Genomic DNA, 144179 nt, shown 5'->3' with positions numbered 1-144179 from the left:
GGCAGACCGGAGAAAAGAAAACAGACGTGCAGCAGGAGGCCACTTGTGTCACCAGTGGCAGAGGATCGTGGTGTGGGAGGTGAAAATTAAAGCACGCGGGCGGCGTCTTGCACCTCAGCCTTGGCTAAGCCCCCCTCCTTGGTCCTCATTGGTGTCACGGACCTGTAAATGTACAATATGTGTGAGCACAGAATTATTTTTTAAGGGAGTAGGGGGGTCTCAGGCGTATGGAAATTTGCAAGTGAGTCACAGGTGTAACCGCCATCATGCACGCTGCATATTTGAGGAGTATCATCACCAAGTGGAGGGGCACCTGAGCATGGGGTGTGCCATGTGCCTCTCTGCTCAACAGACAGATTACTCTGATGTCTCATTGTGCAGAAATGGGAGTGTGGATGGGAAAAGGATAGACCTGTTGGATGAGTTAGAAGACAAAAGGATAAAATAATTTTGTTGTTTTCATGCTCTGAGGCAAATGGAGATGAAAAATATATCCCCTGTGTAGCCTAATAATTATGTTGAGCACAAGTATTGTATCTGATACAGTCAGTCAGTTATTTTCTACCGTTTATTCCATAGTGGGTCGCGGGGATGCTGGTGCCTATCTCCAGCAGTCTATGGGCGAGAGACGGGGTACACCCTGGACTGGTATCTGATACAATGCCTTACAAATGACCTACAGGCTGCAGGTTTTTATAGAACTAAGACCAAACTATTTAACAGATTAAAATGGAAATACATAGATAAATTAGTTACAGTGAAATCCAAATAGACCTGAAAAACATTCTCAATAACATCTGGTCAATATATTTATATATATAATCATTATAATTTATAATTATATACAATCATCCAGGTGCTCCAATAACTTCCATGTCCACAGGTGTATAAAATCCAACACCTAGGACTGCAGACTGCTTCTACAAACATTCGTGAAAGAACGAGTCGTTCTCAGGAGCTCACTGAATTCCAGTTTTGTACTGTGATGCATCTAGTGAGGAAATTTCCCCACCACTAAATATTCCACATTTAACTGTTAGTGGTGTTTTAACAAAGGGGAAGTGATTCGGAACAGTAGCAATTCAGCCACTAAGTGGTAGGCTACGTAAAATCACAGAGCGGGGTCATTGGATGCTGAGTACACAGAGGTCCACAACTTTCTGCAGATTCAATACAGACTTCCTGGTTCTGTTTCTGATTTCTCTTTAGTATCAATTCAGCTTTTAGCGCAAAAATGAAAAAGGGCAAAAGCTTGAGGATGCAAACTAAGTTACTTGACAAAGCATTTGTCTCTGGCATTGTGCATTGCCATATTAACCTGGTGGAAAAGTCATCGTTGCACAGAGAAAACAGGCAAAAAGAGAGCAAAAACTGATGTGAGAACCATGAGCCACCATGTTCGATGTTTATTTGATGAATAATCTCACAGAAAGTTCTGCCCAGCCCTCTCTGGCTGTGTGTCTCTGTGAGTGTTTTTCGTTCACATCCTATATTGACCTACATGACTCAACAGGGGTTTCTATGGCTGTATAATGGGAATGCCCTCGGACATACACCATAATCATCTTCCTTTCCATGCCTCAACATTAAAGACTCCCCTTTTTCTCGAGCATGTAATAAGAGGGGACTTGCAATTATTGCCTCACAACAGCTTGTAACTTTGTACAAATCACATGCCCATCAAAAAGATGGTGTTTCCCCACTGGTGTTTAGAATAGATCCAAAAAAGTGAAAAGAATCAGAGAAAGAAATCCTTTAATTTATCTATTTTAAACTGAGCGAGTTGTGGTTGATTTCAAGAAGCAGAGAAAGTGGAATTGAGACAGAAGAGGGAATCCTGAATGGAGTAGATGAGCTGGGAGAAAACATTGTGCTGTGCTGCTGTCCTGGTGGAGCTTTTTACAGGAGGAGTGACAGAAGACCAATCTTTGGGAAACTCCACAAATAACGCAGAAAAAAAGGAGGAGGGAGGAATCTGTCTGCCTCACCAGTACTGAGGAGGGTGGGGAGGGCTTGGACTCAACTGTTCACACACACACACACACACACACACACAGATGCGTTTCCATACAAACAACTTGGCCAGGCCGGGCGGTTAGGTGGGAGGATTTAAGGCAGAGGGCAACACCCTTATGTGAAGCTTTGTTGTGTGACACATAGACAGCCCACCCTAACATTCCCACCCCTATATTTGGCCTTGAATACAATTGCAGGTTTGAGAGTGACAAATCGGACTGGGGCAGGCGGGCAGGCAGTCTCAGACGGTAACAAGGGCAAAATTATATGAGTAGCAGAGGAAAACGTAGCAGGGATGGCTGAAAGCATATCATGTGCATCACATCATGCTGAGAACTAATTCTAGATTATTTAACCATAATAAATCTAAATATGCCCTCATATATAGGCACAGCAGGTGTAAATGAAACAGTTTCGGTCATATGGGGACTGATCGATTGTTTTCCCCTGTGATCCATTTAGTAGATGCTGGAAAACGAAAATAACTATAAAACAATATTAATAATGAAAAAATGTGAACTTAAATAATTGTTTTCCTGTTTTTGTTTTGATAACAGCAGAGTTATGATCTGATGCACCTGAGGTTTACATCTTCTCATTTATTTATATACTTCAATTAGTTACAAGATTTTGCCAGATGGACTGGTCTAAATCATTTTTAGTGTAAAAAGATCATTACCCCTTTTATCAAATATTTCTTCAAAAATATTCAGATAATTATTAAAAAGAGAGTCACTTGCACCTGCATTTACAGGCTAAAAACGCTTATCTTGAATTTTAAACTACAACTAGCTGCAATAACTTTTATGAGGTAAAGCCAAGAGTGTTGCGAGGAGACAACAAACAATTTTTGGCTTCCTTAAATGTATTTATCCAGAAAGAAATTTGAAATTTGAATTGCCACATGAGATTATTCTTACATGACTGGAGAAAATCAAAGGCACCCTTGTACCTGAATGTTATGCAAGATGTAGCGTCAAAGCTTTTTGCACTTCTTTCTTTGTTCTTTGGTTGTTGGTATGTTTGTCAAATGCTGCAGTTGCGCTTTTAGTGTTGTTGCCTCATAGCAAGAAGCTCCTGGGTTTTAATCTTTTTGGCGGCTTTCTGTGTGGAGTTTGTGTGTTTTTTCAGTGAATACATAGTAGGGCTGCACAATCAATACAAAATATGATCATTGCAATATAATTTTGTGTAATATTTTCTTTTTTAAACATTTGTTTTGTGGCACTAGTGGCCTTTATTTTGTCATTTTTCTTTGAACGTAGGCAGACAGGAAATGGGGTGAAGACATGTAGCACAGGTCGCCATGGCGCGGAGTTGAACAAGGGGACAGTTGCGTAGAAGGCGGTGTGTTCAACCGGTGTGTCACGCCTGGCCCACAAAATACTTTTTTGATGCAATATGTGAGTTGTTTATTTAAAACTACATTTCAAGTGTCAGGGATTTAATATTTGCATGCCAATAAGATTTTAAGGTGGCTGGATGTAGTGTCTTTGCAGTGCATTCACACCTGACAGATGATGTGCAATCTTACAGAAACTGTTGGACGTATTATAATGACAGATGAGAATGAGAGGGATGAGAAAAATGTGGATTTAGCTCAAATGATGTTCCCATTGCAATATTTTACAATATTATTGTCATCGCCCCGGTTTCTAAAAACATTCAGCCCTACTATGTGGGTGTATACAGGGTATGACAGCTTCCTCCCACAGACTAAAAACATGAATGTTACCAACTTTTTGGCAACGACTAAGAGGGTTTAGAAAATGGATGAATGTTTTGGCACCATAACTTCGTGGGATGTCCTCATCCTTGACTGTGTTTTCTACAGTTTCAGAGGACTGAATTGAGCAGGTTACACCGATCAGTATAGTTTTGGTATCCAACAAATACAAGTGGACATTCTTAGTGCGTTTAATGATTTGCTGTAATTTTGTATCTTAAAAAGGGGAGAGATTTTTATTTTATTATATACATATAGTGTGTCTATACATATATATTATATAATATTTTAATTTGATATATATATATATATATATATGTTTAATAATAAACATATAATTCAATAACCATCATCAGGGTTCTTTGTGTCATTTGATTTTATTAATTAAACAATTCTCAAAAGGCCAGTCGACTGATTTCCAATGTGTTAAACGTTCTTTGACTTTGCTGATTCCCCAAAGGGGAAATTTGTTTGTCCCAGCATAAAGCTACAACAATATAAACCAATAAAAGTCTAGGAGACACACATCACTCAGTAGAATAAATAGAAGTGCCGTTCTCTCCTTTCTTTCAGCACTGGATCATGGTGACACGTCCAGCATGGCAGCGACTGACACCAGCTGGAAGAACTGCCTTCATTTTCTGAAAATTTACCAAGTAACAGGTTTTGTGTATACAATGTATTGCTATTTATTTATTATTTATATATTTTTTTCTAGATCTCTCAGAATTGGAATGTTTTGTTTTTAACCATGTGTGCTTTAAATGGAAAAAAGTTTCACAATTAAAATAAGTAAAATAAATAAAAAGACATTCTCCTCACTCCATGTTTATCTTTTAAATATATTTAAGCCAAATATTATTAATATAATATTTATTTCATTAAGAAAAACCTGTAAAATTCTGATGATTTTGCATGTAAACACTAGTTTGAGATTTCCTGAGTTTGTCATTTGATTATATTGAATATTTAAGTCAGATTTCAAAGTTCAAAGTGAATCTGACAATCCTTGGTAAACACTTTGAATAAGCAGCCTAATATGAAAAGGATGTACGTATTTACTTGTTAACTCTATCTCTCTACCTATAAAAAGTAGATGTATTTATATACATGACTTTATAAATAGGATGCCAGTGCTTAAACCTCTTCACATCTGAAATACTTAAGTTCCAAATCTTTTCATATTTTGTTTAAAATGTTCTCCCTTTAAAATTATATTGTACTAAACTCAGTGTTTGAGATAAGAATTTCCACTGAAAGAACTGTCGTTCTTGAACTGGTTTGGTTCAGGCGCTTTTGAACTTTTGGTGTTTTGTTGAGGACAGGCGTGTGTTTCCACCATTTTTGCGAACTAAGCATAAGTCATCAATGGTGGGCGTTACACAATGTGGGGGATAGCGAGACAGCAGAGCTTCCTCAGCTGCATGCAATCTTTCTACTAATGCAAATAGAGAGCATCCATAAACTACAGTTAATAGAGACGGCAACAATGGTGTGTACAATGTTTTTATTTGCATATGTGAGAGTAACGCAAATGAGTAGTTATACAATGCTTGTTTAATGTATTTCTGCAAACATATAAATAACGTTTATATGGTACGTTCTTTGTCTTGACCTCTGTACTTGTTGCTTGTGCTGTCTGCAGCTTTGACCCGCCCATGGGTGGCCTCATGGTTTGCGTAGAACAACCAAGTATTCTGCGGTGCCACAGTTGAAACAGAGTTTGTTCCCTGGAACCGCTTTTCGTCGGTGGAAACATGCGTCACTGGTTTAAAATCATGTTTGGAACCAGAATGGGCTACGGACAATGTTGGTGGAAAAGGGATACTATTGGTCCAGCACACTTCCATTTTTTGGAAGGAGTTTGCAGATTTTCCTAACTTTTCTGTTGCATTTGTTTGTGTTTCGGAGTTTGCATCATTTATGTGTTTGCTGCGCGTTTAGCTGTTTGATGCGTTTTTGCACCTGTCAGCAAAGATGTGGCAAGACAAAAATAGATCAATTTCAAAATCATCAAGTGATTCAGTATGTCAAAGAAGCTGTTGTAACGCTAAAAAACATTATTTGACTAATAAGTGATTACATTTTTTAAACTTTATAAAATAAAGCTTGATTTCTGCTCTTTTGGCTCTGGAGACAAACAAAACGAAAAATCGAAAACACAAAGTTTTTAGGTGACCTAATACAATTAGTCCAATCCTAAAAATAATGATGATTATTGGGATCCTGTGACAGGCCAAACTCTGTAAATGTTTTTCTATTCTAATGAAAATAAACTCCATGACACAATTTTCAGTGCAGTCGTCTCTCTATTTTGCTCTCCCTGTTTGTGTGAGTGTATAAGAGGGTGTGTGTGTGTGTTCGGGTAATTACACAGTGGTGAACTGGTGGTGGGACAGTAAATCAACTGTAGAATGACTTACACTGGTCAGCTCTGCCGACATTGCTCCTCACAATCAGGGAGGGATACGATCCTAGAATAAATACTATGTGTCTACAGTGTGTGTGTGTGTGTGTGCACTGGGGCACTACCATATCTGTATGTCCACATACATCTGCCTATCCCCTAAATTGTCTGTATGTTCCTGTTCTCATGTGGACAGATGTTACGCAGCAGCAAGTCTGAATCTGCTTCATGTAGTTTAGGTACACATACGCTACATGGGCGTGTCTGTGCAGAAGTTTATTTGCACGCACAGAAAAGTTGGCGGTGTGTCAACAGAGTCGCTCATCCAAACAGGTCATGAAAAAGGACTCCTGATGGCTGCCTTTTTGGCCACAGCAGCCACTCGGCCTGCAGCCTCCCGGTCGCTGCTACTAAAAACACTCTCCACAAACCCAGAGAAAAAACAACAGATTGGTTACTCAAAATCTTAGAATAATCCTCCAGCTCTATTTAATACTAACATTAAACCAAAATTAGCTGAAAGCAATTAACTTTTCAAAAATTGTTTAGTATTACAGATGGAAAACCTTTCTAAAAACTGTACAATTCTAATGAAACAGTTCAGATGTCATATTTACATACACGGTATGGCACGTCGTAACCATTCAATCAGACTAAGTTACAGTTACATTTGCAGTATTTAACTTATTTCTGTTTCCTAATTGCCAGAATAATCAGAGATAATTCTTTCTAGATTTTTTTTTTTACCTTCTTCAAATTCAGAAGTTTTACAGAAGCTAAGCCCATATGATGATGCCATGGCATTGCAAGCTTCTGATAGGTTCATTCAAAACATTTGCGTTAGAAAGAGCACACCTACAGTATAGGCATATTTTATGTGCATCCTCAGGCATGTGTGTATTTAGCAAGATATCAGGAAGATAATTGGGGACTTCTACAAGTAATGTTCATCCTTGGGCACCATTTCCACATGACACATTCTTCTATTGAAACGATTATATGGTATATAGTATACTGTCTTAGTGTAAATTGTGTGTATCAACCTAAGAACAAAAGCAAAGCATCCCGTGAAGATGCTGGATGAAACTGATAAGAGTTTTTATTATCCACAGAGATACAAGTCCTGTACTGACATGGGCTGAAAAGCTACTCAGAGAGGAAGAAGTCATTATTCCAAAAGAAAAGTAAAAAGCCAGATTACAGTTTGCAAATGCACTCAGGGACAAAGCCCTTCATTTTTGAACCCTATTTATTCATCACACCACAGGACAGAAGTGGTGTGATGAATCATAACTACACGTGGAGGAAATGTAAGAAGCCTGCATGCCTGAGAAAACCAACCCTGCTGTGAAGTGTAGGGGTTGCAGCAGCATGTTGTGTATGTTTTGCTGCAAATGATAGGGGTGCGTGTCAAAAAATACATCATCAGGAAGGAACCTTGTGGAAATATGTGGAAATATTTTACATAACATCTCAAGAGATCAGTCAGAAAGTTAGAACGGGGGTACAAATGGGCCTTCTAGAGAAATAATGACCCCAACATATAAAAAAAAAAAAAAAAAGGTTAAAAGTGGTTTAAGAGTGAGGACTGCACTATGGTACAGTTGGTAGCACTGTTGCCTTGCAGAGGGAACTCTGCCAGGGGTCTTTCTGCATGGAGTTTGCATGTTCACCCCGTTCATGCGTGGGTTCTCACCTGGTACTCTGGTTTCCTCCCATGGACCAAAAACATGACTGTTAGGTTAAATGGGCTATCTAAATTGCCCTTAAATGTGACTGTGTGCATGCATGGTTGTTCATGCTGTATGTCTCTGTGTTGCCCATTGATACACTGGTGACCTGTCTGTGGTGTACCCTGCCTCTCACTCATAGACTGCTGGAGATAGGCACCAGCTTCCCCGCAACCTTGTATGGAAAAAGCGGGTATAGAAAATGGATGGATGAATGGATGGATGGTTTAAGGGCAACCAGGTCAATTCTTTGAAGTGAACATTACAAAGCCTTGACGTCATAAAAATGTGTTTTCAGAGCTGAAAATGTGTTGGCAAACAAGGTGGCGTACGTACCTGACTCAGTTACACTGGTTATGTGAGGAAGAATGGGCCAAAATATTTACAGATTTTGGGCAAACTATTGAAAGAACTTTGTGGCGGAATACCTAAAACATTATTCCTAATTCATACAGTTTAAAGGGCAACTCTGGAAATAGATGTGAATTTCAGCATTTGTATAAAAAAATCTCTCACTCGTTACTCTGGTGTTTAGCAATAGAAATAATTTGGGTAATCCTAACTGATCTAAAACAGGAAAATGTTAGATATAGGATAGGATAGTGAGAAAACATTTTTTGTCTTTTTATACAGTGTATATAAGTATCAGGTTTCCATTGCAAATGTCAAGACACCGAGTCCTCATTATGTTTTTCCTCATCAGCAAGTGAAAAATACAGAGTTTTTCTCCTTTCACCAAAGAAAGGACATCAGTGTTGGACAGTACACAATATGAAAGGTAAATATGACCTGTGAAAGGATCCATTTCCCTTCATTCCCTTTCTCCTCATAGCTTTGGTGGACTTTTATTCAACTCAATGTGGCTTTGTTCTAATTTCTTAATTTCCCATTAAGTTCTTCACTTGTATTACTTTGCTGCCACTTAGACTTGCATTTGTGGGTTAAAGTACAACATACTGCACTGTTTCTGGAAAACACTTTCACAGATTTTACATACACAGTTTTATGTGTGCTTTTCTTTACTCCATTAGAGGTTCATGCCACTAATGAATGAACTGTGTATAAAATGCTGCTCTTTTCAGAAAGGGTAAAGCAAGGTTCAAGTATAAGCAGTGAAAGCATCTCGGGCAGCTTTGTTTGGTTTCAATATTACTCAAGCACAAAATAAGGTAGTAATACTGATATTACATGAAATGACCTTGCAAGCGGAGATACTAATGAGCCTCATAAAAGCAAATAACAAAAAATAAACTTGTTTACCTCATAATAAAAAAATGTACTTATCTCTGCTATTCAAAATTGCTCTTAAGGACGCAGACAGTCCTCTTTTCCTGTCAATAATGAAGAAACTACAATGATCTTCACAAAATATGTCTCCAGAACACAAATGGCAGAATGCAGTTTGCAACAACTTACAGTTCAAAACCTGCTGAGGTGAACTTTAAGATTTGTAAAGACACAACTCATGACCCAAAGTAGTCCACCACGCCTATCAAGCATGGTGCTAGCTCTGTTCATGGAAACTCATTCATTGCTCTGTGGACCGAACCTTTGCAACCTTGAGTTTGGTCTCAAGAAGGGAAGAAAATGGAAATCAAGTTTTATATATCACCTATTAGAAAACAGTGCCTTGCAAAGGTATTCATACTCATTAAACCTTTTCACATTTAGTCAACCAACCATAAAATAACAACAAAGATTGTTTTAGTTTTAGGGGATTTTTTTTGACAGACCAACACTATTTATTGTTAAGTGGGAAAAAGGTTACATGGTTTTTGCATTTTTAAAATAAATTAAGATCTGAAAAGTGTTTTTTGCATTTGTAGTCAGCATTCAGAGTCAGTTATTTGTAGAACCACTATTTAGAGAACATCCAGGAACTGAACCTCATGCCCATTTTCTTTGCTAAAATCTTAAATTCATTTAGATTAGATGGAGCTGATTTTCTTTGAACATATATTTCATCACAGATTCTCAGTTCAGTTTTTCTGGACTTTGACTAGACCATTCTGAACCACGAGTATTGTTTGATCTGATCCATGTCAGTTTAGCTCTGACTGTTGAGGGACATTCTACTGGGAGAGGAACCTCCACCCCAGTCTCAGGCCTTCTGCAGCCTCTAATAGGTCTTCATTCAGTATTGCCCTGGAATTAGCTCCATCCATCTTCTTATTAGATTTGGAGCAGCTTCTCTGTACCCTCTGAAGAAAAACAGCCCACAGCATGATTATGCCTGTACCATAAAGATTGAACTTTATCTGTGTGCTGTGTTCATTGTCCTCATGTGGTTGTTGTCATGATCTGCCTGTTCTAATTTCCTTAATGTCCTGTTAATGTTCTCTTTTTGCTGTTATTTCTTGTAATTATGTGCATATGTATTTTGTTAGATTTCCTCCTTGTTTATGTTCTTCAGTGGCTATTATTTTAGTTCATTTGTTGTACTTTAGGTTCATGAGTCAGTCTTGTGTTTAGATGTCAGTTATTTTCCTTGACTCCCTGCTCATCTGTGTTAATTGGCCTCCCTCCTTCTGTTGCCCTGCATTATCCCTGTCACCAGCTGCTCCACATTTCTCCTGATTAGCCCTCCTTGTTCATTGGTGCATTGTCCACTCTACCTTTGTATTTATACCCTCTGGTTTTCATTGTTCACCACTGGTTTCTCCTGTTAACTACTTGCTTCATGTCTGCTCTGCCAGTGTTTCAAATCATGTTCATGGTTTTTAAGTAATCTGTTAACTTATTCTCATTAAAACTCTTCATCTCTCCATGCAGCACCCAAGCTCTGATCTGCACCTTGGTCCATCCAAGACTCTGCCTTAGAAGGCATTTGATTTCATTTAGTAGTTGTCAGAGTAAAGGGGCAGAGACCTTGCATCTAGTGTTACCCCCTTAAAAGAAGGGAAAAAGTGCAAGACAATGATCACAGGAGACCGTATCACTGCTTCTCCTTTCACTCGTGTGTGTGTGTTTGTTTACCTTTTGCTTAGATGTTTCTATTTTGGTTTTTGTATCATGTTTTCTTTTCTCCCTCCTCCGCCTCCTAGTGTTTTCTTCTTAAGTTCTTTTATGGTTGTTTTCTTATTACTTTGTATGGTTTATTATTATTATTGTAATTATTATAGTTCTTGGTCTTCCCTGGATTCTCTAGTTTTATTTCTCTTTAGTATCTTTGTGTTTAATTATGTTTTATTATTTGTTCCTTTGCACTCTTATTGTTTACTAGTTTATTTCCTTTTTCCTTTCCAGTTAATTCAGTCATTGTTGTTAAGTTTGTTTACTTTTGTATTCAGATTTTCTTTATGGGTTCTTTGTTTGTTCTCAGGTTGTTATTGTTGTTCCTATGTTCCCTCTAGTTTCTCTGTTTACTTTAGTCATGATTATTCTAGTTTTCTTATTCCACATTTGATTATTTATCTTTGTCTATAGGTTTGCTTGGTCTGTGTTTCTGTTTTTTATTAGTTTCTTTGCCCATCCTCAGTCTTTGTATTTGTTTCACCTGTTCCTTCTGCTTCCCTGCCTCCTTGTCACACCTGTTCCCTGTTCAGTTGATTATCGGCCTTTGTTATCTCACAGTATATAAGTTGGTTTGGTGTCTCTGTTAGTTGCTGGTTCCTTGTGTTTGTCATACCTCGTTCTCATCCATGATTATGCTTTGTTTTTTGCCACGTCTTGCCTTGGGAAACCTGCAGTGATTTTGCTACGTTTTTGACCTGGTAAAGAAATCTTTGAATTACAAAGATGATCCTGCCGAGCTCATGTCTGCATTTGGTCCGATCCAAAACCACATCGTGACAGTGTGTATTGAGTGTGGTAACAAACAAAATACAAAACACTGGAGCATCTCCTTTCACATCATTTTGGAATAACCTTTTTAAATGTAAATTATTTAAGGAATGTTTTTATATCAAAGTCAAAACTAATTTTTAAAGCATGAAATAGAAACATTTCCCAGTCAAAATAATTAAGCAAACACATTTGTACTGATGTCATAACAATCATAAACAGAGCAGTGCATTATTCTTATTTAAATAAGTTGGACAACCGGACACCATAACAGGACACGAGGCTTTCTGCCGCTAGCAACGGTGTTAGCAATAGTGTTAAGCTGCACATAAGCAACAAACACACAACTCCGCGGTGCAAAGCAACTCAAACAGATACAAATGCATACGTACAAGGTTATTATAAATCCACACACCGTTCTCTTAACAGATTTATCCCATTAATTACCTTAAACGAAGGAAAAAAGTGCAAGACAATGATCACAGGAGACCGTATCACTGCTTCTCCCTTCACTCATGTGTATTGAGTGCAGAAAAAAAGCATGCGAGTCCCCCTAGTGGATCCTTTAGGTTGTGACGTTAAAATAACCCCTTTCACAAACAAAGAAACTTAAATGCTTCATCTTTTGCACATTTTAAACCAAATTAGGAAAACATACAAATAAAAATAATCAAAATAAATGAGCATAGTATTAATAAAGTTAAATTACCCTGCAACACTAGCACCTGCTGAAGGTGGCATCAAGGCGGCCTTTTTGTCTCCACTGAACAGATTAGATAAGCATTTGTAAAAAGAAAAAAAAAGGTCTTTAATGAAATCCATTTAACTCAACACAGTTATAGTCTAATGAATCCTACATCAACAGGTTTGCAGTGTTTGTATTTAGGCTCGTGACAATGTTGAAACTGCCACTTCTGCCAGCACTAAGAACGTGACTGACTAGAAAGTTAGAAACATGAAGCACGGGCATGTTCTGGCATGAGTCACCGTCATACACACACACCCATCAACAGACTGTCCAGATATTTGGAATCAGCAATTATTGGCAATAAACAGCCCTCAGCTTGCCTGCATGTTGTGTCAGTTAATGCAAGGGTCCTTCCCATTGCAAGGCATGAATGTTAAATTTGGATGTGTGCGCTGTGGTTTCATTCAACGTCGCATGTTCTGTTTTACCGTTTGTCTGTGATAAAGAGAAACCCACACCCCGTTTCTGCAGCAAGGCCCAGACTGCACCACACCTCACTGAATTGGGCGGTTTACTGAAGCCATGTCTACCCACAGACGCACTAAGACTCTCTTCTCCTGATCATATCAGAGCTGAAGCCACCACTACAATGAAACCCCCAAACTCCCCTCACAGTGGCTACCACAAACAAATTTACACATTTACCTCCTGGCTTTCCAAACTGTCCATAATGTAGTGTACATTAGTGATAAAAAACAAAAAAGAAGTTTGACAGCTGAACTCTGAAATAAAACTAGATTTAGAAGTAAAAGTGTGGAAGACTGTTCTTAAGCAGCTCAGTAAAAATGAAAATGTCACCTAAACAATAAAATACCTGCAAACAACTGAATTTAGACAGAGTTTTGAGAATGATTTTTCTCCTTTTTTCTCCCATTTTAAGAGAAATAGAGGAAACCCGAGTTTTATTAATTAGTCTAAATTAAATCAATTTAAAAATATGATTTAATCTACTGTGCATTAATTTAGCAGCACAAGTTGACAAAGTGGTGTAATGATGATGTTACAGAAGGTTGTAACTTGCCTCTATCTGGTATTTCCTTTTCATGTAAACCAGCAAAGCAAGCAATCAGTGCGAGCATGTTCTCACACGCCCTCCTCTGAATAAACCACATTCTTTAGTTAAAAAGACTTCCACAAAGACAGGGATACAATATGAGTCTCCCCCCCTGAGGTTCTCACGCAGGCCTGGTCAGACCTAAAGGTTAAGGTCTGACCAGGCATTTCTCAACCCCAGCGATCTTTAAAACCAGTGGATAGTTGTTGCAGAAGGACCCAGTGATGCTAATCTTTAAAAGGAAAAAAACTCAATGCTATTGTATTTTGCTACAGAAATCAGATTAAAGCGAATTACAGCAGCTGTAATGTAAAACCCTGCAAAGCCAATAAAGAACTATAAAACATAAAAGAAATAAATAAGCATTAGCACAAATTAGTAATCTTTCCTATTCAAACTCATTGAACAATATTAGGTCTTAAAAGCCTGTTTAACATGTTTAAGCATGCATAATTCCAATCATACAGAGGGGGTTCTAAAAATAATATGTAACATGCTAACCAGCTTAAGACCTGCAAATGAAAACCATAGCAACACTGCTTCAGAAGATCACCTGAGCAACATCAGCGTGTGAGTAAACAACTTTCTACAAAATTCAGTGCAAAACTTTGCTGAACATGAAATATTACAAAAAGAAAATCATCGCACACACCTGTGAGTGTATCTGTGTGTGTATTAATAAAGTAAACCCTGAAAAAAAAACCTGAAAGTTATTTAATTAGAGGTACTAATTGTAAAAAGTAAGGATTCCCTGACTCCTCATCTAGTTTTCAAAATCAAAATCATCTGCCAGTTTCTACATCATTGTGAGGAAAGGTTGTCTCACAATTTATTTTCAGCTGTGAGATGTTTTAGGGGTTTCTTGCATCTGCAGCCTGTTTCAAGTCATCCCACAGCATCAGAATAAGATAAAGATCTGGGCTTTGATATGGCCCAGGATTATTTCTATTTCTGCCAGTCCTTCATGGATTTACTGGAATGTCTTGGGTCATTGTCATGTTGCAGGGTCAAATTATGCTTCAGTTGAAATTGTTTTACATCTTCTGAAAAACACCTATTGATACAGAAAACGGTGGATTCTAAGATGGTGAGCTGATCAGGTTTGGATGCCCGACGTAGCCACGTTGGCAGTTGTTTTGACTAATCTCCATTTCTTGACTATTTTGGAGATAGGCTTGCTGGCTAATTTGCCTTACCAGACTAATAAGCTACTACAAGCTTCTTCCTGAAGGCCTCACACAGCTCTTTAAGGCTGTCAATGGGGTTCACTCTCCTTTTAACAGTTAGGAGCACACCAACCTAAATGTCTGAGATTTAAACAGGGCAAACCTGCTTTAATATGATGAGTAATGATGTTCTAATCATGTGAATATATCTTTGTGTAATTTTTGCAAGTTTGACCAATTTATTCCTCACCAGAAATTACATTCTTTATCACAATTTAAAGAACATTTTAGATGATATTCAATGTGTTTTTTTTTTACATTACTTCATTTGTCTGAGTATTGTCAATGTTGTTAATAATGTTTAATATCCATAAATACAAATGTGAAAAAAATTAGTTTTTTGACTTTTGTAGAGAGTCCCACTTTCTTCCACATGACTGTAATTAACTTTTACTTCATTAATGTTATTTAAATAAATGACGTTTTTCTGTCTGTGTTATAACCATGAAATATTTCAGTGACTTGGAAAAACGAGACAGTGAGGCTAAAAAAAATATTTTCATACACACACACACACACACACACACACACGCAAACTCAACGATGCGTTTTGTTTTAATTAAGAAGCAAAAGAAAAAGGTTCAAAGATGACCACAGTGTCTCAGCCTTGTGTGGGATGAGGTTTTAATGGGAATGAATTTGGAATAGCCAGACATCCCTCCCTCATTTTTCCCTCTCTTTCCAGACAATACCCAAAAAGCACATGATTTTACACCATTTTACAACCCATCTCTGGCCAGAAGGCACCTTATGATATCACAGCACGCACTGTATGGTTCAGGCAAGGTCAAAAAGTGGGCTGAGATTTCTGATTCAACTCACATTTATAAAAAACAAGGGGAAAGGTGAATGTTTAATACAATGTAGCTTCATCACACTGGGAAACATATGTGAGAAAACACGTTGGTCTTGAAAAACTGTGTATTGTTTATTGGGACAGAAGACAGTGTAGCAGACCTTTCACACCAGCATAAACTGGGAGATCTATTTATCATATAGAGGCGCAGTTAATCATCAGTTTATTCAATTTTAAACATTACGACAAATCATGAAAGTTGCTTTCAAATAGCTTTGGTGCTTTTTTTGTTTGCTTTTGTCCACAAATTGACTCACAAGCTCCTGCATATGAGTAGCATTATGAAATGTTATATTTTTCCTTCTTTAAATGAGAGACCAGAATAGTGCCAATGCACTGACGTGGGCTGCTGTTTAAATCAGCTCAGATGTTTAAACACAAAAGTTAGTTTAATAGGGTTATAACAAGACATCACATTGAGTGTTGTCTATTTTTCAAGAGCGGTTACATGAGGGTACATGTCTGGTATTTCTTTATGGACTGTTTTTCATCTTAAAACTGAAAGATCTTCACACATGTCTCTTTAAATATAGTTTTTTTTGTGTGTGTCCTGTCCTGGCAGCTAAGGCGAACAGTATGGTGGGTCTGGCTGCCCTACAGTGTCAGGTCAGATTTGCTCTAGCAAAGGTGGAAAGTGAAATGTACGATTGTTGCATTTACTATATGATGTGACAGAATGTATCTGATTCAAACAAATAAGTGAAACAGCCACATTAACGTATAAGGAGACAAACATGGTGGTTGAGGTCAGGGTAAAACTTTAATTAAAAATAAATTTTAAAAATTGTTAGCATATTTAATAAAATGTACAAAAATATATTTTAGATCCTGTTGAGGGAAGACACATGGATCATAAAACCACATTGATGTATTTAATATTATCATTTGTCATGTTCTCAGGTAGCATTTAATGATAAACATGTGACTCTGTGCCAGAGCCAACCTTCAAACTAGTTTAAAGGTCAAGAATCAGTTTCCTCCCTCCTCCTGTCCTCCACCTGCTATTATTATCTCTCCCCAAACCCGACCTCTCCACCCTCCATCTCTACCTGTCACCCTTCCTTCAGCCCCCGCTGCTTGTCACATCCCTCCCACCTCTCCCTCTGTTACCTGACACATCTCTCACCTCTCCATCTCCCAGCTCCACCACTTTTCTCCCACCGCCCACTATATACCCACTCCATCCTTTCGGCATGTCTGTCCCCCTCGCCCAATCTTGTTTTGACTCCTCTACCTTTCACAGACCCTGCGGCTCGCTCTGATCCCCTCCCTCTCTGTCCCTCTCTACTTTTCCGACACTCTGAAGTGTCGCTGGTGAACTTCCTTCTGTGTTCCATCTGCCCCTTTCCCACCTCTCCCACTCCCTTCCAGCAGACCCACCTACTCAACGGGTGCTCACCATGTATGCAAGTGGGCTCACACGCGGCCCAGAGCTGTCGACGTGCTCCTTGGACCCAACCACTCTGTACCGCAGCACAGCAGCAGGGGGGAGTGTCAGGATGCTAAGGGGAGGGGAGAGAGGAGGGGAGAGCAGAGGCACCCTTGCAGCCTCTGCTTCGGGAGAGGGAGGTTTGAGGGGCAAAACAAATGAAACAATTAAACTAACGTTTTATGTCTTCACCAGACAAAATGAGCTGCTGGTTGAGCTTTCTGTTGTCTTAATTCTTAAATAAATAATAATCTGTGAAATTCCCAGAATCGCGTCTATGCGTAACACTTTCACATGCTGTGTTTCTGTGTTACTCGGTTATTTCATTTGCAATATATCTGGCGCATATTTTCTTGCACATAACCTTGTTTGCACAAATAGAAAAGCTCATTTTAAATTAAAATATAGACAACTTATGTCACTTGTACAATTTAGGTGTATGTTTAGATGTATGTTTCTTTTTATTGTACAATGGTATATATATTTGTTTTAATAATATTTGTTCTTGTTAAATTAGTAGTTTAAGTAGTTTGGTCTTTGTTCTATCACTGCTGCTGATACATTGTGAATTTTCCAAATCATGGACAAATAATTCTGTTTTATTCTATAAAAAATATGTGCTGTGAGTTAAATGCTTTGAACTCAGCAACACTCACAGATAAATATAAAACAGTAAAATTTACTTTGTTCATTTCTTTTATAATATAGTATTAGTATATAGTATTTACATAATATAATTGGTCATTAAAATAATTATTTATGATATAAATATTTTATTTACAGTGTTTATTGGTCAAAAAAGCAAAAAAAAAAAACATTTGCCCATTGTGTAAAATAATAAAAATTCGAATATGTAATAGCATTGCCTTAAATTTATAAGAGTAAAACTTGAAATTTAAGCTCTTTGTTATAATTGTGATTAGCCTTAAATTAAAACTTTAGCCTCATGGAAAATTATGAAAACTGACAAACATGTAAACATCTATCTCTTAAAATATTAGAATATATTTATTTGATTGTTCAAGTTGTGATTAAATATTTTTACAGAATGTGGGAAACGTTTTCATCACTTTACATTAATGCTACCTTCATCTAAAGAAATTTAGAACAATTAATTTAACTGCCTATTTGGTAATTGTTAATTTTCTTCCGCCCTCTGTGTCGGTAAGCTACAAAAGATCTGTGTCTTACTGCAGACTTTTAACAGTATTATTCAGTTTGCAGCAATCTGAGGACCTGTGTACTGCTCCCACCTGCTGGTTAAAAAGCTGTGATGTTTTTTTGTTACTCAACAAATTGAATCCCAGCCAATCTCAGAGAGATTTAATGTGTGTCCTTGTATGTGTGTGTGTGTGTATTTTACACAAAGTGATGTTTAATCATTTCCACCCACTTAGTTTGCTCTCCCTCTCTGTGCAGTTCTGTTTCTCCTACACCTATCTCCTGCAGCCATTCAGCCTCAGAATAAAAGAGCAGGACAGCAGAGGGCCGCTGCCCTGATGAACTCCACATGCTGACAAGCACAAATAATCAGCAGCCCTTTATGAAACCAGTGCATACAGTAATAACAGCTTGCTGGCTGTTGTTGTTTATGTCACACCGTTGCTCTCGGAAGCCACAGGAGGGAAGAGTCAGTAACCGTAAGAGATGTTGGGCCTGTCCTGTTTAATTCCATGTTTATAGGTTTGCCTTTTATAACACACGCAGACTGAGGCATCCAGGCCACAAGCGCATGGTAAAATGATCATGGCTCTTCTCCGCTGCTAATTGGAGCCTTGGTACCTTCCCTCCCAGTGAGGATTCAGCGATGTGTGGTGCGACCTGAGCCCTGACGCCAGCTGCAGCCTCTGTCTCTCTCTCACTGCACAGATGTTTTCGCTGCTCCATCAAACTAGCTTTAAAGTTTATACAGGCAGCATTTATGCTGTCAGGATAACTGACAAAGCAAACATGCATGCACTAATGGGTTGCCACAGATGCTCCCTACAGTAATGACATCATTGCATCAGTTATTATAGTAAATATAGTTTATATTCATTACTTTTAGCTGTTGGGATTTACAGAGTCCTTCAAAATACTTTTCTCCCTTATAAGGATGTGCACAAAAGTCTTTTAATAAACTGTTGTTATGGAAACTTTGGATCCTCATGAAGCAACTATTTACTGTAGTTCTCTAACAGTGCACTTTGGAGATGTGAAAACCATTGCACTAGTAAAATAAAATAAGTTTTGTTTTTTATTTCCCTTACCATCACGTGCACTGAAAATATAAACTTGGCTCCTCATCCAGCCTTTTCCATCACAGTTGTAATTATTTGAATCTTTTTAAGTATTGCTCTGACTAATATTGGCAAGTTTGGGAGATTAGCTATTTTCCTATAGCCATTTCCATACTTATAAAGAACCACCCAGATCAACCTTGTTTGAATGACTTGATCTTGTGTCTTACCTTTATTGGATTTATATGATTTGAGAAGAAACATTTGACTTTCCTACTTAGAGATCAGAGTTCAGGAAACAGTTGAGTTCAATTTTACTTGAAACTTGAAAATTTTAAAGTGACAATAAAAAGCATTATTAAACTGCATGCGTCAACTAATCACACTGTGCCAATATATACAATTGTTTTTGTTTCGTTTTTCAATACAACAAACTCAGAAATTTTAAATCCTGCTACAGTTTTAAAATATAAGAATAGTCTCTGTAAATGTTTACCTTTATTAAAAAGCATACTCATTTCGAAAGGTTTGAAAACTGTTAGGCAAGCTTTAAAACATTTCTGATAAATAATCTTGCCATGCAAAAGACAGATTACCTCTCTGTGTCAATATTTATCTCAAATAAACAAGAATGTCCTAATGAGTTTGTGTACCAACTGTTATGTCTGCGGACGTGTTTAGTGCAATGAAATGATAAACACATTCAACGTCATCGTTCCTATAGCAACAATACATTTTTAAGCTAACTTTTCAAAACCCCTAAGTTCATGTTACGTAGACTCTGATTTACAGGTTTGTCATTACTTTACATTGTGGCTTACATTTTTCTGACATCTATGCTCTAAGAATAGCAGTGATTGCATATTATTGCTTTTACCTGAAACAAACTTCTTATTAGATGAAAAAAGGCCACAGAGCAGTATATTTGAAAAGGTCTATTTTAAAGACTTCTGCACATATAAAAGCACAACAACAAGGGAGGAGAACCGAGTGCAGAATAGCTTGTGGTGAGGCGAGTGATGTGATCAAGTCAACAAAGTAATTATGGTATGCATAAGGATAGGATGCATAAGAGTGGGAGAGTTGAGCTAGAGTACAACTAAGGAGAAAGACAAGGTGGTGAAAAGAAGAGGGTGAGGAAGGATCATATGAGGCTGTGCAATCTCCTAAAGACTCTTTTGTTACATATTTGGCATTTGGAAGAAAAATCTTCTTCTTTCTCCAGGATGTCTGTCCAGTTTCAGATTTCCACATCTAACTTTTACCTCTTACTACAGCTAATGTATTTTCTGTGTTATTTGCCATTCCATTAGTCTGAGTTAGCCGACTAACTGAAACAGAAAAATTTTGCGTAATCTGTAGATTTAATATTCAGCCTGTGTCTAGCCTCCCAGTATTCCCTCTCCCATATTCCTAATATATTATGTATGTATACTGTACAGGTCCTTCTCAAAATATTAGCATATTGTGATAAAGTTCATTATTTTCCATAATGTCATGATGAAAATTTAACATTCATATATTTTAGATTCATTGCACACTAACTGAAATATTTCAGGTCTTTTATTGTCTTAATACGGATGATTTTGGCATACAGCTCATGAAAACCCAAAATTCCTATCTCACAAAATTAGCTTATTTTATCCGACCAATAAAATAAAAGTGTTTTTAATACAAAAAACGTCAACCTTCAAATAATCATGTACAGTTATGCACTCAATACTTGGTCGGGAATCCTTTTGCAGAAATGACTGCTTCAATGTGGCGTGGCATGGAGGCAATCAGCCTGTGGCACTGCTGAGGTCTTATGGAGGCCCAGGATGCTTCGATAGCGGCCTTTAGCTCATCCAGAGTGTTGGGTCTTGAGTCTCTCAACGTTCTCTTCACAATATCCCACAGATTCTCTATGGGGTTCAGGTCAGGAGAGTTGGCAGGCCAATTGAGCACAGTGATACCATGGTCAGTAAACCATTTACCAGTGGTTTTGGCACTGTGAGCAGGTGCCAGGTCGTGCTGAAAAATGAAATCTTCATCTCCATAAAGCTTTTCAGCAGATGGAAGCATGAAGTGCTCCAAAATCTCCTGATAGCTAGCTGCATTGACCCTGCCCTTGATAAAACACAGTGGACCAACACCAGCAGCTGACACGGCACCCCAGACCATCACTGACTGTGGGTACTTGACACTGGACTTCTGGCATTTTGGCATTTCCTTCTCCCCAGTCTTCCTCCAGACTCTGGCACCTTGATTTCCGAATGACATGCAGAATTTGCTTTCATCCGAAAAAAGTACTTTGGACCACTGAGCAACAGTCCAGTGCTGCTTCTCTGTAGCCCAGGTCAGGCGCTTCTGCCGCTGTTTCTGGTTCAAAAGTGGCTTGACCTGGGGAATGCGGCACCTGTAGCCCATTTCCTGCACACGCCTGTGCACGGTGGCTCTGGATGTTTCTACTCCAGACTCAGTCCACTGCTTCCACAGGTCCCCCAAGGTCTGGAATCGGCCCTTCTCCACAATCTTCCTCAGGGTCCGGTCACCTCTTCTCGTTGTGCAGCGTTTTCTGCCACACTTTTTCCTTCCCACAGACTTCCCACTGAGGTGTCTTGATACAGCACTCTGGGAACAGCCTATTCGTTCAGAAATTTCTTTCTGTGTCTTACCCTCTTGCTTGAGGGTGTCAATAGTGGCCTTCTGGACAACAGTCAGGTCGGCAGTCTTACCCATGATTGGGGTTTTTTTTGAGTGATGAACCAGGCTGGGAGTTTTAAAGGCCTCAGGAATCTTTTGCAGGTGTTTAGAGTTAACTCATTGATTCAGATGATAAGGTTCATAGCTCGTTTAGAGACCCTTTTAATGATATGCTAAGTTTGTGAGATAGGAATTTTGGGTTTTCATGAGCTGTATGCCAAAATCATCCGTATTAAGACAATAAAAGACCTGAAATATTTCAGTTAGTGTGCAATGAATCTAAAATATATGAATGTTAAATTTTCATCATTACATTATGAAAAATAATGAACTTTATCACAATATGCTAATATTTTGAGAAGGACCTGTATACAGTGCATTTCCTGGACCTCACAAGATCTAGTTAGTCCTTTGACTGCACTTCCCTTATGCTCCACATAGGGGCAAGATTTACCAGCGTGATGTGCTGATTTCAAAACTGTCAGACTGAACGGACTTGCTTCGTGTTTGGGATTTTTATACTCTACCAGTCAAATGTTTTGAAACACTTTCTTATTCAAACTAGGGTCAAGATGATTAAGATCAATCAATCTTCAATCTTGTTAGTGTCTACTCTGGACCATTTCAACTAGCACAGAATAACGCAATTTGGGCTTTCCAGAGAGGTGGTGATTTTTTACATTTTTTTACACTTTTTATTAAAAATGAAAAATTTGAATTTTGATGGAAAGACCTCAGGTAAAGATTAACAGTTTTCTAGTCTCATCAAAAAACAAACTAAAAATGCCAAGTGATCAAGAATTTCTTAAAAAACATGTGAAAAATTATTTATTACAACATTACAGATGCCACAACAACATTTCAAAAAACATTGATCACTCTTAGACTCAATAAAGTAAACTCTTACTATAGCATCTCTACTATAAATACAATGCATTCATATCCCTTGGATTTATCTGAGCTTTGAACATCTAATGATCAGTCCTTCAACCAAAAATCGAAAGTAAATGGCACAACTGCAAACCTAATAATACAAGTTTGTTCTCTTATACCGACAGGCAGGCAAGGAAGAATTATTCAGAGAAGCAGCCAGAAGGCACATTGTAGCTCTGGAGGAGCTACGGTGATTCACAGTTCAGGTGGGAGAATCCATTAAAGCACAAATCTTGTCTTCGTGGTAGGGGCAAGAAGAAAGCCAAACTGCAAAGCCCCATTTGCAGTTTGACATGCAGGAGACACAGCTAAAATGTGGAAGTAGGTGCTCTGGTCTGACGAAACCAAAACTAAACCTTTTAATCTACTGGCAAACAAAAGCACACCACACCACACCAGATGCTATAATATAATATAATATAATATAATATAATGCAAAATTAAGGTATTACATTTATATTAATACTATACCTTAAAAACATTATATGATATTATGGTAAATGGTAAATGGCACTTTATTAAGTCCCCAGAGACCCCAAAATGCTTTACATTACAATTATTTTACATAATATTATTAAGTTCTTGTATTTATTTGTTTAGTGACCATCAAAGTCCTCAATGACTATAGACCTGTTGCCCTGACATCTCACATCATGAAGGTCCTAGAGAGACTCCTGTTGGCCCACCTGAGTAAGCAAACAGTAAAGCATCAGGACCCCCTTCAGTTTGCTTATCGCTGTGGAGTTGGAGTTGAAGATGCCATCATACACCTGCTTCAACAAACCCACTGTCATCTGGACAAAGCCAGTAGCACTATGAGGATCATGTTCTTTGATTTATCCAGTACATTTAACATAATTCAACCTGATTTGCTTTGTCAGAAACTCCAGAAGACTCAGGTGGTGCCTCAACACTCTCCTGGATCAAAGACTGCCTGACAAAGAGACCACAGTTTGTGAGACTGAAGGGTTGTGAGTCTAACCAGGTAGTCAGCAGCACAGGAGCACCACAGGGGACGGTACTCTCACCATTCCTTTTCACTCTGTACACCTCAGACTTCCAGTACAAGACAGACTCCTGTCATCTGCAGAAATACTCGGATGATTCTGCAGTTGTGGGGTGGATCAGAGATGGACAAGAAGCTGAGTACAGGAAGGTGGTGGACCGCTTTGTGGCATGGTGTGGAAACAATCATCTCATTTTGAACGTGACTAAAACAAAGGAGATGATTGTAGATTTCAAGAGAAACAGGAATAAGTCAAAAACTATTTATCTCATGGGAGAAGAAGTGGAGGTGGTGGAGGAGTATAAATACCTTGGTGTTCACCTGGACAACAGACTAGAGTGGAGATGCAACTGTGAAGCCATCTACAAGAAGGTACACAGTAGACTGTACTTCTTGAGGAAGCTTAGGTCCTTTGGTGTTTGCAGCAAGATGCTGCATATCTTCTATAAGTCTGTTGTGGAAAGTGTGATCTCTTCTACCATCATCTGCTGTGGTAGCAGCATCGGAGCCAGGGACTTAAAAAAAAGCTCAACAAGCTGATAAAGAAGGCTGGCTCTGTTCTGGGGACTCCTCTGGAACCTCTGGAGATCATTGTGGAAAGACAGATTCTTCATAAAATGAAGAACATTATGGAGAACCCTGAGCATCTTCTTCAAGAGACTGTCCTACAACAACAGAGTGTCTTCAGTCAGAGGCTTTTTCAGATCTGCTGTAAGACGGAGCGCTACAGGAGATCCTTCCTGCCCACAGCCATCAGCATCTACAACAGCTCTTTGAGGAAACCTTCATAATGAGCTACAACAACATTTAATTTCCCTTTGTGATTAATAAAGTATTTTTGAATTTAATTGAATTTGAAAGTAAAATAAATGTATTTACATAAGTACTACTGTTAATTGATTCACATTAAGTGAAAAACTATTATAACATTGTTATCTTATTGTGTGAACTTTTTGTGACTTTTTATAAGTGATTATAATTGTGATTATAATTGTTATTATTTTTGTCATTATTCTAATTTCTGTTTTTGTTTTTATTATTAATAGACATGTTAATTATTAACGGAGTGAACGTGTATTTATAATATTTTTAATTCATTATATATATATTTTTTTCTTGCTTAGCGTTAAAAGCTCCAGTTAAAAATACAGCGGAACAAAACTCAACTTCCCAGAGTGCTTTACAGTGGGGTGCACGTGTCGATGTTGCCAGGACTGAACGTCACATTCCTGCATTCCCTTTTCCTTCAGTGAGACGTCGGAGTTGCCACAGGACCTAATCTTCTTCCTCCCTCCTTTTCCTTTAGACAAACGCACTCATGACACGGCGGATTTGATCTCACAGCGTGATCCAGGGTTCTCCAAGGGTCACAACACCACTTTGGGTAAGTTTTGCATTGCCAGTTTAAGGCGTATTTTATTTGGAAGGCGTATATTGGTCGGGGTTGTGAAAACCGCTGAAACCAGACAGCAGTTTTATACTGGGCGGCGCACAGACTGCATGTTGTGTCTGTGAACAAACTGATTATGCTTTTACAGGCACTGGCGCACCTGTTGGGAGTATCTATGTTTACTTTACATGGAGCAGTTTGAATCCGGCATTTACAGTCTGTTCTTTTTGTTGTGCTTAATCGCTAACGTTAGCCATCTGGTTAGCCGCAAAGCTTGCGTCACCATTGTTACCGGTGATACGCGGACAGGGACGCCGGGGCGTTAAGGCGGTTTCAGTTGCAACCCTTTTAGCTTGTCATGGTCTTTGTGTTGCAGAGGTTTTGAACCTTAACGTCATTTGGCATGCCTCTGCTCAGCTAGCGTGCATTACAGCTATGCACGGTACATGGGCGTGGCTACATGTTAAAAACATGTAAACGTGGAGGTGACGTGAACGTTATCGCTGAAGTCTTTTAATCCCACAGTGTGACGAACGTTTCATGACAGGAATGAGCGCTCGTTGTTTTGATGTCAGAATGCAGTGTATAGCAGCTAAGCTAGCTGCATATGAACTCCCTGTCTCAGCTGTTGACCCTCACAACAAAGAGGAAAACTGCTCCATTGCAACTGTTCCAAGGCCACAAGTCAATAACGTTTGTAACATAGCAATTTTTCAAAAATAAACAGGAGAAATCAGATTAATTGGTAAGTCTTCCATTTATTCCATATGGTATGCATTCTGGCATTTAACTTCTGAACCTCTAAAATAAAAAATCTACATATTACAGTAAATATTCTGTCATTATACTATTATAGCGTGTGCACGCAGGTCCTGACTGTTACTTTTAAGCCAATTCCCTAGTCTAGTTTCCTCATAACGTTCCTGGCATTCCTGTTTTTCAGAGATTGATTGCATCAGAGTCACTTTGGTGATGTACAGGAATGTTTGCCTGCCGTCACAAGGCGGACATCTTTCTATTATAAGTGAGAAGCATGTTTCCACAGAGAAGGCTACAGTTATAGGCATAGTTTGTAAGGTATTAAAACACACTAAATAACAGAAACATGTCTATTTGAACAAATCAGAATCAGCTTTATTTGCCAAGTTTGTGCACACAAACAAGGAATTTGGCTTCAGTCGCCCTTGCTCTCAGTCATGATTTTTTTTCCAGAAATATGAAAAGGAAATTATTTGTGAAGGCGTAAATATACAGCAGTGTTTTTACAAAAAAGAAAGACATGGTTGCATTTTGCAAATAATAATGGTAAATCAAATATTTTTGACTCGCTCTTAAAGCTGTAGTACCTACCTAGGACTAAACCTTTTCATGTTTCCCATGTGATAATTTGGTCAGAAGATGCTCAGAGAAATCAGTTGGTGACCAAAATCAGACAATTTTCAGCTTGCTTGGCCCTGACTAGATGCTAACAAAAATCATGTGTTTGTTTTTTCTGATCTTTGAACACATCTTAGTACACACTAGCAGGTCGCACTTACAAAACTCATAGGTGATCCGCTCTCACTGAGTGAAGATTCAGTGTTAGCTGTTATTATTAGCAGTGAGGTGTTTTAAAATGAAGCACAGAGATGGACAAAGCTATTTAAAGGAAACTGTATTTTCTGACATCTTGAGACATGTCGGCAGGACATTTAGAAAACGAGTGAGACTTTTAGCAGATAACAGGAAGGCTACATGTATATCAGCAAAGTTGCTCTTTTTATCCGTTTGAGGTCTCAGCCTCTGTCATAGAAAATCCAGAGTTTGGAAATGTTAGCAGCCTGGGGAATAATTAGAGTTAAAGTAAGGGGCTACATTATTTTGTTAATACACATGGGGGCTGGTGTTGTATTTATAGTAGCTATGCTAACCGTGCTAATCAACTATATAATATGCTAAAGACAGTTTAAAATGTGAACTTTGTATTAATCTTGTGTTTGTTTTTATGTAGTAAAACCTTGTTTATTGCCCATGCTCCTAACATAAATCATTAATGAGTACTCAAGGCAGGAACGTTAGATCAAAAAACATTTCGAATGCTGTTTTTGTATCTTCTTATATTATAGCTCTTAAAGAGGAATCGGGGGCAAACACCATCAGCTGGTCAAAGCTTTACCAAAAGCTGAGAACATAAAACTGCCTCAAAACTCTGATTGATACATTTATCTGAGTTCAAACAACTGTGGTGCTTTAACTGGAGGCACTGCATTCCAAGACTGCATTCCAAGATGGCCACCTTGCTACTATGCTTGCTCCTAATTTGTGGTTTTTTTCGTTTTCCACCTTACTTTGCTGCTATTCTACAACCAATTTTGTCGTAGAGCAACTTCTAAGCATCAGGCAGTCCTCTGAGCAGTTTTCGAGCAGTCCAGAGTTTTTCTAAGGTCCTGGTTGGAAGTGTGGCAGTTCCGTGAGATTTAATGGAGACGCAGATGGGGGGAACCTGCTGGCTTGCTCGCAATGTCCGACAGAGGGGACTATGTGCGACTCTCGTCAGTCCATCTGGTGAATGTCCGCTACCTGGCGAACAAGCTGCTCCTTCTCAGCACAAGAAACTTGGACTTCTGCGGATCTGCTGCCCTCTGCTTTACTGAAAGCTGGCTTGTTGAACTCATCCTGGGCGGTGCACTTCAGGTGCCGGGTTTCCAGCTGTTTTTAGCGGCCCGCAGTGCATACCTCTCAGGGAAAAAGAGAGAAGGTGGAACCTGCTTTTATATAAACAAAGGTTGGTGTACTGATGTCATAGTGTTACAGTAGTCCTCACGTGGAGTCAATTTTCTAAACTGAAATCTCTTTTATTTACTAAGGGAGTTCTCCTCGTTTTTTCTGGCTGGTTTTTACATCCCATCCTGCACATCAATGGACTCCAAGTCTGTTGAGAAAAAACACACACACTCTCTCCTCATTGTTCTTTGGGGTCTTAATAGTGCCTCTCGAAAGAACTTCTAAAATAAAAACCGCATGTAAAGTGTCCCACCAGAGATGCAAACACACTGTACCACTGTTACAGTGTTAAAAGAAGCATACCACGCAGTTCCCGGTGCAGCTTTAGGACTCTCTGATCACTGTCTGCTTCATCTCATTCCAACTTACAGGTAAAAACAAAAAACCTTTAAGCCTGTGGATAAGATTGTAAGGAGGTAAGTCAAAGCAGATGTTACAGGCCTGCTTTGACTGCACAGATTGAAGTGTTTTTGAAGCTTTATCCACTAGGCTCGACGAGATCGCTGACACTGGGACGTCATACATTAGTTGTTGTGAAGACGTGTGTGCAGACAAGACATTTCGCACAATCACTTTACATCTAAGGAGGCTGCGTTGGTCCGGAGAAAAGGCTTTCAGCAGTGGGAACTGGGTCCTGCATAAGTAGGCTAGAAAAAAATGACCCCTTTCCACAAGTCCTTACTTTGCGCGGCTCAGCCTGGCTCAAACTGCTTTTTAGGGTTTTCTGGTTACTGGTTACTTGGAGCCAGCACTCTTTTAGGTACCTTGTTCCTTTAGGTTCCAAGCGAGCCAAGTCTTAAAATGCGACATCCGAACACTTTTGGTCACTGATTCTTTGAAAACAGTATAACGAAAAACCTAAAGTGCAAAACAGCGATTATTGAACCATAAATGACCATAAAGGTCGCAGTGGTTTGAACCAAAACAATTGGAAGTGGTTCAACCAAATGGGCGCTATTTATAGGCGGCGACCAGCAACACAAACTGTTTAGAGTTTTACATTCAGAAGGGTGCTACAGAGCGATACTGGCAAAACCCAGTTGCCACAACTTCTTTCCCCAGGCTGTCGCTCTGATGAACTTAATGAACACTATACTGCCTGAGTCGTCAGCTACTCTGCTGTGAAACAAAATAAGTATATTTGCACTACTACAACCTGCCTTTCTGGTTTTCTTTTCTTTATATATTAAAAGCAAAAATGGCTGTAGATACACATACAGGGGTTGGACAATGAAACAAACACCTGGTTTCAGACCACAATAATTTATTAGTATGGTGTATCGCCTCCTTTTGTGGCCAATACAGCGTCAATTCGTCTTGGGAATGACATATACAAGTCCTGCACAGTGGTCAGAGGGATTTTAAGCCATTCTTCTTGCAGGATAGTGGCCAGGTCACTACATGATACTGGTGGAGGAAAACGTTTCCTGACTCGCTCCTCCAAAACACCCCAAAGTGGCTCAATAATATTTAGATCTGGTGACTGTGCAGGTCATGGGAGATGTTCAACTTCACTTTCATGGTCATCAAACCAATCTTTCACCAGTCTTGCTGTGTGTATTGGTGCATTGTCATCCTGACACATGGCACCGCCTTCAGGATACAATGTTTGAACCATTGGATGCACATGGTCCTCAAGAATGGTTCGGTAGTCCTTGGCAGTGACGCGCCCATCTAGCCTTGTGCTAGATGGGTGGTACGCTTCTTTGGGGCTTCTCCACACCGTAACTCTCCCGGATGTGGGGAAAACAGTAAAGGTGGACTCATCAGAGAACAATACATGTTTCACATTGTCCACAGCCCAAGATTTATGCTCCTTGCACCATTGAAACCGACGTTTGGCATTGGCATGATTGACCAAAGGTTTGGCTATAGCAGCCCGGCCGTGTATATTGACCCTGTGGAGCTCCCGACGGACAGTTCTGGTGGAAACAGGAGAGTTGAGGTGCACATTTAATTCTGCCGTGATTTGGGCAGCCGTGGTTTTATGTTTTTTGGATACAATCCGGGTTAGCAGCCGAACATCCCTTTCAAACAGCTTCCTCTTGCGTCCACAGTTAATCCTGTTGGATGTGGTTCGTCCTTCTTGGTGGTATGCTGACATTACCCTGGATACCGTGGCTCTTTATACATCACAAAGACTTGCTGTCTTGGTCACAGATGTGCCAGCAAGACGTGCACCAACAATTTGTCCTCTTTTGAACTCTGGTATGTCACCCATAATGTTGTGTGCATTTCAATATTTTGAGCAAAACTGTGCTCTTACCCTGCTAATTGAACCTTCACACTCTGCTCTTACTGGTGCAATGTGCAATCAATGAAGACTGGCTACCAGGCTGGTCCAATTTAGCCATGAAACCTCCCACACTAAAATGACAGGTGTTTCAGTTTCATTGTCCAACCCTTGTGCATGTACATACTTTTCCTTTATGTTTATTTTATTTCCTCTGAAGTTTACTTTTTTTTTTTTTTACTAAATGTCTGTATGCTGTGAGCGCTTGAAATCGTGTGTTTGTGCACACAATGAAACATATGTTTCTTTATATATTTCCCAGTCCAAAATATCTGCCTCTCTCTTCTATTGAAAAGTTGCATGTGGACCAGACATCTAGACTGCTCAGCATCGTTGATGTGTAAACTCAGCCTGAACTGCATCACCCCTCCCCATTGCGTCATCTAGCGGCTAGCTAAGCTAGAAAGTTTGCTGCTAAAGCAGCCACGAAATGGAAGGTGAGGATGAAAGCACAGGAGAGGATATCGGAGAGCACCTGGTGAGCGAAAAAAAACAACAAAACAACGGTTCACTCATTTGGAGATGGTTCGGATTCAAAATCTCAGATGAAAAACAGAAAGATGTACAGGTCCTTCTCAAAATATTAGCATATTGTGATAAAGTTAATTATTTTCCATAATGTCATGAGGAAAATTTAACAGTCATATATTTTAGATTCATTGCACACTAACTGAAATATTTCAGGTCTTTTATTGTCTTAATATGGATGATTTTGGCATACAGCTCATGAAAACCCAAAATACCTATCTCACAAAATTAGCATATCATTAAAAGGGTCTCTAAACGAGCTATGAACCTAATCATCTGAATCAACGAGTTAACTCTAAACACCTGCAAAAGATTCCTGAGGCCTTTAAAACTCCCAGCCTGGTTCATCACTCAAAACCCCAATCATGGGTAAGACTGCCGACCTGACTGCTGTCCAGAAGGCCACTATTGACACCCTCAAGCAAAGAGGGTAAGACACAGACAGAAATTTCTGAACGAATAGGCTGTTCCCAGAGTGCTGTATCAAGGCACCTCAGTGGGAAGTCTGCGGGAAGGAAAAAGTGTGGCAGAAAACGCTGCACAACGAGAAGAGGTGACCGGACCCTGAGGAAAATTGTGGAGAAGGGCCGATTCCAGACCTTGGGGGACCTGCGGAAGCAGTGGACTGAGTCTGGAGTAGAAACATCCAGAGCCACCGTGCACAGGCGTGTGCAGGAAATGGGCTACAGGTGCCGCATTCCCCAGGTCAAGCCACTTTTGAACCAGAAACAGCGGCAGAAGCGCCTGACCTGGGCTACAGAGAAGCAGCACTGGACTGTTGCTCAGTGGTCCAAAGTACTTTTTTCGGATGAAAGCAAATTCTGCATGTCATTCGGAAATCAAGGTGCCAGAGTCTGGAGGAAGACTGGGGAGAAGGAAATGCCAAAATGCCAGAAGTCCAGTGTCAAGTACCCACAGTCAGTGATGGTCTGGGGTGCCGTGTCAGCTGCTGGTGTTGGTCCACGGTGTTTTATCAAGGGCAGGGTCAATGCAGCTAGCTATCAGGAGATTTTGGAGCACTTCATGCTTCCATCTGCTGAAAAGCTTTATGGAGATGAAGATTTCATTTTTCAGCACGACCTGGCACCTGCTCACAGTGCCAAAACCACTGGTAAATGGTTTACTGACCATGGTATCACTGTGCTCAATTGGCCTGCCAACTCTCCTGACCTGAACCCCATAGAGAATCTGTGGGATATTGTGAAGAGAACGTTGAGAGACTCAAGACCCAACACTCTGGATGAGCTAAAGGCCGCTATCGAAGCATCCTGGGCCTCCATAAGACCTCAGCAGTGCCACAGGCTGATTGCCTCCATGCCACGCCGCATTGAAGCAGTCATTTCTGCAAAAGGATTCCCGACCAAGTATTGAATGCATAACTGTACATGATTATTTGAAGGTTGACGTTTTTTGTATTAAAAACACTTTTCTTTTATTGGTCGGATGAAATATGCTAATTTTGTGAGATAGGAATTTTTGGGTTTTCATGAGCTGTATGCCAAAATCATCCGTATTAAGACAATAAAAGACCTGAAATATTTCAGTTAGTGTGCAATGAATCTAAAATATATGAATGTTAAATTTTCATCATGACATTATGGAAAATAATGAACTTCATCACAATATGCTAATATTTTGAGAAGGACCTGTATTTTGTATAGAATGCCGAAAGCAAGTCCCGACAAAAAGGTTGAGCACTACAAATCTTTTCCACCATTTATAACAGCACCATAAAAAAGAATATGAAGAGTGTGTTAAACTGCGTGCTGCAGCTCAAACTGTGAAGCCTTCCCAGCACACAGGCCTGTGACGCAAGTACATATGCCATGTTTTGAGGGATGTGGAGGGTGAGCAAACTCAGCTGTATGTCGTCAGAGAGGGAGTAATCTCCAGAAAACTGAAGCACGCTGAGTCACAATTGCAGTTTTGCATTCTGATTTCACTCAGAGCTGCAACTCATTAGGGTGCTGCTGTTGCATGGATGAGCGAGTAGGAAAATAGAAATGAGGAGTAATTACAAGAGTGATGATTCAGGAAAACATGCTGCGGCTCAAAAAGGTGAGAAATTAAGTTGTGGTTTTAAAAGAACACAAAGCCGGTAAAAGATTTAAATGCTGTTTTATTTATGACCTTTCTGTGGCTCACTATTTGCTAGCATGTCTGATAAATGGTGGCAACAGCCTCACTGGAGACTAACCTTCATTGCCTCTCTTTCCCCCTTTGTTCCTGTTCAGCTTTGATATCTCACCTTGATGTCTCACACTGTGTGAATACTCCCCACACATCTATATTCCATGAGTCTGCGTGTAGTTGTGGACAAAATGACATTGTGGGGCTCCACCGTTCTACACATGCCCAATCCTCTGCCCTTAGGTCACAACAGGGACATGGGGAAACAATGGGGTTATTGTTATAATTCTACACACAACACAACACACCCCCCTGACCCCCGTGTGGCATTTGCAGACTATTTGCTTCTGGTTTGTTCTGGTCTGATCTCTGTGTGTTTCCTCACAATATCTAATTACAAAGAATGCTATGCAGGTTCAGTGCTGTACTACTCAGTGATAAACAAAGTATTTCAATAGCAGCAAAAATGCAGAGATTCAGGACCTTGTGTTATGAGAATATTTATTTCCCGCTGTTGCTCTGACGTTTTGCAGTTGTATTTTCTAAAGGCTCCAAATGCAGCAGTTAGATCAAATAGCTTTAGAATTAAGGCGCTAGAATCAAGTTTGAAAGAGTTCAAGGAATGTGGGGATAAATATCACTTTTTCATTTCTATTTTCAAATGCAACATACAATAAATTATTTCCAGGTTCTCTAGATCCATTTATTGTAATAATTTGTGGTTGATTCATGTAATTTATTTTCTACATACATGACCATCTAATATGTGTCATTTTAAAGAGACAGCAATACATTTTAGGTCTAACAGACCACTCTATGAAAACCTTTGTGTAGTTTTCTTAGACACATTAGACCAGATTAGACGAATAATCAGCTCTGACTGCATGTGCTGAGAACATTGACTCGGACTCCCACTGGGAAGACCGGATCTCATATTCTCTTCTTTTTGGATTGAAAGGATTAATGTTCTTACTGTTTGGTTTTTGGTAACTATATCCAAGGCTACAGGTCACTGCTGGATTAGGCTGCTGTAGTCCGATAATACATGACTTTTCTGTGCATTGATAAAACCCAACGTTGACATTTGTTGGGAAGTTCATGGGTTGTTGTTCATGCCTAGTGTTGAAATTTGCCCAGACATGTCCTCACTGACCACATCTCATCATTTAATGCAAGTGGATGCACATAATAACCAAAAGCATCCAGAATGTACGCCATTCTAATGCCAGCTGTGAAATAAACTCTTAATACCTCCGCTAACCAAGAGATTTTGGACAATTTCTTTCTCCCAACATTATGGGAACAGTTTAATAATTTCCCCTTCCTGTTCCAACATGATTGTGCACTGATGCTCAACGCAAGAGCCATAAAGACACAGATGGACGGGTCTGGTGTGCAAGAACCTGACTGGCCTGCAGTGAGTCCTGACCTTCAGCAGAAAATCTTTGGGATGAATCAAAGCAAAGAGTGTGAGCCAGGCTCTCTTGTCCAACATCAGTGTCTGACCTCAAAAATACACAGTAAATTCCTCCAGGGTGGGCAATTAGCTGTTTTCTGTGTAATTTCGCAGTGTTTGTAAACCCTTACAAGTAATGTTTATTAACATATTACAAGCAGTTGGAAATTATTTCTAAAAACAATAAAAAATGAAATTGCATGGTTGAGGCATGGTTAAAGCCCCTTAAATTTCAAAAAAAGAAAGTTTCTTTCATGGCGAGGTAATGCTGGTCATGCTTAGCAGCACGTGATGTGTAAATGTGCTGCAACAACACTACTCTTTTAAATTCCTCATTTTTTCTTTCCTTACCCTTATATATAAACAGGATTATTACAACGTTGGGAAAATGTGAGCTTCCTACATTGCAAATTCCGTATTTGCTACATGTAATACAATCTGAACAAAAAAAAACATCTCTCTCAGATCACATTTTGCACTTATATATGAACACAGTTTGTAAGGCTTTTGCAGAGAATTGTGCTTGTTTTCCTTTTATACGCACAATTATCCATGTGTTCATTAGATAAAAAATGTATTACCGTATTAGTAAATATGCTCTTTTTGTGTTTTCGTCTTTATGGTGTTTCTGGGATATACACGGTGTTGGTTAAATCTGTCCGTGTGCTGTCTGGTGCCATGCTGTGGCTGTCTCGCCTGTTTAGTATCTGTCTGAATGAATCTGAGCCTCAGGCACAGTGGTTGATTGAAGCGCAGACGGCTTTGCATTTTATAGGGCTGATCCGTCTTTGTGGCCAATACAGTCAAGGCAGGACTCAATAAATATTGTTAGTGCACACCGTTCATTTGGGGCTTTGTTATGTGTTCTGTGGTAGTAGCTGTTTAGAAAACTGGTCACTCAGAATGCAGTGGGGATTTTAAACCTTCATGTAACAATGAGCCATTGTTACATGTATATTTATATTTGTTGGTGAAAGACAACACAGTTAAACATCTTGTTTTGCAATTCAGTTTATTTTGGTTATTTTGGGTGCAAACGATTTGTTTGGGCTGTGGCTTCTTTAGTAGGCCTCATCTTGGTTTTTCTGTAAAGGTAAATTAAATTATCTTTTCAAGATAATAAATGATTGTTAAATTTTTATTGCATTAAAGGAAAACATATGAAAGTTCAGTTTGAGTACTTAACCCTGCCATTTCCCTTTCCCAGCAGGTGTGCACAGGCAAAACATTCCCCGGGGGCTTGAGCACATTTATTGGTTCTGGGACGCACCATCAGGGAATGGGAAGGGAGTTTGGTTTCACATATGTTTTCTATGTCAAGTTTGGAGTACTTATTGGGATTAAATTAAAATATTTTCTGTTTTGTCTTGATCTGTAATTTATTGTTTATTAGCTGTTCATTTAATGTAAATATTCTTGTTTGTTTATCCTTTTTGCAGTTGTGTGTCCCTTGTAATGGTTTCTCCCAACTTAGTTTCACCTCTATTTAAGTAGTATGTCTGTCATTGTCCGGGTTGTTGTTGGTGGTGTGGCTTGGTTACTTTGCTGCATCAAAAAGATTAAAGCAGTTTCAACCAAATTTTTTTCGGAGCCTGCTCTTTTTTTTTTTTTTTCAACCGTTCTTGGGTCCCACCTCCAAGACTGTTAGTCCTCCTGACAAACATGTGACACTTCAACAGCTTCAGCTGCTTGTTATTAGCTTGATTGTCCAAACACACTGCCTAATGTAATACATGTACACCTGTGAAGGTTATATACAGTAGGATTCACTGTAGTAACACCAGACAGTGTAAATAACTGGAAATGAATAAGCTAATTAGAGCCTTTGAACGACGCAAAAAGGAACATTTGAACACTGATGTAGTCATATTTTGCTTAAAAAGCAAAATACTATACTATATTATATCACGTGATCTGATTTCTGCATATGAGACGTAGTTCCAGTCAACACCACCACCAAAGTTGGGCCAAACGTGTGACTGGCAGTGGATGGCAGGCAGCTCTTTGTTAGGACAGCTGGTGGAGTTGAGGGAAGGGTGGTGAGAGTGGAGACAGGAAGAATCAGGGGAGGGGGCTATAGTGTCGCCCTGTTATGACCTATGTAGTCAGTTACGAGCAAAGAAAACACTATGAGCCTTCAGCAGAACATATGATTAAACAGTAACACGACTGCTTTCTGAATTCATTTTGCGCTGTAACTCCACCATTTATTTTCCTCAGTCTTAAGCAGGAGAAATAATAATAATCCAAGATCCACCTATTGACAGGGTTTAAACTCATATATTTTAAGCTGAAATATCTATATCATTTCTTTTAGTTTGTCAAAGACAGCGTTGAGGTTGTAAATATTTCCAGGTTTATGCCATTTTCATTTACAGGACTTGATGTTTAAATAAAAGAAATACTTCCTTTTTAACAATGTATAACAGAATAGAACCAATGATTCAAATTTAGCCCTATTCATTTCTATAAAGGTGTTATGGTGGCATTTCCTACAGAGTAGATGTTATTTTCAACTATTTATTTTTATCTGAGTCAATACTGATGAGTCATTTTCACTATGTACTTCGGGAAAGTGTGTTTGGTAAATCTGAGATATCTTGTGATGCTATTTGTGTTTCTGATTCTGAAGGGTCCATTTCTGAACTTGGTTAGAAATCAAAGGTGCTTTCGGCTTTCAGTCCTCCTCTTGTTTATTTTTGTCATGTATTCTTAATAAAGACTTTTCTATGTTTGGGTCAGACAAATCCTTGTTTTAATCTTCTCCCACTCTCCTACTGTTCCTGCACCCTGCTGGGATGTTAGTACCTTGGCTTGTTGACTTTTTCACGAGCAAAGGTCAACCTGGTGTTGCTTTAAAGCAGAAAACATTTTTTTTTTTTTTTTTTTTGCTGCCATTGTAGATATTGATTGTATCGTTTCCCAACAACACTAGCAACGTAATCTGGTCCTAGACAACTCAGAACCCTAACTAGCACCTGGAAGACTTTGTGAGAGATTGCGAGATTACTGCAGGTTTTCGCTAAAACCGTGTAGGATTTAGCCAGCAGCCTTGTTTCACACTAGGATTCTAGTTCTCTGACAGTTCTCTGCCACAACATCTTGTAACTTGTACTTGAGCTAAGATAGGGGTAAGATAGTTTAAATAGGTACTGATTTGTTTTTCCTGTACAGTGAACACATATAAGGACAATTAAACGGAAGTACGCAGCAAACCATGATTTTTTTTTTTTTTTTGTGTATCCCTAATCTTAACATGTAGAAAACATATATTCAGACAAAAATACATAGATTTCTGTACCAGTCAATAAAAAGGATCACTAACTATTGGCAGCTGTTTACCTTTAGGCAGTAACTTCATATTTTGTGTCAAGGAGACAGGTTGGAAAACGGTTTCTAGAGTGTAATGCTTTGAAAACGTCCCTGTCTCTTGTTTTTGTGTAGACAGGATAAACGGTACTCTATGGGGAATCCCTGGCACATGTATGACAGTATGGCTGCAATCAGTAGAAATTAATGCACATATGCACAACATAACAGATGCTGACCAGTTTATAATGCACAGAAGAATAAGATATCAACAATAACAATGTTGAATTGCAGAGTACTGTTTGTGCTGCTGACTCTTGAATCTAACGACTGTTCTCCAACAAAGTGTCATTTTCTACCCAGTTTTTTTAAGCATGAAGTGTTTGCGCGTGTGGTTGAGTTTCACAGAACATACTGCCTACTAGTGGCGTGATGGGAGAATTACACCTTTATTATGTTTCTACTAGTGTCGCGAGATCCTAATTAAAATGTTGTCTTAGATGTTAACAGAAATGGAAAAAACAAGCCAGTTTTCAATTGCTTGCTGTGTAAAAGGCAGTAATGAAACTGTAAAAAAAAAAAATGAAAGAAAGCACAATCTGTTACTCATGCTGCTGAAAAATCTTTAATTGCAAAAAATACTCCACATTTCCATTTTACCGCATGGTTTGGCCAGTGTGTAAGCATTTTACTAGCTGAGCAATGATCAGAAAGTACAACTGGCTCTAAAATATTGTCATCAAAAAGTGGCATAGCCCAGTGCAAAAGTCTTCTTTGGATGAAAAAACTGCTTGACCTTTTTTTTTTTTAGAGCATTTAAATTTTACAGGAAATAAACCTGATTTTTAATCTTTTGTCTGCCTAAATAAATTAACTTTGTATTAATCATGTTCAATTTATGATTAGTTATCACACTTAGCCTTCATCTAAGGAACAGCTTCAAAAGGAGCTGTCTACACACCAAGTCTCCTGACAAAGATAAGACAGCAGCTCAGTTCAGCAGTAGTTGAACAGCGGAGCGCACACACTGTGCACAGTCATATAAACATGTTCACATTGTAAAATAACATAAAAGGACAATAAATGCTTCAGAAATTTAAACATCAGAAGCTTTAAGAAATCATAAACGTCAGTTCCTCCTCAGGTTACTACGTATGAAAAAAACAGTAAAATATTTAGTTAAATTTTACCGCAACTGCAGGGAAGCATGTATGAATGGATTATACTGTACATGGGAGGATTATAGTTCTGACTCAAGGTCAGGTTACAGACATATTGACCTTATGTACAGTTGCAGTATGTGTGGGAAGACTGACTTACTTGTATATCTCTTTGCATTATTATTTTAGTCTATCAGCGATACACACATTTCAGTGTTGCTGATATTTAAACATCTTAGAGATCATCAGGCTTTTCGTGGCTGATACTGATTTCCATTTTTCTTTGACATCTTACCTGCAGATAATGATTTTGGCAGACTACAATTCTTTTTATTTTAAGGGCTAAAATAAGAAAGTGTACTGCAGGCGTCTTGATAGATGCAGTAGTTTAGAAACCAACAGGAAATAAAGGGACTGCAAATAAATCTCCATTTATTCATTAAATGATATGTCCCTGACCTTTTACGTGATTTTTCTTAAACTCAAAAGTGGACGAAACTATGTAATGGTTGATGCATTTATAGATGGGAAATATAAAGTTGTTGGTTTTGATGCATTGAATGAATAAGGAAAAACAGTTGAATTTTTAGTGTTTGTCCTGTCAATCAGAGCCGCTCATAGAAAACAGATTTTTTTGAAAGTTTTGATTAGTTCAAATAAAAAAATTAAATAAAAAACTGTGTTGTGTTGCTGTATGATACAACTATATTTCACACAAGGTAGCGATTTGTAAAGTCGATTGAAGAGAGTTAAAAAAAAAAAATAATATGCCTCATTATTGTAGATAGACTTGCCATTGGAACCAAAACAAGTGCTTCAGACGTTACGTGTCTGACTTGTTGGCTGGAAATGAACAAGGCTCCCCTGCAAGTCGCCCGGTCTCAGCACATAGTATTCTGCGTGTCCAGCCATAAATCCTCTTTGCACGGCTGGTGATCAAACCATGATTTAAAGGAGCTTAGCATCAATAGACAGTCAGGAGAGAACCTGTTTCCCTGTTGGTCAGAGGTCAGGTGGTCACACACAACTGTGACAGGGGAGAAGGAGAGAGACGGAGTCATGCCAGCATAGAAGTGGCAAACAAGTCATATCAAATGGATACTGAGTTGAACCAGATATTGTTTGGGGAAAGAACATTGCAGAGATAGTTTTCTTTTTGAACATCTGAGTAATTAATTGCAACTATGTCAGGGTGGCATTGCAGTTGGACACGTTAACAATGCAAATATGAATGTTAGCTGACAGTTTGAACTATGAGTCGACTTTGAATGTTGTGAAAATAAGAGGATCAAAGGTGAGAGAGGAATTTTTGGTTTTACTGTATTTTGACTATTACACTTTAGAGTAAGGGATTTGACATGTTTGGGTAATTTAGAATACTAACTGGATACATATAGAAGTTTATTATTGACTGCTTGGCTGTGATGTGAAGAAGAAACAGTCTAACTAATCTACTCTCCCAGGGCGTTTGTCCATCATTGACATGGGTCATAAACATCTGAAGTAAACATGAAATCTAATCACAGATGAAAACATAAAAGCTTCTATTGTTGCTGAATTTCTTACTAACTTCCCTGTATCTTTCTCCGCACCTCTGTTATGTACAGGTCACCTCCCTCCCTCCTTCCTCTTCCTCCCTTCCTCCCTCCTGTCATCTCTGCAGCGGTTGCCATGGAGAACTCATCAGTGGCGTCTGCATCATCTGAGGCCGGAAGCACCCGCTCGCAGGAGATAGAGGAGCTGGAGCGTTTCATCGACAGCTACGTCCTGGAGTACCAGGTGCAGGGCATTCTGGGAGACAAGCCAGATGGAGACGTGGAGTTGGACAATGATGGCAAAGAACCGCAGGTTAGATGATCATTACTGAAATGTATTAGTCTCTTATCTGTTTGTTGCTCTGAACATGTTCAATTCAATTCAAAAATACTATATTATTACTTTAGACTATCAGCTATACACACATTTCAATGTTGCTGATTTTTAAACATCTTAGAGATGCACTCTTTAGGCTTTTTGTGGCTGATTTTGCTTTGACTTCTGACCTGCAGATTACAATTATTTTTATTTTAAGGGCTAAAATAACAAAATGTGCTGCAGGCATGTTGATAGATGCAGTACTTTTAAAAACCAAGAGGAAACAAAGGAAGTACAACAGTACCTCTGTTTATGTATGTCCATGACCCTACTGGTTGTTCTCATTTGTAAACACCACAACTCAACAGAAGCTTCACCAGTCATTAAAGCAGATACTCATATTGTTTTAGCAGTCTATTTGATCATGGAGCTGTGAAACCATTCCACTGTTTAGAAAACACCTGTTCATCCTAAGTTGAATGTTGGGTTGGGTTATATAGATCCCTATGAAATCCATTTTATTTGTTTTTACTAATTGTGTTTAATCTTTTACTGAATTCCACTTTTTCCGTTTATATTTTTCTGAAGTCAACTTCAAACCACATTTATTAACCCAAAAAGTTTGTAATTATGGAGTGAATGAAAAAGATTTCAATGAATCAATAGCCAAATAATTCCACATTTAATGACTGTTAATCAGCTTTCACAAATATAACAAATGGCTGTGGTTCAGCAGAACATTTATTGCTTTTGCAAGGTATTTAAAGGTATTTACCCATCATCGCTTTTAATAAAGAAAATAAATTTGCAAAGCAAAGTATTTCAAGTGTTTCACAATTAATAAAAGAAAATCGTCCTTTTGTAAAACAAAGCTTTAGTGTTTTAAAAATTTAGCTCTTGTTTACTGTAAGTGCATAGTTACAGCAGGCTGCAAACTTTCCAGCTGAAGACAAAATCCAAAAGACTGCTTGTATATAACGCAGAGAGAAGGCATGTGTGTATAACATGTCCACCATCATCATCTCTAAAATAACCATATAGCTCTGCTTCTGCTGGTTTTCACATCATGCGAGTTAAAAACTAATATTCTTTGTTACGGACGCACAATATACCGGCATTAACATTAGTATCGTTATTGGTCAATGTTAGAATTTTTTAACCTATTGGGGTTGTTCCGATAAGAACAACTGGGCCAATATTAATTACCGATGTTTATTATCATCTTGTTGCTGTTTTTGTGTGTGTTTCGGGGGGAGGGGGTTGGCCATCTGGTATTTGTTTGGGCATGTGATGGTGATCTTGCTCAGGATTGTGACACAGAGAAGCAATGTCAACGGGGTGTTGAAGGAGTAGGGGAATATATATATACACCCCTGTGTAGGGGTTGGACAATGAAACTGAAACACCTGGTTTTAGACCACAATCATTTATTAGTATGGTGTAGGGCCTCCTTTTGTGGCCAATACAGCATCAATTCGTCTTGGGAATGACATATACAAGTCCTGCACAGTGGTCAGAGGGATTTTAAGCCATTCTTCTTGCAGGATAGTGGCCAGGTCACTACGTGATACTGGTGGAGGAAAACATTTCCTGACTCGCTCCTCCAAAACACCCCAAAGTGGCTCAATAATATTTAGATCTAGTGACTGTGCAGGCCATGGGAGATGTTCAACTTCACTTTCATGTTCATCAAACCAATCTTTCACCAGTCTTGCTGTGTGTATTGGTGCATTGTCATCCTGATACACGGCACCGCCTTCAGGATAGAATGTTTGAACCATTGGATGCACATGGTCCTCAAGAATGGTTCGGTAGTCCTTGGCAGTGACGCGCCCATCTAGCACAAGTATTGCGCCAAGGGAATGCAATGATATGGCAGCCCAAACCATCACTGGTCCACCCCCATGCTTCACTCTGGGCATGCAACAGTCTGAGTGGTACGCTTCTTTGGGGCTTCTCCACACCGTAACTCTCCCGGAAAACAGTAAAGGTGGACTCATCAGAGAACAATACATGTTTCACATTGTCCACAGCCCAAGATTTGCACTCCTTGCACCATTGAAACCGACGTTTGGCATTGGCATGAGTGACCAAAGGTTTGGCTATAGCAGCCGTGTATATTGACCCTGTGGAGCTCCAGACGGACAGTTCTGGTGGAAACAGGAGAGTTGAGGTGCACATTTAATTCTGCCGTGATTTGGGCAGCCGTGGTTTTATGTTTTTTGGATACAATCCGGGTTAGCACCCGAACATCCCTTTCAGACAGCTTCCTCTTGCATCCACAGTTATTCGTGTTGGATGTGGTTCATCCTTCTTGGTGGTATGCTGATATTACCCTGGATACCGTGGCTCTCGATACATCACAAAGACTTGCTGTCTTGGTCACAGATGCGCCAGCAAGACGTGCACCAACAATTTGTCCTCTTTTGATCTCTGGTATGTCACCCATAATGTTGTGTGCATTTCAATATTTTGAGCAAAACTGTGCTCTTACCCTGCTAATTGAACCTTCACACTCTGCTCTTACTGGTGCAATGTGCAATCAATGAAGACTGGCTACCAGGCTGGTCCAATTTAGCCTTGAAACCTCCCACACTAAAATGACAGGCTTCCTCCCACAGTCCAAAGACATGCCTGTTAGGTTAATTGGTCACTCTAAATTGCCCATAGGTGTATGAATGAGTGTGTGCTTGGTTGTTTGTGTGTTGCCCTGCGATGGACTGGCGACTTGTCCAGGGTGTACCCCGCCTCTTGCCCATAGACTGCTGGAGATAGGCACCAGCTCCCCCGCGACCCACTATGGAATAAGCGGTAGAAAATGACTGACTGACTGATTTTATATATATATATATATATGTGTGTGTGTATATACACTGCTCAAAAAAATAAAGGGAACACTCAAATAACACATCCTAGATCTGAATGAATGAAATATTCTCATGAATACTTTGTTCTGTACAAAGTTAAATGTGCTGACAACAAAATCACACAGAAATCATCAATGGAAATCAAATTTATTAACCAATGGAGGCCTGGATTTGGGGTCACACACAAAATTAAAGTGGAAAAACACACTACAGGCTGATCCAACTTTGATGTAATGTCCTTAAAACAAGTCAAAATGAAGCTCAGTATTGTGTGTGACCTCCGTGTGCCTCTATGACCTCCCTACAACACCTAGACATGCTCCTGATGAGACGGTGGATGGTCTCCTGAGGGATCTCCTCCCAGACCTGGACTAAAGCATCCGCCAACTCCTGGACAGTCTGTGGTGCAACATGACGTTGGTGGATGGAGCGAGACATGATGTCCCAGATGTGCTCAATCGGATTCAGTCTGGGGAACGGGCGGGCCAGTCCATAGCTTCAATGTCTTCATCTTGCAGGAACTGCTGACACACTCCAGCCACATGAGGTCCAGCATTGTCCTGCATTAGAAGGAACCCAGGGCCAACCGCACCAGCATATAGTCTCACAAGGGGTCTGAGGATCTCATCTCGTTACCTAATGACAGTCAGGCTACCTCTGGCAAGCACATGGAGGGGCGTGCAGCCCTCCAAAGAAATGCCACCCCACACCATTACTGACCCACTGCCAAACTGGTCATGCTGAAGGATGTTGCAGGCAGCAGATCGCTCTCCACGGTGTCTCCAGACTCTGTCACGTCTGTCACATGTGCTCAGTGTGAACCTGCTTTCATCTGTGAAGAGCACAGGGCGCCAGTGGCGAATTTGCCAATCCTGGTGTTCTCTGGCGAATGCCAAGCGTCCTGCACGGTGTTGGGCTGTGAGCACAACCCCCATTTGTGGACGTCGGGCCCTCATACCATCCTCATGGAGTCGGTTTCTAACCGTTTGTGCAGACATATGCACATTTGTGGCCTGCTGGAGGTCATTTTGCAGGGCTCTGGCAGTGCTCCTCCTGTTCCTCCTTGCACAAAGGCGGAGGTAGCGGTCCTGCTGCTGGGTTGTTGCCCTCCACGTTTCCTGGTGTACTGGCCTGTCTCCTGGTAGCGCCTCCAGGCTCTGGACACTACGCTGACAGACACAGCAAACCTTCTTGCCACAGCTGGCATTGATGTGCCATCCTGGATGAGCTGCACTACATGAGCCACTTGTGTGGGTTGTAGAGTCCGTCTCATGCTACCACGAGTGTGAAAGCACCACCAACATTCAAAAGTGACCAAAACATCAGCCAGAAAGCATAGGTACTGAGAAGTGGTCTGTGGTCCCCACCTGCAGAACCACTCCTTTATTAAGTGTCTTGCTAATCGCCAAAGATTTCCCCCTGTTGTCTATTTCATTTCAAACACATGATGTGAAATTGTTTGTCAGTCAGTGTTTCTTACTAAGTGGACAGTTTCATTTCACAGAAGTTTGATTTACTTGGAGTTATATTGTGTTGTTTAAGTGTTTCCTTTATTTTTTCGAGCAGTGTGTGTGTATATGCAGCACAGACCAAAGGTTTGGACACACCTTCTCATTCAAAGAGTTTTCTTTATTTGTTTCTGGCCGATAGTTACATGTGAAAACAGATCTTATCTACTTGTCTAACCTGTTGCGCAAGTTTTGTTTCTTTTTAACGTGAAAAATAAAACACCGAAGGAACTGCAATGCTCTAAACTTTTCATTTATATTTGAGAGCACGTGTGCAGGTAAAACAAGTTTGTATTGTTTCACGGGAATTGTTCACAGTTTTTCAATAATATAAGATTGGAATATTGAAAGTGTATTTTGACCTTAACACTTGACAGTGTCAGTTATAAAAAAGAAAAATCGATACCTGCAAAAATCGGAATCGGCAGATCAGGCCTTTTAAAAATTGGTAATCTATGATTGGTCAGAAAACTTCAATCGGTGCAGCCCTATCGGATATTGGCCATAGCAGCAGTATGAATATTGGATATCAATATCAGCCCAAATTTACATGTATCAGTGCATGTCTATTCTTTGTGTGTGTGTGTGTGTTCCTGTCTTGGCATCACAGTGAGAACCATTTTCCCGATTTCACCATCAAATTGAGGACCGTTTGTACCAAAGTGAGGACATTTTGCTGGTCCTCACGACCTATTTTGCTAACAGTTAGGTTTAGGACTAAGATGTGAATTGAGTTTATGTTAAGGTTAGGGTTAGGCATGCACTGGTGATGGTTAGGTTTAGGGTTATTGTCAGGGTTAGGTCATAGAAAGGGTTGAAAATGACTGAAAATCAATGGAAGTCAATGGGAGTCAACACATGGTCCTCACTACATATAGCAAAACAAGAGTGTGTGTGTGTGTGTGTGTGTGTGTGTGTGTGTGTGTGTGTGTGGGAGGTTAGGGTAAGTTGGGATACCTTGTTGTCTGCTTTTATTGTGAAATGTTCTGATGATTGATGGATTTGGCTCACATAATTTGCTAAACTCTTATCAGTACAGATGCCTATTTGAATTTTTAATGGTATAAAATAAACAAATAAATTCCAGAATATACTGCTGCATTAGTGAGTTGTGACATGTCTAAGTAACTTTGCTTGGTGTGTGCTGCACTCACTGCTTCAGCTAAACATAGGAATCTTTACAGACTAGTTAATTCTGCTACACAGCTTGCAGGGCTGTGCAATTGAAAGATTTATTGGTAAATTTCAAATTTGGCAACTGATCACAAAAACAAGGCAATCAAATAAATGATTGTTTCTTAATTATATTTTAGAGTCTTCAACTTTGCATGCATGCTCTTATTTTGTAATCCCTCCCCCCTGCTGATGCACCCTTTTTTAAGGCTGCTCCTTGTGGTCTTGTTTTGAAAAGTCTGTTCAAGTAAAGATGGTAAAATGTCCCCTGGGTGGGTGGGTATGAATTGGTACATGGTCGGTATGAAACATCCTTTAATATAAATCAAGTTTTGTGCCTGGAAAATGTTGGGCATGAAAGGACACACATCTGAAATCATTGAGTAATCTTTAAAAAAAATCATGAGTAGAATATTTTCTGTAATGGAGTAGCTTTAATGGCAGGAATAGCAGAAGAAGAGTTGTGAAGGTAGTAGGTTTTTCACAAAGACACGTAACTATACAGTATTAAATTATTATTGCACATTGCGTAAAGCATTGTTTTTGTTACAGTATTTACAATAACACCTTTACAGAACTACTGTGTTATTGCTCCACCCTACTCCAAAGCTCCAGAGGTCATGGTGACAATCTAAATGTGAAGAATCACCAAGTAACTGCTTGTGTGAGCGGATTAAAGTGGTTCAGATAGGGGAAAATATATAGTAGAGTTTTTTTTTTGCTATCAAATCTTAAATTATATTTTAAATCAGTAAGGAAGTGAAAGTAGAAATAAACCAAAACAAAAATGGCTTCATCTCCTTTTCTTTTTCTCCTCCAGTGGACAGATGACTGCATCAACCAGAGAGATGGTAGTTTGACGTCATCTCAGGGAAGAGGCTCCTCTAAACGTGTAAGTTTACCTCCATGTTTCAGGACCCGGCTCATCTTTTAATTCTGTTTTTTTGAAATTTAATATATAGATAAATTTTTTAGCCTGATACGTGATAGCAAGTTTAACTTGACTTCCTTGCGCTTAACAACAAAATCGCAGGCCATAAGATCTGCAACCATAACAGTTCTCCATCAAACAGTAAACGGTGGTCTTTAATGGTGAATGTTTAAAATAACAAAGATGACTGATGAGAAATTATATGCTGGATTCTTAGACCTCATTTCCAAATGACTAAATTAACATCTAACCATCAAATATATTTTTTACTTTTTTAACTGATAAGAAATGAAGCTGTTAGGGTATTTTGTGTTATGTCAGAGTGTCTTTTATTTTACAAATGGCAGCATGACTAGAAGACACTGGTAGCACAAGTCTTGGGTGATTTACAGCTCATTAGCCTGTGTGTGGTAGAAGCAGTCGGTGGATGTCCTGAATGACTATCATGGGATGTGATGGGATGTGGCAGAGCCAGCAAATAAATTATCTGTCAAATATTACTGGAGATTTACATTGTTTTTTTCTCCTATTTGTTAACTTATTTTTACAAAATGGCAAAAGTCTCCAGGCTTTGAGCTGGACAATATATTGGATGGTCTTTGTGCATGCACATATCGCATACACTGATAACACAAAGACCATTCAATATATTGTGCAGGGCCAAATGCGATTTATAGCTATAGTGACTTGGATGCTAAAGTTAAAGAGAGTGGCAGAGGCTTTGTGCAATCGTAAAGAAACGAAAAATCTTGGTTAATTGTATTCGATATCGTCATCGCAGTTTTCAGCAATAGAATCGCAGCTACCTAGTCTCCTGATACCATGCAGCAGTAACCCTGCCTCTTCGATCACATGCTTGCTCAGTTTGAGGGATTGCTGCAAAGTTAACTATTCCATGCAATCAACCACCCGCTGTTGCTATGGCACAATAAATGAAATGTGACTGCGTTGTACTATAACTGGAATGTAATGAGCTGAATGCGAATCCGTCTCTTTGATTCGCGTGATGGGACTATTTATTTCTGTATGTAAATTGGATCTGTTTGTTTTGCAATGCATATTTTTGATGACATTCATTGTGAACTCCCTTTCACACTGCAGGACGAGTGGGAACATAGCAGTAATGGCAGTACAGGATCCAGGCCCAGTTCAGGGTCCAGACCAGGATCCGGTTCCCGCTCTGGCAGCAGAGGCCGAAACAACCAGTTTAAAGGATCTCCCAAGGTACAGAAATGTTTTTTTTTTTTTTTTGTCCTGTTTTGTTTCTTCAGTAAGCACATGTTTAGCAAAAAGTGTAAACATAGTCTCAAATCAAACGGTTATATTTTCAGGGTCTGATAGAAGAGAATTACTGACAGACCTTTGAGTAACATTACGAGACTGTAGAGTCCAACAGGTTTGGAGCTTAACCGGGCGCTCCATCTGCATCTGTTGGTTTTGACTTAGTGCTTCAGTCCTCAGATTTCTGAGGGTGCAGCAGGAAGTTGGTAAAAACCCTAAAAGCTATTTAATCAAGAAGTTTATTTTCACTCTTAAAATATTACCGTTTCTGTGTTCTTCTAGAATGGGAACAGAGATGTCTCCTTTGACATCTTGGGGACAGACATATGGGCTGCGAACACAATGGACTCACGTGGGTAGGTGCCACATATATGTTCTGCTATCTATGAGCTGTGGCTTCCAAAGAACGTTTCTAGAGGTGATAAATGCAATCTTATCTCTCCGCTTTTACCGGCGGCAGGTTATACTTTGTAACAGATCATAAATGAATGTTGGTTGTAGCCAGTGCACCTTTTACTTTCTCTTTTTAATCTGACTCATCAGCTTTGGTAGTCCAGAGTTTGAGTTGTTTTGGTGTGTATATTTTTAGGATGTTCTCTTAAATAAATTTCAACATTCATCTTCTAATTATTTATGTATAGAAATGCTGGCTTTAACCGCAGTTCTTCACATGCGAAGAACAAACAACTTGTAATAAATAATATACTAGGGAAAAAAGTACATGTAATGTGTTTGGTTGCATATTTGTTGTAAGGATCTTATTTTTGAGCATTACTTTCTGTTTTCAGATTTCAGTCTTAAGCTACAGGTCTAAAAGCAAACACATCCAGATCAATCTGTAGTAAAACTTACCGAACTCATTCAGTTGTGTATTTTTGGTCCAGTAGAAGCGATGTAAAGCTACACGTATTCGTACCGACACTATCTGGTACAGCCTGATTCGGTACACACAGGTACCAACATAATACAACATCGATTTAGACCTGAACACATGCAGAATATTTATGTGAGAAACTACGTGCTCAGTGCAGCGTAACTTTAAAAAGCGACACCAAAACTAAACAGAGAAGACTCCCAGCCATCACTAAACTCTATTTGGGAACGTTGAGGTTTTTATGCAGCTGAACCAAAACTTTATTTCAGCATATGCATTTTTCAACAGCAATCAGGTACATATCAGCTCTGCACTTAACTGAATTACTCACCTGAAACATAGTCAAGCTGAATGTACCACAGATAGTGGAGAAAAAGCTGATGTCCAAATGGCTACTTCTAGCATCCAGTGAGCCTAGACTGTGTACATAGTAAGAGATCCTTAATAATACATTTATTTGTTGAAATAAATCTACACGAATCTCCAGTCAGTTCTATACTTTCCACTTTTTTAGGTTTAAGAACATAATAAAATCAATTAACTTCAGAAAATAAAAAAGGTTTTTGTAGTGCTGACATAAAAAAGAAAATCATATTTTTATTTATTTTTCTTGATTCGAACCGAAAACTTACTGGACTGATTTTTGTGTGCCGTTACGCCCCCTATCCAATAGTATTGTTTATTTCTTCCTGAACTGAAGTTTTCTAGGCTCTGTAGAGCTAAGCTAAACCATGTAAACAAATGAAAAAAAAAACACTCATTTATTACACTTAGACCAATTTTGTTGTGCTTTAAATAAAGGGATCATCATAACTAATTAAGCAAATTATTTCAGCAGCTTATATAGCAGCAGTTTGTCCTTTTTAGTACTAGACATAGACATTTGCTAGGACATTTCTTGATGTAGTTAAATGTCGATCAGAAGCAGAATAGACATTAATATAATACAAAAACATGGTAAGGTAAGTTTATTTATATAGCGCTTTTCAGCAACGAGACACTCAAAGCGCTGTACATACAATTACAATACAATCACAAAGCAAATAAACACAGATACAGACACAGAAAAACAAATCAAATGATAAAATCAAACAACAGAGGTAATTTAAAAAAGTTAAATAAAATAAAGAGAATAGAATGATGGACAAGAAAATGAAAGGAAAACTGGACTGAAAACGTAACTAATAATGTTTAGATGGTACAGTCAAAGACCACTCTAAACAAATACGTTTTTTATCTTGATTTAAAGCAACTTAGGGTTTTGGCGCTTTTACAGTTTTCTGGTAGTTTATTCCAGATTAGTGGAGCATAAGAACTAAAAGCTGCTTCTCCATGTTTGGTTCTGGTTCTGGTTCTGCAGAGTAGATTTGAGCCAGAAGACCTGAGAGGTCTGGGTGGTTCATACACTGACAACAAGTCTGTAATGTATTTTGGTGCTAAGCCATTCAGTGATTTCTAGACTAACAGAAGTATTTTAAACTCTATTCTCTGAGCTACAGGGAGCCAGTGTAGGGACTGTAGAACCGGGGTGATGTGGTCCACTTTCTTAGTTCTAGTGAGGACACGGGCAGCAGCGTTCTGGATCAACTGCAGCTGTCCGATCAACTTTTTAGGCAGACCTGTGAAGACACCGTTGCAGTAATCAATTCTACTAAAGATGAACGCATGAATTAGTTTTTCAAGGTCCTGCTGAGACATTAATCCTTTAATCCTGGAGATGTTTATTAGGTGATAGAAGGCTGACCTTGTTACTGTCTTTATGTGCCTCTGAAGGTTCAGGTCTGAGTCCATCACTACACCCAGGTTTCGAGCCTGACTGGTGGTTTCTAGCTGTATTAACTGAAGCTGTGTGCTGACTTTTAAACGCTCTTCCTTTGGTCCAAAGATTATTACTTCAGTTTTGTTTTGATTCAGCTGAAGGAAATTTTGGCCCATCCATGCATTGATTTCTTCTAAGCATTTACCCAGCGCTTGAATGGGTTCATAGTCACCTGGTGACATCGTAATGTGTAGTTGTGTCGTCTGCATAGTTATGATAACTTACGTTGTTGTTTATGAAAATCTGAGTTAGAGGGAGCATGTAGATATTGAATAGGAGGGGCCTAAGATGGATCCTTGGGGAACGCCACATGTGATTTTTGTGGTCTCTGATGTAAAGTTACCTACTGACACAAAAGAGTCGCTGTCCTTCAAGTAGGATTTAAACCAGTTGAGTTCTGTACCAGAAAGGCCGACCCAGTTTTCCAGGCACTCTAATCAAATGGAGTGATCAACAGTGTCGAATGCTGCACTAAGGTCCAATAATACCAGCACTGTGGTTCTTCCACAGTCTGCATTTATACGGATGTCATTCAACACCTTGACAAGAGCAGTCTCTGTACTGTGGTGAGCAGGAAGCCTGACTGGAAGACATCGAAGCGGTTGGTCGTTGTTAGGAAGTTGTTTAACTGCTGAAACACAGATTTTTCAATAATCTTACTGATGAAGGGGAGGTTTGATATAGGCCTGTAGTTCTGTAGTAGCAGCTTGTCCAAGTTGCTCTTTTTCAATAGAGGTTTGATAATTGCTGTTTCAGGGCCTGGGGGAAAATACCTGACAAAAGGGACGTGTTTATTATTTGTGTTAAATCAGATGTTATTACAGGCGAAGCTTTCTTAAGGAAATCTGTGGGTAAAACATCGAGACAGCAGGAAGAAGAGCTTAGTTGCTGTACGATTTCTTCTAAGTTTTTTGTAGTTTATTTGGTGAAATTGGGAAATTTTGTCAAAATCAGTTCTAGTTGGAGACAACATTGGTACTGGAGTTGATGTGGATATGCTGACTGCCTCTCTGATCTTTTGGGTTTTTTCAGTAAAGAATTGAGCAAATTCATTGCAGGCCCTGGTAGAGGGGAGTTCAGATGCTACAGTTACAGGAGGGTTTGTTAACCGGTTGACCGTGGCAAATAATGCACGAGCATTGTTCATGTTTTTGCTGATGATCTCAGAAAAGAAAGATTCCCTTGCATTTTTCAGTTGTAGGTTATATCTGTATAGTCTTTCTTTATAGATAATATAGTGAACCCGGAGTACAGTTTTTCGCCGCCTGCGTTCAGCTTTTCGACACTCCTTTTTTTCACTTCTGACTGGTGGAGCACTTCTCCATGGAGACATTATGTTCCCAGAAACGACTTTCACTTTAATTGGAGCGATTGAATCAATGATGTCCGAGATTTTAGAATGAAAGTTATCTACCAACTCATCTACAGTGTTACAGGGCAAAGTGGAGGTAGAAGAGTAAATCTGGTTAAAGGTTTCAGCAGCACCGTCCTTAAAGATGCATTTTCTTATCATGTCTCTTTGGCAAACTGAGTCATTGCAGATGATGCTTTCAAAAATAACAGAAAAGTGGTCAGACAGAGCAACATCAGTTACAGACACATTGGAAATGTTTAGACCCTTAGTGATGATCAAGTCCAAAATATGTCCCTGTTTGTGCGTTTGCTGTTTAACATGTTGAGTCAAACCAAAATTTCTAAGAGTGTCACATAGATCTATTGCACTTCTGTCTTCAGGATTTTCCATGTGAATGTTGAAGTCTCCCACAATAATTAAACAGTCATAATCAACACATATCACAGATAAAAGCTCATTAAAATCACTGATAAAGTTTGTTTTGGACTTAGGAGGCCTGTAAATATTCAAGAACATTGTTCGGACCGGGCTCTTTACCTGGAGAGCCAAATATTCAAAAGAGTCAAATTTGCCCAGAAATACTTTTTTACACTTTAGTAAATCTTTAAACAAAGTGGCCACCCCTCCACCTTTTCTTTGCTGTCTGCTCTCACAAAGAAAATTGTAGTTCGGCGGCGTTGACTCTATCAGAATGGGAGCTTCATTAAATTCATGTAACCATGTTTCTGTTAAAAACATAACATCAAGATCGTGCTCAGTAATGAAGTCATTGATTAAAAATGATTTTCCTGACAGAGATCTAATGTTCAATAAAGCCAGTTTATATGACTTAGTTGCTGATATTAACTCTGTGTCTGGTTGTACCTGACAGTTTATGGCTTTTGTTGATTGTTTATTACTGTCTCTTATCCTTTTGGCTTTGTTCTTTCTGTCACGTATAAGCACAGAGATTTTACTATCTTCTATTAGGGGCCCAGGTTTTTCCTGGACATGCTCATTTCTGATAGAGTTACCACTGGGGCCCAGACTGTATCACAGAGAAGTGATTTGAAGGTCCTGATTAGGAGGAGATAGATTAGGAGGTGGTGGGGCTCTGCGGCATTTGGAAGATGTTGGTTCAGTAGCAGGGCCTCGGCCACGGGGGGTGTTGAATGGAGAAGATGTCAGAGCCATTTGGGTTCTGATCTTAAGAGCTCCTTTCATGTTATCAGAATCCAGTAAAGAAAAAGCGGGCTCAGTGGGGAGATGAGACAGTTCTGTGTGGTCTGGGTCGGGGTCTGGGGTGAGGGGGGTTTAATGGGGGGGTCCACTTCTCCTGTGGATTTCAACAGGGAGACCTTTTGTGATGACCTCTCTTTCTCAGCCAACTGGCCGGTTGTTTCTGCTGGAGCTGTTAGAGGCAACGTTATCATTGTTGTTGATACTCCATGTTCTCTGCTGAAGGTCGAAGCTGCTGGCGGATTATTTACTGAATAGAAGAGATTAGATGTGAGACGTTTGGCTCCTGGCTTGTTCAAACAAAAACCATCTTGCTTGAAGAGTTGTCTTTTTTCCCCAAAAATATTAAAGTTGTCGATGAAGTTCACAGATGTAGTAGCACATGTTTTTTTCAACCACGTATTAATCATCAAAAGTCTCGAAAAAATCTCATCTCCACAGAAAATCGGTGCAAATGGTGAGTCCTTAGAGAGAAACACCTTGATATTGAGACCTCCAACAATATTCAGAAGACGAGTGAAATCCTCCTTCAGTCCTTCTGATTTTTTCTTAGCCACGTCATCCACGGCTCCACAGTGTATAATAAGGTTTTCTAGAGACGGGCGCTTTTCTGTGATCGCAAGAATATTCTCTGAGATATCAAACATCACGTTACTGGTACCAATCATAACTTATGTGTTTTTCTTGTTGCAGAAGTTTTTAATCCCATCCACAGCTGTGTTGCCCACTATTAGGGTTCTTGGTCCGGTGGGGCGCTTTTTCTCTGGCAATTTAGGAGAAGACTGTTTAGAATGAAGGTTGTTCTCAAATCTTTTATTGTTCTCAGAAGATGGATAATTTTCCTGGTTTTCATTCTGTAGTGAAGCAAATCTGTTTTGGAGGGAAATTTCATTATTTCCAGCTGTCTCCCTCCTATCAGTTGTTGTGACAGCAGCTCGCTGTCGAAGTCTCCTTTTCCCAGGGGAAACGGGGGCATTTCTCTGTAATTCTGGCGATTCTAATTTATTTAATTGCTGAGATCTTCCAGGGAGTCGTCCACCTTGATTTTTTGGGCATGCCCCTAAAACATGCCAGGGGGGGCTACCGGTAGGTTTATTCTCAGTGTTCTGATTGCCGGCTGAGTTGTTGAGCTGGCTGTCACTGTTTGGGATCACAGGCAGAGTTGAATCATCGTTGTACCCCATATTCACCTCCACATTCACTTCTAGTCGATGGATTTTCATCTCCAAAACAGCGAATTTCTGTAAAGGTTTGTCGAAGTCCTCTGTGGTGAAGGGAGGCATTTTGTGCTGATTAGCTGGCGTCAACTTGTCCTTCTTTCTAGTTCAATTATAAAAACATCAAAGTCCTTTAAAAAAATAAAAATAATAATAATAATAATCCTTGTGAGTCGCTGGTAAGAAGTTGTTTTAGTCCAATATTTCCATAATTTTGGCTAAGAGATAAAAAGTTAGGAGTAAAAGAATGCAAGCAAGCAGGGAGCTTAGGAGAAAAGCATCTGAGCAGACAGAGAGGCGGAAGCAAAAGAAGCTTCCATTCATACTTTTTCTATGTGGCAGTTAATTGAGGCATTTAACTATCTTTATCTTTATCATACCTTCTTTATCACAATTTTCCTGATTTGTCTTGTTCACATGCAAAAACTCTATCTCTGTTGTGTTGTTGTAGAGGTGCAGGCTGGGATGTACAACCAGAAAAGTTGGATTTCAGCCATTTCCACAGGAAACCCTTCAGAGGAATGCCAAAGCAGCTGCCACACATTGACAGAGAGGGGTAAGATCTGTCTTTATGCATCTGTAGTATTTGGATCAATTAGTCAGTGTGGTTTTGATGACTTCTTAGCATCAGAAATATGAAATGCGAATTATACTCATAGTGTTTAAAAGTAACTAATAATTTCTATCTTACTCCTTCCCTTTTAGCATGAACAAAAGCAAGTTTGCAGAAGACGACGGAATAGACATGAATGACCTGGAGAGGTTCTTACCTCATCTGCACTCTGTAAGTTGTGCAATATTCTTTCTTGCTCTGAAATGTAATATATTTAACTATTAAAAGAATATTAATAAAACAAGTCCTGTTGCCGCAACATCAACTACTAGTTAAAGGGTAATGGGTGCCCTCTGGTGGCATAATAAGGAAATATTGCTGAACAGAACTGGCATTGGAAAGGAAAAGTATTTATAACAATATTTTTTAGGTCTCGGAGCCCTTTTATGTGTGAATATATGGTGGGGCAAAGTTAGGTTATTAAGCAAACCAACCTCCTCTCTGATGTTGATCAGGTACTGGCCTCAAAATGGGTCAGAAAGCAGCTAAAGTCCAAAGAATAACAAAATATTTATTAGACCTATTGATCAAGAGCCCGCTAACAGATTGCAAAAATGTCCAGTTTCTTGGAAAGAAAGTTCTTAAAGAAATATGGGTCAATGTGGTAGGTAATATTTTCAGGCTTAGTTCATCTGATTTTAGGCTGCTATTCATAAATGAAGCTTTGGGGACACCTGCTGGTGAGATGCTAAAGTTGCCTGAGCTTGTATTCACAGATAAGATATTATCTAAGTATTATTTAATGTATGCAATTCTAATTTATTCCTTTAAATCTGTTTTGCTCGTCTTATAGAGATTGCAAATATGTTACCGTTATTATACAAACTGTGTGTTTTCATGCCATAAGCCTTTCTAACATGACTGTGGTCCAAATATCCAAAGCCTACATTTATTCTCATACTTATTATTTAATGTGTTTGAGTTCTAAGACAGCCTTTAGGGACTGACAGCAGAATGGAATTTGTTTGTGTACAATAACTATACCAATAACTACGCTTGATGTATGTAGGAAAATTATATTGCGGCTGTCTCAAGTATTGGGATCATCGAATGGTGACCAAATAAGGATATGAGTTGTTTCAGTTCCTACTGTATGTCCTGCAGTGTGAACGGTGTGCACAATAACAGCTTCCTGATGTCATTATGCAGCACCTCTGAGTATGATGTGTCTGGCTTCCACAGAGTGAAATTGATTTTCCAGCTGTATAAGCCATAGCAGAGTACAAGGTATGAAGCATTGTGTTTTTCCACAGGGAGTTTTGATCTATTGAGGTGGCAGGGTTCACCTAATGTCACCCCTGTCACCGTCCTCTTTTCCCACCCTGCTTTCTGACCCAGAATGTTTCCCTTCTCTCTTAGCGGTTAAGTTTCAGGTTCTTCCTCTTTCCTTCCCCTACTGCCCTTTTGGTTGAGCTGTGTTTTGCATCTCATGATGTTTCAGCAGAGATGTTTCTTGTTGAGCTACCAAGTTGGCACTGCTCACTGTGTATTTCCTGAACCAAGGTTGCCAATTCCGTTCATTCACTTAGGACCAGAAGTGAAAAATATTTGAGTTTCTAGACTTTATTCCTGTTTTTTCTATTATATCTGGATCATATATCTGTCAAGTTTTACACTTTCTTTAATAAATACTATAGAGCTGCACTGATGTGCACCATGAGTACTATGTACCTAAGCTGTCTTTACTTTTAGTCCTGTGTTGCCACCTGGTGGTAAAAACAAAAAAAGAAAACTGAAATATATATATATATATATATATATATATATGTACCAAAATGAGACATTGTGCCGTTTTATCAGTGCAGTTTTAAAGTTACAGCTAAAAAAAATTATGAACTGCTTTTTTTTTTTAAATTTGACTTTCTTGATTGTTTAATAATGTCTTCAAACCCACAGTATGAAGCTCCTAAATTTACTAAAGATTTAAACCGAGTTAAAATAAAGCCATATGTTCTTCTACAGAGCTGCTCTGTAATTTTGCCACCTGCACTCACAAAAAAGGGCCCCGAGTTATTCTATTAAAATCCAAATAACTAATATAAATTGGAAAAGCCAATGAAACAAATAGTGTACGTGTTTTTGTTGCTCTAGTGGCTTTGTTTTACCAAGCATTATATCCCCTTTAATTGTCTGGTTTTGTGTGTATATCTGTTAATTTCTGTGCCTTTTTAAAGATTTTTTTTTTTTTATTAAAGTGTCCATTAGTTTAGGGTTTCTGCAAGATCTTAAAAAGGCATAAAACATAAACTTAATGAGTTTAATTTTAGGCCTTAAAAGTCTTGGGCATAGGGTTAGGGTCCAGAGTTATCTATCCTAGGTTTTAAATCTCATTTAGTTATGTCTTCAAAAGTCTTCAATTTGACTTTAAGTTGCAGAAACCCTTCTATTTTGAAATTGTCTCTTTAAAGCACAAAGGTTGTTGGTTATTGTGATACCTCCACATTTTTTTTTATTATAAGGTATAAACCTCTGAGGTTGCAGCAGAGTTTATATAAATATCAAATCAAGAATCTAGACCTGGATCTGGGCCCTCTAAAAAATATTCACTGCTCTCATTCATTTGTTTCCCAACACAAGCGCGTTCGGATCTTCTGATTGGCTAGTGAGATTAAGCAAACTTACATACAAGTGGCAAGAAGATATGTATAAAATATCCTCCAGCATTTGCTCAGTCATAAAGAAAAATAACCAAATACAGTAACATGTCTCCAGAGTCATCACTTCCAGCTCCTGAATGGTGGTACTTCATCGTCCAAAATCTTTGTCTGCATTCCAAACTTCATGGTAACATTTACTTCCCTTTTTCAGGAGACAGAATGGACAAACAAATAGCCCAGGGAAGTAGAAATATCCCATTTGTGTGTGGGTGGTTGGGTGGACATGCAACTCTGTGAAAAAGCGTTTCCTCCCTTTCCTTTGCTCTCAGATTCTGCCGGACCTCTTTTGGCCTCTCTGGAATGTCAGCCTGCACACACAATAACCCTGTCCTCACGTCCAATGTCAGTTCGTAATGAGAGAAGCATCCAGGGGTCAGGGAGCAAGTAGTTGATCTGTGCATTCAGGCCACGTATAACAATGATGGTGGAAAAAATTCAACTTGAAACCTGCCAGTATGCAATTTATTGCTTCATTCATTCAAAATAAGACTTTTTCTATTGTTATGCATAGAACAAGACATTATGACCCATCATGCTGGTGTTATGAACACGTAGCTTATAAACTCAGGTTCAGGTGACAGCGACACTAGTTATTTGCAACGCTGTTCACTGATTTGTTTTTCTTTCCTTGTTAGTTTTTACTAATTGAAAATCATTCAGTCAACGCTGCTGATTGAGGGGAGTCACTTCAAGTCAGTGAATGAAAATGAACTTGGACAATAAGCACCACCTATCCACAGGGACGCATAGCTTTTGGTGAAGAAAAATATAGATTTTTAAAAAGGCTTTATAAAGTTGAGATTTAAAACAATTCTGCAGTATACAGGTGTCTGCAGAGGCTCACTTTGCAGGTATCCATTATTACTTTCTTTGCTAGATACCACAACAATAATGTAATGTAAATATTGTGTGTGTGTGTGTGTATTTCAGAGACATCTAGCCTTTTACACCACTAAGCAATACAGAGATATTAGTTTAGTTTTCCCAAGCCACCTTGGAAGGGGGTCTTAGGAAAAACGTCCTTAAGGCATCTTAAAGTTTCACATGTTAGTATCGGGGTCGATTGATCGGTACACCCATAGTTTCCACCAGATACTTACAGTGAGATGTCATGATGGTCGGCCTTTATAAAGACTAGAGTATCCACCTGTACAACATTTGAAATCACACTAAACACGTGCTCATTAACACATCAGCCGCTTTGTTTTGTTTTGTCTTTAATTTACAAACTTTTGCTGTCTTTTTTTATTTTTATTGTTGTGTCCTGTCCAGTTTGTTGCCTGATGCAAATACAGTCTATTGTGCCCCTAATTCAGTAAAGTCATGTATGCATCATGCTCAATTATTAAAAAAATTACAATCACGATTATTTTGATCAGAAATAAAATAACTCTTTAAAACGATTACACACTGAGAACAATGTGTTTAATGCACTTGCAGGGCAGTAAACTGTCTTGAGCTTGAAGATTTCACTGATAACTCCTTTCAAACAAAGTTATAATAAATGTATAAATTAGAATTAAATAATACATTAAAAAATAAAATAGGAATGTTTTTTTTACAATTTATCAGACAAGTTATTTTATACAAATTTGTTCACAAATTCTGAGAAAAAAGTTGCACAGACTAATTGAAAAGAGGTGTTTGTAATATTTAATTTTTCTACATTTTAGTTGTGTCCTTTGATGCTCAAACCAGTGAGAGTTGGCATCTTTGGTCAAGTATAACTTTGTTGTAATGTTGGAATATATCAGTCAACATCTATATTAGCAATCAGTTTTCATGCAGCGCTTTGGTAGGAATTTAAGTATGTTTGATCATAAATGGAGCATAACCACTGAACTCTTGGTGTTCTGGTAGATATTCTTGAATGTAGGGTTAGATGACCCACTTTATTAACAGAGCCTTGATGTGCACTAACATCTTAAACATCATCTTAAAAAAAGCCAAATTTAGAACTGTTTCTTCATCCTATTTGAATTTGAAGGAACCAGTAAGACAATCACAAAAAGTGGAATGCACCACAGAATTAGCCCAGGAGTGGAGGGGGGATAGGGGGAGAAAGTGGCTGGTCACTGAGGACACATCCGGTCTCTGGTGTGTGAACAAAGCAGTGTGACTGGGGAACAAAGCTGGAGTCTGGAGCTGAGATTTTGCAGACTGTTTGGCCCCTCTGTCTGGAAGTGTACGTGCTGCAGGGCAGGAGTTTGGTTCTGAAGGGATGCTAAGGCCAGGGAGATTTTTGTTGGGGGTCTGCCTGTCAACTGTCCGTTTGTGATAGACCTTTATTACTCTCAGAGTAGACACATTTTTCTCTCTCGGTATATTTCAACTCATTTAAATCTTTCTCCCTCATTTCTTTTTTACCATCAGAAACCTCGCCTGACTTTGGTTTTTTCTATTCACCGTTTCCTTTACTTCTTACCATCTTCATCAGCATTGCCATCTGTCATCTTCCCTGTACTTTTTACAACGTCCTTCACTTCTCCCCTCCATCCTTCAAATATTGGTGGGCAGCAGAACAATGTCCAGGGGGTCATGGTGACCGGTAGCCCCATCCCTGTTGTAACTTCCCACTATTGTTCCTGCTTCTGCTGCTTAATGGCTCCTCCACTTTATTGACCGATCACACACTGGCTTAATCACCACTTTTCACGTTCGTCTCCAGGATCCCAGCATGAGGGAAACTCTGCAGACCTGAGTACCTGCATGCAAGCCGGATACATAGGAGGACATGTGACCAGTTGAATGGAAATTTTCAGTTAAACCAGATTGGTGACTTCTTTTTCAATTAGGAATAGAAACAAGAATATGTAGTTTGCTGTGAGTTAAAGACAATGTTCCTTTTTTTTTTTTTTTATCAGAATCAGCTTTATTGCCAAGTTTGTACAAACAACAAATAATATCTTTTTAAATGTACACATATACACAATTGACCTTACAATGTAATATAATGTGAGATCAGTCCAAGTATGGATGGTGTTGGTCTGGAACTCTGACTGTCAAGTTTTCATCAGAGAAACAGCCTGGGGGAAGAAACTGCCTCTGTGGCGGCTGGAGAAGATGCTCCCCAGCTTCACCTGCTGCTGCCGGTCTTTCAGGAAGCTAGTGATCCACTGACAGGTGGAAGCTGGGTGAGCTTCTGGTGGAGGATGTCTGGGGTGATAGTGTTGAAGGCAGATCTGAAGTCCACAAACAGGATCCTGGTGTACATCCCTGGGTGGTTGAGGTGTTCCAGGATGAAGTATAGTCCCACGTTGACTGCATCAGCTGCCAACCTGTTTGCCCAGTAGGAAAACTGCAGGGGCTCCAGCAAGGGGCCTGTGATGTCCTTCAGGTGCTTCAACACTAAAGGATTTCATGACCACAGACTTTAGGGCGACAGGCCTGTAAAGGAAATCCTGTGATGGTGGGTTTCTTGGGTACTGGGATGATGGTGGAGCGTTTATCAAGTCCTGAGACCTTCCTTGTTTTCAGGCGCTGAAAGAGCCTATTTACATCTTCCTCTGAGCTCCTGATTGCAGGCAGGGGGTCTGAAGGTAGGGGGATTGTTGGTGTACGGCAAGTATTTGTGTCTGAATGGGATGTGGAGGAGTTGGGTTCAGGTGTAAACTGCTGCTTTTCTTACCTGCAGTAGATGCCATTCGACCGATTTGCCAGGCGAAGTTTCTGCTCAGCGTTGGGGGAATGGCTCCTGTAGGCAGTCAGGTTTTTCAAACCATATCAACCAGCAGAACTGTCTCTGTGTGAGAAACTTTTCTTTAGAAATTGATTCATTAGATCCACAAATAATGTGCACAACCTATAATAAAGCTTTGCAAACATGAAAAAGGTAAAAGATTGTTTTTGCATCGCTAAGGGTTGCGACTGACATGAGGACAACGACACCAGGTATCAGAAGTTAAATTTAATTGAATCTGATACTGATAGTTTAAAAATGCCGCTTTTTAAATTGGATTGGAAAATCCCACTGTGAAAAATATTTAGGTGTGCTTGCTGATGATTTATTGATGATAATAATTTTAAGTGTCTGATTAATTAAAATTCTTAAAAATGTGAAAAAGGTTGTCATTTGAACAGCATCATAATTATTATCCAGCTGATTCTTTTAGTGGCTCTCCCAGATCAGAAATAATTTCCTTTAAAGTTTACTTTAGTTGCTTTAAGATTTCTGTAGTACACACTTGGTACACACTGGTTTTTACTCCTTTCATAACGTATTTTTGAATTGAATTAAATTGAAAACTTTACTTAAACTCCTCCAACTGCAACAGACGGATAAGATTTAGAGCTGCTAGTCAGGTCAGAGCGAGTGATCAATGATGAAAGGAAAAGATGTGAAGTCCTGACGTCTTATTTATCATACAATTCTGAGAACGTAGCCACAGAGGAATATACAGGTACATCAAAAAACAAGGTAGTCTGGCAACAGGAGACAGGCCATCGTGGGATCAGAGGGTCAGAGAGTGAAAAGGGAAGAAAAACAACAACTGTGCCCTATAGAAAAGCAACCTCTGCTGAAGCAGCAGCTTTCAAAAACATACAGTTCTGTTGGCGTCCCTCAGAGTGATGAACAAAGGCATTGATTATACATCCCCTGCTCGACTGATACTTTGTGTGTGTGAGATCTGGTTTGCTTCAGGTTTCAGAGAGGTGGAATAAAAGAGATACAGCTTTAATTTGTTACTTTGAATGACACAACTCATTCAAACCCATGTCTAATAAAATTACACACTTTTCTGCCTCTGAACATTTTCCACCAAATAAATCACTGAATTGACACAAACAGGAGCACTATTTATTCCTGGCTTTGTATCAGCGTATGTGTTTTCACTCGGTGTGTGTGTTTCACTACGTGCTCGCTATCTTGTATTTGCAGCCCCCCTTGTAGTCATTCTTGCTCTTTCTCTCTCCTCAGTTCTCAACAATCTGTCCTGCAGTGCCACCCCCGGGGTAGTTTTAAATTTATTGCTTTTGGACAACATCCCTTGCAACATAAATAAGCTGAGGGAAACAATGGACTGACTGACTGAGCATCATACCAGAATTGTTAAGCATAAGATGCAACAGGAAAGCATTCACTCCACTTTCCATGATACTGCAGTGAAAGTTCACTAATCATTATTTTTGTTTCTATTTTTCACATTTCCATCTCCAGTAGCTGTTCTCATTTCCTAACGTTCCTTCTTGACCACTTATACCTCTACCACACTGCTGAGTAGCTCAACAGTGCAATCTGAGTCATTTCCAGAACCCTGACAGAAAATCCTTTGGGAAAAATTCTAATCTTTGCAGATTATCTTCAGATTATTTTACTTGGTCATCCTTTTAAGAGATAAAACTTGGTTTACCTTTCAATCTCAATGAACTGTCACGTTTGATCATGTTAGGACAAATGAAATGATGGAAGATGACAAGTCCTTTTGGTTACCTTCTGCAGTGTATCTGGAGTCTTTTTCCTGGAATGATACTTGGTATTTCAACTTCCTCTCAAGGTGCATAACAAGCTACGCTTACATTGCTGGCAAATGCCTCCAAAATCCGATTATCTTGCCCATATAAAACCCATATCCGACTTTTTCATGACAGTCTGAACTTAGTCCCGATCTTTTCACCTCCATAAAATTCCAAATTGTGCCACTTTCATATGAAATACGTATCTGATGGTTTTCAGAGCGGCCTGAACAGCTATGTAGCATTTCATCCGGCGTTCACGTCATTGTCCTGGCTTCTACTACGCATCCACACACGCTTTTCTACAGAAGTAGCTGACACTGCTCCACAAAAGGCCATTGTAATTAGTCATGCTCTCTTCCCTTTTTTTTTTCGTCTTGTTATGATGTGGTCATAACATTGTCGGCTCCTATTGCTCAACAACTTCATAACACAGAGATGCCGATACCCATTATTATTTCTGTAAACCATGTGCTGCTGTGTGACGTCTACATTCTCCTACTGCGTATGTGGGTCGTTTGGGGATCATGACCGTTCAGACTGAAGTCTGATGGAGGTCGCACTTAATTAGTAGTTTGAACAACGACCATAAAGAAAAGAATTTCAGCGAAAAATTAGAATTGAGCATCAAGACCTGCAGTGTCAGATGCCTGGGTTGTAAAGTTTTAAAACATGTCTTTGATCATTGACTTAATTGTAGGTAGATGGTAAACTGACTGATGCCCTTTAAATGCAAACTTAAAATTACAATGTTTAGATTAGAAAAAGTCCTAAAATTCATCTTACCCAAATCTCTAAAGGTCTTGTGTTGCTTTTGCCATACAAGTGTATGAAAAATCAGACATTTTCTTTCTGTCAGCTTTCTACCATCATTCTCCCACTCACAACTTGTAGTCTCCCCCACCCCATCCCCATTCTTGTCACGTCCACAGTGGTCACACTGCCTGCTTGGAGTTTAGAGGTTTTCTGGCAGGGGTCCAGGAGAGCTCATGGCTTTCTTTGATCTACACAGCATTTGCTGCTACCTGCAGATAGCCTGTTCTCACCCACACTGTGTTCTTTTTACGCCAGTTCTACACCAGTCTTTTTTTTTTACCAACAGCGCACTGAAAAAGTATTTGACTTATTACGGATTCCTTCTGTTTTTTGTTTTTTGGGGTAATTAAGTGCTTCAGCTAATCAACATAATTTTAATATCAGACAAAGCTGTCCTGAGCAAATACAAAATGCAGGTTTTCAACTGATTTGATTTAATTTATTAAGGGGAAAATGTAATTAAACCAGCCCAGCACTAAGGGAAAATACCAAAATGAATTACACATCCAGAACTGATTGCTGTTTGACCTGCTTGCTTTAAGTATTTTCCACAACTGTAGAAATCTGGAAAAATATATTATTTATTTCCAGATCTCATTCCCTGTACCATTCAATATTTGTCTGTCGATCCATCCATCCATCTGCCATCCATTACTGTCCATCTGACAATCGACTGTCCTCTGTCGCTACATGTGCATTCAGGAGCAGTGATTGCTGTAAAGGCAATTACTCTATGAAATCTCCAATGTTTTCTTAGAAAGAAAACCTTTTACTTATTCAAATAATAAACAAAAGTTGGCTTCCTTGTTTTATAACTATGATCACATTTGACTGTATGATTAGCTATAATTGGTTTGAATTGACTGTATATATTTCTGAATACAAATTGTTTTTTTCTTTTAAGTGCCTTGAGATTAGTGGATTGCCGTTATATAAATAATCAGAATTGAATTGACTCTGCCCATCCAACCCACCAGCCTCCTTACACTCTGTGGGTTTTCCGTATATGTTTGCAATCAATTCATAATGAACTTTTATTTTTATGCTTTAAACTGGGCTAAAAAGGGCTGCGAACTCTGGAAATTTGACTGTGGAAAAGAGTGCAGATTTAACATTAAAAATGTGTAGGAACCATGTTTCTTGGTCACTATAGGGATAATTTTAATGCTAAACAAATTCATCTCCAACCTGCCACTGCCCAGCTAATATAGCTTCAAGTTGAGTTGAGGTTTTTGGTGTGAATTTGTTTTTGTCTGGTTTAAGCTATCACCGGGATAAGACGACACTCTCTCCCAGTGGTCACCCCTCATGGACCATGTCTTAAACATTACATTGTGCGCACAGCTGTTCATAGTCGGGCTCATTTATGCACTCATCCTTCTCACAACACTGGTCGTCATCGCACACTGCATGATTACTCTACAGGGCTAGTCCTAGGCCACTCATTACCATGGTAACAGCACATGGTTGTGATGAGCAAAGGGAAACTGTGCTGTTTCACTGACAGAGCCAATGTTTTATGGATGATGGATTTCATATTTCCTTTTCAGAAGAGGTGAACTGTAAAAGCAGGAGGAAATATCCATTTCTCTGCCACCTGCTGGAAAAAAATATCAAATTTAGTCAAATGAAAAATGACTCATTTTGATGTGGTGTATGCCTGAGAACTCCTCTTACCTGGTGCCAAAATATCAGGTGCTAGGAGTATACAGGTCCTTCTCAAAATATTAGCATATTGTGATAAAGTTCATTATTTTCCATAATGTAATGATGAAAATTTAACATTCATATATTTTAGATTCATTGCACACTAACTGAAATATTTCAGGTCTTTTATTGTCTTAATATGGATGATTTTGGCATACAGCTCATGAAAACCCAAAATTCCTATCTCACAAAATTAGCATATCATTAAAAGGGTCTCTAAACGAGCTATGAACCTAATCATCTGAATCAACAAGTTAACTCTAAACACCTGCAAAAGATTCCTGAGGCCTTTAAAACTCCCAGCCTGGTTCATCACCCAAAACCCCAATCATGGGTAAGACTGCCGACCTGACTGCTGTCCAGAAGGCCATTATTGACACCCTCAAGCAAGAGGGTAAGACACAGAAAGAAATTTCTGAACGAATAGGCTGTTCCCAGAGTGCTGTATCAAGGCACCTCAGTGGGAAGTCTGTTGGAAGGAAAAAGTGTGGCACAAAACGCTGCACAACGAGAAGAGGTGACCGGACCCTGAGGAGGATTGTGGAGAAGGGCCGATTCCAGACCTTGGGGGACCTGTGGAAGCAGTGGACTGAGTCTGGAGTAGAAACATCCAGAGCCACCGTGCACAGGCGTGTGCAGGAAATAGGCTACAGGTGCCGCATTCCCCAGGTCAAGCCACTTTTGAACCAGAAACAGCGGCAGAAGCGCCTGACCTGGGCTACAGAGAAGCAGCACTGGACTGTTGCTCAGTGGTCCAAAGTACTTTTTTCGGATGAAAGCAAATTCTGCATGTCATTCGGAAATCAAGGTGCCAGAGTCTGGAGGAAGACTGGGGAGAAGGAAATGCCAGAAGTCCAGTGTCAAGTACCCACAGTCAGTGATGGTCTGGGGTGCCGTGTCAGCTGCTGGTGTTGGTCCACTGTGTTTTATCAAGGGCAGGGTCAATGCAGCTAGCTATCAGGAGATTTTGGAGCACTTCATGCTTCCATCTGCTGAAAAGCTTTATGGAGATGAAGATTTCATTTTTCAGCATGACCTGGCACCTGCTCACAGTGCCAAAACCACTGGTAAATGGTTTACTGACCATGGTATCACTGTGCTCAATTGGCCTGCCAACTCTCCTGACCTGAACCCCATAGAGAATCTGTGGGATATTGTGAAGAGAACGTTGAGAGACTCAAGACCCAACATTCTGGATGAGCTAAAGGCCGCTATCGAAGCATCCTGGGCCTCCATAAGACCTCAGCAGTGCCACAGGCTGATTGCCTCCATGCCACGCCGCATTGAAGCAGTCATTTCTGCCAAAGGATTCCCGACCAAGTATTGAGTGCATAACTGTACATGATTATTTGAAGGTTGATGTTTTTTGTATTAAAAACACTTTTCTTTTATTGGTCGGATGAAATATGCTAATTTTGTGAGATAGGAATTTTGGGTTTTCATGAGCTGTATGCCAAAATCATCCGTATTAAGACAATAAAAGACCTGAAATATTTCAGTTAGTGTGCAATGAATCTAAAATATATGAATGTTAAATTTTCATCATGACATTATGGAAAATAATAAACTTTATCACAATATGCTAATTTTTTGAGAAGGACCTGTATTTAACAAGATTTGTCTGGTTTTTAAATTATGTAAAAAGTGCAGGAGAGAAAGAAACTTCAGTGTGGTCTTTGAATATTATTCGGTGAATAAAAAAGCGTTTTTATTCATTTTGTACTTTGAAGTTTTTCTTTTGATTTTGGCTGTTTTTTCACTGATTTTGAGTACAGTGGTTTGTTTGACTTGTGTTGTGGCAGCACCCCTTTATTAAAATCCATTCTGAGCACCTTCAAGTGAATCAATACAAACGCAAAATAAAACATGTTTTTGTTGTGCAGTTTTGTTTCATCTTCTTTCGTTATTACAAATTCGCAGGATTTTCAATAACAAATTAATCATACATTTTAATGCTAATTAATACATTTTTTTATTTATAGAAAAAAGATAGCATTCTCTAAGCTCAGCTAGCCCTTGGATAATGTTCATTACTACATTACTACATCAGTGCGAGTTCAGTCCCACAAAGCTGTTAGTCCACATCTGTTTAGAGATAAGAGTTGGGGAATTTTTTGTCAATGTTCAGGTCCCCTGTTGTCAGGAAAGTATTCATATTGACAATGCTGTAGTCGTTTGCAAAAGCACTCTAGGTTTTAAATGTTTTAGGCATGAAAACTTGCCCATAAACTGAAGCCTCCCTGGAGGACACCTTTTGGTTTGTATTTTAAACATACACTAATTTACTGGCATTTTTTTTTTTTTTTTTTTTTTACCAGCGTTAAAACTGAAAACAAAGGAAAAGCCTACAAGAATGTTCCAATTACCATCAAATATGCTTGAAGTCATGGAAATTGCTGGTTTTGACAGCAGTCTTCTCTTACACCATGATTTGTTTCTCACAGGTCTTCCCACCCCTTCCTAATGAGGCTGAGATAGCACACACTAAAAAGCTCTTCCGACGCAGGAGGAACGACCGACGGTAATGTTTACCCACCATGCATACGCCCTGACACACACATCACAAAGATCTACCTCAGATGGAGAAAATCTGGGATCAGAGCTTAAGCATGTCTCCACAGCCATAATAATCTCTGAAAATGAAAGCAGGCTCTAGTCCAGTTTCTCTCACGACTTATTTAATAATCCTGCGTTGCAACCTTTAACCTGATCCAAAGTAGATTTTTTTTATTGGTTGTATATTCTGTAAAATGTAATTTTCCCAAGTCAAGTCTAACTTTACTGAAACTAGCGAAAGGAAATAAAAATCCCTTTCACTCCCTGCCCTGATGTCACTGGAAAAATGTTCTTTAGTTGCTAAGATACGAGCTAAAGAGAAAATATTTTGGTTGTATTTGTGGCTTTAAAAGAGGAAATTATATCTAAACCAAATGGACAAAAACACTTTCATTCCTGTTTTTAAGCCCAGAGAATAAATAAGTGTCTCCTGAAAGCTGTTGTGTTTGGTCTACAATGAGCACAGTGCAGGCCTGGCTGAAAGAAAAGAACAAAAACATCAGCATAGACCAACAGCCGCTTGCTTCGGTTTCACTCTATTTGTTTTGTGTAGTGGAAGCTGTAACAAGAAACCATCCTGTTTTCTTCTGCTCGCTGCTTTGTACACACTTCTTTGTACTTGACAGACTTTATGCAAGTTTTACACAAGATTGTTCATCTTTGTTTGCTGTAGGCATGTTTTTAAGTTTACTTGTTGCTGCCAAGATTCATACTTTAAACACGATTTAAAGTGAAAATTGGTTATTTAACACTAACTGGGATAATGGCAGTTTTGCTGGGGTTTACCTATTTTATTGTAGCTAGTGATTTCTACTGTAAAGGTTTTTTTTTTTTTGATTTATCAACCTTATACAAAACAGTGAGATAAACATCAAAGTTTGATTGATGAATAAAAAAATACCTAAAAATAAAAGATACATAAAAGTAAAGAAATAAATTTGAGAAAGGATCAGCGTACAGTATCCACATAATAGGGCATACTAAACTGTGCAAAGATAATTTCTTTGTGTAATACTATGAAATAAAATTACTACCAAGGACTTAGATGCCACAAGCAGTGTTTCCCCAGGAGCAGTTGCTTGGCACTGCTTCTTTTTCCTCTGTTTTGGTGCCCCATCAGTCTTCTACACATTCCTCTTGTTTACAAGACAGAAAGTAGTCAGTTTGGAAAGTCCTGGCATGGAAATTAAGGAGTCCATTACTATTATTAAGGTTATGCTTTCTTAAAAGAACCGTTTGGTTGACAAGAGTCTTGACTGGTATGTCTGATAAGCAGCAGTGTGCAGGCTAGCAAAACAAGCTTATAGCTTGGCTAATTAACCAGCTCATATAACCTTATTAGCTTCTATTTTAGATTTTTGTTCCAAATAGAGTAGAGCAGCAAGAAGCTATACTGTTCACTGCAATAAGCGTGTTTACTTGAAAGATTTTATTTTTTATTTTACAGTTTTTTCAGACTTTGCTTCAGGCTTCCACCTCTGTATTCCATAGTTGTCTAAGGGTGTATTCACACCAGGAAAGTCCTTTGGTCCGCTTGTTTGGTCCGGACCAAAAGCGAACCTTATTTTTTTCAATTGGTGCGGTTTGTTTTCACATTGTACTTTTTGCAAGTGAACTATTACTTGTAAACAAAGCCACGCGAGTGACGATCATTGTTCCCATTGGACAGAAATGACAGGGGCAGGACAGAGCACAGAGCACAGCTCATCATCAGAATGCCAAGAGTGTGCGGAGCAGTAATCAAAGCAAAAGGTGGCTACTTTGAAGAACCTAGAATATAAGACATATTTTCAGTTGTTTCACACTTTTTTGTTCAGTATATAATTCCACATGTGTTAATTCATAGTTTTGATGCCTTCAGTGTGAAGCTACAATATTCATAGTCATGAAAATAAAGAAAACTCCTTGAATGAGAAGGTGTGTCCAAACTTTTGGTCTGTACTGTATATTCACAATATTCACTGAGCAGAAAGCTGACACCAGGACATCAGCTACCCTAATATTTACCATTACTAAAATTATTAGACACACCTGCACATGCAGTCCGTCTGAAAACCCGGCTGAGCCTCCAGAGCAGGCCAGATGAATACTGCACTTTGGGATAGAGAAATAGAGGCCTGTTTGGTGGGTAGCCAAATCAAGACTAGGGTTTGGCCCAGACCGCATCAAAGCCACTGGCATCAGGTGGGCCCTCCATCATCATACAAAGAGAGAGACCCAGACACTATTAAGGGCAGGCACCACCGGATACCTCAGGAAGGTACATCAAGAAAACCCAGTGACAGAGATGGGGCCAGACGGCTATACAGCTGCACTGGATCTTTCTCACTAAAACGAGATAGGTCCTAACTTTGAAATGGGACACAAGCCAAGAACCAAGCTGCTGTTTTATTCCAAAAACATGATCTTTCCACAGGTAACCTCTTTACCGGATTTAGAGGGCCTTTTAAAACCATCCAGTCAGTAGTAGCAACAGATGTGTAGAAAATACAGATTTCCTCTGTCTAAACAATTTGAACATCTTACAGGAAAACCACAAGCCATCAGATCTTCAGAAATTATATAATTTATCTCTGCACGTGCTATCACACAACTGGACAGAGCAAGGTTTGTCATCTGACATGCGGGTGTACATCACCATACATTTAGATTAATTGTGTTGCTCAACACGCACTGGTCCTCAGTCTTTTTAAGACCACCTCAGTAAATGCTAAGTTTCTCAATGCCAACATACTGGCAGAAATTTGAAAGCAGTTGTACAACCTAGGTTTGAATCCCAGTTTGGGTTCTTTCTGCATGTGTCGGTCCCCTCTGGGTACTCCAACGTCCTCCCCAACGTGGAGCTTAATAACAAAGACAAGATGGCAAAATACCATTGGAACAATCTCAGTGCCACATTTAAAGATTGATATTCCTTTTAAATTGAGCATCAGTTGGGAAGTCTCACTGTTATTCCAACTTGGAACAAGAACATGGTCATGTTGTAATGGTCATGAGTAATGTCATTCCCAGATCCACATTTAAACTTTAGAACTAAATAGACAACAACTTAAGTAGCCACTAGCACCTATTCCTAGATCACTGGCTTATATTTCAGCCACTGCACTTCTCTTTTAAGTAGTTTTGGGTTAAATTAAATATTAATGTTCTTGAACAGCTAACTTGATTGGCTCTACATGACAGGTCATTTATTAGTTTTTACCAAATTCTTTCTGAGAAGCGATACAGGAAGTAGCACCAATGTTTCTTGTGCCACATTTTGAGAAGCATGGCCATACAGGTATGAAAACCTTTGACCATAGGATAGTCTCTTCACTTTCTTTCTCCAAACCTTGAGCTCTATTATTTTCTCCATTATTTTTTATTCAGATGTGCCAGAATTCTGTGCTACAGTAGCTGTACCTTTTCCTTTACCCCAATGTAAAGACACAACCATTGTCATCTCCATGCTGAAGAGGTACAATAATTCAATTCAATTCAGTTTTATTTATATAGCGCCAATTCACAACACATGTTGTCTCAAGGCACTTCACAACAGTCAGGTACATACATTCCAATTAATCCTAATCATTGAACAGTGTAGTCAGAGTTAGCTTTTTATTCAAATTGGATAAAAAGTTTTTCTATCTAAGGAAGCCCAGCAGATTGCATCCAGTCAGTGACTTGCAGCATTCCCTCCTCCCGGATGAGCATGAAGAGACAGTGGACAGTCACTGGCGTTGACTTTGCAGCAATCCCTCATACTGAGCATGCATGTAGCGACAGTGGAGAGGAAAAACTCCCTTTTAACAGGAAGAAACCTCCAGCAGAACCAGGCTCAGTATGAGCGGCCATCTGCCACGACCCACTGGGGGTTTGAGAGAACAGAGCAGACACACAAAGAGAACAAAGAAGCACTGATCCAGGAGTCCTTTCTATGGGAATTAAAAGTAAATGTTGATGGATGTAGCTCCTTTAGTCGTTTCATCTAGAAAGAAAGAACAGATAAACTCTGAGCCAGTTTTCAAGGTTAGAGTCTGAAAGAGAGCACATAGAGTTAGTTACAGTAAAAGCTCAGTCAGTAGCTATGTCTAGGAGAGAGAAAGGGTTAAACACTAAAAGACAGGGCCATGTGGATCATCGGTAGAGGGTGAGCATTAAGTTGTTTCCAGCAGAAGCTCGGACGATTCCCCTCTCCAGAAAGGTGTCAGATGTAGACACAGAGCCAGGCCAGGTGTAGCTTCTAGGAAGAGAAAAGAGAGAACAAGGTTAAAAGCTGAAATAACAGCAAACAATGCAAAATTGGAGAGTAGTGTGAGAATGTAGCGAAGAGGGTGAAAGTGGTCGTTATGTCCTCCAGCAGCCTAAGCCTATAGCAGCATAACTACACAGACAGTTACAGTTTCAGTTTATTTCTTTATATAGCGCTTATTTACAACAATGTCGTTTCAAGGAACCCCACAAAGGGTCCCACTGATGGTCATTGTTATACTAAAAACCACAAGGATTGGGATACCTCTCTCTGTCAGACTGATTATAACCATTGGAAAAGAGAAAGGGTCATACAGGTAGCAGAAATGGAGGGTGTGTTTGCACCTCAACCATAACTGAGCCGGTTTAGGATAAACCTGACTCTCCCTTACTCCAACCAACAGGGAGGGAAGAAGACGGAGGTAAAAAATATGGAAGATACCTCAGGATAAACTAAGCCACTCCAACTATAAGCTTTATCAAAAAGCAAAGTTTTAAGCCTAGCCTTAAAAGTAGACAGGGTGTCTGCCTCACGGACTAAAACTGGGAGCTGGTTCCACAGGAGAGGAGCCTGATAACTAAAGGATCTGCCTCCCATTCTACTTCTAGAGACTCTAGGAACCACCAGTAAACCTGCAGTCTGAGAACGAAGTGCTCTGTTAGGAACATATGGAACAATCAGATCTCTGATGTATGATGGAGCTAGATCATTAAGGGCTTTATATGTGAGGAGGAGAATTTTAAATTCTATTCTGGATTTAACAGGGAGCCAATGAAGGGAAGCTAAAATAGGAGAAATATGATCTCTCTTTTTAATTTTCATCAGAACTCTTGCTGCAGCATTTTGAATCAGCTGAAGGCTTTTAACTGCATTTTGTCGACATCCTGATAGTAAAGAATTACAATAGTCCAGCCTTGAAGTAACAAGTGCAAATAAGAGTTTACAAATTTATTGTTGGTGAAACAACAGAGAAATGGTAACTATATGGGCTGAGGTTATGAGACGGATAACTGCACAAACAGGACCTGAAAAAGACAACATATTTGGCCTTATAGTAAATTGTTCATCATTCAAGATGTTGAAAACATTTTTATAACCCTTTGGAATAAAAAAAAACAGAATTAGGGGATAGAATTGAAAGGAGTTGGACAACAATAACATATGATCATAACAGTTTTTCTCCCCGTAGCTGCAAGGAAATTAAGTTCAAATGACCTAACTTGGCATTTTGCTATGAAATGAGTCATAAAAACTAAGTTCCTAATAAAACTATTAAGCCTAACATGCATCAACTAAATAGCCTAACTAGATGTACTTGTCTTTTCACGAAGCTGCAGCCATAATTTCAAGTTCAACAACAGTAGCTTAAAAAGAGTAAAGAAAATCCGCAGAAAAATGTTGCCCTTGGGTTGGATGTTGTGTTCTGCTGCTTGCTTTCCATCCACACTACAGGGAAAAGAAAAGAAATGGTTGAAACTAAACTTGCTGGAAAGACATGATGAAATATGGAAGCAAAGTATTGATCCGTTGACTACATGTTTGAAACATGAGGGGTGTATTGAACAAATGACCAGCAACAGGAGCAGACTGAGAGACCGAGTAAAGGAAAAAGAGTGGGCTGGCTGTGGCAGGATGGAAAAGAGGAGGCAGTGCATGTGTTTCTACTTTAGTTGGCATGTCAGGCAGGGCTGAAATTAGTTATGATTTACAGGAATGTTCTGGTTACCATTTTTTTGTAGAAGGGCAAAGATTGAGAGAATGAGTTGTTTCCTCTCTCTCCTTTTTATTCGTTTGTAATTATTGGTAGCTTTCCAAATATGAAATGGACATTGTTTAAAGAAGAACAAAACAACATTTTTGCATTGTTCTCCAAACTGATGGGTTCCAACTTTAGAAGCAATACTTAGGACTGCCTGCATGGTTGAACAGCATACCAGTCCGGTTCCAGTGTATCATCAGCTGCATCATTTAAATGATGTATGACTGCCAGCAGTTACACACTCAAACGAGAGATCGTTTAAAGACCTTATGCAGAAAGTAAGATGCCAATTATATTCATACTTGTGGGAATCTGCATTTGCTACTTAAAAACAGTTTTTCATTCTTTTACCTTAGTTAATGGTAAATGCACGAGCTTAAGCCTTATGATGCTATGAAATTATATTCACATGCTTTGAACTTACGTTACAACTACAAAGTGCAGTGTGTTTTGATGAGATTTTATGTTATAGACAGCACTAAACAGTTTAATTATGAAATGAAAGAACTAGGATTGCATGTATATGCACCTCTGAATAAATTTTTTGTAGTTTTGCTGCATTTACAGCTGCAAGTCTTTTAGGGTTTGTCTACCAGCTTTGCATATTAAGAGTCTAAAATGTTTGCCTATTCTTCTTTGAATGAAGAAGCTGTGTTCATCGATTTGCCGGTGTTGCCAGAGATTCTCAACTGGATTTATGTCTGGACTTTGACTGGGCCGTTCTAACACATGTATATGACACACACATAAAGGACACCCTTCAATCAAACGAGGTGTGAAAATTTTGACAGGTGGGCGGGACTTCCGGTGGCTGGGACATCCTAGGGCGGGACTTCCGGTGGCTGGGGCTTCCTGTGACGTAACCGGATATCATCATTAATCGGATGTTGTCATTAGCCGGATATCATCATTAATCGGATGTTGTCATTAGCCGGATATCATCATTAATTGGATGTTGTCATTAACCGGAAGTTGTCATTACAAGGAAGCGAATCTTTCTAATTGTATGTTTTTTAGATGTTTTTTTTTTACATCTAAAAGCAAAACATGTAGTTTCTCCACTTTAAAAGGTCACTCAATTTAATGCAGGCACATCACACGAAATTCTGATAAGAAGAGAGAACCTGACAGATTGTAAATTCATTTTGTTTTAACACAGGGGGTTATTTAGATGCTATTTAGAAAAGAAGGATGAATTGGCTTCTGTTGTAGAGATGATCTAAAACGGAGAAACCAATGAACTGAAAAAAAAAAAATGTTATGAGTGCTCAGCATCCTGTTTCCAAATTAGAAATGGATTCTACAGCTAAAAGACTTTGTTTGGAATCATGAGAGACTCCATTTGGTAAAATGGATGATAATTTTACTTACCTTAAGCTTTTCTTTTTTTCATCTTAGAGATCTTGATGATTTAGAGAAAACAGTTTTCTCCTCATTCCACGTGGGAACCAGAGGTTGTAACCAGTATGTCTATGTAAAACGTAACAAGAAACTGAAAAAATTAAAAATAAAGGTTATAAAATCCTCAGACATGTCACTGTTTATTGAATTAAAGCAGACAACTTGTCTCAGACAGTCTTCACACCAACTGTAGTCAAAAGTAATCAAGAGGAAAATGGCATTTTCCTGGTTATAAGTCTGGAGCATTGTCTGACAATACACATCCACAGGTGTGCATTGTCTCAGACAGTCTTCACACCAACTGTAGTCAAAAGTAATCAAGAGGAAAATGGCATTTTCCTGGCTATAAGTCTGGAGCATTGTCTGACAATACACATCCACAGGTGTGCATTGTCTCAGACAGTCTTCACACCAACTGTAGTCAAAAGTAATCAAGAGGAAAATGGCATTTTCCTGGCTATAAGTCTGGAGCATTGTCTGACAATACACATCCACAGGTGTGCATTGTCTCAGACAGTCTTCACACCAACTGTACTCAAAAAGTAATTAAGAGGAAAATGGCACTGTCCTGGCTATAAGTCTGGAGCATTGTCTGACAATACACATCCACTGTTTAATGAATTAACGCATCTGTGCTGTTGCTGAGGTGTCTCGGGGGGGGTATGGCCAAGGGACGTAACTAAGCGCGCTAATAGGATTTTGCCATTAGGGGGCGAATCTAGAATCAACAAATTAAAAAACAGAGGGGCGTTCTTCATTGTTTGTTTTAAATACTAGCGGAAAACGCAACAATTTACCTGCAGCATTCGCTGGAAAAGAACGCTTGTTGAACAATGGTTAGAGTTAAGAGAGTTTTTCATCAAACCGGGGAGAAAAGCAAGATGTGCCAAGATGATGAACAACCATCTACATCATCTATTTCCTCGTCTGAGATACCTATCGGAATTCCTATCGTAACATACTCTGCAGATGATGATTCAACTTCACCAACAACAATGGATGAAAAACAGGCCTCAGGTCAGCTAAGACGTACATCTCTTCTGTGTGAAACCCCAGTAACCGTCTACAGGCATACGCGCCGTGAAATGGATGCCCCGAAGAAATCAACATATTACCTATGCAAGGTACAAAGGCCTCCGTTCGACACTCTGCAGGAAGAGTGGTCTTTGGAACCATATGGACTGAGCGGTAGCTGGGGGTATATTTTCATGTACGAAATAGGAGAGCTCTGCCTGTATCAATTGGATCAAGACGAGGTATTTAATGGATCATTGGCTCTGTGTACTCTCACCCACAACGACTGGGCTGTGTTACGGCTGGCAATCCCACACCTTAACGATAACCCTGAATCAGTCTCAGTGTACGAAAGGGAGGATGAAGATGAAAGCTCTCCTCGACCAGCAAAAAGGATGAGAATGTGTCCTTCTGATGTCGAAATAGCTGCGAGAGAACCTCTCTTTAGTGCAGTGTGGGGGTCAAAAACCACAGCAAATGGCCGCTGGTCTTTTCAGGCAAGCAAACGCAAGAATAACCAGACGACCCCCTCAGATCTGTTTGTGTTGGAGGCATTCAATCAGAACTGCGGTGTATTCAAGACTGTGCTGGCTCTACCGTATGATGCTTGGGTTGAGAAGATGAATGAAATTGGACAGCGTCTTTCCAACCTTTTCGAAAACTCACGCTGCTGGATTGATGTTATGTCAGTGAAAAGAATCCTGACGTTCCCTGTTGTGGATCTAAAGCCCACCCTCTTTTCAGGACCCACCCTCTTTTGAGGACCCACTCCCCTTCTTGAGGACCCTCCCACCTTCCTGCGCTATATATCAGGGTCTAACTGCGAGCTCACAGACTCTTCTTCTTCATAACGACGGGCGTCAGACCTTGAGAATGTATGGAGCGTACGGGAAAACACCATACTGGGACCTCTACAGCCAGCAAGAAGAGACTGTCTTCTCTCCTGATCATGATGATAAAAGCTTCAACACCGGGCCATATCATCCACCTTCTCCAGACCTCTGCTCACCAGTCGCCTCATCGTCGCAGCTCTTTGAGTCCCTATTCAGTTCAGGGACACCGACAGGATACAACCTCAGATCGTATCATCCGCCTTCACCCGGCCTCTATTCACCACTATGCGTGGCTGAGTCTGTACACACAGATATCCAACCTGAAGACAAGAGGGTGATCGTGGAAGACAAGGCAACCATCAGCTACTCACCCTCCCCACCAACTCCAGACCCGATACCTGCCCCTCAGCCTTCACCAGAGGAGGAGGAGAGTAATCAGGGTGATGAAATTGACGGCTGGATCTCAAGCGCTCTCATCAATACGGTGAAAACAGCAATACTTCATTTATTCAACATAACCTGTTTGAACTATGTCAAAGAAACCTGTTATGGGTGCATTACGAACCACCCGAGCCAACGACAGCATCAGTGCCTGGAGATATTGGAGGAGGAGTATTACCAAGTCAACTTTCAACGCATCGTGCAACGACTCGTAAACCCCAAGCTCCTTCCTGCTATTCGGAAACTTCTGACACTTCGACGCATACAAGCAGATGACTTCAGAGGTCTTTTCTGTATTCTCTCTCAGCTTTCTACTGGTATACATATATAACAGTTTTTTTTTTTTTTTTAAAGATTGCAATGTTTGAATTGATCTTTATTATCTGAATGTGTTTTTTTTTTCTGTTTCTCTATTAAATACGGGTATAAAATAAAAAAAGAAGTATAAATATACCCTCAGGTGTTTGTTTTATTCATTATTTAATAAGTAGTCGTCAGAGTGAGCATAAAACTGGGATGTCTGAAAGAAGGATCATGAAAAATGTATATTACAACCCATCAAATCCTGGAAGTTTAGGGGGTTTAGAAAGGTTGAGGAGGGTTATACAAGATGAAATGGGGAAGAAGGTAGCGGTTGAAAAAGTTAAAGATTTTTTATCCGGAGAAGATACCTATACTCTACATAAACCTGCAAGAATAAAGTTCCCGAGAAACAGAGTTTTTGTCACCAGACCATTGAGACAGTTCCAAGCCGATCTCTGTGACATGCAAGCTCTGGCCAAGGAAAATGACGGTTACAATTATTTATTAACAGTCATTGACATCTTTTCAAAGAGGGCGTATGTACGTGTTTTGAAGAGGAAAACTGCTGCAGAGGTGCTAAAGGCTTTTGAATCAGTTTTTAAAGAAAGTCAGGTCCCAAAAAAACTTCAGACTGATGCAGGGAAAGAATTTTTTAACAAGAAATTTAAGCTTCTAATGGAGAAGCACGGTATTGAACATTTTGCCACAGCAAGTGAAGTAAAAGCCTCTGTGGTTGAGAGGTTTAACCGTACGTTAAAAACAAGGATGTGGAGATATTTTACTGCTAACAACACCCGGCGGTACATTGACGTCCTGCAAAATTTAACTAGAAGCTACAACCACAGCTACCACACCAGCATTAAGATGAGCCCAATGGAAGTGACCTCAGAAAATGCCTTTCAAGTGTTTCAGAATCTGTACGATGTTACCTCCAACAGATATTGCAGGGACTCAGTGACGATGTTTAAACAGGGGGATCTTGTCAGAATATCCAAGGTACGTGGAGTGTTTGACAAAAAATACAAACAGAGTTTTACGGATGAAGTGTTTACAGTGTATGAGCGGATACCCCGATCTCCTCCTGTATACAAACTCAAAGATTTGGATGGAGAACCTATTGAGGGTTCTTTTTACGCTGAGGAACTTCAAAAAGTAAAAATATTTAAGGACAAGATGTATCAAGTGGAGAAAATATTAAATCAACGCACCGTCAAGGGTGTCAAACAGGTTTTTGTACGCTGGAAAAATTGGCCTGAGAAATTCAACAGTTGGATCAAGTTTGATGAACTACGAAACGTATAAAATAGGTGTGTACTAAAACCTAATGATTCATACAGCATCATGGAACGCAAGGCAGAGGATGACGGTTTTTACATTACCCTTCCCTCTAATGCTAGCATGGAAGTGTTTAAAAATAATACCAGTTCGAGTTTCCGTGTAAATTTAGCTCAACATATTGATTTAGAAGGCCAATGGATGGTTGCATTAGTAGAGATTTCATACCCTCATACATGGCATAATTTACCGGATTATGATGCCTACTTTGAATGGAGGAAGGTTGGCGATGTGGAGATCAATACGCAAAGGATCAGAAGTGGCTACTATAACAGCCCTATTCAACTCGAGACAGAGATGGAACTGTTTTTCAAAAAAATGAACTCGGGTATCCGCATTAAATTCAGCAAAGTTCAAAAGAGATTTGCATTTCAAGCAAGCGGTCCGTATGAAATACGCTTCTTCAACACTCTGGCTTATATGATGGGCGTGAAACCAGGGGAATGGATTTATGTATCTGAACCAAAACTGGCTCCTTTTCCGGCAGATATAAAGGCTGGTTTCTATCACCTATACTGTTACAGCGACGTGGTCAGCCCACAAATAGTAGGCGACACTTTTGCGCCTTTACTGCGGACCGTCAAAGTACAAGGCGACTTCAGTGATATGGTTACTCTGACGTTTAACCCTGCCCACTACCTTCCAGTTTCCAGAAGACATATTGAAAATATCCATATAGAAATTAAATCGGACCAAAATGTTCCTGTAAATTTCGTCTATGGTAAGACCATCGTAAGACTACACTTCAAACCGGTGATATCACAACGTAGCCTGAGATAAATTGTATTTGTATAAACAGAGATATATATATAACCTCTAAGACTGATTGATTATCATTCATATTACCCTGGTCCTTCAACACTGTGCATCAAGCAGGCAAGAGAGAACATGGCACATCTAAGTCTGAGACGTGATCCAAATCGCTTTGTAAATTACTATGTAAGTCAATCAGGCGGTAATCTGCCAGGGTTTTATGGGGCCCTGGTCATGTATGGACGCGGAATCGGATCATTATTTTCAAAATTATTCCGCTTCGTATCCCCTCTGGTTAAAAAAGGATTTGCTATTGCAAAACCCCATCTTAAAACGGCTGCATCAAATATCGCTTCGGATGTCATCGGTAGAGCCGTGAGTAAAATGAGTGGTTCTACACACACCGAAGGTCAAGAAGGTTCAGGAATTATGGTTTTATCCAAAAGACCCAGAACAAGACCCCCTGGTGATCGTTTAAGGACAGTTAAAAAACAACGACAAACGCGAAAAAGGAGATCAGTTGGAGCTGACAAACGAAGAGGAAGGAAGTCATCCGCATGTTTTGATATATTTAAATAATGGCTCTTTTACATAACAAATCATCAGAGTGCACGCTGGCAGAGTTGGACTTATTTTCTGCCCCGATGACGCAGCTATCGATTGAAGATAAAATTTACACCGAGATCCAGCCTTTATCAGCAATCACCGATGGAGGCCCGATCGAGTTTTTCATTCCGGGAGATGGAGAAAAGTATCTAGATCTCAACGATACACTGTTGCATCTCAGAGTGAAAATTACTAACGAGGATGGAACAAACCTGCCGGATGATGCACCTGTAGGGCTCATCAACTACCCGTTAAACACCATCTTCAGTCAGTGTGACGTCACTCTCGGAGATCGATTGATTTCACAATCCAGCGCTACACATCCGTATAGAGCCATGATTGAGACATTGTTAAACTTTTCTGAGGATTCTTTAAAAAGCCAGTTTAGCTCTGGTCTTTTTTATAAAGACACTGCAGGGGCTCTGAACTCTATTGTTACAACTAACGGCCCTAACCAAGGTCTTAACAGCAGAGCAGGCTTTACGGAAAATTCCAGGGAGGTACATCTCCTAGGCCCCTGCATGCAGACATATTTTTCTGTGAAAGACTTCTTTTAAACTGTGTTGACCTCAAAATTAAACTTACAAGAGCCAACGATGCCTTTTGTCTCATGGCCACAAGAGACTCTACTTTCAAACTCAGGTTATTAGGAGCATCTCTTTTTATCAAAAAAGTTACTGTCTCTCCAGCTGTACGACTGGGTCACACTACAGCTTTAATGAAAGCAAATGCTCTGTATCCACTTTCACGTGTGAATGTAAAAACATATTCCATCCCTGAAAATTCAAGGGTATGCAACCAAGAGAATCTTTTCTTAGGCGTCTTTCCCAAGTATGTGGTGATTGCATTACTGGATCATGACGCTTTTACAGGAACACGCAATCTCAATCCGTTTGACTTTAATCATTTTGATATGGAATATTTAGCTTTGTGTAGGGATGGCAGACAAATTCCAGCTAAGGCCTTCCAGCCCAATTTTAACCAAGGTAATTCAGTGAGAGAGTATTACAACTTGTTTACGGCTACAGGACGACATCTAAAAGATCTTCCGCTGAGTATAACACGTCAGGAATTTAATCAAGGATACTCTCTATTCGCATTTAATCTTAACCCGGGTGAGGACACAGATGCTCTATCTCCAGTTTCCAGTGGGAATTTAAGACTGGAAATGCGTTTCAGAAACCCGTTGCCTCATACCACCACGCTGATCATCTACGCTTGTTATGACTCTATTTTAGAGATTGATTCAAAGAGGCGTGTGCTGGTGGATTATTATTAATCTAATCAGACATGAATAATCATGAAATTGAGAACATACTGCATCATCTGCTGGGAGATTTGTTTTGCGGTGTGTGGCCGTGCGACCAGCTCCCGCTGCTAGCTGACAAATTCCCAGGGCCGGCCTACTTTATTGTGAACACACATCCTTCACACATGCCTGGAGAACACTGGTTAGCTCTGACATTGGATGAGAATGGTCAATCCAGCTTTTTTGACTCTTATGGATTCTCTCCGGATTTCGAGTTCTACCCATCAAGCATCGTAACATTTTTAGAAGACAGATCCTCAAAAATATTGTATCATAATAATCAGCTTCAAAACACTCTGTCCACTGTGTGCGGTCACCATTGCATTTTTTATCTGTCATAGAGCGTGCGGATTATCACTGCAGCAAGTGTTGTCAAAATACACCGGAGATGTGATTAAGAATGATTTAATGGTATCTAACTTTGTGAAAAAATATCAGAAATGTGTCATTAATCAAAGTTGTACATTTTATACTCACGGAACATGCTCTTTGGAGATGTTTCTGGATTGTTATGGAATTTAAATTGTCTTTTTTTTTTTTTTTCCATTGTTTGTTTTTTCTTATGATATAATATTTGTGTAATGACATCATATGTTAGTGTGTGAAGTAGAGAACGAAGCTAGACTTGAAAATATAATATAATAAATATTTTATTGAATAAAAGAAATAGGCTACATGTTTCATTTTCTTATAATGGTTTATGGTGAAAATGTAATCCATCAGGGTGGTAGTGTCGTCTTACGAAGAGACTTTTTTGACTTCCCATCAGCATTTTTTGGATCTTCCAGCTCGGATCTCGACCAATGGGGAGAATGAGTTATCTGCCTTCTTCTTCTTGTTCTTCTCTGCTTAACGCTGGGGGGTGTACCCCCATTTTCAATAGATGTACCCCTTGTTTTGAACTGTCTATATTCTTCACGAGCATAAGGGTTAATGACTGAAGATATGGGGATGTTTACCTCTGACAAGTTATGTAGAAAGTCTGACCACCCTTGGGGTAGCCATGCTCCAGATTTTTTAAACGGAAGGATGAGATTTTTCAACAAGTCAATCATGTGGGACCCCTTTATAACATTTCCGTTAAATACAAATTCACCTCGCGAAGTCCAACTCTCACTTCTTTCGGATAATTTCATCAAAATGTACTCAGCATTTTTACGGTTATGCTTCGGTAGGCTTTTCAGTACATCCGTAACAACCTGATCCTTAGGGGCCTCGTCCTGCCCTGGCCTTGTTTTTCTTGGGACCGCTCATGTTCAGGAACCTCTGTGTCACGCTGCAGCGTTAAACTTACCCGCTGTTCTTCTTTCACACCTTGCTTGAGTAGAGTCAGATACCTCTGGAAAAGTGCATCATATTTCTTGATTTTTTCATAAGAAGTCAAACCCGGCTCGTTTAATATCGCTCTCATTTCAGCATCCAAATTCTCCTCCGCCGTCTGTCTGATGGACGTGTCTGACTGGGTCAGACGCTTGAATTGATGAGGGGAAATGAGAAACATCTTCTGCGATGTTCTGAGAGACATTATCTCCTGATGATTCCACCCACTAGATCACCGATCAAGGGTGCAAGAGCCGTTAAGATGGGGAGAATAAAACCACCTCGTTGCCTTTTGAGAGCCAGCTGTTTAGTTTTTATTCCGGTTTTTTTATCACCCAACAATCTGATGATTTTTCTTTGCTTCTTCAATTTCCGGTGTTGAGATGGAGATAGTTTAATGTTACCTTTTAGGATATTCAGAGCAATCTCGCACAGAGCCTGAAGAAAGTCGGGAGAGCAGTGTGCAAGAATATCTTTGCGCTTCTGCGGGGTGGCCTCAAACAAGGCTCTGAATAATGGTACATTCCTTTTTATACGTGCAGACATGATGACTTACTTTGTTCTGGGCACATACACAGCAGGCCACTGGTGAGGAATTATGCCTGTTCTCAATCTGAAATGTTCTGGGCAGGTAGGCGTAAAATCGATGATTAAATATCCATGAGCTTCTCTCGTCGCATCTTCAAAACTCTCCAAGAAGAGACCCTTTTGAGATGGAAACATTTGACGGGCCAGTATATTCAGCTGCAGCTTATCTCTCGGGTTCTTAAACAACACCATATAATTACAGTTCAAACTAATAGTGCGACTGAACTTTCCTTGATGAAAAACATTCTGAGTCAACATCATAACACTCATATTACGATGGTGACGAAACTGGGTAAAGACCTTCATCACGTTTTCATCATCTGAGGCTTGAGCGATAACATCGTCTAGAATAATCAGATGATTCTGATCAGGAAGAAACAGGTTTTCATCTTCAAAAGAATGAGGCAATCCTTCCACAAATTTTACATTTTTATTCATCTTCTGCAATTCAGCATACATGGGTTGAAAAGAAGTGTAAATCCACACAATATTTTCTGGAACAACATCCATGACATGGTTACAGTTCTGCAAAACACTTTTTACAAAAAAGGTTTTTCCACAACCACTGGGTCCTATTATCATACATGAGAAAGGCGCTCTAAATCTAGGATCAAAATCAACCTCCTGTAAATTGGCAGATTGCAACATTTTTATTTTATCTTTCTTCTTCTTCTTCTTATGCTCTAATAACCGAAAGGCAGAGTTGTCCCGTCAAAAAAAAAGGCATCTCTTGTCATACACCAACCGAAACCTTTTAACAAATGCAGCATTTCTTAAGAGGAATCTCTTTTTATCCCTCCTGATCGTGTGCTGAGGGATTTCAATGACACCCTCAGTTGACCCCTGTAAGTAGCCCTGGACCAGCCCTTTGATGCTGTCCAAATTGACCCTCTCGCTGCATTCATGTGTCTGAGTGATACCCTTAGCACGTATCACTAGCTTTTTCTGGTTTTTGGTTTGATATGCATAACTCTTGGGTCCTGTTGATGCAAACTCCGAAATGCTGTCTCCTGCGAGCTCGTCAGTAAGATCACCCAGATAATTCCCCAACTCCAGAGGAGTTTCACCACTTTTTGTCACATAAATCAAACTGTCTGTGTCAATATAAATCAATCTGTCCTGCAATTGCTCCATGCTGCTGAGAAGTTTTAAACACGCATAAGCGGTGGTGAATGCTGCAATAAAGACATTGTTTACCTTGCTTGGGGGAGAGATGACACGTTTGCTGTAGTTCCACTGCACTACACACATTTCAGGGTTGAAGAAATGGAAGTAGTTAACCCTGTATTTACTCGAGAACATGAAGCTGAAAAACTCATCAGGGTTAGTGATGACTGTGGTCTGAGACAGATCACTTCGCTGCGCAAACTTTCCCCAAAAGCTGTTTAAGCACAGTTTCGCTACCTGTCTTTTGGCAGGGTTCACCTCGATTTTGCCTGCGTCTAATTGGATACCCTGGTGAAGTTTGTAGTCTGCGACATACTTTGACCTGCTCTCCTCATCCACCGCTTCAGATGGGTAGCCTGAAGCCTCCTGCTTACCCTTTAAAAAGCAGTGAATGTAACCTTTAAAGATTGTGTCGCTGGTCTTCTCAAAATGCCAAACTTCAGTGATTTTAGCTAGGCTATAACCACACTGTAACGCTTTACAAAACTCTACACTCACCCACACACCTGTCAGAGCTCTGTCCTCATCATTATGCCTGCAGGGACCTGACTGGTTATTTATCTCAGCACATGTGCAGCAGAGAGTAAACACCAGTTTACCTTGGGATGTTCTGTAAGGCAAAACAGGGAAAAAGAGCCCTCGTGGGGGGTAGACCACAGCTCTGATGAGGCCAAAGTAGCTGCTGGGGTCATCAAAATCTTTGTAAATGATGGTGGGGTGCCCGAGGGGAAAGACGCAGCTAGCATTTACATAGGGGTACAGAGATGTGTAATCTACATAGTGTACAGTTTCACCTGGCCCCGCTGTATACCTCAACCTCATAGGACAGGTGCGTCCACCATACAGAGCATCTCGGGGTGATAGCGGTTCGGGTGCATTAACTTTCTCAAGAAAGCTGATCACCCCTGGGTCTGATTTTTTCATTTCAGTCCACTCATGCTCCCAGATAACCTCGAGACGAAGACCGTACACAGTTTGGAGCACCTTGCTTCTCTCAACAGTGGCTGCGTAAAACTGTTCAAATGCGACCCCTCTCAACGGACACTTGTCATGAGGCATGTAACACTTTTTACAGCCGTGGAAAAAACAGCCGTAAAATTCAAACGCAACTTTGACACCGTTAATCTCTGCATACCCATCCACAGAATATGGACCACTTTTCCTTTCCCCCATGTTTAATGCATGTTCGATGTCAATTTTTCTGCTGTCTGAAATCCAGCCAAGCCATTGAATGGACGTGCTGGAAAACGTCTTACTACCACGCCTGTAGTCCAGAGGTGAGGGGATGGCCAAGGTTTTAGGAGGAAGGAAATTGGTTACAAAAACCTTCATGCAGGCTGAGGCTATCGTGACGCATTTAAGCGGATCCACACTTGTCTCCTTAAAGAACTCATCCCTGAATTTAACACAACCTTGATAAAGAATGTCCACATCATTTTTACAATAACGAAGAGCTTCCTTCTCAAAGTCAAAGACCCCTTTGCTCGCTTCTCTGTACCAGCTGCTAAACACCTGTTGTTCTTGAAGGCTCATGCGTTCTACAGCGTAGGAGGATGGAGGAGGAAAAGACCCCACTTACTGGAGATGTTGCTCAGACGAGAATAGGTGGGGGAAAAAACCTTTGGTCTTATCACTAAAACCTAATGCTTTCGGCATCGCACTAAGCTTCATACACATGAAGGACAGACTATCAATGTATATTAACCTGTAATCAGGGTCGGTTAAACAGAGAACTTTACTTCCCTGCATGATGAGATGAGGTTTAATGCCTAACTGCAGCATAGCTGTGAGAATCAGGTAGCTGTCATACCCACGTGCGTTATGAGCTATTAAGGTAAAGCCTCTGTACATCGGTCTCCTGAAATGGAGAAGTAATTTTTGGGTGCAATTCAATCCATAAGCATGCCAATCCACACCTTTCAGCGTTTTAACACAGACCAGATAGGGGATGTGCACACCGTTCTCGTCGATGAAGCATTCAAAATCATAAAAAACCAGTTTATCATCTAACTGATTACAGGCTTGGGCGGTTTGAATGTAACACAGATGACCATCGCACGTCACATCTAAATCAGGAGGTATATTCTCACCACAAATACGGCATTTTACATTACACACGTGTGGTTTATCCTGCTTGCTGATTGGAATAACGTATATCCTTTTGCACACCTTGCACAGTTTTACCAACTCACAGTCACTCATGGGCCTGTCAGCACTAGGTCTTTTGCGAGGTTCCCTGTGTCTACTGAAACAAGAAGAGTTACGACAGATTCTGTGACAACCTGCACAGGCGACAGGTTCGTTAATTTCACGCATACATTGATATGAGTGACACACCGGACAATAGCCTTCACAATGGTGTGTGTCTGGCTTTTCATAGCTCCCGTAACAATATGCACAGATGTATCTCGATCCTATAAAACCCTTGAGATTTTTTATCCCATAGTAGTGACCTTGAAATAACAGCAGAAAGAGAGGGTTTGATCGATCAGGGAAACTGGTCTCAAATTTACACAGAGCTGCAGAGTCTGTAACGGTTCTGTGAAACACTACAATTTTTCTCTTTAGAATGTTTTCAAATTTACCAATGTCGCTGAAAGTTACTGCTGTCTGATCATCTAAACCAGCCCTGTGTTGCCACTCCCTTCCCAGCTCTAAAGCCTGATTATCAGTAAGGTTAGAGTCAGAGACGTGTGCAAGACTTATGGCAAAGCATAACTGATTACCGGTATTATCTACAATATACAGGTGACGCTTTTTCTTATTAATCAGTTCACAGTCTAACGTTCCTTTAACCTTACGGTTTGACCCTCCTGCAGGGTCATTAACTACCTGTAGAACAAATTCCAGGTTATTATCTGCAGGCATTTCAGCGTTGGACTGTACTAACTCATCCAGAAAATTCTCAAAAGCAGGCAGAATCATATTCCCATCATCGTTAATGGTAAACATGACGTTACGGTTCAGATTTTCCCCGACTAATTCTAGCTGCACAACATCGTTACGTCTGGCTAACGATCTTGCAGTATCGGCTAATTCAGTGAGAATATGCATGATGTTTATATAGATTGTAGCAAGATCAGGAACATTACCAGGGCAGGGAGGCGGGATGGTAAAAGGTCTCCTTATTTCAATGTTATTAAAACGTTCACGTTCAACAGTCACAGGAGGATCTCCCTCAATCTGATCAGGGTTGACTGCAACCTCTGGATTTAAATTGCCGCCATGTTGCCCAGTATGATCAGCGGCATGTGACGTTGAAGGAATTTGTAAGTCAGCTGATTCATTTTGCTGAATGCTGGTTGGAGATGGTGTTCTATTTAAAACGTCAACAGCCTGTTCTAATGAGCTTAAAAAGTCACCGTACAGATTTTGATTTATTACATTTTCACTGTTAGCAGGAGACGCATTTAACCCGATGTTATCTGCCACATCAGCATTAACAGGAATTTCATTAAGATGAGCAACAACATTCCTTATCTCATTCAGCGCATGTGTGATCTGGCTTTCCATATTAACATCAGAAGAAGACCCAGGGATCAGTTTAAATTACCTTGATATCAGCGCAATGTTTCAGTAACAATGTCTGACATGCTGCCAGAAGCGTTAAACATGATGCTTTATTACAATGGTCACGTAAGGATAGGGGAACTCTCTGTCTGCGCTGTTGCTGTCCAGGTCTCGATGAAATCTGCTCCACCATCAACGTTGCCTCTGGAAAGATAAGGAAAAAAATAAATTAATGAAATATGCAAATTAATTCAGTAGGTAAATGAGTATAAGAAGAATTAAACTTACCATTCAATAAACCTTTAACAAGCCTTGCCCTGGTATAAAGAGCACAGAGTCGCCGTCTTTTCCTCAATTTAAGATATTCTGTGAAACAAAATAAAGTTACCTTACAATGCAGGTCTTTTGAAAAAAAAAAATCTTGTTTCTGTGAAGACTTGAATATAACTATAACTTACTCGGGGTATTTGAACGGTTCCGGGCGGTTCCAACTCTTCCTGCACTGAACTGCTACAGTTCTGCTGAATGTTATCCAGGCTTGGGTTCTGGATTAAATCATTCGATATATCTGTAAAATATTTTATCAGGGGTTAAAACAAGTCTGCAATATCGCATAGACTTGTGAAAACATATGCTTAGAAATATATATATATATATATATATATATATATTTTTTTTTTTACTTACTCTCCTCTTCCGGAGCTGTTAATTTTTCCGGCGCAGGGTCAGGGGACTGTGGTGCATGAATGGCTTCGCCCTCTATTTCATGTTTAGCTGGGATCGAATTGTCTTTTTTAAAGACAGGTTTCCGTCTCAACTTTGATTTTTTCGGAGGCAGACGGTTACAAACGCTGACCTCTCTTGTTAAATCTGTAAGTAGAATTTATCTCATTTATTTTTTAAATCACAAAATAGCATTCACCAGTTGACTAAACTAGATGTTGTTGTTGCAGTTAATAATTACCATAGTCAGACTGTGTAAAAACGATACCATCCAGCTCATCACTCGTGGGTTCTAAAGAATATAAGTTAATCAATATTATTCCCCCCCGAGACACCTCAGCAACAGCGCAGACGCGGATGTGTATTGTCAGACAATGCTCCAGACTTATAGCCAGGAAAATGCCACTTTCCTCTTGATTACTTTTGACTACAGTTGGTGTGAAGACTGTCTGAGACAATGCACACCTGTGGATGTGTATTGTCAGACAATGCTCCAGACTTATAGCCAGGAAAATGCCACTTTCCTCTTGATTACTTTTGACTACAGTTGGTGTGAAGACTGTCTGAGACAAGTTGTCTGCTTTAATTCAATAAACAGTGACATGTCTGAGGATTTTATAACCTTTATTTTTTATTTTTTCAGTTTCTTGTTACGTTTTACATAGACATACTGGTTACAACCTCTGGCTCCCACGTGGAATGAGGAGAAAACTGTTTTCTCTAAATCATCAAGATCTCTAAGATGAAAAAAAGAAAAGCTTAAGGTAAGTAAAATTATCATCCATTTTACCAAATGGAGTCTCTCATGATTCCAAACAAAGTCTTTTAGCTGTAGAATCCATTTCTAATTTGGAAACAGGATGCTGAGCACTCATAACATTTTTTTTTTTTTCAGTTCATTGGTTTCTCCGTTTTAGATCATCTCTACAACAGAAGCCAATTCATCCTTCTTTTCTAAATAGCATCTAAATAACCCCCTGTGTTAAAACAAAATGAATTTACAATCTGTCAGGTTCTCTCTTCTTATCAGAATTTCGTGTGATGTGCCTGCATTAAATTGAGTGACCTTTTAAAGTGGAGAAACTACATGTTTTGTTTTTAGATGTAAAAAAAAAAACATCTAAAAATCATACAATTAGAAAGATTCGCTTCCTTGTAATGACAACTTCCGGTTATTGACAACATCCAATTAATGATGATATCCGGCTAATGACAACATCCGATTAATGATGATATCCGGCTAATGACAACATCCGATTAATGATGATATCCGGTTACGTCACAGGAAGCCCCAGCCACCGGAAGTCCCGCCCTAGGATGTCCCAGCCACCGGACGTCCCGCCCACCTGTCAAAATTTTCACACCTCGTTTGATTGAAGGGTGTCCTTTATGTGTGTTATATGCTTTAATTTCAACCATTCTATTCCATGTCTGGCTGTTTACTTAGGGTTGTGGTCCTGCTGGAGGTTGGTCCACTGCTCCGTAATAACGTCAGTAACCGCTGGTACAAGTGTTGCGAAGTCCGACTTATATAAGCGACTTTGGGCTTGTTTTTCTCTAAAGTCTCTTGCAAATCTCGCCCAAAGGGTTTGTTTTTGGGCTTGGCTTTCTTTTTGAGTGAAACCCCTTGATTATCTCCCAGCTCTCCACAATAAAGCAAAACACGAGTGGTGGGTAGTTTGTCCTGTCCACGTCCCCGTTTCCTGAGTATCTTGCCCATCCGAGTTGACTCTGCAGACCCTAAACACACTCACGCCAGAGCCCAGAGTGACAGGGAAACGTGTGATGAGACAGCGTGAGAATCAGATGCAGTATGAGAAAGAGAGCGCAGTGAAAGACTGGATCTGACATTTATACAGTGGTGGGTTGCCCGCTGGGCTTTTTTTGGACTTGTTTTCATAGCTCTGGTTGCTTGTTTCTCTCACGAGGTCTGGCAACACTGTTGGGTACTGTCAACAAAGCATGGCTGACAGAAAGCACTCAAAAGTATGGCTTCACTTTTCAAAATGCGATGTAGATCATGGTCGCTGCAATATTTGTGACGCGAAGTGGAAGGCCAGCGGCTGGAATGCTTCTAATCTGGGGAAGCTCCTGGTTAAGCACCAGAATTTTTTCAAGCCTTAAGAGCGTACAATTCTCATCAGCCTCACATCTACGGCTACAACTCCTGCGTTCGGCACCGTTGGCACGTCTGCCTCCATTAGCAACTCGTCGCCTGCAGCCAGCAACATGGCAGAAGAAATGTTTGAAACAACTGAAATGTTACGATACAAACAGCTGGATGTTGTTTTGAAATGTTCGCTAAAGTTTTATTTCTAAGTAAATATGTTAAATTGAAAAATGTTTAGATTTTATAATTAAGCGAATTATTACATTACATTATTACATTTATTACCACATAAAAACACAGAAACGTACTGAAAACTGTTACTGTTGAGTACCGATATCGATTTGCTTGTACTGGGTATCGGCACCGTATTGGTTCAAATGTGAAAGGTACCCATCACTAATACCCACGGCATGATTCTGCCACCACCATGTTTCACGATGGGGAATAGTGTGTTCGTGGTGGGGTGCAGTTAGTTTTCTGCTGCACAGCATTTTTTATAGAGGCCAGAAAATTCAGTCTTGCTGTTGGCTGACCAGGGCACCTTCATATACGTGTGCTGTGTATGTCAGGTTTGTGGAGTGCACAACCTATATTTTTCCCATTAAAGGATTCCCCCACATGAGCTGTGGATCTCTGCAGGTCCTCCATTATTACCATGGGTCTCTTTACTGATTATTGCTCTCCTTGCCCGCCCTGTCAGTTTAGTTAGACTGCTGTGTTTTGGTAGTTGTACTAGCTTCTCACAAAGACCTGCTCAATCCTTCGTCTGGAATTGTAAAATCTGTACTTGGGATAGTCTTAGAAAATCTAACAATCCTTTAAACGTCTTCAGAGCTTTACCCCTGACCTCCCTAAGGGGTTATTTGTCTTCGACATGCTGGTTTTTTCGCAAATATTCTCTAACAAACCTCAGAGGCCTCCACAAAACAGCTGGATTTTATTTAGAGGTGCTAATGGAGGGCTGAATACAAATGCATGTCTTGCTTTTCAGACTTGTATTTGTAAAAAAAAAAAAAAAGTTTGACAATTAGGTCTTATTTTTCCTTCCATTTTAGTTATGCACAACTTGACGTTGGCCTAACACACAAAATTCCACTAAAATACGCTGAAATTGTGGTTGCGATGTAAAAAAAAATTTTCAGGCAGTGTGAATACTCTGGCAGAAAATAGTGTATCTACTTCATCAATATTCTCAATAGTTAGGCAGAAACATATGGAGGAACAATCCTGCCATAACTCATACTCGTCGTCTTCCGCTTATCCGGGACCGGGTTGCGGGGGCAGCAGACTCAGCAGAGACACCCAGACGTCCCTCTCCCCAGACACCTCCTCCAGCTCCTCCAGGGGGAGCCCAAGGCGTTCCCAGGCCAGCCGAGAGACATAGTCCCTCCAGTGTGTCCTGGGCCGTCCCATGGGCCTCCTCCCGGTGGGACGTGCCTGGAACCTCCTGAGGAAGGCATCTAGGAGGTATCCAGTATAGATGCCCGAGCCACCTCAACTGGCTCCTCTCGATGTGGAGGAGCAGCGGCTCTATTCTGAGCCCCTCCCGGATGGCCAAGCTCCTCACCCTATTTCTAAGGGAGTGCCCGACCACCCTACAGAGGAAGGTCATTTCAGCCGCTTGTATCCGGGATCTCGTCCTTTCGGTCATGACCCAAAGTTCATGGCCATAGGGGAGGGTAGGAACGTAGACCGGTAAATCAATTCAATTCAGTTTTATTTATATAGCACCAATTCACAACACATGTTGTCTCAAGGCACTTCAAGACCTTTGCTTTTCGGCTCAGCTCTCTCTTCACCACAACGGACCAGCACAGCGCCCCCATTACTGCGGCAGCTGCACCGATCCGTCTGTCAATCTCCCGCTCGATTCTTCCCTCACTCGTGAACAAGACCCAGAGATACTTAAACTTCAGCCTGGGTGATGAAAGAGTCCAACCCTGTGTCCCCAGCCTCTGTTTCCACCAGGGAATGCGTGATGGCAGGATTGAGGAAATCCTCTAAGTACTCCTTCCACCACCCGATAATGTCCCCAGTTGAGGTCAGCAGCCTCCCACCCACACTGTAAACAGTGTTGGCGAAGCACTGCTTCCCTCTCCTGAGGCGGCGGACGGTTTGCCAGAATCGCTTCGAGACCAACCGGTAGTCCTTCTCCATGGCCTCACTGAACTCCTCCCAGGCCCGAGTTTTTGCCTCTGCCACCGCCCGGGCCGCGGCACGCTTGGCCTCATGGTACCCGTCAGCCACCTCAGGAGTCCCACAAGCCAACCACAGCCGATAGGACTCCTTCCTGAGCTTGACAGCGTCCCTTACTACCGGTGTCCACCACCGGGTTCCGGGATTGCCGCCGTGACAGGCACCACAGACCTTACAGCCACAGCTACGGGCAGCAGCATCGACAATAGATGCGGAGAACATGGTCCACTCAGACTCTGTCTCCAACATCCCCCGGAATCTGGTCAAACCTCTCCCGGAGGTGGGAGTTGAATACATCCCTGGCCAAGGGCTCCGCCAGACGTTCCCAGCAGACACTCACTATGCACTTGGGTCCGGCTTTCTCCTCCTCCAGCGGATCCAACTCACCACCAGGTGGTGATCAGTGGACAGCTCAGCCCCTCTTTTCACCCGAGTGTCCAAAACATGCGGCCGAAGGTCTGATGATACGACAACAAAGTTGATCATTGACCTCCTGCCTATGTTTGAACATGATGTTCATTATGAACAATCTGTGACTAGCACAGAAGTCCATTAACAAAACACCACTCGGATTCAGATCGGGGAGGCCATTCCTCCGAATCATGCCTCTCCAGGTGTCACTGTCGTTTCCCACATGGGCATTGAAGTCCCCCAATTGAATAATGGAGTCCCCGGGAGGAGCACTATCCAGCACCCCTGACAGGGACGCCAGAAGTACTCCGCACTACCGCTCGGCCCTTAGGCCGAAACGACAGTCAGAGACCCGTCCCCAACCCAAAGGCGCAGGGATGCAACCCTCTCATCCACCGGGGTAAACCCCAACACGAGACGGCTGAGTTGGGGGGCAACAAGCAAACCCAGCCCAGCCCGCCGCCTCTTCCTGTGGGCCACTCATGAGTAGAAGAGAGTCAAACCCCTCTCAAGGAGATGCGTTCCACGGCCCACGCTGTGCGTGGAGGTGAGCCTGACTATTTCTAGTCGATATCTCTCGACCTCCAGGGAGGTCCTGCCATAACTATATGTTGAAATAAATAAATTGCTCAATAAAATAAGTACTGGGCCAAAAAGTAGCTAGACATATAAATTAGTGTCATTAAATGCAACAAGTTAATAAAAGGAAGAGATTTATTCAGTAATTATTTTATTGAGTCATTATTTATTTATTTCTGTATGTATTCTAAACTATGGCAGGGTTAGTCCTCTATACATATACACCACACATGGTTCAGCTGATCTCATTTGATCCTGTATGGTTGCCTTAAAACACAAACATCCTTACCTTCAGATTCATTTTAATCTAAATGTTGTAAATGGTTTGTAGTTTCTTTAGGATTAAGTTCTGCTCAGCAGTATTTTTTTATTCTACAGTCTAGTTGAATACACTGGTCTGTTTCAATATATGTAACCTGCCTCACTTTCCTCAGTTAATCAACGCATTCCAGCTCTTATGTAAATTCCAGTTCCCTCTTAGTTTTCTAAGCCATCTCTGGGCTTCATTTCTGAAACTGATTCTTCGAAGATATTAAAGTGTGATCAATATAAATTCTGCTTGCATGAATGCACCCTCATTTGATTTGCCTGAAATCTGTCTCCCTGCAGTGCATTAAGTGAGTGTTTTGTGGCCTGTGTAGAGCCTCGGCCAACTTATTGACTGTCTGGCCTGCAGACATCTCTTGCCCCAGGTCAATCGATTCACTTGTCTGGGTCAACCAGTGATTCTATGAATTCTCCTCTTGTACACAGTAAAAGTCATGATTGATCATTTTTATCATGCTCCCCTCCCATGACCGTGCCTGTAAGTTAATTTCATCTTTTATGTAGTATTCTTTTAGAGTCCCTGTTTTGTGTGACCTTACCAATCTGTACTTTTGTTTTTGTTTCCCTTTTTACTTTACTTTTTGCCGCTTAATCTCTTGCTTTCTGCTATTTGTCTTCCATGCAAATTCTGCCATTTCCTACAAAATTAACTTTACTCCACTCATCATCTGATTTTATCTTTCCATCCTTCCAATCATCTGCATTTTGGCATACCCTTCTCTCCTGCTTGTAGAACATTTGATCACTTCACCCGAGAGCAGTTAACCATACTTCTGCCCACTGGCCCAGGGGAGAAACGACAAGTCTCAGCGAGGTTAGTGACAACTTAATTAAGATTTTGCCGCAGTTTATGAAGGTTCTCAGAAGTTTGTTAGATAACCGTAACAAACAAACAGCATCATGAAGACCAAGGGACTCACCAGGCCAGAGATAAGGTAATGGGGAGTTTTAAAACCGGGTTTGGCAATGTCAGTGTTTACCTAATCAATTGAAAATTGAAAGATGTTTGTCACACTATCCCCATGTGTTAACACGGTGGTGGGAGCATCATGCTATGGGGTTTCTTTTCTTCAGCTGGGACACACTGCCTAAGGTAACAGGAAAACAGATGGAATTAAATACAGAAAATCCTGGAAAACCTGTTACAGACTGCAGACGTCCAGCAGGACAACAACAATAAACAATAAGTATAAAGCGAAAGCTGAAATGGAGTGGTCTAGATCAAAGCATATTCATGTTTTAGAATGGCCCAGTCACTCCACTCCTAACTATCCAACTGAGAATCTGTCAAGACGTTAAAATTGATGTTCACAGATGCTGTACATCCAGTCTGAAAGAGCATGAGCAAAAATTTCAGTCTTTAGATGTGCAATCGGAGAATTTGTGAAAAAACTTGAAAATTGATGTTCATAGTCTCCATTGGATTTGACTGAGCTTGAGCCATTTAACCAGGGAAACTTGGCAATTTCATTTCCTGGACATGCAAATCTGGTAGAGACATGATTCAAGAGATTAACAGCCTGAATGCAAATGCACACCAAACTTTTCAGATTTCTATTTTGAAAAAACCTTGAAAACTAAGTTTCAGATTTCTTCTAGCTCCCAGTTATGCACTACTTTATGTTGATTTACCACATAAAATGCTAGTAAAGTATACTGAAGTAATGAGACAAATCTGAAGAGTTCATGAGGTGTGGATACTTTTGCAAGGCTCTGTAAATGAGGTCCAAATACATGTTTTGACAGATCTCTGGAAATTGCATTTGACTTATTTCTGTCATTTGGAAGAATATGTGATAAAGTAGGTTTCAGTCTGGCAATATCAAACACTCATATGGAGCTGAGTAATACCATTTAAAGTATCAAACCAAAGTAATAAGTCACGTTTTATTTGATTAGACGTTTAATCACAAACGAATAGCTTATTGTGGGATAAAATTTCATCAGTGGCTCCATCATTTATCCTAAATGCAGCCATCCATCGGACAGTAATGGCTGATAGATGATCACCACTAAAACCACTGTCGAGGTCACAGTCATTAAACATGATTAACATTTTATTATACTCCTGCTCTTACCCCTCTCACATTATCAGTAGATAAGGAGAGTGATTTATTACTTCTGAGCCTGAATTAACAGCAACTGCCATCATCCTATGAATTGCTCAGAGTTGTCATATACAGTAGTTCTGGGTGTGTCCTTGGCAAAATTAGGAATTTCACCTGCTGTAAGATAAGGTGATTGCATTATTTCACAATTTCTATCTGGTACCTCTGAATTTATCTACAAGGATTGTTTTCAATCATAGAAGATTTGGCATCACTTTTGGCTTCTGTGAAAACAAAAACAAAAAAAATACTCTGAAAAACCCAACTCTGTTTGCATCAAACCAGAGATGGCGACTCGAATTTGAGACTCCGACCTGAGTTGCAAAAGAAAAAGTCTCAACTCAGACTTGTCCCCTAAAACATTTTGATTTAACTTGGACTCTGGGTCTGAGACTTGAGTCTTAGTAATAGTTTTTATCTCATGTAATAAAGAGTGAAAGGAAGCCAGTGTGTGAGATACAGACTGCAGCTGTTGCGCATGTTTTACTGTGAAAAGATACACTAGATTATTAGCCAGTGACGTTAATGAATTATGATCTGTTATTGGCTCATAACAGTCTGTTAATGTTAGGTGTAGCTTCATAAAAATGATCACATGATTGTCACTCCAACTGAACGGCATGTTGAATGACTTTGCATCATTTAAGAACAAAATAAACATAACTTACATCCGACATGCTTTCATTACTAAGTTAGCTGCAGCATTACAAGGACAATTCTGGTTGAAAATGTCAAAATAAAAGCTCTACCTTTTCCGTTCACTCATTTATTTACTTACTGCACTTTGCCACATTTATTATGTTGTAATTGTGCATCCTTTTATAAAAAAACGTAACGTCTCCAACTGTAATGTCAAATTTCAGACCAAATTCTAAGCTGACTTTTCTTTTGAAAATATTGGGGAAAATCATCTATATACAGTTGGACTTTTTAATGACACATAACATACCTGAGGTCTTTCAGTCTGGTTTTGATCACTTCTCAGCACCGAATCTGCACTTCTCAGGGTTTTAATGATATTCTTTAAGCTACACACTCAGGAAATTGTGTGATTTTAATATCCCGCTTAGGGCATTTAATAGGCATTCAAGAGGACTGCCCTTGACTGGTTCAGGTTGTACTTGTCAGAAAGGGCATTTTGTGTCAGCCTGGCTAATTTGAAATCTTTCTTTGTTTACCTTTCCTGTGGGATCCCACATGGCTCAGTTCTTGGGCCTCTGGTTTTTTGATGTATCTTCTTCCCTTGGATTTCATTTTTAGGAAGCACAAATGGACCTTTCATTTTTATGTCGATGACAATTCGGTTTATTTTCCTCTTAATGAGAGGACTCCCACTCTATGCAGTCATTGTTATCACAACACACCTCGATAACTATAACTCTCTATATTATGGTGTCTCACAGACATCCCTGTCCTGTCTTAGCTGCATATGTTTTTACTGGTACACCATTGAGAGAGCACAAAACTCCTGTTTTAGTCTCACTACACTGGCTGCGCATTCATTTTAGAGTTCATTTTAATATGCTTATGTTTGTTTTTAGGTCTTTAAATGGCCCTGCCCTACTACCTCTCTGATGTAATAATATTATAAAATATTTTAAAGCAGCCTTTAGCAGATTTTTGGGTGGTAAATTAAATGTTAAATGATTAAAAGGTAATTGTTGATAAATACTAGGTGACTGAAAAATAATTATTATATGTTCATATGGTAATTTAGGCCTAAGGATTTGGAATCCTAACCTACTGCAATGCAGGGTAAGTGGTAAACTTGATGTTATGGATTTGATGAGAAAATGTTTATTTCAGTCTTGGGTTTAGGGGATATGGACTTAAAATTGTATCACAATGTTTTGTGGCACTATTTTGATAATAATAAAAGTGATGATAGAGCACTATTTAATACTTCCTTGCATTCTTTTTAGGTAGCTGTATGGCTATAACTGCACGGCACATCAATCATAGCCCCACAAACACAAGTACTGATATTTAAAAAAAATACCCATTTGAAATGGGTGTCTTCAGGACACCAGTTACATAAATTATTGTGAATTTTAACACTAAACTGCACACACCAGTGGAGAACATAGTAAAAATAAATCTAATAAATCAAAATTCTTAGCATGATAAGTAAATAAATCATTCACAACAATGATGAACGATATGATAAATGCCTACCCCTATTCAGTCGTTAGAGACTTAAGGCTTGACTTTGATTTGGAGTGAAAGACTTGCAAAAGTTTACTTGTGAACATCTTTGTATTAAACCAGCCAAGCGTATTTAACTGAGTTAGTAAAAAAATGTATTTCAGTTTTCATCCAATGCAAAACGCAAGTATTTGTGGAGCACAGTAATATTTGCTGGCAAAGCCAGCTCGAATGACGCAGGCAGAAAGCTGCAGCAGCTAATACAATCTCTTTTACTGTGAACATTATTATTAATTGCACGCCACTGCTATTATGCTCAATTAGGATGCTGTAATGTTTGTTTTGAACTTTGCAATTTAAACCTGTCCTAATCTTGGTGAATACTACCACTCACTGTGAAAACTCTAAGCAGTTCAGTGAATGATTAATGCTAGACAATAAAAGTCCATAATCTGCAATATTAAACAATTAGGTGGAACATAGATCAAATATTAAATCTTGACATTAAAGTATTGTCACCCCTGAAAGGCTCATTCAGATCTTCAGTCAGTCAGTCATTTTCTACCGCTTATTCCATAGTGGGTTGCGGGGGAGCTGGTGCCTATCTCCAGCAGTTTATGGGCGAGAGGCAGGATACACCCTGGACCGGTCGCCAGTCCATCGCAGGGCAACACACAAACCACCATGCAATTTAGAGTGACCAATTAACCTAATAGGCATGTCTTTGGACTGTGGGAGGAAGCCGGAGTACCCGGTGAGAACCCACGCATGCACGGAGAGAACATGCAAACTCCATGCAGAAAGATCCCCGGTCGGGAATTGAACCCAGGACCTTCTTGCTGCAAGGCAACAGTGCTACCAACTGCGCCACCGTGCAGCCCTCATTCAGATCTTGTTCATGATTTTAGGCTTTTTTAAATATTTTAGTTTAAGAGGTGATAATGGTCAGCATTAGGTAACTAATACATTAGTTCTCTTATACTAAAACCTCAGTCTGTCAAAGGAAAAACAGTAGCATTAAGTTCAATGTATTTCACTTTTTTTTTTTAACACCAGTTTAGAAAGATTTAATTTCAAGGCACTTTACGTACAAGACAAACAGATCCTAATTTTTTACAGAAATTTATAATCAAATCAATCCAATTACATAAACAGATTCATATTATTATTATTATTATTATTATTATTATTACTACTATATGTTTTGGTTTCTTCGTAACTATAATACAGTGCAGTCAGATTTAGTTTATAATGCCAGTATATATCTAAAGAAGCCTAGCAAGTTTTATTGAGTCACTGACTTGGCAGCAGTCCTCATACTTACTATATGTAGTCACAGTGGGAAGGAACGACCCCCTTTTAAAAGGTAGAAACCTCCAGTAGAACCTGGCTCAGTGTGAGAGGCCATCTGCCACGGCGACCCGAAGGTTTGAGAAGACTGATAGTGGCTTGAAATGCATATTACCGCCATTTTGTTTAAGCACAGTGTAATATATGCATATGATACTTGAATAGCCTTACATTCTGTTTTATGTCTTGTATTCTGCCTGGTTTATTTCACTGTCTTTAACAATCTTTTAATGCCTGCAATTTTTTTAGCTTATGTTCAGCACTTAAAGATTTATATGGATTACTAAACCACACCATCTCTATCGTGTATCTGTCTCTACATTTCTGCAAAGATGTGGATTTCTTGTTTGGAAGAACACTAAGAAGGTTAACTCATTTTTAAGCCCAAAAAACTAATTTCCAAGGTTTGTTTAAAAAGAACACTTTTTTTTTTTTTACAAAAGAGGACTAAAGCTAAAGTTTTGAGTATGTAAGTGCACAAGGGTCTCTTTCACAAATTACTTAGATTTTAGTTTTACAGCCTCTGAAATGTGAGGGTCATCCTTTCTTTTTCTATGCTATGACTGAAATTTAGCCACCTCAAACTTTGCAAAGCTAAATTTTTATTAACTTGCTTAAAAGAAGATTTTTGTAAGGAGTAAAAAACCAGTGTGGCTGCTTCCTCACTGAGGACCTGACCTCCCACAAGGCTAACACAGCTCAGGGTTGCCGATTCAACTTTTCTCTACGTGTTTTTGTCCTCCTGTCTTTTGTACCTTTTTAATAATAGAAAAAAAGCCCATCGGTTATATGGAAGAAAACAGGCTAACACCAGACTCTAGGGAGGTCTAAAGCTGTTTGTGCCAATTTAAATCATGTAAATAATGCAGCATAACTGTGTGTGTGTGCTAATAGTACAAATCTTCATTTACATGAGGCTAAAAAAACTGTTTATATTTACTGTTTATTTACATGTTCACAAAATATATGGAATGCTAATTTATTATTTTTTTTCATGATATATTGGCCAGTGTTTTAGAAATAGTCTGCACAATATGTTTTATCAGTCTCATTTTATGTATTATATTGTGTCTGATGCTTTTATATGCAAATACATGGGATTAAAATGTTTTTTTTTGTAGTTTTTTTTTATTAAGTTCTTTGTGTGAAGAATGGAGTGTTATCTAGAATGTTGCAATTTATAGCGCAAAATTAATTTGTGTTCACTATTGTTACAGTTTTGTTTTTGAGAAGCCTATTTTCCCTTTGTTATGAATTGATGAGCCTGTAAAATAGATGGATATTGGGAGTTTGTTCTGATGTGAGAAACCAAGTGATTAAAAGATTTCATTTTCCAAAATGCAAGAAGTTAAAAGTGACAGATTTAAGATATTAGCAAGAAGGTTTGTCAAACTTACCTTTTAAATCACAAAAATTCATATTCCTCTTGAATACAAATTTTCTCCTATTTTTTTTATGTAATCCTTGTTTTTCTGGAACCATATTTTTAATCTTAAACATTTCTTTCTTATGATCGTTAAGATCTCAACTCAGCTTTTCCATTCACTGCTATTCCGTAATGTTATTGGGTCCTTTAACATTTTTGTGCCTATTTTGAAACAAATATTGGCACATCTTTTGGCTGTGTTTATGCAAGTTGCAGACGATTTAGCCAGGTTTTGTTTTTTGGGTGAAATTTTATTTAATTTGTTTTTGTCTTCATTCTCTGGACATAACAATATTTTCTCATAACCCTGTCCTGTCTGACCATTTTTTGATAACCTTTGAGTTTAATTTAACCGAGTACTCCACACCTGTAAGAATTTTTTTTTATAGTAGATCATTATCAGACGATGCTGTAATAACTTTAAAGAATCTGTTCCACTTTTAATTTCCTCATTATCACAGAAAAACACAGTGGAGGGCAATAATTCTGTTTCTTCCCCTTCACAAATTGATTCTTTTGTTCATAGTGTTTCTTCATCATTGCGTGATGCATTAGACAATGCATCCCCCTTGAAAAAGAAGGTAATTATTTATAGGAGGTTAGCTCCCTGGTTTAATTCAGAGCTGAATACTTTAAAGCACAATGTTAGAAAGTTGGAGAGAAAATGGCGCTCTACACACTTAGAGGATTCCTACTTAATCTGGAAAAATAGCCTACTGTTGTATAAAAAGGTACTTTGCCAAGCTAGAACAGCTTATTTCTCATCATTAATAGAAGAGAACAAGAATAGTCCTAAGTTTCTCTTTAGTACAGTTGCTAAACTTACACAGAGTCATAGCTTTGTTGAGCCGTCCATTCCCTTAGCTCTCAGCAGTCATAACTTTATGGGATTCTTCTTAAATAAAATTGATTCTATTAAAAAGAAAATCTTTGACATACTCCCGAAGATGATTACTTCATCCTCAACAAGTGAGACAACATTGGAAGTAACTGTAGAACCTGATTTGTGTTTGGACTGTTTTGATCCTGTGAAGCTTCCTGAGTTATCGGAAATATTAGCTTCATCTAAACCTTCAACTTGTATGTTAGACCCAATCCCAACCAAATTATTTAAGGAAGTGTTCCCTCTGATTACCAGCCCCATTTTAGATATGATTAATTTATCCTTAGTAAATGGATATGTACCACAGGCTTTTAAGGTAGCTATAATTAAACCTTTACTTAAGAAACTTTCGCTTGATCGAGATGACTTGAGAAAATAGTTGCTAACCAAATGTGTGAGCATTTATACAGCAATGACCTGTTTGAAGAGTTTCAGTCAGGCTTCAGAGCTCATCATAGCACTGAAACAGCTCTGCTGAAAGTCACTAATGATATTCTTATGGCCTCAGATAATGGACTTGTGTCTGTACTGGTTCTGTTAGATCTCAGTGCTGCATTTGATACAGTCGATCATAATATTCTCTTAAAAAGGCTGGAATATGCTGTAGGGATCAGGGGAACAGCGCTAGGCTAGTTTAAATCTTATTTGTCTGACAGATTCCAGTTTGTTCATGTAAATGATGAATCATCTTTAAACTCCTGGGTTAATTGTGGAGTACCACAGGGTTCAGTACTTGGGCCAATTCTCTTTACTATATATATGCTTCCAATAGTTCAAATTATCAGGCAGCATGGGATAAATATTCACTGTTACGCTGATGATACTCAGCTTTACTTATCCATAAATCCTGATGATCCCAACCAGTTAGACAGACTACAAGCATGTCTTGATGACATAAAAACTTGGATGACTTTAAATTTTCTGCTTCTAAATTCAGACAAGACAGAAGTTGTCGTCTTTGGACCGGAGTCTTTAAAAAAGAAATTGCTTAGTCAATCACTTAACCTGGATGGCATTAAATTGACCCCCGTTAATAAAGTAAAAAACCTTGGTGTTACTTTTGACCAGGAAATGTCATTTAAATGCCATATTTAACAGGTTTCTAGGATTTCCTTCTTTCATCTCCGGAACATTGTCAAAATTAGAAATATCCTATCCAGGAGTGACACTGAAAAACTAGTCCATGCATTTGTTACTTCAATGCTGGACTATTGTAATTCTTTTCTATCAGGATGTCCACAAAATGCAGTTAAAAGCCTTCAGCTGATTCAAAATGCTGCAGCAAGAGTTCTGATGAAAATTAAAAAGAGAGATCATATTTCTCCTATTTTAGCTTCCCATCATTGGCTCCCTGTTAAATCCAGAATATAATTTAAAATTCTCCTCCTCACATATAAAGCCCTTGATGATCTAGCTCCATCATACATCAGAGATCTGATTGTTCCATATGTTCCTAACAGAGCATTTCGTTCTCAGACTGCAGGTTTACTGGTGGTTCCTAGAGTCTCTAGAAGTAGAATGGGAGGCAGATCCTTTAGTTATCAGGCTCCTCTCCTGTGGAACCAGCTCCCAGTTTTAGTCCATAAGGCAGACACCCTGTCTACTTTTAAAGCTAGGCTTAAAACTTTCCTTTTTGATAAAGCTTATAGTTAGAGTGGCTTAGGTTATCCTGAGCTATCTCTGTAGTTATGCTGCTATAGGTTTAGGCTGCTGGAGGACATAATGACCACTTTCACCCTCTTCACTACATTCTCACACTACTCTCCAATTTTGGATTATTTGCTGTTATTTCAGTTTTTAACTTTTTGTTCTCTCTTTTCTCTTCCTAGAAGCTACACCTGGCTTGACTCTGTAATTTCCTGTGACACCTTTCTGGAGGGGGACATCGTCTAAGCTTCTGCTGGCAACAACTTAATGCTCACCTTCTACCGATGATCCACTTGGCCCTGTCTTTCAATGTTTAACCCTTTCTCTCTCCTAGACATAGCTACTGACTGAGCTTTTACTGTGACTAACTCTATGTGCTCTCTTTCAGACTCTAACCTTGAAAACTGGCTCAGAGTTTATCTGTTCTTTCTTTCTAGGTGAAACGACTAAAGGAGCTACATCCATTAACATTTACTTTTCCTTCCTATAGAAAGGACTCCTGGATCAGTGCTTCTTTGTTCTCTTTGTGTCTCTGCTCTGTTCTCTCAAACCTCCAGTCAGTCGTGGTAGATGGCCGCACACACTGAGCCTGGTTCTGCTGGAGGTTTCTTCCTGTTAAAAGGGAGTTTTTCCTCTCCACTGTCGCTACATGCATGCTCAGTATGAGGGATTGCTTCAAAGTCAACGCCAGTGACTGTCCACTGTCTCTACATGCTCATCCAGGAGGAGTGACTGCTACAAGTCTCTGACTTGATGCAATCTGCTGGGTTTCCTTAGACAGAAAAACGTTTTATCCAATTTGAATAAATAACTGAATCTGACTGCACTGTTCAATTGTTAGGATTAATTGGAATGTATGTACCTGACTGTTGTGAAGTGCCTTGAGACAACATGTGTTGTGAATAGGTGCTATATAAATAAACTGAATTGAAATTGAATTGAATTTTCTTAGTTGTGCCTTTCAAGCTAAACAGAACAATATGTGTCCCATCTGTAGATTTGTAAGTAGCGCTAGTTAGTTTGCTTGAAAATGTCCTGTGTTATTGTTTGCCGTGAGGTGAAGATATTTTTTTTTCCACTGTAACTCCACCAATTTGAAAGAATAGGATAATAAAAAAAAAACAACTTTGGCACTATTGCTGCCAGTTTTTGACAGTCCCATCCTCACATTATACCCCTTTTTTGTTTTGCTTTGTTTATTTTGAGAAGTGACGTTAACTGCTAAAACTAACATTTAGGAGATTAAACATTCATAGAACTCCTGAATATTTGTTTTGTATTGTGATAACTGCTATTCATAACTAACCAGATAAATAGTTTGATGCATAATATTTTTATAGTAGACTTTAAAAAGACATTTTTGTCTTTTTACAAACTACTTTTCAAAGGAAATGATCAAAATCATTTCATTTTTTATACCTGGCTGGGATAAAAAAAAATCTAATTTCCATATATAGGTAAAAAACAAAAAACATTTCTGTTCCTTCTAAAGAGGAGTTACATTGCTAAACCTGTTGTATGATGAATACTAAAGTTAATAATGGCATATGAGAAAAAAATATGTTGAAACATAATATTGCTATGGCAATCTTTAAAAACATTTTTTTGTCCAAGGGACCCCCAGAGGGTTCTTTATATTACAAGTTAAGACAATGGCTGTATAAATAATAACGACTACCTACCCTGTGTAGTCGTTTAATTTTTCAGAATATTATTGCAAAGCAGTTTCTCAAGGCAGATCATGGTAGCTAATTATTGAGACAAAAGACCAGGCAGATTTATAGACGTTCATGTTTACTGACTTTTTCATCCAGTGAAGGCTAACACGCTGCAGCTACAATAACCTATGCAAGTTTGACACTCGATCTCGGTCTCTGTCATCTAGAGTAATGAATCTTCATGTATGCTCTCTGTCCCGCTCACCCCAAAGTGTTCTGTAGGGTTTACACCTAAAGACTGAGATAAACATGGAAGACAGTTGAATTTCTGTGTTTATTTTGCCATTTTTTAAATCATCCTGCTGAAAGACTCATCGATGAGCCATTTTGGTTTTCTGGCAAAGGCCACCAGATTTTTATTTGAAATCGCAAGGCATTTCAAACAGTTCATGGTGCCAGGCACTCTTAACAAGATTCCTTGGGCCGTTGGAAGAGAAATAAGCGAAGAGATTCACAAATCCTCCACCATATGTGAGTGAGGGGATTTTCCACATATTCATGCTTTGTGTCAGGTTGGACCCACCTGGAGTGTTGCAGAAAGGTTTAATGTTAGTCTCACTAAACAAAACACATTGTTCCACTCAAAGTCCCAGCAGGTCTTGGCAAACTCCACAGGTTTACATCAGTGATAGTGGATTGAGAAAAAACATTTATCCTAAACAAATCGGCATGTAGACAGCATCCAACAGTTGTTGTGGAGACTCGATGACCTCAAGGTATGCTCAAATTGTTTTCAGCTTTTTAATTATTGCTCTCACTGTAGACATGCAGATTTAGGCACAAAACTATTTCCTTGTAGCCATGTCCTGCCTTATTAAAACTTCTAAACATCTACGTTACTTGAAGGGAATGTTCTTGTGTCTTTTGCCATTTGAAGAGTGACTACGAGAAACGGGAAGTCATGGATTACTTATTATTACTTCTTACTGATTAACTTTAAAAAGTGGTGTGTATACATAAAAAATTCCTCATTTACATTCATTTTATGCAAATTGTGTCAATAATATTACAAATGATGTTGCAAGTAATTTTCTATATATATTTTTATACGTTTAAGAATAAAAGTCATCATTTTCGGCAAGACATGTCTCCATCTGCAGTCATTGGGTTGAAGTAAAGCCAGTGTTTCGGTTGGAAAATGCTGACTAACACACTCTGTCCTTTAGTAAAGGTGTCCTAATAACCAACTTTAATTTCATTAGACATTTAAAGCCTGAATTATATACATGTATACCAAATCTTCAACATTTCGTGAGTCAACAAATGTGTTTCATCTTGCTGGGTCAGTTTTATACAAATAAAAAGGGTGAGAATGCTGTGTCTGCTGCCGGTTAGGTTTTGCAAGTTCCCAAGCTGGGGTAGCTAATAGGCTGCGTCCTCAGTGCGGAGTTGACTAATCCCATGGACTATATGTCAGTGATTTGTAGTCCATAGCCAGTACAGCAAAAACAACACAGAGACTGTTGAACTGCCTGTAAGCAGAAACTGGGCTTTTAATTTTATAGTTTCCAGTTCAGTAGACGATACTTCTGTTATTACTGATAGATGGATGTTTATGAATGACTGTCACTGATTGGTTGGACAAACCTGTGCGAAGGTCAGACTTGTGCAAACGGATCCCTGTAACGTCATGAAGGTGCTAACTCAAACTTGGTTTAATTTCAGGAGGCAGCAGCGACCTCAGGGTGGAGGAGGAGGAGGAGGGAAGAACCAGCCTCAGCTGATACAGCAACAGTCTCCACAGCAGCAGAGAGATCAAACCCAACGGCAGTCCCCAATTCAGCAAGAGTTAAATGTAACTGAACTGTGGGATAACAGAAACCATAACACTGGTCGACCACCTCGCCAGAACCAAGGAGGACCTCCGCATCACGGCTACAGCCAGAACCGGCGTTGGCACCACAATCAGAAAGTTCAGGGGCATGGACAGACAAATGCTGCAGGTGATAAAGAAGCATTCCCCAAAACAACCAAAGACAAAGAGATTGAGAATGTGAATGTGGTTGATGAGCAGTTTAGACCACTACAAGACTGCAACAATAGGAATCCCAATGAGTCACCCAAATCTGCCCCCACACCCAGTGCGACGGCATTCCCAGACCCAACAGTTAACAAGGAATCCCTCAACATGCCGCCAAGTTTAAAGGCAAGCGACGGCCAGGCAGAGCAGCCAAGGGTCAGTCTTCTGCAATCATCAAAGGAGAGGCTGAGGAGGAGACTAAAAGACAAGGTACCAAAAAGCTGCTTAGTGCCTGTCAGTCTCTATTAGGGCAGCCAGGCCTGATCTGTATGTGTTCACACGCTAACATTTGGTTTCACAAATACCTTTAGAAAGACGAGTGTGCTTTCATTACCACACAGAGATGCTGACACACTCGTCTCTCCCTGCCTGACTTCATTTAATTGTCCAGGTTGTTATTCTGCAGTCACACAGGAGGTGTGTCTTTGTGCTCCCTTAGGAGGGAAAGAAATATTTAACACTTTTTGGTGTTTTCCACCGTGTGATGAACTGGCCACTGCATTGTTGATGTCTGCTTCTTCTTTCGACTGCTAACTCGATACAGCCAGGTGTTTGATCTGAGAACACAGTGACTCAATGCAACCTGTCTAGTTGTTTTCTGCTTGTTTTCCGGTCAGTTAGCTCACATGCGTTTGGTTCTCTTATCATTTTTTTGCTGTGTAAAAAAACATCTAAATTTTACCATGGTAACGCATATTACAAATCAGCTTTTTAGAACGTTATATTTATGATGTTGGAAAAAAAAACATCCAAACTCTTTCCTACAAAAAGCTTCTCATGAAATCTGCCAGGTTCCTCCGCTGCTTCATCCAGAGAAGTGTGGAATTTGATTAAAGTGTTTTCTGGGTCTGGATAAGGATGGGAAAAAAGTGTATGGTATGCTTAGCCACTGTAACAAATCTGCCTTGAATTCCTTGTGAAGTTTTTTATCAACACTTAAAATTCTAATAAAGAAAGGAATGAGAACATTTGGAAATTTGAGTTGGTAGAAGTCTTGAATTTTTACACAAAACATGAATTTGAACCCTGGATGAGGTAAAAACCTAATATTGCCATTTCTGCAGGAAGAGATGCACGTGGAGGAGTCTCAGTTGGCACCCCAGAACATGGATCGACTGGTGGATCTCCTCAACAGCATGAGGAGCAACAGCAGCGGTGTGGAACAGCAGCTAGCCTCTTTCATGGAGGAGGCGCAGAGCTCGGCACGGTCGGAGGAGTCGCTGGCTCAGGTGGTTGGAGCCATCTACTTCAAGGCCCTGTCTGACCGAAGCTTCGCCGCAACGGCGGCTAAACTCTGTGACAAGATGGCGCTGTTTATGGTGGAGGGAACCAAGTTCAGATCGCTGCTGCTCAACACGCTGCAGGTGGGAGCATCTCTTGGCATCAGTGTAGCAGCACCTTCTGCCTACAACCTTTATTTCTCCATAATATGTTTGGCTTCATTTAGTATTTAACACGGCAGTGAGCTTCAGCTTACAGTGAATCTACTCCTTGTTGTAAAATTTAATCTTTTCTACTATTTCTGTGGGCTTAGTGCTAAGAATCTCAAGGGATCTTGTTAGTTATGGTTTAAATAAAAAAATAAACAGTGTTTCTTTAAGAAAAAAATCAAGCTCTTGGATAATTAACTCTGTTCCACTTTCTCATGCTTCATGATGTCATTTTGTAGGTATTGCATCTTATTGTTTCAGTAATTCTAGTATTTGTATCCAGTTCTGTTATATATTATATTTTTCCTTACAGTATTTTTTCTTTATTTTATGGTACATTAATAATGCAATGAACCATTAATTTTCAGTATCGTATGTTTAAAAAAACGTCCGCCATGATCTCAGTATCTATATTCACTCTAGTTTTAGGAAGCACCATATGGCCAGTTCATTGTGTTTCAGACCTGTACATCTCAATGGACAAAGTTGATTAATCTAAACTCCCAGGGGGAGCGGAAGGCCTGCTTCCTCTTCACCTTATAATCCCTTCACTTTACTGCACAGTTCCAGTCCTGCACCCTGGATGAAAACATCCTCTGAGGCGTCGCATGCTTTGCTGCCGCTCCCTCCTTTCATTTCCTCCTTCTTGTCCCTCATGAGCTCTCTATTCCCATTTTCCCACGTCTTCTCACCTCCTTTCACCCATTACAGTACAGACCAATGCCTCTCTGTTTCTCCCTGGACAGTTTCCATGCCCAATCTCACAATCAGAAGCAGGAAAGAAGGACGTGTGTTGTCATAAGAAAGTTAACCACCTGCTGCTGTGCTACGTAAACATCTTTTTTGCTTCTTAGTCAGTTCTTTTCCGCTTTGAAATTTTCCATTTAAAAATATGTCTTGTAAAAGTTTAGATTTTTACCCAGATCTGTTACTTGTGAATTCCCGTCTTGAACCCTCTGCCTCCTTTTCAACTTATTTCCCCCACCTCCATCACATTTGTGTGGTCTTTTCTCCTCTTTTATCTCTCTCTTTAATCTCTGTTTCCCAACCATCAAAGCCCCCCTGCTCGTCTTTGACATTTTGACTTTTTTTTTGCTATAAAACATTTTAAATGTCATAAGTGGGCTCATGAAGGCTTTTATTAATGTTGCTGCCATTAGACCCCCGGTTCTCAGTATGGGGCCAATTAGTGTGACTGCTGTGTTTATTCAGAGAGAGGTTTTGTTGGCCTTAAATGCTGCCACTGTTCCACTTGTTAAAGACCTTTCTTATTAAGCACATCTGAGGGGAGCTTGGCATGTTTTTCACTGATGTTATGGACTCTTTCTTCACTGTTTTCATCTTGTGACATTGGAAAGACTTTTCTGTCAGATCCACGCAGAGCTATGTGAGAATATATAAGGCTGTCCACATTTATTGGCAACCCCCTGGTACAGATGTGTAGAAAGCCTGTAAATAAATGATCACAGTAGCACAATCTCACCCATACAAATTAACAATATCTCAACAATTGCAGAGAGATAAATGTATATGAACCATTTGTTTTTATTTAAACTTTACTTTTTAAAGGAGATCAGAATTTCTTGAAACTTCTAATTAGGAATTTGTGAGTGATTTCTTAAAGCCACGTGTCAAAATGTAAAAGACAAGAAAACATGGCCATCTAGTAAGGCTGATTTATTTTGACCTACCTGCCTAAACGCACCCAAATCTAAAATTAGTGTGATTAAAAAAAGTTTTAAACAGCTGGAACTGTGACAAGTAAGGCTGAATAGGAACCCAAGCTTATTTTGCCACCATGCACATCAAAATAGAATGAAAAATATCCCCATAACTCACAGTTAGAGAACTGCAACAAAGGGAGGCATCTTGGTGTCCAATGAACCAACCAGTTGTTTTGAAGGCATGCCTGGAAAAAACCTTTTCTGATCAACTCCACTAAACTCTGTGCTTTGATCAGATGAGACCAAGAATGAGGTTCTTGACAACACCCCAGGTAGGTTTGTCATGGAACAAAGGATGAACATGTGGAAAAGCACCCCAAGTAAGGTGGAGGATCTGTGATACTGTGGGCCCGTTTCCCCTCCAAAGCACCTGGGAACCTTGTTAGAGTGCATGGCAAAATGAACTCTAAAATGTTTCTTTCAATAGAAACAGAAAGTTCTTAGATTGGATTTTCCCTCCTCAAAAATGGACCTGAATTAAGGATGCACATTTTCTTTTTTTTCTTTTTTTTGTTAGAAATTCTGCTGCTGCAATAAAAGATGACTTTATTTTAAGGCTTTTGCTCATTATTTCTAAGAGTTACAATAAACGCAGCCAGCACTGTTAGCTGCTCGTGTTTCTAGAGCCCCTAACAGATAATATAGAGAGGGAGCAAAAAATCAAAGCGTTTGCACTACCTGTTATTAAAGGTTCAGTTTAACCTGCACAGCAACAGCTTTATGTGAGCACATTAAGCATTAACCCATATTAACTCCAACAATTTCACAGCGCTGGCACACTTCACTGTCCTCGCTTTCGAAGTGAACGAATACTTCTAACAGATAAAGGATATTTTTAATGTAGTTGTCAAATGCTTTTTTGGCTTGAAGTACCTCAGGACACAAGGTTAATGTGTGTGCCAGCTAGCAAAACGCTTGTTGGGGGGACGTGAAAGATGTTGACAGTGATTATTGGCCTGAGCAGGAAGGATCATTTCTGAACGCTACATATTGACCTGCTAACTGACCCGTTGTGTAACGCCATTACAGAAGCTTGATGTGCTGCATTGTTTCTAGCTAAAACATACTTTGTGTTTTTCGGTCTTTTCTCTGCTTCAGAGAGACTTCTCCCGCCGTGAGGAACTGCAGCAGACAGATGTGGAGCAGTGGTTGGGTTTCATCACATTCCTATGCGAGGTGTTCTGCACCATGAGGAGCAGCTCCGGCCAGCCCTTCAGGGTTCTGGTGTGCCCCATCTACACGTGTTTACGAGAGGTCTGTATTCAGAGATGCTCAGCTTGTATGAAAGAATGGCAGTAACCCCGTCCATGCTCTGCAGCAAGAAGAAGACATTTTTGCTGTTTGCTCGTTTTCGTCTTCGCAATGTGGTTTCCTGTTTTTCGACCAGACGTGGTCTAGACTGCAGACACCACATTGAGGTTTGGTTAGAGGTGCAAATAGTGAAGACACAATCAGTTCCAGTAAAAATGCATGACCCTGGGTCATGTTCCCATTAGCTGGTCACACTTTCTGCTGGTCACCATAGAAACCATATAGGGCAGCCGCAGCAGACTCACTACGATACAGAAGTGGTTGATGACAGATTGGATATTGAAAGGGGAAGCGTGGGTGGGAAGGAGGAAACGCAGGAGACTGTGGTCAGATTGGCAGTTAGTGTAGAGGAAGTTAGCTAACACTTTGCAGGTAAGAGACAAAGGAGGAGCGAGACGAGATCAAAGAATCCGCGGGTGAAAATAGCTTTTGATTACATCTTTCAAGTAAAAGGGAATAAATGGCGAGACATGTTTAAGTGAGTTTTAGCACCGGCGTTCACACCTCTACCAGTTTGCCACACACACCCAGTGTCCCATTAACAAACAAGAATGACACACAGCGATCCATTCGTCCACACCCTGTCTGTGGGTATGCCTAGGGCATTATCTCAGCTTGTTAAAAGTCTCTGTAGCTTACCCAAAGGTGTGGTAACTAGTCAGAAACCCACACACATACCAACAGTTTACAACATTAGCAGTGCCATTTGTAGATCTGAACCACTTGAGGGAAAAAAACACCTGTGTACGACAGGTGTTCATGTATCTTATCTGTATTGTAAATCTGAGGCTACTTCCCAGAACTATTATCTTTTAATTATATCTGTTTATGTGGGCGTCACAATTCAGTTACAACCACAGTGCCTGTTTGTGATCCACACATCTTTCTGCACATACAGCGCCTTGCAAAAGTACTGCTTAAACTCTTCCAGTTTTATCATATTGCAACCACAAACTCTTATCTAGCTGGATCTTATATAGCTTGGATTTTATGTTGTAGACCTACAGAAAGTAATGCATTATTGTCAAATGGAAGGAAAATGATGCCTTATATGTTGAGAGGTTTAAAGCAGGGTTAGGTCATAAAACAAAATCTCAAGCTGTGCAGAGATTCATGTGACCATACACTATGACACAGTGACAAACCTACCAAGAAATGGTCGACCACCTAAACTGACAGGCTGGGCAAGGAGAGCAAGAGATCCATGATAGCTCTGGAAGCGCTGCAGAGATGCAGAGCTCTGGTAGGAGAATCTTCTAACAGGATAGTTTATAGTTGGGCACTCCACAAAACCTTTATTTTCAGAAGAGTGACAGGAAGAAAGCTGTTGTTAAAAGGAAACTTTATAGAGTCCTATTTGTGCTTGCCAAAAGCCCTGTAGAGAACACGGCAGACATGGACAAAGCTGCTCTGGTCAGATGACCAAAAAATGAACTTTTTGGCTTAAATGCAAAACACTGTGTGTAAAACTGCACACCATCCTGAACAAGCTTTCTCAATCATGACACACTGCTGTGGCAGCATTACGCTACAGGGAGACTCTTCTTCAGCAGGCACAGTGAAATGTGGCTCAGTAGATGTGAAGATGAATGATGCTAAATAAATGACAAACATGAAAGGAAACCTGTTGTAGACCAGAAGAGCCTGGGGCAGAGGTTCACCTTTCAGATGGACAACGATCCTAAACCTACAGCCACAGCTACAAAGGGATGGTTTAGATCAAAGCATATTTGTGTTAGAGTGGCCCAGTCAAAGTCCATACCTAAACTTGATTGGGAATCTATGGCATAACTTAAAAGTTTTGTTTTTCAATTAAAAAATTACCTTCAAGTTGTTAGTCGTAGCATGACGAACTGTGAAAGTGTGGTATAAATAATACTGCAAAATATGTGCGTGTTAGTAGCAGCCGCCCCCTATGTTATTACCTCGAAAATAAGATTAGGTAAGAGATGGGGAGTTCTGGTTGGAGATTCAACATGCCCCCTTCCCAGCTCTAAAAAATGATAAACTGTTGTCTGCGACTGCCGTTCAGATTATACACTTTTACACTTAGTCAGTTAAATAAACTGAGTATAAATAATAAATGCTATTCACCCATGTCTGTTTGTCCTTAACAGAGTACACAGAAATTATCACCACAAAGTGAAAAAGGCCAGTTTTTACAAGCAGATCTAACAGTAACTGAACATGGCTGATGAAGTTGTTTTACAGCCACAGTTTCAATGAAGTTGAGACGTGTAAAACATAAATAAAAACTGAATACAATGATTTGCAAATCCTGTTCAGCCTATATGCAGTTCAATACTCAATACAAGATATTTAATGTTCAAACCGATTCACTTTATTGCTTTTATGCAAACATTTACTCATTTTGAATTTGATGCTTGCAACCTGTTCCAACTTCATATAAATTGGGGTTGTATTAATCACAATATGAGCTGCAGAGTTGGAAGGTTTTAAAGTCACCACTCGTGTGAGTGGGAGTGCTTTTTTCATGCCAGAAATAAGAGCTTTCCAGCACTCTGCCACTGCTTTTTTAGGGCAAGATAAAAATTAAATAACAGACAATCAAAAAAAAAAAACTACACGGACATTTGTCTCATGAAATCTTTCATAAATGATTGATTCTTTACCTGTGCTCACAATCTATACATTGCTGATATAACTTAATAGTTGTTTTACATAGGAGTAGTTCACAAGGTTTATAGGTAAGTCCAGTTACATTTAATTTGGTTTTTATTTGTTGCTGTTCCTTTGAACACGTTGTAGCACTTAGCATAGTAGAACAGTTTAAATTACTGCAGTTTTAAATAATAAAGCTTGTTTTGAATTTGTGAAGAATCTGCTTGTGTGTTGCAAGTTGCTGCTGCTTCCAGAGACTTGCTTTAATTAAAGAGACATCAGTCTGAAAAGCTACAATAAAAGCATAAAAGCCCTGGCAATTATAGAACAGCTGGCAGCCAACTTGTTTTATTAAAAGACCATTTTTTTCCCCAACTAGGCGACGCTCACATTGTAGCATTTGGGTTTGCATTTGCACACAGCACGAAGCACCAGCTTGCTTTTTCTGTCGGCCTGGGAGCTTTAAAAATCTACAAATGCCCACACAGACAAATAGTTGTATTCTTTATGTGTAGACTTAGTTGGTTAGCAGATAGTGAGAGGCATTAATGCATCAGTAATACTGTAATAAAATTAAATGCAACTACAGGTGGTGCTAATCCTGAAGATAGACCTGCAGTTGCTATGCAACCACTGGAAGGATGGTTATAGTTGAATTTTAACTTTAGTATTCTCTCAGGAGAAAAGCAACAGGTTTCTTTTGTTTTCAGTAGGATTATTGCAGATCTTCATAAATAGTCATTTGAATGTGTTGAAATCACTAAATTTATATTTTGGTTGCATAGATTTTAATTATCAGAGGGTCAAATGTTGCTTTTTAAGTTGTCAAATATGAGTGAATTTAATTATCTGTTTCTTTACTGACTGTAAAGCAACAGATCGTTGATCTTCAGCTGCAAATGAAGTGTGTGTGGCCATCGATGTACATTATTGTGTTATGACAGAGAATAAGAATCTGTTCCTGTGAATAGAGCAGAGCTGGAGTGCTATGGACGTATTACTGTAGATTAGATCATTTTAACAGAAAAACTTCAACTTCAGCTCCCTCGAGAACTCATTATGAGCTCCTCCAGCTTGTCACATACTTTTTCTACTGTGGAAACGCCAGGACTGGAGTTCCCACTTCAAACAGTCACTCTGTCACCACGCCTGTCTTAGCATACTGAGGAGCTGACGTCTGTTCATCTGCTGGGCCTGAATAATAGGTGGAATACCAAGAAAGTTGCAGAGTGGATAGAAGAGCCAGGCTTTGACTAGATGTAGATCGACACATCTGTTAGGAGCAACACTTTTGTTTTTCTTTCAGGCTTAAGAAGGTTCAGCTCTTTTTGTCACTGTTTTCATGTGACTTCTGGGATCATCATTTAAAAATTACGTTTTTTTTTGTAATCTAGTACCAAACTCTGTTTTAGCTTTTTAACCTTTACTAAAAGCTATGTTTTTCTATTCATTTTTTCAAAATCTTCAGTGAAAATGATTTTAATAGCCTTGACCCTGCATGAGCCAGTGGCAAAGACAACATATAATTTTCTTGTGCAGTGAATATGTTTCTACCCCCTACTATTCCAGACATTTATTTTTACCTGTGCATGCTTGATCTGAGGAAAATACTTTCTTTTAAGTGCTTTTTTGGCTCTGTTTGGCTAAAGTAAGCCAGATATTTGAGTTCAGTTGTACTGGGTTTAGGGGGTAGGTGGCATTTATTTCTATTTATCTCAAAACTAAAATGTTCAGTAATGCCCAAAATGATTCATACCTCTGGCAGATTTAGATTTAATATTATTTCCATTCTACCAAGAAGCTTGTTTCTGAAATGAGATGGGTATCTCTCTGAAGATATGACAAAAATGTAGGAGTCTCGGTTTAAAAAAAGAAAAAAATCTTTTTTTATAACAAAAATGCCATGTCAAAAATTATTTTGACCATTCTTGATAATCTAGAGACCAAAAATGTATTCTCATTATAATTGCTGAGCAGCTTTTTGCATGTTTCCTATTCCTATTTAATGATTTTTGTTTGGTTATGAACTGAAAGTCTCCTTGACATCACCCTAATCTTTAGCTACCTCTTCAGTCAGGACTCTGGCTGGGCTACTCTGGGCTACTCCCAAAACCCAAATTTTTCTTCCAGTCAAAAGAAAGGTTTTGGTAAAATTAAAAGGTCACATTAAACCAAAATCTGACAGGGAAATTATTATTTGGGGACTTAACTGTATAATGTGATCCAACATTTATTATTATTAATTATTTTCTTTATTTTATATGTAGACTTAGGCCAAAGGTAAAATAAATATAAACATCCACTTAATTCAGCAATAGTTTGAAAGTAAACCTGCTTATTAGGCAAAATGTTACCCCTTTTTCGGTCTTTGGCTGTTTGTAGAATAACACAAGTATCAGAAACTGAGATTATCTTTAGATTCATGCTGTGGCCTCAAGCAGCTAGCATGCAGGTGTTTAACAGACATACTGCTCATAGGCTGCCAGCTAATTTTAAAACAGTGTACCTTAATCAGGGTGATAGGTGGACTCCATTTCTTTCTTGTAAAAAAGGAAAAGTGTAGGAGGCCTTCTTTCATTCAGCTGACAGGCTGTGCTCAGCAAGGTGTGGGGGAGGGGCATCACGGAGTTACTCTCTGCTCCACACAACCGGACAAAATTCCAGATCCTTTTTTTGATGTTAGGAAAATTGCAGCAGTTTCTAAACCATAACAGGGGGGGGGGGAGGACTGGTCTGTTTGTCTTTGGCTGCACAAGTGTTTGTTCTCTGGTGTGTGCATTTGTACAACTTTGATAAAGTAAGCCTTTATGTCTGGTGTTTGCTGGTTTGTCTGACTTGAAGGTCTGTTAAGTCAGTAAATGTTTATAAGTGGAATTAGGTGTTGATTCTCTTTTCTTGTCAGATTATTAATGTTTGCGGACTCTTACATTTCCAATGTTTTATTAGATCTACATTCTAATACTCTGCTTTAGACTTAAAAATTTTCATTTTTGGCTATTCTTACTCTTTTTCAGCTTTATGCCACTGACTTTTGCTCATCTAAGTATAGTCCTCATGTGTGTTTTGTTTTATTTGTAGCTGCTTGAGTCAACTGATGTTAAAGAAGATGCAGTCCTTTGTTGCTCCTTGGAGGTATGGACCACACACAAGCGTGCACACATTAAAAAAAAAAAAAAATAGAAACATGAGCAATATTCTTGCTTAGCAATACTGTTCTCTGAATATGCAGTTTGTCTCTGCAAAGATACATGTAATTATGTACATAAAGACAGAAAACGTTTAACAAAACTGTGGATTTAAATTAAAAAAAAGCTTCTGATTTGGCACCATGAAGCATGGTGGTGGCATCATGGTGTGGGAGGCTTTTCTTTAGGGGGGGGCAGGAAAGCTAAAAACAGCTCAAAACACTTGAGACTGGGCAAAACCTTAACCTTCAAGCAGGACTGTGACTGTAAACATACAGCCATAGCTAAATTGTATGGTTCATGTATATAAATGTATGCATTCTATATGTGTTAAGATGGCCCAGTCAATGTCCAGGCCTAAATCCAGTTGATAATCTAATTTGAAAGTTTAATTTTACAGACAGTCTCCAATCTGACTGAGCTTGAGCTATTTCTTAAAAAAGAATGGCCAGAAACTTCAGTTTCCAGATATGTGCAGCTGTCAGATGTAGATGTAATTGCAGCAAAATCATCTTTAGACGGCTGAAATTTTTATTTGAAACAGTCTGGATAACCTTTCTTTCTGTTGTTCTACCAAATTAAAACACACTGAAAAAGTTCCAGGGGTGTAAATACTTTTGGGTGGACTGCAACATACAGGTTTGTAACCTTTTAACAATAGGCTGTTTTCCCCTTAATCTGTCGTTCTCTTATAAAAATAAGGCAGTTTAATCTAAATTATTTGTAAAGAAAATTGTTTATTTTCCTGTTTACTTCAACATGAAATACTTTTCATTGCAATGATGCGTCTGACTTTGCATTCACCAAAGATTAGTGGAGATTCTTGGAAATATGTTTCATTGATATTTTTAAAAACTGATGTTTAAATGCATGATTTTACATTTTCAGTTTTAACATGAATAAGTATAGAAATTGGTCCCTAAATGAACATCTTCCCAACTTTAAAATGAGCGGGAGTTATCATCACCCTCAGAACCAAAATGATTACATTGATGTGAAACTCTTCCGGCTGAAATATACTGAACTTATTCTTCAATAGTAGAGGGAAAGGCCTTGGGGTATCGGAGCAGAAAGAGCTATGGTAGGTGAGCTGTGAATTACAAACAGTTCCCAGATGCTCAGAAACACAGCTCCATAGCTGCTGGGGGTGTGAATCTCTGTCTCCGTGTACTCACAATAACAAGGTGCCAGACACCGTCTTGCTCTCTATAAGGGACACACATCTACTCTGCCTCGTTTTGTTTTTCTTGACTTCTACCCATCCTCCTTTCTCTGTCCTCTAGTTGCAGAGCACGGGGCGCCTGCTGGAGGAGCAACTACCCGAGATGATGACGGAGCTCTTAGCAGCCGTTAGGGACAAGATGCTGTGTCCGACTGAATCTCAGCTGACCCGCTCTCTGCTCATGGAGGTCATCGAGCTGCATGCGCATCGTTGGAGCCCCCTGGAAGCTATCACCACCCAGTACTACAACCGTACCATCCAAAAGCTCACCACAACAGATTAGCAGTTGGTTGCCAGTTGGAGGACACAAGCCCCACTAATGCCCAAAGTCTAATTAAAATATTTGTATTGCTCCCTACCTGGAATGTTTAACTACGGTTAGCTGCTGCTGAACTTGAAATTCAATAAAACAGGTGACAATGGATGAAGACAAACCTCAAGAAAGCCACCAAACATCCATGTGGCAAAACTGCAACACTACATGTGGCAAAGACTAACTGTTCTGTGGCCAGTAGGGGCGTACTTGGCCACAGAGAGTCAGGGAGCTCACTGGGCTTTGGTGGTTCAGAGATTAAAAGAGGGGGTCATGCAGGAGAAGGGGGAGGAGGATGCAGCAGCCGCCTGTCAGTGGAGAATAGAGAGATCTGTACCCAAAAATGAATGGGGGGGGTCAGGGTGGTCTGTGTCAGTCTCTTCATTGTGTTCTTTTGTCAAGCCACCCTCCCCTCCCTCAGTCTCTTTCTCCTCCATCCCCTATGTCTCTCCTTCAGTCCCTGGGGTCTTAGTGGCTGATAAAAGAGAGACAGGGGAAGCGGCAGAGAGCAGACACCATGCTGTCTGTCTGGGCCGCCTGCCCCGCCGGGGGAGGGGGGGAGGGGGGACAGGTCACAGGGTCTTGTGTGGGAGCTCCCCATCCCTTCGCTACATCTCTCCACAGCAGGAGCCCCCCTTTGAGGGAATGAGACAGCAGGCCTGCTGGGCTGGGCTGGGGACGAGGCTCATGCTGGCGGAAGTGGGGTGGCAGATGGCAGCTCGAGCCCCTGTGAGGCGACGCACTCCGAACACACCCCACTGGCACCCTGACTCTCTGCTCCCCATTAAAGCAGCGGAAACCCTGCAGTGGTGGGGGCTGCATCAGAAAATAAAAGCAGACGGTGCTGTCTGATAATTCCTCTGTTTTTGTCTAGCAGGGGAATCTCTCTTCTCTATTAAGCAGTTCGTGCCCATGCTTTATTTACAGCATCATTGATTTTTGTTATACATTTTTAATCATGTATTGTTTTTGTCATTGATGTCTGGTTTTTATGCTAAGATGTTGTAGTAGGCTTTATTGCACAGCTTTGATCTATTTTGCACTGTTTCAATGCAATTGGCTTTAAATTTTTTAATAAGCATGGAAAGAAAGTTTAAATTTGAAGCAGTTCTTGAAGGTTAGTATTAAACGTTGGTAGTAAAAGAAGTGGGTTGAGCAGAGTGCGGGAGTTTAGGTTGTTCTAATTGCCTAGTGGCCTTTTTTTAACATAGGACCTCTCTTCCTGGTTTGTCGGGTTTGTGGCAGACCGCATGCTGACTGGTTGAGCCGAGAAAAACATTTGTTTGCAGAAGGAATAACAATAATGTAAGGAAAACAACGAAGCACGGCTTCAGCCGTTGCTTGCAGTTGACATTTTACCAGTGTTTCATATGACCTGTGTTGGATCTTGCTTAGGTTTTTCAAATAACTATTAGCCTGTGTATTTAAAAATCACCACAATGATAAGAGAAGATATTATTGTTTAAATTATCTTGTCATTTGTGGCCTTTGTTCCAAGCTATTATTTGTAGTAGAAGATTGATGTATCAAGTCAAACATGTAATATGTTGAAACAGGCTTTATGTATAATTTGCATTCAGGATATTAGGTATTTAGCTATAATGAAATGGAGGAAAATGGGGCAGTGGAGCTGTTACACTGAAAAAAATGGTTAAGCCTCAGAAGATTGTCCCTCTACACTCTTTGCTTGGGAGTTGTCATTTGCATACAGGTGCAGTCAGAAATATACAACCACCTCAAAAAAATTCCATAATGATGCATGAAGGTTGATAACCATAAAAATATTTGGTACATATTTGAATTATTTTTGCAAGAAAGTTGGCTTTAAAGTACAAATTAGCGATGCAGCTCTTTTGATGCGTGCAGTTTGATCAAGCCACGGCTTTAACACTTTATGGAGCGTCCTTTAGCCCTTCTTAGCTTCTAAAATATGTTATTGTTACTCGGAGACAAGCTTCTTACACCTCTCGATTGGAATCTTTGCCCTTTCTCAGTGATGTTCAATAGTTTCATTGCTGCAATTGCCTCTTTTAAATCCCCGAGGACAGCGCCACTGTAGGATGTTGCAGGATATTGACCTGGAGGTGTGCCGTGGGTGATTGTCTTGCTGGAAAGGCCAGTGATCACCAAGGTTTAATTGGTCAACATTCTGCATCATGTTTTTCCTGAAAATGTCCTGGTACCTCTGGGAATCCATGAGGCTAAGCAGAAAAACAGCCCACATAATCAATGTCCTCTCTATGGGAATGATATTCTTCTTGTCATAAACCTGGCCTTTCGTATGCCAGTCATACCACTGGCCCATATTATGTCCTAACAGTTCCAGTTTAGTATAATTAGACCAAAGAACTGTCTCTCAGGCCTCAGTCTTATCCACATTCTTCCTGACCTATTGCAGTTCTTGTTGTAGTTCAGCACTTGTTTATTCGGTGCATTTCTTGTTATTGCTGCTGAAGCACTTGGACCAGACTTCATCGGTTCAACTAACAAAGGTGCCAAGAACCTTTGATAAAATATTGTGCTTTCTTTCACATCCACCAAGCTTGAAATTCGCTCCCAATAGTGTCTTTCATCGTGTGTTCTTTTTAATCTTATACCCAAGGCCCTTCAGGCAGCATTTAAATAAAGTTTCTCTCAGCTTTTGTGAAGGCACCTTTGTCCTTCTTTTGTTTGCAGACTTACCTTGAATTCCCTGATGGATGCATCCCAGCTAAAGCAAATTAATTATTGTGATAGAGATCCCAAAGAGCTAATTAGGTTAACTCTGTCAGAGAGCTTAAAAATACTTACTGTGTGATGGTTCCCTAAAATTATGGTGTTACACACAAATGCTACATCCTGCATTTCCTGTGTTTTAATGTATCCCTCAGGACCAAAGCAAAATATCCTTAAAATCTCTGAGGGGGGTTGAATATTTCTGAGGGCAACTGTAGATAAAATTTCCCACTAAACCTGTGGGCAGCTGGTGTTTTCTTTATTATTATTATGTTTCTGTCTTGCATCAAGAATCCAGATCCTGTATGATAGCACACCCCTGAAGATTAGTAAAGTAAGGTGTGTCAATTTAGATGTGCGTCTAAATCATGTTTATAGAGTTGAAACCAGAGATTTAGTTATGCTGGGTAAAACACAAAAGACACATTACTCTAAGGTTTAGACAATAAAAATAATTTTGGTAATCCTAACTGACCTAAAACAGGAAAGGTTTAGCCTGATTCAATGTTAGACCGGGAGGAAAAAAAGTTTTTATACATTGTATCTAAATATTTAGTTTCAACGGGACAGCATATGTTGGCTTAAGAGGCGATTTGTTCAATAGTTTGGTTTTTTTTGTTATTTAAATTTAACCTAGCGACATTTATATATGAATGATGATGGGTTTTAAAGACATTAAACGATGATACCTCGCTCCTCGGCAGGTGTGTAAGTGTGGAATTAATTTTTATTTTTATTTATGAAATGAAGAAAATCCCATTAATCAGTGTCCATTATGCAAAGCGTGGCTCTGTCTTGCTGCAGACTGGGACAGGTGGAGATCGCCTCCCGCCCCTTCCCCTTTGCACCGCTGGAGCCACACCACCCCTGAGACCCCTCTGTTCGGGTCACATGGCTCAGTTGAAGACTGAATGAGATGCATCATAATTTGCATATTCTCATGAATATCGGAAAAAGCAAAAAGCAGCAGCTGGAGTGCGGACAAGCTTTCGATTAGCTGCGAGTGAGGTTCTCCGTGCTTCTTGTTTTTCTAAGCAACTGAAAAATAAATTCAGTGGAGAGGGATAAAAAGGTGGGATGGAGAAAAGCTGTGGTGTGTGTTTCTTTTTTTTTTTTTTGTCTCCACGGTTGGCACAGTTACACAAAAGTCATCGTGGTTTCAAATGGGTTTACACATCACAAAAGAAAGACAATGGTGGACACGTGGTGGCAGCTGCTGTTTCCAGGGTAACCGCGTAACTAATCGAGGCACTGCAGTTGGTCAGCAAGCTGATAATTCATACATGCGCACAATGAAACGTTTAATTTACATGACGACTTTTTTCTTTTACACGGTCACACATTAAGCAGGCCACACTTCAGAATAATAACATGCTTATGTATGCAGTCCTTGGCCAATGATAGGCCTCAACACACGCCTGAGGCTGTCTGACTGTGGACCTCCCAATGGGAGCTCTTAATACTAGGACTGTCTCCCCACTGAGGCCCCCTAACCCTCAAACCTTCAGGGTGTTCTTCTGCACTCGTTCATACCAATCAACATCATCCTATAGCCAGAATATTCAAATGAAACACCTCGAGCAGTTTTTATAAGAAGCTTTAATTCATCTTCTGCTGCCATAAATCTGAGTTGAAGACAGTTTTATGTCACTCCAAATTACTTTTTGTAAACCGACACCACGAATAAACTACAAGAGACGAAATTTAGTTTAAAGATGACAGGCAGACAAGTGGATGAATGTAGGAGGTGGTTCATGAAGATTACAAAAATATTCTTACCTTTTCACATTTTCCCATGTTACAACCACAACTGTGTGGTTGTAACATGGGTGTTTTTTATTTGTTGTTTTTTATGACAGAACAGCACAAAGTAGCATATACTGGTCCTTCTCAAAATATTAGCATATTGTGATAAAGTTCATTATTTTCCATAATGTCATAATGAAAATTTAACATTCATATATTTTAGATTCATTGCACATTAACTGAAATATTTCAGGTCTTTTATTGTCTTAATACAGATGATTTTGGCATACAGCTCATGAAAACCCAAAATTCCTATCTCACAAAATTAGCATATTTCATCCGACCAATAAAAGAAAAGTGTTTTTAATACAAAAAACGTCAACCTTCAAATAATCATGTACAGTTATGCACTCAATACTTGGTCGGGAATCCTTTGGCAGAAATGACTGCTTCAATGCGGCGTGGCATGGAGGCAATCAGCCTGTGGCACTGCTGAGGTCTTATGGAGGCCCAGGATGCTTCGATAGCGGCCTTTAGCTCATCCAGAGTGTTGGGTCTTGAGTCTCTCAACGTTCTCTTCACAATATCCCACAGATTCTCTATGGGGTTCAGGTCAGGAGAGTTGGCAGGCCAATTGAGCACAGTGATACCATGGTCCGTAAACCATTTACCAGTGGTTTTGGCACTGTGAGCAGGTGCCAGGTCGTGCTGAAAAATGAAATATTCATCTCCATAAAGCTTTTCAGCAGATGGAAGCATGAAGTGCTCCAAAATCTCCTGATAGCTAGCTGCATTGACCCTGCCCTTGATAAAACACAGTGGACCAACACCAGCAGCTGACACGGCACCCCAGACCATCACTGACTGTGGGTACTTGACATTGGACTTCTGGCATTTTGGCATTTCCTTCTCCCCAGTCTTCCTCCAGACTCTGGCACCTTGATTTCTGAATGACATGCAGAATTTGCTTCCATCCGAAAAAAGTACTTTGGACCACTGAGCAACAGTCCAGTGCTGCTTCTCTGTAGCCCAGGTCTGGGGAATGCGGCACCTGTAGCCCATTTCCTGCACACGCCTGTGCACGGTGGCTCTGGATGTTTCTACTCCAGACTCAGTCCACTGCTTCCGCAGGTCCCCCAAGGTCTGGAATCGGCCCTTCTCCACAATCTTCCTCAGGGTCCGGTCACCTCTTCTCGTTGTGCAACGTTTTCTGCCACACTTTTTCCTTCCCACAGACTTCCCACTGAGGTGCCTTGATACAGCACTCTGGGAACAGCCTATTCGTTGAGAAATTTCTTTCTGTGTCTTACCCTCTTGCTTGAGGGTGTCAATAGTGGCCTTCTGGACAGCAGTCAGGTCGGCAGTCTTACCCATGATTGGGGTTTTGAGTGATGAACCAGGGTGGGAGTTTTAAAGGCCTCAGGAATCTTTTGCAGGTGTTTAGAGTTAACTTGTTGTTTCAGATGATTAGGTTCATAGCTCGTTTAGAGACCCTTTTAATGATATGCTAATTTTGTGAGATAGGAATTTTGGGTTTTCATGAGCTGTATGCCAAAATAATCCGTATTAAGACAATAAAAGACCTGAAATATTTCAGTTAGTGTGCAATGAATCTAAAATATATGAATGTTAAATTTTCATCATTACATTATGGAAAATAATGAACTTTATCACAATATGCTAATATTTTGAGAAGGACCTGTAATTATGAAGTGGAAGAAAAACAATGCATGGCTGAATACAAATTAAAGTCACACTTTTGATGTCCTTCCACTTAACATTTATGCATTTTTTGTGTTTGTCTATTCCTTAAATTCCAAATAGTACAGATAGTAGTTTGTAGTGTTAACATAAAATGTAAAAAAGTTCAATGAGTATCAGCACTTTTGCAAATCACTGTAAACAGTCATGTAGCAAAATTAGGACATTTAGTTAGGTGTGCTCCAGTACGTTTAATTGAGAGCGAGCCACATGATGAGATCTGAAGAGCCGTTAGAGGTCTACAACGAAGGCATTCAAAGAACTGCCATAATGCCCAGATCTGGCAGTCCAAGGAAGTTCACCCTCAAAGCAGACTGCAAGATGCTAAAAGAGGTCACCAAAAAGTCTAAAATATCACAGGTCCTGCTGCAGGCTCTTGCTACCTGGAAAGAAATAGACTGCACAAGTTGTGCAAGGATGAAACCATTGCTCAAGAAAAATCTGGAGGCCAGAGTTCTGTGACTAGCCTTGGACTTGACAAGTTCAAAATTAAATCACACGGACACCAGAACAGAGGACATGTTTCACATAAACCACAATACAACAATCCAGGAATGCTGTAAAAGATGGAGATGGAAGTGTCCTGGTTTGGGGATTCAGCAGACCTGGCCAGCTCATCATCATAGAATCCACCATGAATTATACCATGTAGAGTCTTTAAAGAAAATGTGAGACAATCCATGAAAAAAATAAACTGATGCAGAACTGGACCCTCGATGACAGTGAATCATCACACCAGTAAATCAACCAAGAAATGGCTGGGAATTGAGAAATGGAAAGACCTAGGTTGGGTCAAAACCTATACATTGGTTTCATTGAGATTATATGGGCTGACTTGAAACAGGCTGTGCATGAAATAAACTCCTCAAACATCTCAGCAGAAAGGGAGGAGTGGAGCAAACGTTCCTCAAACTGATGCCTACAAACTGTTAAATGGCTACTATAAGTGTCTCACTGAATTTAGTTAAAAGAAAAGTTAAAAACTCAAAGGAGTTAGCTATTAGGGGGTGGAGTGTCTTTAACTTTTTCCTGATTTAGAAGACACTATTTTGTTTAATAACATTTGTTTAATGAGTAAAACATGGTTACTTTTTTATGTTTACTTGTAAATAAATACCTTTGTTTACCAAAGATAAATAAGAAAAAAATCAGCCTCAGTGTGTGAATATATCTTCTCAAAGTACTGAGTGAGGTGTCCTAATTTTTCATATATATTCCTTAGTCATTGTTTGCACCCTGAGGAAATCATTGCAAGTGATAAAAGACAGAGCCAGACCTGCCTTATAATTAGCATCACAGTTAATTTAGCTCAGCTCTGTGAGAACATACAGGTCCTTCTCAAAAGATTTGCATATTGTGATAAAGTTCATTATTTTCCATAATGTCATGATGAAAATTTAACATTCATATATTTTAGATTCATTGCACACTAACTGAAATATTTCAGGTCTTTTATTGTCTTAATACGGATGATTTTGGCATACAGCTCATGAAAACCCAAAATTCCTATCTCACAAAATTAGCATATCATTAAAAGGGTCTCTAAACGAGCTATGAACCTAATCATCTGAATCAACGAGTTAACTCTAAACACCTGCAAAAGATTCCTGAGGCCTTTAAAACTCCCAGCCTGGTTCATCACTCAAAACCCCAATCATGGGTAAGACTGCCGACCTGACTGCTGTCCAGAAGGTCACTATTGACACCCTCAAGCAAGAGGGTAAGACACAGAAAGAAATTTCTGAACGAATAGGCTGTTCCCAGAGTGCTGTATCAAGGCACCTCAGTGGGAAGTCTGTGGGAAGGAAAAAGTGTGGCAGAAAACGCTGCACAACGAGAAGAGGTGACCGGACCCTGAGGAAGATTGTGGAGAAGGGCCGATTCCAGACCTTGGGGGACCTGCGGAAGCAGTGGACTGAGTCTGGAGTAGAAACATCCAGAGCCACCGTGCACAGGCGTGTGCAGGAAATGGGCTACAGGTGCCACATTCCCCAGACCTGGGCTACAGAGAAGCAGGACTGGACTGTTGCTCAGTGGTCCAAAGTACTTTTTTCGGATGAAAGCAAATTCTGCATGTCATTCGGAAATCAAGGTGCCAGAGTCTGGAGGAAGACTGGGGAGAAGGAAATGCCAAAATGCCAGAAGTCCAGTGTCAAGTACCCACAGTCAGTGATGGTCTGGGGTGCCGTGTCAGCTGCTGGTGTTGGTCCACTGTGTTTTATCAAGGGCAGGGTCAATGCAGCTAGCTATCAGGAGATTTTGGAGCACTTCATGCTTCCATCTGCTGAAAAGCTTTATGGACATGAAGATTTCATTTTTCAGCACGACCTGGCACCTGCTCACAGTGCCAAAACCACTGGTAAATGGTTTACTGACCATGGTATCACTGTGCTCAATTGGCCTGCCAACTCTCCTGACCTGAACCCCATAGAGAATCTGTGGGATATTGTGAAGAGAACGTTGAGAGACTCAAGACCCAACACTCTGGATGAGCTAAAGGCCGCTATCGAAGCATCCTGGGCCTCCATAAGACCTCAGCAGTGCCACAGGCTGATTGCCTCCATGCCACGCCGCATTGAAGCAGTCATTTCTGCAAAAGGATTCCCGACCAGGTATTGAGTGCATAACTGTACATGATTATTTGAAGGTTGACGTTTTTTGTATTAAAAACACTTTTCTTTTATTGGTCGGATGAAGTATGCTAATTTTGTGAGATAGGAATTTTGGGTTTTCATGAGCTGTATGCCAAAATCCTCCGTATTAAGACAATAAAAGACCTGAAATATTTCAGTTAGTGTGCAATGAATCTAAAATATATGAATGTTAAATTTTCATCATTACATTATAGAAAATAATGAACTTTATCACAATATGCTAATATTTTGAGAAGGACCTGTACAGTAAGATGGACACATTAGCCTCAAAGGATCATGATGGCCACCATGCTGTTGGAGTCTATACTGTTTAGGATACTGTAGATCATGTAATACTGAAGCAGTCAGTTGCCTCCAAGCAGAGATAATTGTAAGTCTAATGAAAATCAGCTGTGTGAAAAGGTGATGATTACACATTATTATTTAACTATGAACGTTTACTACCAAACATACAGTTGTTGACTTTTGTTTGGCTGCTAAATCTTACATAAGATGGGATCCTTCTTTTGGGATGAAAAGCAGATAAGCCTCAACCCATCAAAAAAATACAAATATATTGTTTGATCTAGTTGCCTTCACAACCATGCCTGTTACAACTGAAGCTAAAATAACATCACAAGCATGTATTATTGAGGAAAGAGGGCTTAAGGAGCAAAGCACTGCAGCCACATTTCAACAATGAGCTCAGTTCAGTATGGAGGACCAATCCTGCCATAATTAAAAATAAATACAGAAATAAATAAATGACTCAATAAAGTAATTACCGGGCCAAAACGTAGCTAGAAATATAAATTAGCATGCCATTACATGCAACAAAATAATAAAAATAATACAAATAAGAGATTTATTTGATATTTATCAAGTTATCAGATATAAATATATATTTCTATTTTATTCCACTAATTTTAATTAAACCACTAATTTTTAAATCATATATATTTTTCCTTTGTGACAAATGAAGAGAATTTCTTGCCATTTTATTTAACCTACCCCTTTTATTTCTTCTTATAATTAAACCACTCAAATGTATTTAAAACATGTTTTTTTTCCATATGTGAAACAATTTCAATAAGTTGACATCACCTTTAAAGAAAACATATGAAGAATTTAATTCATCTGGCTCTGATATACAGCTGTCTGGCAGTGAGCAGCAACCAGCAGGGAAAGAACTAGTTATTCTGAAGAATAACTTGCTTTCTTTGCTAATATTGATAAATAAATGAAATTGAATGCATAGCTGGACCCAGACTGATTTTAATCACTATTTAAACAGAAACACAAGGTCTGCAGGCCGTGACAAAACAAAGATGAGGAGGGTGGATGCTCCCATCAGCATAATGGAGACGCAGTCTTTACGGATAGTTCTTACATTCATCAGCTGTCTCACAGCTAACGTGTTTCTTTGTTTAAATGTGTTTTTTGTGTGTTTCTGCAAAGTGTGTCAGTGTTTCTGTATCTGATCAGCTTACCAGTAAACCAAAGGAGAGCTCTTTAAAATGTATACTGGGTCGTGTGAGGGGTACAGAGGCCAGATATTGTGCAAAGCAAAGTGCAGTTAAACACAGAGACCCATTCCCAGATGTTTTATTCTACAGTATGCTTTTGCTGTGAGAGAAATCAATAACTGTGGGCTATGAAGTGGTTTTAGCTTGCTCTCTTGACCTTTTCATCTCAGTAGCAGCTACTGAGCTGCAGTTTTATTTTACTTCTAAAAAAACTGATTTTATCTCAACTATATTGGAATTCAGACATTTCAGTTGTATATGTTTGTTAGAGATTAGATCTTTAGCAGTGTTTTAGGGAAGATTGTTCTTATGCTTTATTTGTTGCTCCTCAAAATGAGCTCTGTTTTTTAATCTTTTGAAAAAAGGTGGGATGATACTTTAAAATATGGTAATTAGCAACAAAGCTAGACATATAATAAAGATACACATGAATATTCCCTCTTTTAAATCAGCATAAACATTCTTGCAAGGACATTTGGTGTTTGACAAAGAGTAAAGTGTGATTTTAACCAAAGCTGAAAGACTGTGTTCCTGCTTCCTGGACAGGCAGTAATAAAGGAAATGATGTCTGGACCTGTCCACTTCCTGTATGAACTACCTCAGCGGCCCTGCTGGTCAAGGACCCATTGAGTCAGCCAACTATCAAATTGACTATTTTGTATGATGATGGATGAGATGCCTCCAGAGATAATGGACTTCATTATCATGTACCTACTGAGCTTAGTCCAAAAAGGACAAATGTCAAGGCAAATTTATTTACCATAATGAGTAAAAAATTGTATTTAAATTTGCACTAAAATATATAAATAATGAGTATCAACTTAAGACTGATGTTTCAGAAACATTGCCTGAATCAATGAAAAGCTTTAACATCTAGTAAGTTTAAAGTCAGGCCTTGTACATTCTAAAATCTGTTAAGTTGTCTTGAATTGTGACCATATAGCATATATGGCTGCTGCTTCAAAACTATACATAACATATGATTATTAAAATGAATCAAATCTGCTAATGTTCTGTAAAAATTCTGTTTAAATTCCCAAATTTTTCCATCTAATGAGTTGCAGTGGAGGTATTTCCTAAATGCCATACCGCCTTAACTAATCATGTCAGTGCAGTGGCAGTGCATGCGTTTCTAAAAGAAAACCAAGATCCTTACAGTATATTGTTGGGAATACAGAGTCATCTTTTTCGATGGAGCTACTTGACCAGTGTCCAAATAATTGAAGTCCATGTTGTGTTCTCATGTATTACTCATACGGGTTCCTACAGCCATACATAATTCAAAAACAAAAAAATAACCAAACATCTGAAGGATGAATCTGACTAAACTTCAGTGAATAAACAGTAAAAAAGAAAAGGGTACAAATGGGAACACATTGTTGACATTATAAGAGAGAGACACACTCGGGCTAGCATAATTTTGTAAGGGTAGAATTTGATTGATTTGAACAAAATAGATTTGAACACAAATAGAGGTCCAGTCTCTAGCATGTTTTAGTTTTATAGCAGACAAACTATATCTAAATTAAATTTGAACATATTTGACAGAAAGATCTGGCTAGCAAATCTAAATGAAGGTGACACTAAAGGAAAATTGTATATTTTACAACTCATGAATGTGTTAGAAAATTAATGGCACAATGTTATTGATGTAATAAAACTAGCAGTAATTAAGGTTGACTCCGAGAAATGGTAGCAGTTAATAAATAGAGCTTTATGCCTAATCCTGCACATCAATTCGATTTTAAATGTTTGAAATAGTACCATGCATTATTGCTGTTAAATCAAAGTGAGATGTAGTTTTTCAAGGATTGTCCAAGGTGTTGGGCAGCAAACAGATTATTTAATCTGGAAAACATATGTATGCCAAAATATACATGAATGAAAGAAAATAGTCAGGTCACAGTAAGAACAACACTCCTCAGTGTGAATGCTGTTACTAAGGTGTAAAGGCTCAAAGTTGACCAATTTAAGTATGAGTAAAGTGTTCAAAAATGAAGTGAGAGGAATCACAAACTATGTAAAAGGAAAAAAACTGCATTTCCTACATGTCTGTGGTTCAGTTAAGCTACGAGAGGGCAAGAGAGAGAAACACTGAAGAGGAAAGTTTAAACAGAGTAAAGTAAAGTTACGTTGTTTTATCCTTTTGAGCTTGTAGCCGCTGTCTGTTCTGGAAGATCCAGGATTATAAATGTTGAGTTAAGGCCAGGATCTACATTATCTAAGGAATACACACAGAAACTCCATTTACAGTTGGTAATGCTAGCTGCGCCAAGTGCTAATATAAAATGCAAAGGACTTTTATTTTGTCTTTTTTTAAATTAGTAAAACACTGGGACATTGTCTATGTTCCTAATGAAAATGATTATCACTCACAGCAGGAAACTACAAAAATAATTCAAAAGCTCTTCTCTCATCTACTCGCATTTCAGTACTCAAAGAGAAACTGAATCAGCTAAAATCGTTGTTGGAAATTCAAATCTTTTAAAAAACAGAGATTAATCAACTACAAAATTCAGGTCAGTTCATGTGTAATATGGACCTATTTTCTGTCACTTATCGTGTTGCTGTATGCTCTTCTGTTGAAACGTGCACAGCACTGTTTTTGCAGCAGCATTGTGAATTGCACACTTTAACATGTACTATTCAGAGGTCTTAAAGCAGCCTGCTTTTAGGTGAGGATGCGTGATGTCTTTGTTGCTCAGGAGCATGGGTGCGCTTGCAGTGGCCTGGCTGAAAGGTGTGCTGCAGTGTGCTGTTCTCACTTTGTTGCTGCCAGCAGCAGCATACCAGCTGCCAATGTCAACAAACAGATCTCGGGAGAGGGAAAAAGGGGTGAGAGCGAAGGTGAGACAGAGAAATGTGTGTGTGTGTGTGTGTGTGTGTCTGTGCGTGTGTAACATTTCCTAACTTAACCAGTGCATCCACCCAGAAGTGTGTCTCTCTTTGTGGCTGACAGGCTGGCATGAGCAAAGCTTCCACTACGACCTGCACTTTGTGACTGACCACTCAAGCAGCAATCAACACACACACATTCACACACACATTTACGCAGACATACACACACGTATATATGTGCACATCATAATCAGAGACGTATAAGGGCACGGGTAGCATCCACACAGCCTCTGCTGCTCACTGGAGCAGCAGTTAACCTACTCATACACTGTACACATACACACACACTCGCGCAGAGAGAGTGTTGTAGGTTGAGGGAAGTGTCTGCATACGAGCAGTGGGAAGCAACACCTGATGTCTTTGTTGCCAGACCACCGCCTATAGCAACTGTCATAATTGCAGCATGGTGCAAAAAGCATGCTAGCCCCCCCCCCCTTATGTGACAGATAGTGAAAGAAAGAACAGCTGGATCCAGACATTTCGAAAGAGCAAATAAAGGAGGAGAAAAACTAACAGACAACTTTACAAAGCAGTTTGCTCCATTTTGGCATATCTTTTGCACACTCATCTGTTATGTGCTGATGCAAACACCTGTCGAGTCCAGCAGGTGTGAGCCTTTTGTACCAATTCTTATATTAGGTTGCTGTTCTGATTTAAATCCTCTCTTCAGCAACACACTACAGGTACAGAAGAGATCAAAGAGACAGAGGCAAATGTTTTCTCTAGTGGTAATAAGCTACTAAACGTTATTAATGTATCACACATTTTATCAGTCTCACTGAACACTTTATCAGTCTCATAACATATTGACAAAATCAGTCCAAAAAAATGTATTGCCCTTTAAAGGAAGCAATCTTATTAAGCAATAAGGTAGCTTCCTCTTGTTTCTTCTTTTACAAAGAAACGGTAAGCTGGCGGGGGAGTTTTTCTTTTTTTTAACCATCTCATTCTGCTAGTGGGGGTAAGGGTCCGTGGGGTGTCTAATGTCTTACGTGTTGTGGGAGTTGTCCGAGTGTTGGGGTGGGTGTAGCTTTTCATCTGGGGTGGGGGTATGTCTTTGTGGTGTGGTCCTTGCTATTGAAATGGATTTTAGTTACTGTAAAAGAGACTTTTAATGCTTAAGCACACCAAAACATTTTGGACACCCTTATGCAACTTTGTGGGAACAGTTTGGCAATGTTTCCTTCCTGTTCTAACATGCTTTGTCCACACCAGCGCAATGTCCACAAAGTCATGGATTTGTGAGTTTGGTGTGGCAGATTTTGACTGGTCTGCACTGAGCTCTCCTCTCCAACATCACCGTCTGACTTCACAAATGAACTCGGGGAAGAATGATAAAAAATTCCCATAAAAACAGTCCTACATCTTGTGGCAATTCTTACTAGGATATAAAGCTGTTATGGCTACAAAGGGAGGGCCAAAATCATATTAAACCATGGTGTTTAAGAAGGAGATATCACTCAGGTTCATGTGGGTGTGAAGATAGATGAATACTTTTAACAATGTAGTGTGTTTTGCTATATCTGTAGCCTAAATAAATATCGGTGGATTTTTCTCTAATTACATGCAAACTGCATCAGTGCATAGAGACAATCATTGCCAAGTGGTGCAGTTTACAAAATTAATTAGAGAATTAAATGAATGTAAAAAAAAATTAAAGGTTTCTACTTTACCTTTAGCAGGCAGTAATGGCTTTGGGAATTTGTCTGTGTGTAAATAAACATCTGAGGACAGATCTTTGTTAAAAGGGAGCCCTGAAGAATAGTGAACTGACATTTCAACTTAAGTATGTCTTCATCAAACCTGCTGCAGCTGTCTCGCTTCTCGTGCTTTTACAGACCTACTCCCCTGTGTGCCAGCAGTCCTTTGATTTGCGAGGCGGCATGCAGCATGAGGCGTGTTCTTAGTATACCGCGTGTGTAAACACACACATAAAAGAGCTCAGAGCACGACCAGGGGATCACATGAAATCCAGTACAAGGTACCGCTCTGTCTGTGAACATGCAGACCTTATTACAGCCAGCTCTGGTACAGATTACACACACATGCAAATGGCAGGTCAAGCTGAGTCAACTGTATAACCAAATATCACAAATCCCAAATTAGTCTCAGGTACTTTGAATAGAAGAAGGAAAAACTTTAACTGAAAAAAAGACACAGACTAAGAAAACATTCCCAGCGCAAACAAAAACTGAGCATGATTCATCTACAGTAACGCCCTAATGCTGAACCCTACAAAGCTTTGTTAAATGTGTGTGAACAACTATCTGCTACCTTTGTTTGTACAGTTTTAGAGCTTTACAAAACCAACTGAATGTTCACTGATGGTTTGCATAAAAAGTGTATATTTAAGCTAAATATTGATTTAAAAAACAAAATCAGATCAGGGTTCTTTGATTTTGTCCAAACTAAACTGACACATTAAACCTTCTCATTTAGGATGTAATCTACTGTGAAATGGTTTGTACTGAAAAACGTTTTGCCAGGATCTGGGTTGTCATTCCATATTTAAAAGTATCTACATGTAAATCTATACCTACTGTGTACATCAGCATTTATTGTCTTTAGCTGCACTAATTTGTTAAGTTCAAATGAACAAATCAAGACTACAGAGGTTCATCAGTAGGCCCCGTAATCATTTTATTTAAAAGAAAAAAACAGATAAACTTTGTTGCAAAGCTATTCTCGACCAGTAAAATAGCAGCTTTGATTGGTTGAAATTGGGAAGTTATGTTTGGTAAAAGAAATCTATAACACCTTCCACATTTATTGTCACACCTGGTAAAAATGTGCGAGTAGTACTAAATTACATTAAATTAAATTGACAAGTATAGTGGTACCTCGAATAAACCCTCTAAAATCAATAGTACCGGAGTTATTTATATTTGCTTTTATGAACTTCTAATTAGTAAACCACTACTTAAAGTGTCCCCAGGGCTAAAAATATGACTTGACACATTGCTTTTAGCCACCGGCTACCAGGGTGGACCCATTTTTATCCTTCCTACATACACAATGAGGTGGGTGGAGGTAACAGAGGTAAAGGCACCTTCCAAGCTCACTAGAGTAGTGAATGTCAACAAAGAAAGGCATGTTCAGGCCAATGAGTCTCCAATCATTTAGGTGACCCTGGCATGGTGGGAAGAGTCTTGTGATCCAACAGTTGTGGGTTTGAATCCAGATTCCTCCTTTCAGATGTCAATGTGCCCCTGGGCAAGGCTTTCAACCCCAAGTTGTCTGCCGATCTAAGTATGAATGTGAGTGCAGTTGGGTGAATGCGGCTGGTGTCTAATGTAAAGCGCTTTGAGTCGTCACTCCCACTAGAAAAGCATTATATAGGAAAAAGCTTTTTCTGTCTGTCGTAAACATAAACATGTTGAATTTGTTAAACTTTATTTGTTTGTTAAACAAAGGATAAGTGGAAAAGGACCCACTGCTCAATGATAAGTACGGTGGAGGATATGTGAGGCTGTGGGCTTGTTGTTCTTCCAGAGGCCATGGGTACCTCATTAGGGTGCTGGTATCACAAATTCTTTGAAGTACCAGGAGATTTAAGAAAAAATTAAAATGGGTCCTGGTTGGGTCTTTCAGCAGGAAAATGAGCCAAAACATATTAATTTCAGTTTCATTGTAGTTTATTTATATAATGTCAGTTCACAACAAATGTCATCTCAGGACACTTTGCAAAAACAATCAAGTCAATCTTACTAAGTGCTGAACAGAAAACAGCATGAGAGAGGACCCAGAACTCTGTAAGATGTAGAGATTATTCAATTCAATTCAATTCGATTCAGTTTTATTTATATAGTGCCAATTCACAACACATGTTGTCTCAAGGCACTTCACAACAGTCAGGTACATACATTCCAATTAATCCTAACAATTGAACAGTGCAGTCGGAGTTAGCTTTTTATTCAAATTGGATAAAAAGGTTTTCTGTCTAAGATTATGCAAAGATGCCTCCATCTGTATGCTCCAACCTGGTGAAAGGTATATAGGTTAAGGTAAGTATTATAGGAGAAGACTAAATGCTGTCCTGCAGACAGAAAATGGTTTGTACAAAGCAATAACATTAATTTACCAGGGGGGTGCAAATCAATGCAGAGGGCGCTGGATTTCCAGTACATGCTCTTTACTGTTGTGTAACAATATTATTTCCCTCAATACTGTTTTAGTCACATCTCAGTCCCCAAACAGCCTCTATGTTATAGCTGCCTCCTGCCATGACCACTGAGTATATTAGAGCATTAACCTCTTCATTTATACCCTTATAAAATGAATTTTAACCACCTGTGATGACAGAACTCTTGTAAATAGCAGCAGCAGTGATGAAGGTAAAAATTTTATGAGCCTTTAAAGTGTTAAAACAGCAAGGCACGTGCTTCCAGACAAAACGTTATACTGGATGCATAACTTACGTAACTTAGGTAAGGTATTAACTAATGGTAATGGTACCTATCAACTGCAATGAAATTCCTGAAAATAGTTCAACAAATACAGTTTTTTTTTTCTTTTGAAGAGTTGCTTCAAGTATACAACTGAATCTTAATTAGAATTAAAAAAAAAAAGAAAATGACAAAAAGATACTGTATAAAAACCAAACACAAAATGTTTTGGTCTGATCCTTAAGCCCAGAGGGGTTGCAATAAAAACAGGTACAAATCTGTCATGGAGGTGTCAACAGGATCATGAGAACATTTCTGAGAATCACAGTGGGTGCACCCCCAGACTGAAACGGTTGCATATACCTTAGGGATGGGCAGAAATAATGTGACCCCTGCTCTAATGACATTAATTAGACATTCCTTCCTAAAATCATGGAGACTTAAGCCTGTGGAGTTTTAAAGAGGAACCAACAGGTCTTTCATCATTGAAATGGCTTTTCAACAACTATCCAGAGGACTTACAGTTCAAACCAGATATTTATATAAAATGATTAAACAGACGTTTAACATGTTTTCCTCATTGTCTGACATTAAATTAGACAAAGTTTTTTGCTGTTTCATGTTGGTTTGGATTACCAAAATAATTTTTATTTGTTACATGCCCGAATAACAACAAAGGGATTTACTTTTACTTTCCTCGAATTCTGAAGTTTGCTTCTATTTCCATAGTATTTGCTTGAATTGCATTTTAAACTGCATGACTTCGGTCAAATGTTTTGTCCAGGCTTCCAAAGGTTTGCTTGAATTTTTGTCCTTAAGTCACTTTGTAACTAATTAGCTGTTATGCTTGAAGTTATTGTCCAATTGGAAGACCCAAAATGTAACATCCTGGCTCATGTGTTCAGATGTTGGTTTAATTTGTACACGTAATGTTCTTTCCTCATGATGCCATCTACTTTGTGTATGGCACCAGTCTCTCCTGCAGCAAAATAACCACACAACCTGACGCAGCCAACCCTGTACATCACAGTGGCGATGATGTCCTCAGGCATGCAAGCTTTCACCTTTTTCCTCTCAAAATATTGATGGCCATTATGACTTCAATTGTACTTTAGCAAGACCCCAGAACAGTCTGCAAAAATTCAGTTCCTCAGCATAAACCATCTTTCAGCCTATATCAATACCAGACAACCTGTGAATAATGGCTCTCCTCCCAGCTTCAGGCAGCATCTTCACAAGATCTTTTGTTAATTTTCTGGGGTTAATATAAGCCTTTGTTTTGATTTTCCCATGATGTCACACAAGGAAGCACTGTGTTTGAGATGTTGCCCTAAAAACACTAAACTTAGAAAGCCATGAGATCATCATCTGTGCTTCTCCAATTTGTTCAAACTCATGGTAATCTTGGTCATACAAACATCTCTAAAAATTAAGCCAATATAAATAATTGTGTTAATCCTAACTAACTTAAACAGTTTAGGTTTAGTCAGATTTAATATCAGACAGGAAGGAAAACAGGGTTATGAGTTTTTTTGTACAGTGTATTAAACTTCTGGTTTCAGCTGTATTTTCTTAAGAATCCCTTGTTTATTTTAGCAGGAACTTTATCAAACCACTGTTCACACATTAAACTACAGCATAGTTCTGGAGCAAGAATGCCTTGGTGGTCAGGTGAAATTAGTGAAGCCTCGACCTTTTCCCCACTAAAAACAAGTCCAGTGTCATGACAGGAGTGAGAACAACGAAATAAATCCTCTATCTAAAAAACAAAAACTGAGCCCCATGCTGCTTACAATGCAGCCAAACGTTGCCAAGAGTGATGAGTGACGAGAGTGATGAGACATGGGAATCAGACATAACACAATGACCAACCAAGAAAATATTAGTGTAAGCAAAGTCTCACATCTCAGAAATGTTTCCTGATAGCAGTAGCTTAGAGACCTAACAAACAAGCACCCTACCCAGGGATTAAAAAACGCTTTGGGGCTGATGAAATCTGCCTATAATTTACCACAGTGTGGAACGACTGCTTGAGAAAAAAAACGAAAAAACTTGCAGCAGTCAGATAATTCACATCATTTCTGCTAAGTACTGTCACTCTGATGGTGATGGACGTACTTTGGCACTACCAGTTCTCCCAAAATTGTGTCATCAAGATATTTTATATTAGTGAGCTGTTTAGTGATTGAATAAAGCTGAGCAGCAGTTAATGGAAGCAGCTGAAATCCCTCCTTTTCTACACATCATCAGTCCAATGAGACCTATGAGAGTTTAAGGGCATCGGAGTAATGGAGCCTTCAAATGTTGTTCTAAACATTCAAATGTTCATTTGGCCCAAACACTTAAAAAAAGTTGCTGTTGCAACTAATCATCCTTTGTAAAGCCATTCAGAAGAAATGTTTGAAGGTTAATTTATTTAAAATAGAAAACAGCTGACATGGGGTGTTAAAAGCTGTGGTAAAATGGTACATTGCTATAGAAAGTGCTCACAAACAATACCTGTGGTCACTTCGATGGTCTGGGTGCTGATTCACTGCAAGAGCTATCTGTAGCCACAGCATGAACAGTGCCGTGTCCTCGTCCCTCAGCTTTGTGTTGCTCCTTACCTTGAAGCCAAAAGCAAAATTATTTCAACACTGTTTTTTGGTGGGTGAGGAGAAATCCACCTTCTTTGACAAAATTTTCCTTATACTTGAGGAAATTAAGAGTGCTCACTCCATCTTTGTGCATTAGGTGCCTTTCTTTATCTTTTTAACATGTTCCTGCCAGAAAGGTCTTTTTTTGTTTACAAAACAATCCATTGCTGTTTCTAACAACAGGTAGTCATGCCTTGCATCTCAAAACGACACATCATCATCCATATATGGTAGTGCAGTTTACAAAGTAGTGACTCTAAAGCCACAAAATTAAAAATAAAATTACTTACCTGTTTTGAAATCCAACATAACCAAACACTAACAATCTACTAACATTTTATTTGATGGCTCTTTGTGTTTTGATAATGTGTAAATCATTGTTTTGCTTTTCAATTTGACCAACACCCAGACATTTTTTAAAAAGAGGGTTCTGATTGTTCTAACTAAGAAGTCACAACACTGAAACATTAATACAAAAACATTTCCCTGTTTTTATCTTGGGAAAAAAATCTGTCTAGAAACAGATGGCTCAATGAGCCATGCAGAGGATGGCTTTTAGTACATTCAAGTTAAATAACATCATTCATGGTGATGTCAAACTCCTGAACAAAATTATACATCAAGGGCAAATGTGGAGGTAGAGAGTAAACTTGAAAGTGGGCAAGAACACATCAGACTGTATACATCCCTAAATATAACTGTTAGGATGGACGATCTTTCGTACTGCGAGTCTGTGAGTATTTGTTTCATGAGTCAGGCAGAATTTGGTTTTTAAGTGTCTCACACCCACAAGATCTTGCGATGGCTGCAGGCTGTCTCTAAATGATGCTGCACGTCAGGATTTTATAACTTTGTTTCTCCCCTCTTTTTTTGGACGAACAATTTATTGTCAGTTGAGTCACTGATGTGGATGAGTGGTCAGAATACAGCCTTTTCGTGTGTTACCTTTGATGTCTCCTTTTTGTTGAGTACAAGTACACTATGTGCACAGAGCCCACACACAGCCTACATATAAACGACACAATTTGCTCCAAGCTACCTAGGAGAACATGGGTTGTTGGCTCGACAGAATCCATTTTCACATGTTGTATTTACCTAATCTGCTCACGTTTAACTGCTTTAATGCACAGTGACTTGCAAAATGTTCATATTGTGTAATAGAGTGACACAAAGTAACTTTTGGCTGTAATATGGAAGAATAAAGATAAATTGCATTTATAGAAATGTGTGGCAAAAAGAATAAATGTTTGGTTGTGAGTTGTACAAAAATTACATTTAAACACAACAGCTACTAAGTAATGACATTCATAACACAGAACAGTGAGCGATAGCTTGCACACCTTATTGAGGAACAATGCTAGTAATACATTTTAATTACAGTCAGACCTTGAACACTTTTTAGTCGACACATTCAGCTGCACGTTTATTTGTTCTGCACATGACTCACAGAGACCTTTACCCTTTCTGTCTTATTTAGACTGGTTTATGCAATTAACCTGAAAAATTAATTAATTCATCTCCTTAATGGCACTGATGCAAGAATATTAATCACCACAACACTTACTTACTTTTAGGAGCTAAACTCTGTTCTCTCTAAAGAAGCAAACAAGCAGCCAGTGAGCAAAATATTTGCAGAGCCTTCATTAATGTTGTCTGGTTCTATGTCAGCCCAGAAAGTCTTTTATCTTACACCGCGCCAAACACTGAAAGACATGCTTTCTTTTTGTTGTTTGTTTCCCTCCATCTTCTACCAACCCCATTCATCTCTGCTATCCTTTTTCTTTTGTATTTCTCTTAATAACATTGAACCCTCTTGGCATGTAAAATACACAAAAGGACAAAGCTAGCACACATGGTTACATGGTCCAGCAGGCGTTTTCACACCTGAGTCTTTGTTTCCTGGTAACTGAAGTTGTTTTAAAGCAGCTACTGCCTGCTTTTTCAGCTGTCTGTCTGAGGCTGTGTCCACACTGATGTGAATACATTTGAGGGTTCATTTTTGTCATCAGAACTTTGACAGTGACAAGTCGTCTACATTGCGACCTTTAAAACCACTAAAGGGAAACAAATCTCCAGCTATTTTTAAATGAATCAAACAGCAGCATTTTAAAGGGCCTAAACCGGTTTTGTTTTCTCATCTAAAACCAGCAATGAACAACAAAACAATAAATCAGAACCTATTTGAGCCTAGTGCTTCAAGATGCAAAGTATTATATTGAAATACATGCCATTTTTCAGATTTTAGGTCAAAAATGGTTGAGCAGAAATTTAAATTTCGTATGATTTTCTTTTAATGTACCGTATTTTCCGCACTATAAGGCGTACTTAAAAACCATTAATTTTCTCAAAAAATGACAGTGCGCCTTGTAATCCGGAGCGCCTTATATATGGATCAATTGGTTAATTGGTTGATCCATACTGGTTGTACACGGCGCTCTGTCAAAATGTTTCAGTACGACTGGTAAACTACAAAGCCGCACCGCTTGCAGCATTACGGCTACCGTAGTCAGGGGCGTCGCCGAAGTAATAGCGGTAAACACCTGTACTGTGCTTACTCCTAGTCCAACACCACTTGTGTGTGTATAACGACCCCAAAATTGCACCTTTCAAGAGACACGCTTACGATGCTGAGTTCAAACTCAAGGCTGTCAGCTACGCAGTCGAACATGGGAATAGAGCAGCAGTGAGAGAATTCAACAGTTAACGCTACTATATTGTGAATGTACTAACGTTTGATTTAGTGCATCAAACTGTTTCTTTTACGTGTTTACTGAATCAGGGAAAAGTTCCCTTTCACGTTATAATGAAAGTTTGATTTCAACTTCAACTTCATAGACTTCAATGCATTCCTAACGTGCGGTTGGCTCTATTCAACAGATTTCTATGTAGAGGAGACCTTACCATGAGAGTGAATGGAGTTATCAGAACGCTGGTTTGTAGTGTATTAATAAAGTTTGACTGACTGACTTATCTGACTGTTTTGTTGACATTCTCTTTAGCACAGCTCCATCTAGTGGATGCATAACGCAACCCCAGTCAAACGTTTGACTGCAGTAGCTTCTATTCTATGCGCCTTATAATCCGGTGCGCCTTATAGTGCGGAAAATACGGTA

The 144179-nt window shown here is 39.5% G+C and overlaps 1 protein-coding gene across 2 annotated transcripts; it reads left to right on the top strand.

The window, feature by feature from the left end:
- The first annotated feature begins 25052 nt into the window (after window positions 1-25052).
- Window positions 25053-124182, top strand: ctif (CBP80/20-dependent translation initiation factor). 2 transcript variants are annotated; one of them, XM_047372858.1, is made up of 14 exons: window positions 25053-25202; window positions 40455-40695; window positions 47070-47141; window positions 48282-48404; window positions 48744-48817; window positions 55395-55499; window positions 55649-55727; window positions 68635-68711; window positions 96396-96476; window positions 108605-109169; window positions 110024-110323; window positions 113212-113367; window positions 119125-119178; window positions 120515-124182. In XM_047372858.1, the coding sequence occupies exons 2-14, from the start codon at window positions 40519-40521 to the stop codon at window positions 120734-120736; spliced, it is 2085 nt and encodes a 694-aa protein (XP_047228814.1). In that variant the 5' UTR covers window positions 25053-25202; window positions 40455-40518; the 3' UTR covers window positions 120737-124182. The 2 variants fall into 2 exon arrangements, with proteins under 2 accessions (XP_047228814.1, XP_047228815.1); XM_047372859.1 differs by lacking the exon at window positions 96396-96476.
- Window positions 124183-144179: the final 19997 nt, after the last annotated feature.

Source organism: Girardinichthys multiradiatus, chromosome 8, assembly GCF_021462225.1.
Source record: "Girardinichthys multiradiatus isolate DD_20200921_A chromosome 8, DD_fGirMul_XY1, whole genome shotgun sequence".
In the NCBI taxonomy this organism is placed as follows: Eukaryota; Metazoa; Chordata; class Actinopteri; order Cyprinodontiformes; family Goodeidae; genus Girardinichthys; species Girardinichthys multiradiatus.
This window is presented reverse-complemented; position numbering and strand designations above follow the sequence as displayed.

Excerpts from the sequence above, each read along its gene's own strand:
- ctif (XM_047372858.1), top strand. The coding sequence starts at position 40,519 with ATGGAGAACTCATCAGTGGCGTCTGCATCATCTGAGGCCGGAAGCACC. Across the intron at positions 40,696-47,069 it reads ATGATGGCAAAGAACCGCAG|TGGACAGATGACTGCATCAA; the intron begins GTTAGATGATCA and ends TTTCTCCTCCAG. Across the intron at positions 47,142-48,281 it reads GAAGAGGCTCCTCTAAACGT|GACGAGTGGGAACATAGCAG; the intron begins GTAAGTTTACCT and ends TTCACACTGCAG.